This window comes from Columba livia, chromosome 9 (assembly GCF_036013475.1).
Source record: "Columba livia isolate bColLiv1 breed racing homer chromosome 9, bColLiv1.pat.W.v2, whole genome shotgun sequence".
NCBI lineage: Eukaryota > Metazoa > Chordata > Aves > Columbiformes > Columbidae > Columba > Columba livia.
Genome location: NC_088610.1, coordinates 18928896 through 19047339, shown reverse-complemented (window position 1 = coordinate 19047339; position 118444 = coordinate 18928896). Strand labels below are relative to the sequence as shown.

Here is a 118444-nt window from a genome sequence, read left to right as displayed (position 1 = left end):
TCAGCATGAGCCCACCGACCCACACAGCCGTAGCCCACAGGCAGAGCAACAAGTGGAGTAACTCAGCAGCAAGGTCACTGTTCCCACGTTAGGAGTGAAACTCTGCCCCAAAGGAAGCGGCAAAAGCTGCTGAATTTCTGCCAAGGTGACGTCCAGCCCCAGGCAAGGTCCAGGCAGAGAGAGGGAGACTGTTCCCAGTGACCCCAGGAGTGCAGGTGAAACCCCAGCGCGATCCTGCAGGTTGTTCTCGGGCACGGCATCCATGGACACCACCCAGTCTCTGAGGAAAGATCACTGACTGTTAAACAGGCCAGCCTGACCGCAGCATCCTTCCCACGTCACAAATATCCAGCACAACGCACAGCTGGGGATGATAACAAGAAAACGTAACGTGCTTTAAGGTACACATGGGTGTTGCGCAGTTTAAATGAACTTGGGGAGAGCGTTCCTGTGAAATCTATGGAGGAGAATTAATCCGTTTGGGGCAGACTATTACTCTGAGTTCTGTATTTGTATATGTTGTGGATAAACACTACATTAAAAAAAAAAAAAACACGCAATAATTAGAAATAGTCCATTTCAGGTTTGTACAGCAACTACTTTATTATTTTCAAATGCAAATGTTTGCATTGTTTGCTATTTTACAATTTTACAAACTAGGTATAAAAGACCATAAATAAATGACATAAGTTATGTGTACCTAAAATTCATGGAGGGGGGAAAAATTACAAATTAAAACAAAATAGAAAAATCTATATATCTAACCCAGAGATCGTTCAAATGCACGAACCAAGAAATGCTGTTAGATTTTATCAGTATGAACTAAATTATAATATGCCTCATACATTCTAATTTTAACCACAGTCCTTGCATATTCCAACATACTTGCAGTGATACAAAAAAATAAATGCACTCTCTTTTTATTTGTCTGATTAGTATTTCAGATTTTTTTTTTTTTCTGGCTATGAAAATGTCACATTAAAAAAAAATACTGCTTTTTAAGTCCTGTTTACCGGTTACTTACCAGCCTTTTGTATTTTATACATATATATTTTTAATACATAAGATCCATCACAAAATTAGTACAGCAAGAAACCCGGACAAACATCAACCAGTGGTGTGTGAGCAGGACAATTTCTTAACAGAGGCTTTTCGTGAGAGACAGCCCTGGTGACGGCCTCTTCTGACACGGGCGCAGCGCCGCAGCCCTCGCTTTCCTCTCGCCCCCGCCCCGTGCGGAGCAGCCCCGAGGCAGCCGGTGCCGGGGGCACAGCCGGCACCCCCACTGCCCAACGACCTGTCCCGGCAGCAGAACCGCAGGTGACAATGGGCTCAGGGGTCAGTGAGGAGGGGACAGAGGAGGAAGCAGGAGAGACTTCGAGACACCTCACTTGGCTCTGGCCAAGGCTGTGCCCTTTGAACGCGGAGCATCCAGGCTCCCCTGTGCTGGCTCCAGTGAGCCTGTCCCCTGGGCTTGCTGTGGGGCACAGGGCCCCGTGGCAGACACCAGCTCCTGCGGAGCAAGCGGGGAGCACCACCTGCCCCACTCCAAATACCCAGCAGTCGTAGCTTCCCTGGGCTCCAGCACATAGCTCAGCTCAAACCAGCTTACACGACATTTAAGAGTGTTCTCCAAACACAGAGAGCTGCTCCAGGTAGCACCACAAGTCACAGGCCTGTTCCTCAGGTTGCAGAGGACGGAGTGCCTTCTACTGCACGTCACCTGCTCCTCATCGCCCGCACCAGGAGCAGGACATGCTTCACGACTCTCTTGCTAACTACTGTAACCTTACAGGTCGTGTTGCATTTTTGTTCCGTAACTGTGCTGGGAGCAAAGTGTTTTGATTATTACGTTACAGGTTTTCACAGCTTGCACACAGAGCAAGGTGCTTCTGTGAATGGAAGAATTGCATATATTTGTTCGCATTCAACAAGTCTTTAAAATCCTATTTTCACAGATAAAAAAGGCTACTTAAGAATTCAGTTCAGGGTTACCAGTGGATGGATATGCAAGGTATTGCCGCCATCACCTTGTCATTGAGAAACTGGTCCGTCTTGATCATAAACAGGGTATTAGTACGAATAAACGACACTCAGGGAAATCTTTAGCACCCTTATGGATCCCCTAATCCACAACTCCAAATCTAACTTGAAATTGCCCCCATTTCAGGCTGCAGAACTACTCATTAAGGTTAGTGTGGCAGCTAAAAAATACATTTACAGATACAGAAATTTAAACATTTTTTTTTTTTATGTGTGTATTCTTTCTACCATTGCAGACATGAGCTGTTCGCTGCTCTCCTATGACAGGGGACTCCTGCGGTTCCAGAGATGTTTTCGGCACATTCACAGGCAGTTCTACACACGAGGTGACTCTCACGCAAACACACGCACACAAGCACACATACGCACCTTTCAGATGAGATAATAATCCATTATCCATTCAAGGAAAAAAAAATATATTTATATCACTGCAATGGCACGTTTTGTGTAAAATGTCAGTTCAGCAATGTATATAGGCAGCTCACAGGAACTGGGTTCTTTGCTGCGGCACCTGGCCCGGCGTCCATGGGAAGATGTGTAGTGCTCCGTCACCTGCATTCATCCGAGATGCAGCAGTGACAGCCAGGGGGATGAGGAGAGAAAATAACAAAATATATAAATAAAACCGAAGGTAGGAAGAGAAAGCAGGAGGCAAGGAAAACAAAAAAATCCAGAAGTCTGCTGGGCTTTGACACAGTACATTCCTCAAGTGACAACTGGGTGCTGAGTCTTATCGAGTTAGTTATCTCTCAGTGAAGGAAAAAACAGGGTGGGTGGCAAGATAAAGTAAAAGTCACACTCTCTTCAGGGCTCGATGACTGTTCAGTGTGTGTTTTCCAGAATCAGTGCTGGGGAAGATGCAGCCATGGATCCAGAAGGCTTCATGTCCAGTCTATGTTCATCCATGGTCAATATGATCAATAGGCCGGGCTACGAGGCCATGAAAGCAAAATCTAATTTCCCTGCACAAAAAAAAAGAAATACAAAACAGAAATATATTTAACGTGCAACAAGACAGCAAGCAGGCCTGCTCGAACAGCTCCGCCCAGGCTTCCCAGCAGAAGCGCTGCTGTGGGCAGCTGGCCCCTCCCTGGCCGCCCCAATGGCTGGTTCCCAGCAGAGGAGACCTGGACTCATCTCTGCCCTGGTGAAGAGGTGAGATGGCAGCAGGTCCACAGAATTAAACCTCTCCCAAGAGGGGAGAAGAATTTCCTGAAGGACAGAGGAGGAAGAGAGGCAATTCTCGTGCAAAAGGGCGGCTGAACGGCCAAGCAGGAGGCTGTGGCGCATCACCGCCCAGCGCGGCCATCTGGGCAAACACAGCCGGCCATCCCCAAAGGGAGAGAACCCGTTGCCTTCCTCATCCCTCTTCTCTTCCCTGCACTACTTCCAAGTCTCGCTTCTCTGACATATCTTACATATATATATATATAGATTACATATCTGTTTATATATGCCACCTATTTTTTTTTATTCTGCTCTCCTCTAGTTAAAATCACAATGAAGCCAATACCCCCTCACTGGACACATTTTATCACAAGGGATAAAAACACCAACGGCAGCTCTGAAAACCCAGCATCTGAGCTGCCTTCGCAGTTTTCATTCTACAGGGACAGAGTTTTTCACTTTGTGTGGAAAATACTGGACTGTTTTGAATCACTGTCACTGGACTACAAGAAAGCAATTTTATAAACTGGCCAGAAAATTTGATGCATTTTATTTTTACGTAAAAAACCAATCTCAAGAGAATGCAACAGATTTACAGCAAGAGGAAACTTAAAGTGTCTCTACACTTCAGAAGCAAAAGAATTTTGCTGCTGAAAGTACGAGTGTCAGGTGTTTAAAATGAGAAACCACTTCTTATGTTGCCTGGCAAAATGATATTAAAACATGCTGGTTTAAGTAGTTTTTTAGAAGAAATCTTAAATTTCTTGAAATGGAAAAGTCTTTACAAGTAATACTGCAGAACAGTTTTCACTAAGCCGTCATGACTTGACAGGATCCACATTTAGCATCCCATATACTGAACAAGTGGTATTCTGAGAAACTTGGGGGGGAGGGAGAGTTAGTGGTTAAAATCAGCAAGTTATTGTTAAAAGTGACAAAAAGCGATGTGAGTGATGGTACGGTAAGTGTGACTTGTTCAACTGAGTGAGCTGGTTTGGATTTAGAATAAATGCAATTATTAAATCTGACATATAAAGAACTACACAATTTCTGAATTTGCTGTCAGGTACAGAGTGGGACCAAAATACTAGTGACCAAAGAGCCAGTCCTAGAACCATCAAAATATACATCTAACCTTTCTGACGTTGTGCCTGGCACAGCTGAAATGCATTATCTATTCTAGAGGATGGGTCACGAAAATCCCCCTCCTACCAGGCGCAGCACAAATGGGCCACATCCCGTCTCTTTTCTAAGGTCATTTCATCACTTTGGTGCTCGAAAGGACTTAAAAATGAATCTAACTTACACAGTGTGTTCAAAACCAGCAATAAAAGCTTTAACATACATAAAATTCAAGCCTGACTGTTTTCAGAGCTTTATCGGATAAAGCTTTACCTGATGTGACCCAATGAGGACAACCACATTCCTATAGCAGACACCTCCACCTAGCAACCCAGGAGATGCTTTCCCTCTCTCAGCTTTCCACCTGAGGACTTGGAGGGCAGCATTTCAAGCAGGTCATGTTCCGTCTTGTTTGCCGTACTTGGAGAGGAGCGCTTTGACCTTGGCCATGCAGCCTACACCTGGCACCCACACCCACAGCTGCCTCGATAATCCAGCCCATGGGGCTGGGCTCAAAAACGAGTTTGGTTCCCACAGCTGATGAGACCGGATTGCCGCGTGTGACGTGTAACAGGCCTGCGTAACACAGAGCAATCGCCATGCCCAACACCCAAACTGCGCACAACCAGGGGAGCTGGACGCATAACCCCATTTCCTTCTGCTCCCCTTGCCATAAAACCACTGACACGGCAACTGAGACTAATCTTTCTAACACACAAATATCAGTTTTACTGTTGTTCCTGAGAGGACAGGAATATTCCTTGGTTTTTCTTAGTGCGTGTATGAGTATCGGTACTTTCCAAGGTTATTTCTTATGTTCTATGTGATCAATATGTGTGGCTTTTTCAACCCAAAAATATTAGGGCTTTCCTACTGCTCTCAGTGTGGAGTGGGGTCAAGCTTTTAGCAGTGAACTGAGCGAGCCTGAGACACACTCCTACACCTCATCCACACATCCTAACATGCAACAACTTGAGAGCAAGACCAGGTCTTGAAACAGTGTGATTGTCACTGTCATCAAATAGAACCAACAATGAGAAATACTAAGTAATTAGTCACACAAACCAGATGGGAACCCCAAATAATACATACCATAGCATCCTTTCTGCCGCCCCCCAGTGATGAAATCCTACCACAGTTTAAGAAATAAAGCACCACAAACACGTTGGACACTGTACCTCCACTGACCTTCTCTGTGTGACAAAGTGAATAACTTCTTGAAAGAGAATAGAAGTCTCAAAGCTCCATAGCCACGATTGTCACAGCTGACTACTGGCAAGGTGTTTCCAGAAGTGGTAGGCTTCAGCACGGCACAACAGCAGCCAATAATCTCCCCAGAAGTCCAGTTTTGCCCAGTAATCCACGAGGTGGGTCATTTCATGTCTCAAGCCCGTAAGTGGGTAGATCACTAATCAGCAGGCACTGATTAGCCAAACGATAATCTCACTGCGGTTTCTGCAAGGTATTGGTGATGCATCAAGTCTGCAAAAAATATCCTAGGGCAGATTCTTCATTCCAGTGAAAGATGCACAATGGTGGTTTCACCCACAAATAAACCACTATGGTTGTAATCCTATGGGTCACAAGGAGAAGGAAAGTAATTTTTTGTTTTTTTAAGCACAGTATCTGGCAGCAAACATAGCATCAAAACTTGAATGTGACTTTATATTTATATAGATACATGTATTTTACATATCGTTGATCAACAGAGGAGTATGTTCCAAGAAACAATTCGTTCCAGGTCTGTTTTAAAATGACGGCTTGTCATTTCTGGAGGCCCCCCTCCCAACATACACACTCGGTTTCCACAATCTGTACATCAAGCAATGCTGCAGATCTTTATTTCGACGGGCGAGGAGACAAGTAAAAAAAGTGCAGTTCTTCAATTAAAGTGCATGGATGAGGTAAACTAATTTCAAGAGTTTTGAGTTTATTCAGTACTGGCTCAGACGGGAACCATCCTGCCGTGCATCTGTTGCATCTGGGTGCGCATAGCTTGAACGCTGCTCAAGATCTTGTTCTGGTGGGCGATGGCAGTGATCCCAATCCTTGCCAGGTCACTGTGGAAAGCAAGAGAAGAAGCAGGGTGCTGAGAACCATGGATCAGATGCTGGTGCAGAGAGAAATATTAAGAGTTAACCACAAGCAACATAGCAAAAGTGAGGCAGATGTACAGAAATGTTTAATTAAATAAGTAAAGGCATTGTGGAGGCATTTTAAAGTTATCCTCCATCCAAATGAAAGGCATTCCATTCCTTTAATGAGTGTAATGATATGCAGCACAAAGCAAAAGAGGCCGATTAAATCCAGATTTACCAGTTTCTTTGTTATATCGCTGAGTACTTACTCCTGGTTCATATGCACCACAGCCTCTAGGGTGGTATAGCCGGCAGCTGTGAAGTTATCCTTGTATCGCTCCATTTTAATGGCTTGGAGCCAGTCACTGACAGAAACCACCGCCGAGAACTCAGGGGAACTGGGATCCAGCAGGGCTGTGCTGGGCCTGGATGCCAAACAGTGAAAGGACAGAGAAACGGTGTCAGCTGGATCATGAATCGCAAACCAGAGTTTGGTTTCTGCAGTAATTTTGCTCAGTGACCAGGGAAAGCAGGGGCAAGACGTGCCCAGCAAAACTGGTGGCGCTGCACAGCAATGTCGAGAAGTGCAAGAAACTTCACAAAATGCAAAGTAATAGGCCAATTTTTGCTAAGAATGAATTTGACCTTAGGTTTCTACTTTTGCCTTCAGATCTAATCTGAATCACAATGCCGCTTACAATTGCCACCTCAGATGCAACCACATTCACCGAAAATGCTTTTACTTCAAAAAACAAAGCGGATGGCAGTGCTGGACGGCATTCAGGCCGCCGGGGCTGCATCTCGCAGGCAGCGATGCCAGACCTTGCCAACCCCGCGTGTGTCGGGGCTCGGCTCAGCAGCTATAGAAACACCGCTCAAGTGTGCGCAAAGGAACTGGGAGCTCACAACCTGCCTGACTGGTTTGGAGGGCAAAACCCAGGGCGGGTTCAGATAAATCCAGCTTCCAGCCAGGTTCGCAGGCAAGCTCAGTGCATTCAATCAAACTCAGGACAGCAGGGAGTTAATCCTCTCTTTAATCAATCCATTCCTGACCGGCGCGTGTGCCAGGAGTGGTGGGAATCACGTGAGCTTTGATCTCTGCTCGCACTGGGGAATGTGCTTCTCATTTCCCCTTGCACAGATTTGTGAATAATTATTTTTACAAAATTTACTTCTCTTATTAATATCTCATTTATTATTTCATGTCCATTGTAAATCACAGTTTCATTAAACCATTATAAATTATTACTATCTATCTAACCAAAACAATTATAATTTAGCAATTTATTTGAAAATACACATCATCAAAGATTAGGTGTGCAATAGCATAGTTATATCTTGCCTAAGGCACCGAGTACATGCCAGTAACACTTGGTACACAACTCTTTTACTGTACAAGCTAACACAAGACCAATGATGGCAACCTAATTATATACAATTATGCTTCACATATATAGTTATATATTAATAATGTTATATACATAGTGGGAATTCATAATCCAAAGAGAATATAAATATCTATAAATAGCCATGAACAAAAATGATCTTGAATAGGCTATTAATTTTTGGTTTGTATATATAAACACACACACATATATATATATACATACACACATAAAATGACCTTGAACAGGCTATTAAATTTTGTAGAATCTATGTATTTTCAAAGAGTAACGGTAAATTGGAAAGAAAGCAAAATGGAGGAGTTCATACCACCATTCTCAAATCAAATTATCACGGTAGATCATACAGTGATTCTCACCATGTACATTATTTAAGCCTCAAGGGTGGATACATTTTTGCCAGGTTACCAATGCAAATAGGGCAATCTGAAAAATACGTGGTGACAGTAGCCTCACAGGGTTAATAATCCCTCTTCTGATAATCTAAGTTGGAGGCAAGAGTCACAAAAGGCCCTACGAGTTTAAAGATGAGAATAGTTTTTTCCAGAATGTTGTTATGTTGGAGGCTGAATCAGAATCTCTGTTACTCCTTCACTGATTTAAGAAACTTAGTTTTGTATTGTGCAATGAACATTTTTGTACCTTCCCTTCTACCAAAAAATATTTTACCATTATCTTCCTCTCGTTTCTTTTCTTTTAAGCTTTTTTCCATATTTACTGTAAGCAAATTTATCTGACAAAGCAAAGACATTTGAAAAAATTAGAACAAACCTGTTGCAAATTAGTAAAGCTCTTGTTACTTCAGCAGTGTTTCACCACCTTAAACAAACTGCTGATCTGTCCCAACAACGTTACTTTATTTTTACCCTACAACTCTGGGAGGTTCCTTCCCACTGCGCTTCTTTTGCACGTACCAGGTATACCATGCTTAGCAAACAAAACAAAACACAAATGTAATGTGGGATTGGTGGAGACATGAAACTGGCTTTCCACAAAATTAAATTCAAATTCACATAAAAATTAATCCACACCTTCCCAATGCCCGCAAGGCGTTGGCTGTAACACCGTAACGCTCATTTGCAAATCCTACACAAACCTAGGGTTTATAAAACTTGATGATGTGTAATACCTTTCCTGCAGAAAACCACATCACTCCTGTTAGCTCCACTGCATTAAGGCCACCCCTGCAAGCCCTTTCACCGGGGGCGGGGAGGGAATAGATGCTGCAAACTTCATCTTCAAACAGAGCTTGCCTGCACCCAAACTTTTTCAGGACATGTTTAGGATTGTGTTACAAAGCTGGCTGGTGCTGTGTGCACAGTAACACCTTTGCTCATTCAGTTTTCCTTCTCACAGAGGCAGGAGCTGGGGGTGCCCAGTGGGGCTCAGCAGCGTGCCTGCCCGCCCCCCGCCCTCTGGCATGCTGCAGTGTCTGCTCTGCAGTCTGGCTCTGCAGAGCTAGAGCTCGCTCTAATCCCAGCCCAGAGCTCTAAGTGACCTGCAGCTTTGCCTGTCAGACCCACTGTGCTCCCGCGTACATCATCGTTACTGAAGCACAGCTGACCTGGAGCTCTCGCTGCCTGTCCTCTTCAGGCTGTTGGGGTTGCGGATGAGTTTGTCCAGCATGTTGACGATCTGTCCAAATTTAGGCCTGTCACTGCGTTCCTTCTGCCAGCAGTCTAACATCAGCTGATGGAGAGCAATGGGGCAGTCCATCGGGGGTGGCAGCCGATACCCTTCTTCAATGGCTTTAATAACCTATAAATGGCACAATTAGGAAGACATTAGAGAACATCAGACACTACTCATGTCTACCAGCTGAGTATCATTTATCCTAGGGCGATCCAAAGTATGGAAACAAATCCACAATTAAGTGAAACAACATGGAAAATTGCACTCAGACGCAGGCAGCTGGTGGTCTCAGAACTGTCATTTCTCCTCAGCAATTCAAAACTAAAAGGGTACAGTATCCAAAGCAGACATCAGACAGACCAGGGCAAAGTAACACAAAAGAGCATATGGGATACAGGGATGACAAAATAGCCCAGGGTAGAATTAAGCAACTACCCCGGTTGGACAGAGAGCTGGAGAAGCACCAGATCTACAGCAAATCTTTAATACCCATGAATTTTGGGTGCAATATGTTGAAGATGAAATTTTCCCCATCATTTTTAGGGTAGAGCAGATCATCCTCTCTTCCTGAGGCAGCTCATCTCTGTCACTAACACCCGTTCTCTCTCCACTGTATGCTCTGAACCAAGGAAAGCAGAGATGGGAACCCTTTTGTGCAGTTTTATCAAGAAAGTTACCTAAGTCCAACACAGTAGTTTAAGTGTGCATTTCATATTTAATAGAAAACGGAAAACTCACAAGCTGAAGTAATTTCAGACCCTCTAAAAGGGGCTCTGGAGCTCTGATGGCTTCTTCACTCTCTGAGGAGAATGGAACATGACCAGGACTCATATGACAGGGACATGACCCAGAAGCCTTCAGATCTTAATTAATCAATATGACTTTGCAGGCAGGATTCACCATGAGACCAGGAGTGCACTGAGACTGAATTGCACTAAATTCTCTCATTCTGGTCTTGTCCAATTAGCAGCTAAAATCCACTGGGAGGACAGGGCAAGGGATAAGTTTGCACTAGTAGCAGCTATTCAGTGACCACAAACAAAGTGGCTCTCACTACTCCAGAAGGTACAAAAATCCTTTTCATTTCTCTTGATTAAACAGACGCTGAGAATAATTTGAAGTCCACTTCTGCTTCCTTGTGAAAAGCACTGCTCCCACCATTGCTAAGGAGAAAAAAATGGTATGTCTATGGCATGTACTAAAAAGAGGATGCAAAGACAGTAATATTGGCTTTCACCACCCTGTTCAAGCCAGCTTTTCGACCTGGTCTAGCACAGCACATTAGCAGCGTTTACCACCCAAACGTGGTAGCTCTGTGTTTGTTACATTGAGCTCCACTGTGCTGTGGAGACAAGCCTGATAAAACCGGGACACATCTGGTGTTTTATTTTCTTGCTAAGTCTTGATGACTTCCTGTTAGCAACGGAAGGCAACATTGGGTGCCAGAAGAGAAGTTTCACATCAGAAGGAAATTAAAATTATATCCCCCATTTAGATTAAATGCCATCCACATCTAGACACTCTTTGAAACTGTTCAGCTCTACATAAGAAAACAGATGACTTGTAAAACGACTTAACCATTCCCATGACCGTATATTCAGATTAGCATTTGCTTCTTCCTTTATATGTTTGTAAACCCCCTGGGAAAAGAATTATGCATAATCTATGCCTCATTTTCACTGGGATTTTATTTTTTTTTCATTTAATAAAAATTCTATTAGCAAAAGCCCTTATTAGCATTATTATTAAACACTCTTCTGGAACACCAGCCATTGTGCCTGTTCCCTCTTGGAATATACTGAAGTAGTCCAGATGGTACGGTTAAACAGGACATGCATAATTTAAGAATGGTCATTTAGGAAAGCTGCTTTTTAATGTCCTCAGGGGGCAGCCATGCAATTGTGGCAAGGATGCTCTGACTGATAATCAGAATTGGATATCATATGTGTTGGTTTAGATATCCTACAAGAAATATAATAATCTGGAAGAATTACAAGCATACTGGGGCCTGAAGAATTAACTACTAATAGGAAGCCCCATTAAATTCAATGTTTTTTCTGAAAGACTTTCAATAAAGTTGAGATTTAATATTATATCAACATTGAAATCTTCCTTCTCTTGACAGTATTACTATCTGACAGTTTAAGTATATTCATTTCCCCTTCCTCCATTCTTCTTTCCTAATTAAATCGCTTATAATAATTTCCTAAAATTAAACAAACAAAAAAAGAAGAAAAAAAAAAGGACAAAAGATACATGCAGAAGTTGTAGACTCTACCTTGGGAATCCCCTATTCCCTGACCACAGATCAGGCTTGAAGCATTCAAGGAAGTCTTAGTTCCAGAGAGGTTCCCTGAGAAACCACGAATCTACCATCCATGATATCCTTCTAAAAACGTGGAATAAATGTCTTATAACCATATAGAAATTGACACAGAAACACATCAGCAGACATCTAAGGACAAAGACGCAGGGGGAAAGGGAGAGAAAAGGAAGAGGAGGAGACTCACATCTTGGTTGGACATATCCCAGTAAGGCCTTTCTCCGTAGGACATCACTTCCCACATGACGATGCCATAGCTCCACACATCACTAGCAGATGTAAATTTACGGTAGGCAATAGCTTCCGGTGCAGTCCACCTGATGGGGATCTTGCCACCCTATCACAAATAAAAGAAACCACAGGCTAAGTCACTGACCAAGTAATGTGCGTGGCTGACACTGTCCTACGCTGCCATTAAAAACACAAAATGGTTTTCTGTATGCAATTCTAGAATCCTTCAGAAAAAGCCAGCCACTTTCTCTTTTTCTTGCCATAAAACTGTCAGATCCAACCAGGAGGCAACGCAGCCCATCTGTTTTCTTTAGTCACAAGGAGGCGAACCAGTAAATTATTAAATGTATTTTTATCAGCCCTCTAAGAGCTCTCTACTTAAAGCTATGCTGAAGCATGAGAACAAGCCAGTGGTTTTACAAAGTATATATTAGAGATTTAGTTGACAAAACAAATAAGTACATGCTGTTAATTACTATTTCCTTGCTTGCCTGTCTGACCTGTTTGGCCTGTTTCAGAAAAATGGGATTATAAATGTTTTGCTCTTCAAAAAGGTAAAATAAAGAGAGGATAAACTGGGAAGATTTATGAATACTGTGGTGTTTCCCATGGGCAATATCCCAACTTCTACCAGAGATGTGAGAAGGCAAGCAAGCCTCTGGGCTCTCCCAGTCCCTGTGGAAGAGTTCAAAGCAGACCATGGTACAAGGCTGCGTTTGATACCTGTTGGAGAGAGCTGCCTCTTGTTACAATACTTATTTTTAAACAAATAAAACCACTTGGGCCTCTGATTTGGGCCACCGAGGTCCTGCACTGTTTTATAAAGAACTCACTCCATCCTGTTTATCTGATTTTTGCCTTAGCTGAGTGATCCCAGGCCAGAGATTTCTCCTTTTGTTTATGCTAATATGCAAGGTGTTTTTAATTGAGCTTTTGGTTTCCTGCAGTTCCATCTGGGGAACGACTTAAGCTGAACAAAGGTTTTAGGGTTTTTTCATTTGCTTTTATGCTTTTTTGATTAAGTTTATTTTGGTAGGTTATTTCTCAGCACTCTTCTAGACATTTTTTATCCATAACTGAATGCAGCATGTGCATACTTAATGGTTTATTGTTCTAATATCTCTCTCAAGTGTTTAATATGGACTTGTTCCAAAGCCAAGTGAAATCAAAAGGGATGTGTCTCCTGGCTTCTTTGGCCTTTGCATCAGGCCCTTTGAGAATCAGGTTGTAGCACTGTGTGCCTTGTGTGTCTATAGGATGCTTTCACTTTAATGACTTATACTACTTATGAGGAGCAGAACACATCATTTCCTTAAAAAAAGGATGCTTTAAAAATTGCATTATATTTCATCTTGTCTGGTTATGAAAAAGCTCTGTTCCTCCTTTCAGACACAGATGCCTGGACATTGTTTACACATGGTTGTCATTCTAAAAATTGACAATAAGCTCCTCTTATTTAGCTGCTCGAATACAGTGGAATTCATCCAAATTTTCCTGATCCTTCATTACTGATAACAAATGAAGACAATGCACTCTAATGCAAATGTCAAAGATTCCCTGTAGTTTACTCTTGAAAGCCAACATAATACTATATCTTCACTCATTAAATTCAAAGGGAAGCTTTTCAATCATTTCTGTCTTGCCCTAGTGTGTTTGTCTAAACTTTGATTTCTCTGAACACAGCTTTTCAGACCTTTTGCCTCTTCCACTTGCCACCCCTATGAGTGAGAAATACCAAATCTGGCCAGCGTTTAATACTACATGTGTCTATCCTTCCCTGTAATGAACTGTGAATCCATTAAAGGATGAGTGTTGGGATTAAACTGCAAAATCTGAGTGCTGCAAACAAACTCTGCACCAGGGAGAACAGATGGAGAATGGCAGATATTTAAAAACGAAGAAAATAAGCAATTAAAAAGGAGACTTTATAAACTCTGACTTTTTTTTTCTTTGTGTGCATGTTAATTACAGAGGTATTAGTACAAAGGCCAGTAGTGGTCGGGGTGTTGTTTTGTGGCCAGACGTACTTGCCTTAGAACACTGGGATGCTGAAATACAGATAAAATGGGAAAGAAACAAAAAATGGGAATACAGGCCTCACACTTTTCTCAGTCCAAATTATTTAGGTCAAATTTATGACTAGCTTTTGGATGGGCAAAAGTGGATTTTTAGGTTTTTTTTGTGGCGTATCTACACTTGCTGAATCAAACCTCAGTGGGACTAGCCACTTGCCAACACTCATGGATGTCTGTAGATATATCAGAAGGAATAGAAGCCTAAGCTCTAATTTCTGGCATCAGATTCCTGTCACGCACTCTAAGACTCTGAAGGAACCAGAAAAATACTGATGCAATTGCTGATGTAGCAATAACATCAATTTATACCAGCTAGGGAGTCTGGGCCAACATTTATTTTTAGGTGTGATATGGGTTTTCACTTACGACTGAGATTATTTTAAAACAAATCATTGTCAACTCCCACACAGTCGGACAGAACCAGACGAACCCACTGGATGTTTTCTGTCCCTCCTTACCCGTGTGGTATAAGCAGCTTCAGGGTCGTCTTCCAGGACGCGGGACATGCCAAAGTCAGAGACTTTGCAGACCAGGTTGCTGTTGACCAGTATGTTCCGAGCAGCCAGATCCCGATGCACGTAGCTCATGTCAGACAGATACTTCATTCCTGAGCCAATGCCACGAAGCATCCCCACCAACTGGATGACTGTAAATCTGCCATCATTCTTCTGCATATGGGGAAAGGAAGAAAATCACAGAGCATTAAGCTAAAAGCTACATTATTGCCATTGCTGAAACTGGCAAGGAGTGTATCTCTGGATTCCCATCTTCTCTTAAATAAAATGCAATCTTATTTCCTCACTCTCCTGACTAGTGTCTATAATTCACCAGTAAAGTAAAAACCCAGAAGTTCTGTCACAGCTTTCAGTGATGCAGTATCCAGCTTGCAATGAATCTGGTTTTAATGACTCTATAGCATTGAGATGCTTTCAAAAACGGAGAAAATCAGAACTGTTCCCATTAAACACGTATTATTTAAGACCCCGCTATTTTAAACACTACACTTATTCTAGATTCTTCCACTTTACATTTATTCTGTTTTTCGATAAAAACAACAGAATTTCCCAAGTACAAACATAATTTCCTTAAAAATGCTGAATTTTCATTATCTTTCTGCAAAAAAAAGAACCAGAATGAAAACCAGAAGACGACTCCCAGTATAAAAATTTCCTTAGTTTATTATCAAGAAATTACCTACCCTGAGGAAGGCATCCAAGGAGCCATTCTCCATGTACTCGGTTATGATCATTACCGGTTTACCTAGAATTTGCAGAAAGAAAAATACAATTCCTTGATGAATACCAATGTTAATGGGATAAAAATGGGTTGCACATGATTTTACTGCCAAGACACCTGGCTTACACAATCTAATTTAATTTGAAAAGCACCAAGCTTATGTCTCAGCTGTGGGGAGCAAGAGAAGAAATATTATAGGACAGAAACATATAAAGGGCCCCATCTGGAAGGTTAACCCTTTTGTTGACTCATTCACAAGGTCTTTAACTAAAGTGGCTCCTGTTCTCCAAGGAATATATCAATTGATAATTGATAGCTAAGAAACAAAGATCAGTTCAAACTTGACAAAAATCTTTAGTGTAATTAAATTGCTTGCAGACTAGAAAGCCTTCCCCTTTCAAAATTGGATTTGTGAATTATTTGGTCTCTCAGCCTCTTTTGAAAGATCAACGCTTTAGGCAAGTTAGAAGCTGTCAGCAGCCACAAGGTATTCCAAGACAATTGGATCCAAGAGTGCAAAATACAAGCTGTTCCTCTCAACTTTCTCTGTCCCGAATTTGTATCCCATGTCTCTCGTTATTTATTAATGAGCCAAAGCCTTTTGCCTCGTGAAGTCAACCACAGAATAAATGATTGAATGAATTGTGTCACTTGTGGGGCACGGTGCTTCAGCAGCACTCAGCTTTCCCTGCTGCAGCACAGACAGCCAAGCTGGGCAGTCTGAAGAGAAATGTAATGTCACGTTAGTGACATAAGGATGCTTTCTAGGTGCTCTCCTGCCTAAAACAACAGCAAATACATAAGTAATGCTTGACATGGCTTTTAAGAGCTTTACAAAGTGGTGTGATGCTAAAACTGAAAACATTTAGGTATTATACATACAAGTAACTAATTATTTCACAGGGTTAAATCATGCTCGATATTCAGCACCTACATATTTACAGAAATAGGTCCAATATCATCTCCATTCTAAAAGTGAGCAATGGCAGACGTAGAGAAGTGACTTATCAAAGGTCAAAGGGCAAAAGCCCAGTCCCAAGATGAGCACTGCTAAGCCTACCTGAAGTCAAGGGAGCACCTGATGATCAGTGCCGGGCTGGCCTGGCAACCCTTCCTTCCAGCTCTGCTTTAGCTACAGGAGCTATAGTTTCTTCCTAATTAAAAGACAGTGTCCCAGAGAAAACTGCTTTTGTACCTATCAGAGCAGCTCTGAATAAGGGAACATTATGGGTAAGGACGATTTCAATGGACGTGACACCTAGCCTGTAGATAGATCAATTCTGTCTTGGCATCAGAGGTATCAGAACTACTAAACTTTTCCTTGCGTCTATCACCAGCAAGTATCTCCTCCAGAGCAACCAGCTAGGAAAATTATCCTACCATGACAGGCTGCAGCACTGGAAGTTCCCCTGACCATTTCTACCTCGGTGTGTTTTTCAGCAAGATGTGTTTAATTGGTTAGGGATTTCTGGTTTTGAAGTAACTTTTATTTTACTTTATTTGAAAACAATATGCTATAAAGACTGACTGTATTGAAAATTTTACATTATTTCACTTAGGTCAGCATATAAGTGTGACACATCACTGATTTCACTCATCATTACTTACTTCACCTTTTTAGTCCCAGTCTATCCTTTGCAGACCTTTTCCTATTCCTGCTTCTCCTTCCCTTCCCAACTGATATCAAAACTCTTCTCGTTTCAGCCCCATGCAAAATGCCATGTCCATGATATGTCAGCCTGGCAGGTGAACCCTTTCTGATTCGCATGACTGCAGCAGAGAAGCAACGGCATTGCATGAAGCAAACTGGATGAAGGGCTTAGTGACCTTGGCTGAGTACGTGCACTCTTAAGAAAAGGGAAGTGATAAAACATCATTCTCCATCTAATTCACTTTTGCAAGCTTCCTTTGGTAGAAAGAGAAAAAACTCCAACCAAATCTGCATATCTCACTGTTTCATTTATCCTTTACAACTGTGACCGGAACTCTTCCCCCGAACAAATACAGCTAAATGAGTTTTAATTAACCTTCCTCAATCAAAAGATACTATGTCAACGTAGAAAGGAAGAAAGGGAGACTCTTTCAGTGCATTAACATGTAATTTCATTACTCAGGCACTTCTTTAGCAGGGGAGGGGGATAGAGAGAGGAGAAGTTACCATCAGAGTCAATTATTAAAGTACTTGACTAGCAGCCAATAATGTATTCATGGTTTTTTGCTGCCTCTCTCAACCCCCACCTACACCACTATTTATCTCACATTTTAATTTTCAGTTTATTAAATGCATTCATTTATCATAGCATTCAGAAAACCTGTGGAGAAATTGAGATAAATGTCTTCTTAAGTAGCCCTGTTTACCAAACAGCCCAGCTCCGCGGTAACCGAGCCGGCTCGCTGCGGCGGCACCGCTTGCTGCCAGCCAGGCAATGAAACGTTCTCGGGTCAGGCGAACACCTCCTCGGTGAAAATTTCAAATCATTTTAGCTTAGTGACAACTGCATTATGCAAATGCATACAGTAATTTATAACTGCTAGAGCTGTAATAGCTCAGGGGTTTCCAGCCTCGGTGGGATTTCAACACAAAGATTCCTCTGTTGCCTTGCTTTTAGAGAGGTGCTAGAAAAATCACTGTCTGCAGCAAACACAGTGGCCTGACCACAACGCCCTTGCCTTTGGCACAACAACAAAAAAAGAAAGAGAGAATCAGACCTGCAAAATTTAAACAGAGTATTATCTTCTAATTTCAGTTTAGAGGGAAGCCCTCAGCAAATTACGAGCAACATCAGTCCAAAACCCTATTTTCCCTAGTGGAAACTGTCTTGAAAACCAAGCAGTTTGAGCCATTTTCAACAACTGTGAGAGAGGGAAGCACAAATGAGTAAGGGTAGGATTTCCAGAAATACAGGTGGTAGGGTAAGCATCCAGCTCCCACCGACATTCAAGAAGTACAGGGTTTTCAGTGGTATTTATTGATGGCTTTGACAATCCTCTATGGGAGATATTTTGTTCTTCTAGTAATATTTTATTTTTTTAACTTTTCATCCATATTTCATTTTAATTCCTTACACTATTAATATCCTGTGTTCACGTTCATCACGCACAACATCAGCTGCACAAGGTAAGCTTCACAAATTCCAGCCTTTAGTAGCAGCTCCCCAGATCCCTCTCTGCTTTCTTTGCTACCCCGAGCACGAGCCCTTACACCCAAAGGGTCTTTTGGGATCAGCACCCAGTGCCAAGCTTTGCCAACACGCTACCTAAGGCGGGCAGCACAGGGACAATAACTACACCACCACAGCGGAACCTTATCAAGTCAGACCCAAGCACGTCTGCCTCACAGGTGTATTTTGAGTTGTAGCCTATAAACAGCACCCAGCGCTCGCTGCCATTCTCTAAGGCAGGGTTCATGGCACAGTGAACGCTAACAGACTTAAAAAAAACCCAAACTAACCAAACAAAAAGATCAGCCAGGTAAATTCTGCTGAGTAAAATTATCACACCTGTGAATCAGAGAAAACAAATAAGCAAGTTTCACACTAAAATAGCCTACTTTATTTCAAAGGCATGCTCCTTACATCTGTGCTTTGTACCTTAAACATATGACTCTGTAGTTTTGTTTTGATATTTTTCCCCCAACCATTTTAAATTCTTTGCTCACCATCTGCTTTTGCCTGCCCTGTAACAATCAGCTCAGTCTAGCAAAGATGTGAAAGATGCCTGCTTGGCATAGCAGGAAGGGGGAAAAAAGCCAACCCCTGCAGTATTAATTCCCCCTACAAAATCTTGTACAAGCTGCCTACGGATAGAGTATCAGTCGAAACCATAAACCCATTTATAGCTGACAACAAGATTAATGACTTGTCTTGCACCGATTTCCTCCTATTAGCTATCAGTGGACCTGTTCCATCTGTCATTTCACAGGAAAGAGGGTAAGAAGGCAAAAAAAAACCAGCACACACCACCACAGACTTAATTTCTCAGTGATTTCCAAATTGGTCTTGTCATGAAAACGACCTACTTACATTTAGTAACAACACCTTCCAAGTGGATGATATTGGGGTGGTCAAATTGTCCCATGATGCTGGCCTCACTCAGGAAGTCTCTCCTTTGTTTATCAGTGTAACCAGCTTTTAGAGTCTTGATAGCAACACAGATTTCTCTTTTTCCTGGTACTTTGAGACGTCCACTGCATACTTCACCAAATTCCCCTTAAGGAAAAAGGCACAAGAATCCACGGTCATGAACACAAAGCACACACTTGTGTTGTCAAACTGTTAAGTCAGTTAATTTGGAGGAACTGTCACACAAAAATCATAGGATCCCATGTTCCCTAAAAGCAAATTTAGAACTGTATTTTCAGAAAAAATGCAAAAGTTCTGGCACTTACCCACACCAATAACTTTTTCAATCTTTATGCAGGAGGCATCAATTTCTTTGGCAAATTCCCTCACAGCTTGGTTTGGATCCTCATATGTAAAAGGATCCACATATGTTCTAACACCTGCAAGGCAGAAATGTTTTATTTGAAGTCACTGATCTACATGCTGCTGAACACAGAACATATGAGACTGAAGCCTTAATGATATACAACAGCAAAGAGAGTGTACAATAAAAATGTACTGTAAGCCAGGAATGACTGATGAAGGAAGGACTTAATGTATTTTTCCCCAAAATTGATTTTTTTAAATGTAAACATTTCATAATTCCCAATATTGATGTAAGGAATCAGGCTTTTGCCAACAGATGAGCTTCACAAATCACCTGTCATCACTAAAATGTCAATAGCCTGTCTAAGGACCTGTGAGACTGAAATATATCACATTTCCCTTTCGGGAGCCAAGAAATTCTGAGCTCAGGTCCTAGGTTTGTGACCTGGGTGACTGAAATGGACGTAATAGTAGGATTCAGTCCTAGAAAAAAGGCAGGACAGTTCACCTTTCCTTTCCTGCAGGATTGCCCCTGGCCCACCCAGAAACTGCCTTAGCAGAGTATTGTGGGGAAAAATCATGCCTAGATATCACTACTAAGAACAGATGTCTATCAGTGAAACAGAACAATGGAAAAAAAATGAAAAATAAATGATGAACCCTTCTCCCGTCTGTGCCCTAAGTTTTTTTACCCAGATACTTCTATTTTCCCTGTTACTGAAGTGCATGGTTTTGAAGGAGGATGTTTGCAAGAGTGGAAAACAGAAACATGCTCATCTCAGAGGAATGTCATCCCTTATTTCCCAAGCATCAGAACACAGGACATGTTTTACGAACCGAATCAAAAAATCCAAGCATCACTGCCTTTACCTTGGTTCAAATGTTTCTCCTCATCTGCCTCTTGCTTAGCCTTACTGTACTTACTGCGCCTGTCGAAACAAAATAAAAGAGCATTACAGTTCAGAATAAGTATCTTTGAGACAAGCTCAGTCTTCTTAACGTGCTGAGACTTGAGTTGTTTGCACCTGCCAGGACCTGTGCTCGGCAGCTCCCCTGCAACAGCCCTGACACAACTCACACCGGGGGTGGGAGATTCCGCTCCCCAGACTGCTCTAAGTGGTATTGGCATCAACAAAGCATCAAGGGAAACACACATCTCTGTGTTTGCATCTCGGCATTTAAAGAAAGAAAAGAAAGCTTGCGTTTAAACTACTTTTTCTTCAAACATATATTTGCAATTCTGTGCAAAAAAAGGGCCTATCGTGTGGATTTAAACGCTACAACAGCGGTGTTTTGGCAGATCGATTTTCAAACATAATTAGGCAAATGCCAATACCAACACACTTTAACTGCAAATTTAAAACTGGAAATGGTCTAGTAACATAGGAATCAGAATGGCAGCAAAAAAAAACCCAAACAACCCTGACCACCAAAAATGCAGATCCCCAAAATTTCGTTTGTTCTTTTAATCACTGTATAATTGAAGTGGGTAAAAGAACTCCTGATAGCAGAGCTCCTCTACTAACCCTCTGAGTTGGAGACTATAATGTAGAGCAGTATGTTAATTCTACAGATTACTATTTCTACACCTACACACATTATATTGTATCCAGTTATGTATTTAATTAGTTCAGCTTTAAACTTCAATGGATAAGTGGCATCAAGAATGGATAATACAAAAAGCTAGTCTGTTAGGGAAGATATCGAGGAGTCAGCTCAGCCCAATATGTACTGAGATTCCCCAGCATTTAATGGTTTGTAGATGTAGAGATTAGATTTAGACTTTTCCCCATCGTTCCCTGGAAGTTCAGACCCAGGCATTAGAACAGACATTGCCAAAGTGAAGGGCTTATTTTTGCTCACTCCTCAGTTTGTCCAGTCCTATGGAAGGCCTAGTCTCCCAGCTAACTGGCAAGAGCCTGGGCTGGTGTGAAGAGGGAAGGCAGAAAGAGAAGCCAAGGCTGCGGAACAGAGACAAGACTGGCACTGCCTGTGATGTGCAGCCTGCTGCCTGCAGTGGGACTGGAGATGGCCAGGCCTGCCAGGGGCAAACCGGGTTAGAAGTCTGAAAATGGTGAAGGTGAGAGGAGGGTGAGAGGAAGACCTGTCAGTAGATGTGAGTTAAAAGGGGTCAAAAACTCGCAGGTAAGAGGAAAAAAAGAGATGACTGAGAGCCTCACTTGCAGCAAATTTTCCTAAGTCTCACCGTTCCCCTCCTGTCAGCAAAACCTTCTGCCCATTAGCAAGAAGCATCTCACTTCCCACTCTGCAACTGGCCTGCGGGGAATGGCAGCTTCCCACCCCCAGCTGAAGGGCCATTTCCCAGCCTTTGTCTTTGCAGTCTTTTAGCGCTGTGTGTTAAACCCACTATGCTAATAATAAAAACTATATATTAACCATGAAACAGAAGGAAAAAAAATCCTGTTTGACAAGTGAAGACTACCTGATCTTTGAATCTAGCCTCACAGCTCCCAACAACATCAACAGAACTTGTGTTCAGACATTAAACGCAGGTACACATCCAACCATAAACGGTTGGGAGCTTCTTTTCTTGATGAAAGTCAATTAAACGCAGATGGCTCCAAATCAGAGAAGCAACATTATTAAAAACCACACTGGATCCAAACATCAATTTAAACCATTTATTTGCCTGAGGACTTACAGCACTGGTATAATAGAGCCGAGTTAAATAAAAGGACTACGTTCTGTTCCTAGTTACTGAACTGGTTAAGAAGGAAGAGGCTACACGAATCTCACCCAGTGCCATAGGGCACCAAGTCAGCCAAGGGGATCTCAGAGGTGGTTTCAGGTTTTACACAACTTCTCTCAGAGGAAAGAAAAAAAAAAGATTCTGCCTTTTAAGCAGGACGCCTTCAAATTAATTTTATTAACGTTCAGGCACAGATGGGACATATCAAACACAAACAGGTTTTGCATGAAAGCATTTTAAGTATGAAAAAATGCTCTTTTAATCTTATTTTTAAAAGTACAAGCACCCTAACAACCAATAAAAACATAAACTTCCCCCACTAAAATCCAAAGATATACAAAAAGCATAGGAAAACAAAGGGATTACTGTTCAAGCAATATAATTGTAGCTTATTAACTTTACATAATACCTTCCAAACTAACTACCTACTTCCACTTCTCCCTGTGTCACCCCTTGACCTCTCCTGCTTGGCTGGGGGCAGGACACTCCTGCGTGCCATTGTCCCCAGCGCAGCCGGGGAGCCCTGTGCCATGGGGCACACAGGGCTGGGGCTGCCCCTCGGGGCTGCTCACCTGAGGGGCAGAAGGCAGCCTTTGTCACAGATCCGAACCCCGTAATTACAGGGATTTGGGCGGTGGTGGTGATTAAATAGCCAGCATTCAGGAGAAGAACACAGAAGCTTTCAGAAAGCAGAGGGGTCAGAGACACAGGCAGATCTACAGGTGGGGGAAGTGATGAAGAGGAGGTGACAACAGAGGTGAAACAGGGACCTGAGGCCACAGTGCTGCACCCACCTCCTCCCCAAACCAGAGAGGGGCCAAGTGCCACAGGGCACCCAGCACCAGCAGCTAAAGGTGGGAAAACGCCTCTAGCTGCTCATGGAGCTGAAGACAAATCAGTCTATCAATCAGAAAAATTTCTGACAGAAACTTTTAGACGGCCAGAGGATTCTGCAGGGCCACCTAACCCCACACAAGCCCTTTTAGAAAGAGGGTCTTTCTGTTTCAGACTTTCCTAAATCCTTTACAACTCTATTTGCCATACTCTGCGGGCTTTAGAAACACTCACGCTACCTCCTGCGCTCTGCTCTACAGGTATGCTCATCTTAACCTCAGTAAATTTAACCTACATTTAGGCAGATTAGTTCTCATGTTAACACAAGCGCCATGGTTGCAGGACAGAACCAAACAGCTTGAGCTGCCTCAAGGCAAAGTCCTTTGGCAAATCCTGTTGTAAAGATGAATTTTGGGATCTGAGCAATGATTTGAAAAAATGTAATGCTAAATTAGTAGTAATAACCTAGAGTTCAAAAGTGGGCACCTAGAGCATATGCCCAGTTCCTACATTTGGCTCACGGATGCAGAGAGGCCATGTCTGCAGGCCAAAGTGTGTTTTTGATTGTACAAATGTGAGTTTCAGGTCATGGCTAGACTACAAAACCTCCTTGTGGGACTGTATGGACAGAAAAGCTTTTTCTTGTCTGAAGTAATTTTGGAAAAAAGTGTAATTATTTTGCTATTCTCTTCTGCTGGTGTAGAAACATCATGAAATATCCCCAAAGCCCACACCTCTAAATGACATTGGAAAAGTGGTTAAAATCATTAGAGTGATAGTGAATATTAAAGTAGATTCTGTTTACTGAGGGCTACTTCCAGCTACTGGAGAGCTGTGTATTGAGGAAGGCTATTAATTAGCAAGGCACCAGGCATTAGTATGCACAGAGGAGTTTCACTGTCCTGTTATTGCATTCATCTTGATTTGTCTTTCCCCTTCCACGGCCTCCCTGAGACCTACCAGTGCAGAGCTACGGGACATCTCTGAACCCACGGCCACCGGGATACTTTTATCTCCATTCCCACCAGTATTGGTCCAGCTTTTTGTCCCTGCTGTCCACCTGCTCTTTGTCGTGTGTTGATCCCAGTGCAATGCTTGTGGGCAGGAAGAACCCAACAGACAGGCTGAGCGGTGTGAGGACCTGCCTGAGCGCACCCACAGCAGCCAGTCTGTCAGCTACCTGGCTCCAGGCAGCCCTTCCTCTGACAGCTTTATGGCCGATACTAAAGAGAATCAATATGAGGGCAAGGGGTTGACATTTCATTTTCTAAAAAGTGATCCATTGAGGGCCAATCACCGAGCAGTGTTTATCAGCCTTGGGAAGCGACTTTTTTATAGGGGGAGGAGGGGAAGGAATCATCTCAAAGCAGCTCGACAGGCTCAATTCTCCAAGGTGGCGACTCATAATTAGAAATCCAATGTATCCTGCTATCAATCCTGCCTTAAATAATAAAGTGATCAATAAAAGCAGAGAGGAGATTAAGTCATCAAGCTCAGTGATGCTATTTGCTGTTCCAGTGGCTTTTAATAAACCTGTCTCTCTGCATTACATTTTCCTATGTTCTGCTCTTCTTTCTCCTTGCCAGCATGGAGGCTTTGAGTTGAACACCCATAGAAAACTGTAAAAATGCATGTCTGCTTTCCAGGTATTACAAACATAGTGACTTAACTGCTCTTTAAGACAACATAAATTAAGAGAGCAAATCAAGGGGAATTTATCTGCATTTATAGCTGATGCCATTAAACTGATCAACAGAGACTGACAAAATATGAATCCCTTAGATCCCAGACTTCAGATGCAAGTAGTGATACATTCAGTTTTATCTGAGAATTACACTGAAGCAAAACCATGCTGATCTTTTTAAATGAGACTGAACACAAAGATGACTACAGAAACACTCACACTGTGTTTCTGCTACACTGTCCTCCCACTCTCAGGATTGTTCTTCATGCCTGGGTTGAATTTGGGAGAATGAACTTGTTGGAAGGTTATGGTCCTGCTCTGATGAAATAACCATCAATCCAGTCTGCCTGTGATGCTGAATGACTGTGGCTTCTGTTTTACAGTCATATCCACTCACACTGGAAGGACTAACCCAAAAAACTAATGCAGACTCATATAAACACAAAAATCACAAGCATAGCAGTCTGATGGCTTAGTTCACAACAATGCAGTTGTTTATCCCCTGTCTATCAGGAGTGAGTCCAAGAAAATCTACTGTACCCATACCCATTAAACTTAACTTCAAATTACACTAACCGCAAATCTCTATCTGGCTTGCTTCTCAATGCCAGTTATTGGAATCAACTTTGCATTTGAAGGGCAAATAGAGCTGGAACTATTGCCATTACATCACATGCTGCTTGGTTCTAATGTTGAGAAGATCAAAGCTACATGGGAGAAGGCTTGTAATGCAAATGCACTGTTTATGATGCTAATCAAAGAATTTAGCTTTGTTTGGAGGAGACAAAAAGCTCCCTCATGAAAGACAGAGGGGGAGAGAGAAGCTTAAGTTCTTACCTCCTGCTGATGACAAAGGCTGCAATGAGAATGACCACAAGAACAACACTGCCAGCCACTGAAACAAGAAGCACTGTGGGATTGGTACCATCGCCAATGATGGGGGAAGGAACTGGAAGCAGAAAAGGCAGCATTAGTGTCAGATACCCTCAAAAAATCAACCTGGGTAGCACTCAATGGGGCTTTCTGGCTTGTGAAGGCAGTTTAGAGTAGCACTCAAATCTACTTTCAGGCCTTTATTATATAGTCATTTGACACAATTTTCCAACAGGGCCTTAATCAGTGGAAGACATGATGTTTGATAATGATTTGGGGAACTTCACTGGGAACATGGCTCCCTCTCCTTCTCCCCTTCAGTGTTTCTCAGATGGTAGAATGGCTAATTTTTTCCATTTCTAATTGCTTTCCACTCTCTTTCCTCCTCCTTTTTTTTTTCTCAGTGGGGCCAGATTATCACTCCCCAACTGGCACAAAGAGAAAAAGTTATTTTAAAATATGTCTTCCCTCTTCCGGATGGATTATTTTCAGCTGTTAACATCCTAAAGGATGTTTTCACTAATTGGCATGATCTTACACTGATATAAACAGACCTGTATGTCCAAAATAAAATATGCTTGGCCACATTGCCTTCCTGCCACTGAAAAGCAAATATTTTGGGGACTAAATTTGCATGTTTCCTTGAGCAAAGTGAAGAGCTCTACCGACAACATAAATTGAACATTCTGTCTTTATATGACTGTTTAAGGAAAAGTGCAAATATGTGAGCTGTTGTAGGATATCTAACTGCCCTATGTCAATAGCTAGCAAAGGAGAATAACAGGGTTCTATTCTCCTGCAAATGATATATTCCAAAAACATGTGCAAACATCTAAATTTACAATACACAGAACAGGTACATAGATCTCTCAAGCACCAACGGCTTCCAAGCGTTTATAGGGTGTGCGTCTCCTTAAGCCACACTGAAGTATTTTCATTGTTAGAATCTAGAATATATTAACAGCACATGCAATAGGTGTCTCAGGTCATATTCACAGCATCACTAACAGTCATGAAGCCACAGAAGAGCATATTCCCAGAACGGACACACCACAGTCCAAGTGACCAACAGGAACCTCCCAACGTGCAGCTCAGTTACATTTGTGCCCTTTGCTCCAGCAAAAGAAAAAGAGATCAGTGGGCATGTCATTACCTGTGTTAGTTGTGAACTCAAACGGTCCACTGAAGTCTCCATAACCTGCTGCTGTCCTGGCCCGCACGTGAAATACATACGAAGTCAGGGGGTTCAAGCCTTTGATGTCCGTGTTCCTGGAGGCTGTCTTCACAATGCGATAGCTGCGCTCGTTTTGGTCCTAACAACAAAAGAACACCGCGGTGATCAAGGGAAAATGCCTCGCTGCACCATGAACTGCTGCACCGTGAACCGTGGAACACCACTTCCCTGCCAAAACTGTCACGATGAAAGAAGGTGAGTAACAATGATGGAATTCCCAAAATACATCCCGAGGGCTCCTGCTGTCGGCCTTGCTCAATATCCCTACACTGCGTGCTGCACAGAGCAAGCCAAAAAAAGGGTGACGAGGCAGTAGGTATGATGCTCATATATCACTGATTATTTAAGAAATCACACCACTAAATCCTTTGGAAAATAGCCAAGCCTTCAAATAGGATCCTCTTGACGAACAAGCAACATTTTACTCACACATGCTGGCACTTTCTTTTTCTTCTCACCAGCCAGAAGCCATATAAATATATATAAAGATTTAAAATATTTTTTAAAATAAGATAGTTAGAAAATGTCTTCCAGAAGGTCCAATCTTAAAAACTATTCTATTTTTGCTTGAAAAATCCATCAGAAAATGTAGTAATGAGGTTCTTTGCAAATCAGATGCCTTTTACAGCACATGTTAGGGAAGCAAATATGTGATTATCTTTGTAAAAAAAATTTAGAAGTATCCATGTGTGTGCGAGAAAGAGCGCACACAAGCAAGAGCAGGTAATTGTTCATTTTTGCAGAGAACCTTGAAACAAAACAGCTCTTTTCATAGTTCCATACTTGAGGAGTTATTTGTAGGAATTACATTTCTAACTTGGAAAGTATGAAGAATGTAATTGTCTTTCCTTATTCTCTATTAAAGGCCATCCAGCCCACACTATCACGCGAAGCAGAAGCTATCGGCAAACAGATTTTCTTCTTATTATTACTGTGTTATATACTTCATTATTATGCTTCTGTCTATGAAGTAAAGCTAATGTCTCACTTCTGCCCAACATTATTGATTCGCATTATAAATATGCTTGCTACAAAAGCGAGTAGTTCCTAGGTAGGAAAAAATAACAAAATAAACTTGTACCATACAGCTGGAACAGCCTATGAGTCTCATTCTTTCAAGCAACCATTTAAGTGCATGAAATCCTTAATTGGATTTTATTAAACTGAATCTATTTTGTTTCAAATGATGGAATCCTATCTGGAAATAAACTCTAACGGAATGAAGTAAAAAGCTCTCCTCAAACCCAAACAGAATTCCTTGCTTGTCCGTTTCTGAACAGTACCTTTTCATAGTATTTGACTTCATACTCCAGGATAACTCCATTTGGCCTGTCAGGTTCCAGCCAAGCCAAGGCAACGCTGTGCCTTGTTATCTCTTTAGCCTGGATCAAAGCAATTGGGGACGGAGCTGCCAGGAAAAAAAAATACAAATATATAAGCAATAATTTAGTTTCAAAGTTTTTAATCATAGCTTTCCCAACATGAGCATTTTTAGAAACTGTGTTTTTCTTGCAGGAGGGTTGTAAGTATTTAAGTATTTCACCAGTTTTCTCTTAACAAAATTGCATTTAATTCCTCTCTAGTAAAGCTTTTAATTGGATTCTGGGCAGTACTAGATAGGTTTGAAGAAACATTACACTGAAATGTTCACAACGCATAGGCACAAATCCCCCTGACAGGTTAAGGAACTAAAAGATTCTGCTTAATTTGTCTCCTTTCTTAGGCATAGTACATAGACTTATACTATTGTTGTTGTGATTCTCTTCTTCCGTCTCCTAAAATTACCTGGTGTTACTTCATTAGCTATTTACTTTACAGAACTCTGAAATCCTGAGGAGCCAATCTGGTTTTGTGTAAAGCTGAGAAAATATTGCCACTGAATTAAGTAAGACCAGAATAAAGCTGAATACATATGCATTTGGACCCTCCCATGAAAACCAGGAAACTTGTATTTCAAGAGTCTGAGCCAATTTGTGCTTCCTAACTTGCTTTGCTAACGCCCAAGTCTGTGAGCAGTCCCTGGAGAATGAGGAAGCTCAGCGCCCAAGGGCCCGATTCTGGCTTTGATAGCTCCTTCCCAGCCACAAGATATCAGAGACTGGTCCTTTGTGTACCAACCTGGCATCATCTGACCCTGCCCCATGTGGTGCTATATTGATGCGATTAATAGAAAAAGCAGGATTACGCTGCCAAGGGTAAGGGCTGCGTGATTTTTGGAAAAACTCTCCCTAGCAACAAGCTCAACTCAAAGATCCTTTAAACTGTATCTGTGTGCAGTAATAAGGGCTGCAATGAAGAAGATAATGGAAACCATCGCATTGTGCGCCCTGCACAGAGCCCCTGCTAATGCTGAAGTTCAGGTTTTTGACTGGCTGGAGGACAATGCATTCTCCCTTTGACTGTGATAGCAGCAGATTCATGGCTGCGCTGAGGGAACCGGTTTTCTGAAGATTTATGAACCCGGCTGCCCCTTTCTTGCTGTTGTGTTGCTGTGTGGTCACATCTCGAGCCAGCTGTTATCAAGTTCTTTTGATGCTGACAATAGCTGGTATAAATGGCGAAGTCTCCAAGGATAAAAAGGGACATTCATGAAATTTTTAATCTTATCTAACAAAGCTGTCCTGTATAACCAGAGATTAGAGGTCTTCCTAAATTGAATATATTTCTTCTTTTGTCCCCTAAAGCTGCAGACACGTTGCTCTTTTTTTTCCTCTTTTCCCTTTCTTTTTGTTTCTTTTTCTACTCTTAACTTTGAGATGACGATTCATGAAAACGTTAGAGTAAAAAGTATCCTTGAAACATGCATCCTTGAAAACTACCAAGAAAGACAAATAAATAAAACAGTCACAAAAAATGAAAGGAAAATTGAATGTTGAAAGCCTCAAACCTACTTGACCGTATCGGACAGTTCTGATGGAAGTGAAAATAACCAGTAGACACCGCACAGTCACAAAAGGGTGTCTCCTCTTGATGTGAAACCATCAGGGAGCTGCTTCCCGATTTACTATTTGACAGTTTGGCATCTCTGTTAGAAATGCCTCCGGTACCTTCCTCTCTTTTTCATTGTCTGTCTCTCACAGGCAAAGGCAAATACTGGATGACAGAGGAGACTATAAACACAGCCAACAGGGAGGGTCCAGGTGTGCTCCATCAAATTATATCTATGGTATGACTGAGAACCTGCTTAATAACCTCACAGTTCCTCAACAGAGAATCTCACTTTTTTTTCCCCTTTGCAGTAAGAATACTCCTCAGTTAATAAATTAGAGAAGAGATTCGTTACCCTAAAACACACACACATGACATTACTGATAAACCAACCAGAGAGAAATCTGCTTAGTTAATCGGTGCCTCATGCAGGGCAGACAGGCAATTCTTTTTACTGAGAATCTGTCACTGATGCTGGTCTGACCTCAAGAATTGCAGAGAGAAAGTTCACTTTCTTTCTTTTATCCCTGTTTTAACCTCCTTGACTTCCCATTTCATTTCTGTGGGCATTTATATTGGAATTCAGAGCGTCCTTCAATATTAGGCTGGTAAGTGCTGTATGAAAGCGTACTTCTTCTCTGTTGTAAAATGCCTATTTGCAGCAGAAGAATATATATTAACTATCTTTTCTTGTGGAATATGCTTAGCTTTATACAGTTTGACAAGTGCTTTCTTATGTCTCTCCAAAAATGGACAGCTGATCCTTGGCACTACTGGAATACACAACCTGGTCCTCCACGACACAGACAGGGCTTGTTTGCCCATTCCTTTGTTAGTCCTTACAATTGTAAGAATGGCATTAGTTTTTCCTTCTTGTCCTTTATATGCAGCTTCATCCTGCTTAACTTTTATTCTATTCCTTTGTCCTGTGTTATGCAGATGAGCAATTTGTTCAAGTTGTTTTGTTTCGACTATACGTCTTGCCTCTGCATATGCTATACAAAAACCATGAGAGTGCTGAAGTTCATCTGCAGGATGAAGTACTAGAATTGCAAGAGGCTGTCCAGGAGCTCTTTGATACCTCTGTAGCACAAACCTGTAGTGGTCTATGCAATAGGTCTATGCAATGGGCCTTGAGGAACTGGGCTCAGTAACCACAGGGATTACAACAGTTATGCCACTGCATGGATAAAACCCTTCATTACAAATGCTCCCTTATTTCTGCAAATAGCCAAACAAATCAGGTTTGTTTGTTCCCTTGTTTCGCAGGATCCGACAGGTCTGGGTCTCCTTGGACATATGTTACCAAAAGGGCGTAAGAGTCCAGTGAGCGGAGCCCGGACAGAGCAGACCCCCAGGGCCAGCTCCTATGGCAGCCCAGGCGGCAGTCACAGCCTTCTGGGTGAGCTTGTGCAAAATATTCACTTTCTTTGTTCTTCTGCCTTTTGCCTTTAAATTAGCTCTTTGGGAAGACGTGAAGACAAACACATAACAGGTTGTAAAATGATGCTTTGATCATGAGCAGAATAAAAGATGGAATCTTCCCCTATACGTGCGTGGGCTAACTGCTCATAATATACACACATTCCTACACAAGCATAAGGAGGACAGCTTGACCAAAAATAAAAACGTACACAATTAAGATGTTTGCAATAAGGTCACATAATACTTTTGGAAGAGAGTGGGAGTTCGCCTTTTCTTTCACTTTTTGCAAATTCCTCCTCCCTGATATTTGAAAGGTACCCTAAGCAAAAATTTGTTTCTCAATTATCATTGCTTACAACAGCAAGCTTTTCTGCCACACATGCACAGATTGTACATACCGAGCACCAGTTCTACCAGAACAGCCCATTTCAGAGGGAAGAATGACGAGGTGTGTTGGTGTCTAAAAAGAGGTCCCCTTAAACAAAAGCACCAAGTGTAACTTTCCTTAGTTCAAAGCTCAGCAGTTCCTCTCCCTTAAAAACCCCACTCCCTACTGATGCGAATGTTGCAGTTTTCTTTTATCTACTTCCTCAATAACCTGCCATTAAACACCTACTAGTAGTTTTATTACTGTGGTTCTGAGCTTGTGGCCTACAGAGAGAGAAAGACACAGATGTACTACAAAAACTTCACCCAAATGCCATAAAGCCATATCCCAAGGCTAATAAGGGCTGAATTATAACAGTTTTGAGGCACTTTAAAGGATGGTAGAAGCAGAGTGTCAGTTTTTCATTACTGGTTCAAATTAGGGAAGGGGGGGAGAGGAAAAAAAAACAGGAAATAAATAGATGCAATAAAGTCTCTGGCATGTAGGCATCCATGAGTGAAAACAGCCCTTTATAAAACTACAACACATGAGTACTCAGATATCAAAGATACACAATGCCCAGTGTTTTAGTGAAGATGCCTTCTTAACCACAGCAGGGTTTACTTACCACTCCCCATGATTTGAATTTAAATGGATCATGTTTACTCAAGGGGTCTTGCACTGATTGAAAAAATATACCCACAGTTTGTACATTATCTCAGCTAAATTCAAATAACATATTTAAATTTAATTACTTGAAGCTTAGGGGTTTTCATGCTTTTCTTTTTTCCCTCAACTGCACACAACAACACTTATTTGTTCTTATCAATGGCTATGTGCTTTGTTGAGCATCAAAATTAAATGCTTGAAAGCACTAATGATGTTACTGTGATTAAGGGTTTTTACCTTCCAGGGAAGATACTAAAAGCCTGCTCCATTATTAATTACTTAAAAAAAAAAATCTGAGAATCTAATGCCAAAGAAAAGAAGAAAAGTCCTCTTAGAAATCAAAGCAAAACAATAAAATATCTTTTATTAATTTGGACAAAACACATTTAAGGGAACCTGGCACATTTTGGGATTTCTCTTTGAATATATACCTTGTAATATTGTGGGTTTTTACATGGGATTTTGGAAATTATATTATCAGATAATCTCACAGCAGGAAAAGGACATAGAACACAGAGAAACAAATATGTTCTTAATCATTTCTAAAGTCAACATTCTCCAGGCCAGATTCTAGTAGTTTTATTCATGTAAGAGAGCAATTTACTCTACTAGCTGCCACACTGACTTCAAATCAAGTGAAGGGAGAAGTACCCAGCCCTAGTTAGTTACATGCATCAGACTAAATTAAAAAGGAGTTGTGCTCTTCCCTAAGATGCTGATGCTCAGTTTGGCTTCCCGTTGGGCCTGTTACCCCCTGTCCTCTCTCTCACCCAGGTATAAATGCTGCAGGACCCGTCTTTTTGACTAACACCATCCCTGTGCTTTGAGTAGTCCCGGCAAACAGCTCCACAAACAAAGGGGAATGTATTTTAGCATGACTACATTTCCAAACATATGCATAGCATATGTATAAGCCATGTATGTACGTAAGGATAAGCACATGAAAGGGTTCTGCACATGTGAACCTCCATGCACACACGGAGACGAGATGTCTGCGCATGTTGGAAGAAGTAAGCTGGAGTTTGGAGTTCCCGTTCTGTGCGCCCAGGATGACAAGGATGCCTTCTCCTGGGGACCAGTAGGAGCCTACGGGCTGCATGTGCGCTTGAAAAACTAACCACGTGCAAATTTCATTTTTTCTCATTATTGCCTTTGTATAAGTGGAGCAGACATTTGTACTAGTGATGACTGGGCCAGGTTAAGACTTGGACAAGGATCTAGTGGCCTGATTGCTCAACTGAGCCACTGGAAGCCTCCCAAGACATTCCCAAGTCCTCTGTCTTCCCACCGTCAGCCTCGCCCTCCCCCAGGAATCACAACTGGCAGGGAACACCTCCCAGCTTGGAAACTGAGACACGCCAAGGTTCAGGCCAGAATTTTAAGGTTTAGCATTTAAAGTAAAGACTTTAAATCTACACCACTAGAGTAAAGCGCCCAAGGTTATCCGCCCACACTTGAAAATCCTGGCCGAGGTAACGTGAAGCTGTGTGACAGCTGAGCTTGGCCTCTTTCTCTCAATCCCTTCAATCAGCCGTAATACTTCTGAACTAAACTTTCCTTCCCTGTTACTAGAAATTACACTGCTGAGGAAAAGCACCAGCTCAGCCACAGGATACTCTCATTGGACACTTTCAGCCCAGAAGGTCAGGCACGAGTGATCTTCCCTCTCTTTCCAGGCTCTGCAACCCAGTCACTGCCAAAAATCTCTGAGAAAAACAAGTGACAAGCTCTCAAACCCAGGGACCAGCTCTCATCAGGTACGTTTGTAATGATGTGCTCATAAAGAAAGGGGCTAGAAAATGAGATTTTAAAGACTGTTAACACAGCATTATTATGTTTTAAACATTTCCTCTGTTTTAAAGTTTTCATTTCTTGCCTCTCCCAAAAGAACCTGAGCTACAAATCTTGCCAAACCACAAAAGCTGGCTCTGACTTGCATCAAATCAAAAGCTTGAAGGAAAACCCAGGCTGATTGCAGCAACAAATAGTAGTAGCTGAGGATTATTAGAGTGCTGTATCTGTACCACCCTACTCCCGGCTTCAGTTCTTGGAGACATCCACAAACAGCCTGTATATCTTCTGCGTTGCACGTCCAGTTCTGTGTCAGAACTGCTGACATGATCATGAGCAGAATAATAGATGGAATCTTTTAGCCCAGGCTACTTCAGTGTACCAGAACTGCTCTAATTTAGTTCAGAACAACTACAGGAGCTGAGGTCTGGCCACAGTTCCCTGGGGTTTACATCAGGAACTGCAGTGAGACAGGGGTGACAAAGACGATTTTGCACATCCAGGAGATGGCTCGTTCTGGGTATTAATTTCTGAGGACTAGCTCTTGACAGCAAAACATTATTTTCAGGTACTAGCCCTCCAATTCTGAAGGCCAAATAATGATGTCAGCTAATGCAATGCAGGTCTGGAGCAACTCCAAAGATCTGAATCTGCATCCTGCAATCCCAAAGATTGCCCTAAACCAAAAGACTATAGATTCTACATAGCATTTAGCAAGAGATCTGTATTACATCTCAAGCATGGGGTCTGTTTAGTCTGAGAATGGCTTGTTTTCCTTCTGCTAGCTTGCTAAAAAATCCTGTTGGCATGTTCTGACAAGGATAACTTAATAGCTGCCAACAGAAACACGGCAGAATACTGTGTATTTCCTGTGTGTATGAATGCCAGTTTAAAACAAACAGGAAAACAAGTCTTTCAGATGGAAGGCAATTTATAAAAATCTATCTGAATGTTACAACCACCAAAACATTTCTAAATGCTTTAACTAGAATGATTAACCCAAGAAGGGTGAATGTACCTGGCACTGTGAATCGCTCTAAGAAACTCTGGAGGTATAAGCAATTTGTTAAAACAGGGAATTAGTCAGCAGCTGTCTGACCTGAGCGGGTTTGGAGCCGCTGGTCACAAAACAGGTCATGTTGCAGTTACTCTTCCCTCTAGTTGAGGTTAGAATCTGACCCAGTATAAACAACAATAAATTCTGTAGCCTAAAGAAGCCAACACTGATGCTCCACTGCATTATTTTGAATTGAGAGAAGCAGAGAAAATGGGCCACGCATTCCAGACAAAGAGAGATTTGCTGTAACTCCCAGAGCTCTCCTTCAGGGTCCAGACCAGTCATACTCAGAGGTAGGATCCCATGACCTGAATGTGGGTTCAATGCTTTTGGGAAGCACGTGCTGTAATCATCCTCTTATTTCCCAGACTCTGGTCCAGCAAGCACAGACCGCCAGAAACCACTGATGCTGGGACACAGCATCCAGAACCGCAGGGTACAGCGGCTCTGGGGGAGCCAAAAGGAGAAACTAGAGACCATAACCTCTAGTTATTAAAACAGATAACTATGGTGGAAACAGGGCATTCCCTGACCACTCAAAATAAGTAGTCTGGAGCAATCTGACCCACTTACCACCATCCCTTCACCCACACGCCCCGCTGTTCCTCCCGGGGAGCCACCAGAGCTAATCCCCCCAGAAACAGCCTGTCCTTCACCTTTGTACTGCTGCACAGGAGGAGGATCTGCTGAGCTGCTTTTTCAAAACAAACTCTTCCGCTCCCCCTCCAGCCCCTTCCACAACAAAATCACAGCTGCCCTCAAAGACACATCAGATCCCCCAAATGAAACCCTTGTCCCATTCATTAAGCCCTTCCTCAAGCCAAGCAACCATCCAGTTACTCCTCCTCCCATTTCCATCCTCCTGTCCACAGTCAGAAGAATTAAGACATGTCTGCATAGACTACACAGGTCAACAGAGCGAGGGGCTAGAGCTGTTCTTAAATTGTACAGGACCAACAAAATAACTTACTGTATCTGTGCCCTGCAAACCACTTCTTGGGTGCAGCTTTCCAGGCACTTACAATAGCATATCAACAATCCACAAAAGAATAGCAAAAATATGAACTCTGCTGAATTAATATCCCAAAGGGGCAACCTTTTGTCTCACATTGAGAAGGACAGGTCTCAGCTGATGCCTCATGTCTGTCTCTGCTAACAGAAAGCCTTGTTTCTGCTCCTTGGTCCTGTCTTACACCTATCACAAAGCCATCCGAGCACATGGTTACCCCAACAGTTGTGGCATAAAGCTCAACCCACTATGGGGCAAATGCGTGATTTAGTACCCTGGGCAACACTACTCCTAATGCTGTTCTCCTTGGTTCTCACACAGTTTTTATTTACTTGAATCATGGACGTGTAGATGATATATATATGTGCTAAATAACTTCCTTTCTCACTTTCAGCATTAAGAATATTAGATTTTGTAAAAAAAGCTGCTTAAAAGCCTTTTTGAAATCCAGCCTGCGTCCTATATGCCATTTAGATGCTTTGGAAATACTGAAGTAGCTTCTCAACAAACAAACAAAAAATGTTATGACTCATTTTGCTAAAGCAGCATTCACTATTTTAATAAATAGATTTGGGCACATTGTCTCATCCTGACTTCTGAAGTGCTACGGTAATAGCAGAGTTAGACTTTGCCATTTGGGTTTCTCAGATCAATCACCCAAAGTCAGAAATGGCAAGAACCTGGGAGAAAGAAAAGATAATAAAATTATAAAGATTTTACTTCAACTGTGGTACAGAGCTCCAACAGCAGCTGCAGGATGGGTCTCAGTCATTCCCCTCCGAGCCTGCAGCACTCAAACAAATCAAAACCCAGGGCTCACCTGACAATAAAAATCACAATTCCCATCTTAACACTTGAAAGTAATAAACTGTTTCCAAGCCACCAAAATTAAGGAACTTCACCTTTATTTACTTTAAGCTCCATCACATGGAAGGAGGCCAGTGCAGAAGTTTTGCCTTTAAAGCTGGATGCCATTTCAGCTGGATGACCTATACATTTTAATTATAATTGATATTCAGAGTGTTCAGCTGGAACTCTGGTCGGTAAAGTACCTCCTGTACAAAGGTTAGATGTATTTGACATGACACTATCTCTGCCTCTGGGCTGTTGAGAAACTCTTGAGATTGAATCGAGGTTTAGGTTTTCTGGGCTCACTTAGTGCACATTAGTTCTGCCAGGACGCTGCAAGACACCTTGCCATGCTACCCCACCAACCGTCCTCTGCTTCAGGGGAAAAAGATACTCTGTGCTTTTGGAAAAGTACCACAGGGAATCGGCCGGCAGCGCACCAGACTCTCACACTCAGAGCTCTTCTACCAGCTCCTCTCACTGGAACTCAATTAAGCCCCTTTTCCTCCATCTGCAACAGGCAGATTTCTTCAGGAAATTAAAAATCATAAATAGACCCAATGAGAGAGAAAACTATACCCTGAACACTGTGTTGTTGCAAAAAGCAAAGCTACCTGAAGTTTGCTGTTCATTTAAAAAAGAAAAAAAAAGTGATGAGGGACAAACTGGGGAAGTCTTAAGCTTCCTGAAACACATAAACCTTAAAATTAAAATCTTAGTTCATGATGTCAGTAACTGATTACGTCATAGGTGGCACACAATTAAACTTATAAACGGGTTTCATTATTTTGGTTTTATGCCAGATACTGAAAACTAGTGCATTATTCATTTTTAAATGGTGTCAATTAGAGAACCCCCAAATGGAATAAGCAATTAAATATTAAAGGTGGCTGCCTCAGTGGAAAACAGTCAGAAAGATAATTGGTAAAGTTTCCTGTGCAATGCAAGGGCCATTACAAAGTCCAAATAATTTCAATTCTAAAACAAAAAAATAAAAACAAAAAAATAAAAACAAAAACCTCATGGGGTTATGAAGATTTGGAGTTGTACAAAGAATTCAGCCATGTTTATTTCCCAAAGGAGTATTGAGCTACAGACCGGGCAAATAGAGTCCTGTGAAAACAATAATCCCCAATCAGGTCAGCAGTTGCATAGATGGGTCTGTACTCCAAGTGTGGACCTGCATGTCCAGTCCCAGATTCGCAGCGGATAGGAGGACACTGAGATCCCACCTGATGCTTAAAACCCCGATGATGGGATCTGTGCAGCAGGTCCCTCCTCCTGCCAGGGCCCCAAAGGTACCACAGCTGGAACCCACCAGTGCACAGGATGGGGACTGCAAAGAAAAGTATAATCTTCGTTCCAAACCTGCAATTCTATAAACATTTCTTCTTCCAACATCATGCAAAGCACTTTCAAGTGTTATGTCTCTCCTCCCTGTAAGGTTCATGGTTTTGTTTTTAGTTCAGTTTTTGTCATCAGCAGGTCCAAAAATCTGATTATCTTCTCATGTGATCCAGATGAAGCTAGTAAATTCCGGTTAAGGATCAGTCAGACTGAAAATCGGCTAGGAAACTCCTGTGCTACAGAGCCCCTCCAACCTGTGATGTTTGCGCCTTGTAGATACAACAAATATAAATGAAAAAATTCTCTGGTTAAAGAAAAATGCCAGCTCTGTAAGCAGTGCCTCCCTTTGAGCCCACTCCACGCTCTTCAGATCAGTTCTCCCCAGCGCTTGCATAATTGCAGTTTTAACCTTCAGCACGGGCAGCAGCGAAGCAAAGGGCTGAAACGCTCCTGGAAAGGCACCCCTGGGTTTGCACTTTGTGTCTGGAGCACGATGGAGAGCCCACGGAGCCCTGCAGAACCCTCTCCCCTCGGCTGCCCTGTCCCAGAGCACCCAGGGAGCAAGAAAAACACGGGATTTAACACTCAGCCGCTTGCATACTGCAGTCGCTTTCTGTCTTATGTGCATGCACAATATCTTGATAAACTAGAAGGGAGGCTGCAGCCATTCCATCTACATTCCCTCTAATGCTAAGAAAGATAAATTGAGGCTGATTCACAGGACAGATTTAAAAACGCAGTATGTTATTGAGACAAGCGCAATCTTCCCGGGGAGTCGTTGTGGGTTGTCTTGAAATCATGCCTTGATTTGTTTGCTAAAATAAATGGACACCACACAAAGCTCAATTCATATATGAGACATCTGTTCCAGCCCACTATACCTTCCTATTTTGCTTAGCTCAAACTGTCTCATTCTATTATTTATTGATGGAGCCACTTAATGGCACATAGAAAATTAAAAATAATAAAAAGATAATTAAAAAATTCAGTGCTTTCCTTTTAGTCATCAGTAATCCATGGAATTGAAAGACATTTATATCCAAAGCACATTACAGTTTAAGGGTTTTTCTGTCTGTAATAATCCATGGATACCTTCAGTGGTTTTTAATACAGACAAAACCAAAGAGATTTTATGGAACAGTAAAAGTATTTAATAAAAAATCAGAATCAGTCAATTGTCTTTTTAAGACCAGGTGATAGAATTCGATAGCAGGGATAAAAATTCTAATAAATTCTGTGGGAACAATTCAGAAGGCTGAGACAAAAGTTATAATTTCCTTTCAAATGAACAGCAGGACCCTTCCATAAGGGATGTTTTGAACTACAAATGACTACAAGAGTAAAATACAAAGTGCTGGAGCTTCCTACATCTCTCCAGACCACATTTAAAAAAAAAAAAAAAAAATCCAAACCCACTCTCAACTTTTGTTATTATTAGTTTAAAAATCACAGCTTTCAGAAGCTGAGAATCTGCTCTCGGAGTGCACTACTGAGAGTTCTGGGACTCTGGCTCTTGAATTTAGTAATGAAGGCAGATTACCTTAATCTAAGGAGACGCCATGAAATCCTTCAAGTAGATGCAGATAGAGGCCACGCATTTGCCTGCTTTGTTTGGGAGGGGAAGCCCACTGGAGCCCTGCCATGATAATAAAGCGCTCCCTGCACGCCTGTTCACACGTGGGGCTAAATCTGAAGTGACATTTCTCAATGAAAGGAGCAGTATTCACTCGTGTGCTCAGCATTTTGATGTCCGCCAGAATCTGGCAAACATGATTATAGAGATCCAGCGGGCATGCCACAGCTCTATTTAGTCCTCCTGGTTCAACGCAATGCTCTGCAAAAAATAAATTAAGAATCGCAGGCTGCCTTGGGATGGCATTCTGGGGGTACGGCTTCATGCACAGAGATGGACTCGACACACGGTTTGCAACTCCTCATACAAGGATGGAATGTCTGAAGCAAAGAGGGCTGCTTCACCCACCCTTGGGGTCAGTTGAGCATCCTGCCCTCCAAACTCTGAGCCTGGGCAGAAACTTGGGGATTCAGGGACTGGCGATGTTTATTTGTGCTGCTCTCCATGGCATTTTAATTAGTAACTGTGCGGATTTAAAACCTTTGAATGGACACACAGGGGCAGTTGTGCAGCCCAGCTTTTGTGTCTCCACTCTCTCAAAAAAATCCTGTTTGAGGACATCAGCAGGAGGTTAATGGAAGCTTTGATAAAGTTCTCCAAAGCCTTTTATTGTTGCTCAACTACAGACCGGACTCTGCTGTCTCTCTGGCTGCTTTCCAATTAATTTAGTCCGCTGCAAAAACAACTAGAAAATTTAGAAGCCCATCTAAACATTTGGTAGCCACAAACATTCTTAGGCAAAGTCTCCTTCGATATGAGTGTATTTCCTTGCCAAGTGTTTAAGGGAAGTGCTCGGACTGGATGACAAGCTTTGTGAGTGTGAAATGTCAGAAAAGGAAACGCTGTTAAATAGTCCAGAGCGAAGCTGCAGGACCGTATCTTCATCTCTGTCAGTTTGGTAACTATTCATCTGTACCAACATCACTGAGACCAGAATCTGGTCAGATTTGATGCCTCCTAAAAGTAAATTTATATAATTTAAATATAGTCAATGCTACCCAGTCCTGAAAGTAAATGCTGTTTTCCCCAGGAGGATACATAACTAATGTCCATTTTCCATAGCAAACCATGAGAACTTTTTCAAAAATGTGACCAAACCTTTCTTTAAATGCTGCAATTACTCCTTGGCACTATCTGACATGCAACTTCTCTAAGCTGCCCACTGAACCTTGAAGTCAGTTATTTACCAAGAATCTTTAGAAAGCACTTGTTTTTTTCCCTTCCGACCAAGGCTTGTAACCCCCACCTTGAATACAAATTCATGGAAATGGGTGGTGCAGACAGCTTTGCCAGCAAGCAGGCAGTTGTTATTTTAATTATTATTTCTTTGTGGAAAGCTGTAGTTACATTAAAATAATAATTTAATCCCTCCCAACAATAGTTTTCCCGGTTTTGTTTTTAAGATGGGAGCACGTATGCTTATAACTACGCATTTATTACAGACCATCAGTTAAAGCCTGTGCAAGAACACAGAGCTGTTAATAAGAAACTCCCACTTGCATCTGCCAGCTTGGAGAAGCTCCTTACTCAGACACATTATCTTATACACATAATTAAATGTTCAGCAGAAGAAATCTGAAGTGGTCAACACATGACATCTCTGAGGCTCTGAGAAATCCCACGCTAAACGCTGAAATTTGCCAGTCCTGTTTGCTTCCATGCAATCCCCAAATTTCTTGTGCTGGGATCACTTATCTTCTTTGTGGATCTCCCACTGCGTTTATATTTGAAAGGTCTGTGGTTTCCCAAAATACATTATTTGGTTTGCTTCACAAGTCCTTGCGGTAACGCCCTTCAGTGTAAATCTTCAGACAGCAAAACCCAAAACACAACAGCCTGGGAGAGCGAGGGCAGAACGCTGCGGGTCCCGGTCCTGCACAGCCCCGCAGGTCACCTCGCCGGCTATGGCAGGAAAAACCTACAACAGCTGACAACTTGTCCCATCCTTCTGCTTGAAAATGTGTGTACAGGGTGTGTGGGGGGGGATTGCTGCTTACGTCTAGCAGATAAATGTGAAGCCTGAGAAACCACACTGGTTTAGATTCAAAATAAGAAAGTTGCATACAATTAGCCTGGAATTCTGCAAGATGCTGCAACAAATCACTCGGAATGTCATGCTCACGGATCACCCCTTTTTCAAGTCCCTGCTTACTAGTTTTGAATCTTTTTGCCTATTGAATTCACGCTTGAGACAGCTCCATTTGAAGAACAAGGACACTACTGATCCATCATCCTTAGAACAAACACCTTTAAAGAAAAATTTAAAAAACCCTTTTGCAACGTCCCTTTTCCATTACCCTGACATTTTGCAGAAAAAAGAATGCAGCAGCTTACAAGTATCACACACACATCCCATGCTCTGGACATCTGGCATGTATCCAGATGTTTGCCAAGAGATGATTTTAAATCAGGCTGTGGGGAACTGGGTGGCCAAGGTGCTGTGACTGTTTATACACACCCAGCTACGTGCACAAGTTTCCTCCTGGTGTGTGTGCCTGTAAATGGACTCCTGGAACAGGCTATTTGTAGCTTTTGGCTGCAGGGAACACGTAACTGGAAAGGGTGGGACCATGGCGGCAGCAAGTACTTAGGAGAAAACAAAAAGTGGCTCGACTCCTGGATGCCTAGGAAGGCCAGAGCCGGGTGCTGCGGTGCCCAGTGTGGGGAGTGCCACACGCTCCTTCGTTTGGGCAAAAACACAAACTTGCCCACATTCACAGCTTCCAGGTTAGGCTGTTGCACACTTCCCAGTTGGTCCAAAACACCCGTCTAGTAAGAGCCTGTCCCAGCGTCTTGCCTGCCCAGACCTCACCAGCACCACCTGGTGATGGCACCACCCGCGGGAGCTGGACTGGAAAACCCACCAGCCGGGAAAGGCAACCTGACCTGCACCAGCCTCTCGACATCCTCTGCAGGCACTAATGTGATGTCAGAACAGAGAATGCTATTTTAGAGGGTCTGAGAAACTCTGACACAACTGTATGATGAATCCTGGCTTCAAGTTCACAGAGCTCCCTCCCCGGCTCTTTGGAGATGAAGTCTTACTTGGGATTACACGGGCCCTCAAAATTGTGTTTCAACACAATAAACAGGTCATCACCAGGCCTGCATTAACAAAATAAAATTTTTGCAAGAACTGAGCATAAAACTATAGCAGTCTAAACAACTAGAGACCTTGCTGGCTTGTGAAAACAAAATTAACTTCTGTTACCACCTCCCTGTTGATAAGATTCTCAATATGCACATAAATATCACCACATATAAAATCAATAAATGTTATGTTCCCTCTCAGCAAATAGAATTGATTTACTGTTATTCATACTGAAACCAGGACTGTAGTCAAAGAACATCACAGAGTCTAGAAAATCAGATGGACGGATCGATCTTCAGAGTATCTATTAATTTTATTTTCCAGTACTAGTTTAAGGGGATTCATGCAGTCACCTAAAGAAAGCTCTGCGACTGAAATCTACTCAACAATGTCTTTTGATGTTTCACTGCAGAACAATTCTTTATAGATAAGTTATAAATATCCAGGAAAGTAGCACATTAAAAAGAAAATACTGAAAAGCCTTCAGTTTCCTGGGCTTGGCATGTGTTGCTTTTGATCTGCCTGAGCAGCTATTACTTTGTCGATATGAGGAGTGCACACTGACCAAGGGCAATGTATCTCCATGAATTTTTACTGACTGCAAATTTAGCTCTGCACAGGCTAAGCCACGCTGGCAGAATGTAAGACCTTCTATGCATTTTCTGTGCTGTTCTGTACAACACGTGAGGAATGCTAATCAGCATTTGAAAGGAAACGTGGGCTTTCAAAGAAGACGCACCAAAATGCACAATGGGAATATATATTCCCCTACCAAAAATCTAGTAGAACTTGTGAGTCATCTGGAATCAAATAACTGCCACTTCCTTCCCCACTCCCATTTCTAACTTAAAACAAAATCATCCTCAAAGGATCCGGATATTTCAGATTTATTTTTCTTTTTCATTTTAGTAATGGAATTAAGACCATAAACAACAAAGAAACCTAAAGGCTAAATAAACCTGAGTAAGAGCTGACATTTTCCTTCCCTGCACCAAATGTCAAATTTTGGGTTCATCACAATTTGGTCACGACAACTGCAGCCTGTCCCAGATGAACACTCGATTCCCGCGGGTCCTTTCAGCAGCGCTCAAGTCCTGGTGGCACCGTGACCCATTTAATTCCTGCCTGGAAAGGGAGCCGGAGCCTGCAGGGCTGTGAGCAGCAGGCCAGGGAGCCGGAGCAGTGGGAAGGACGCGGCACAGCAGCCCTGCCGCCCGCAACCCGTAGCCAGACAGGCAAGGTGTGCGGGATCGCGGGGACAAAGAAGCCGGGGAGAGGAGCGAGGGCAGAGAAAGGGAAAAATGGGACAGAAATCCTGAGATACAAGAAAGATCAGGTTTTATCCTCAGCACAGGCAGCTTGAAAACATCCAGTCTGATGCAATGCGAGAAAGAGTAAGTTTATTTATTCATATTGCATTTTCATCCTAATTGGCACATCTTGCCTCCCTCTAGCTGTGCTGGACCACTTAAGGAAGCACTGAGCCCAAGGTAACCTAACAAGGTAGCAAATAGCAGGCACACTGTTTATTCAGAAATACCAAGCATGTTAACTCCAACAAGCAAAGGAGCAAGAAGGACACCCATTCCTCACAACATGCGAACAAAAAGAAGGGCGGAAAGCAAGCAACAGGAAAAGTTTGGATTTTAAATCTTATTTAGAGCTTGTGCAGGCGCTCCCCCCGCACTGCTCCCCTGCCTTACGGATGCCTTCAGCATCCCTGCAAACCCGGGTCCGCGCGGTGCTGCCCCTCGGACACGCACAGACCAGCTCACCGCGAACCCGGCTGTCAGGCTGAGACCCAAACAGCTCGGCTGTAATCTTTAATAGAAATATAAACTGCACAGTGCCTCTTCAAAAAACCAAAAGCTTCCTGCTTGCTGTGAACAAGGTCTCTTTATTATGAGATTTACTTTTAATTTTGAACAGCTTCGCAGCATTATCCTTAGGGGGAAAAAAAAAGAGCACGGAGATTTTTTAGCTATTCAGTCAACTGCTTGGTAGGGTTTCTCATTGAAATTAGCTTCTCCTAGCAGCATCACATGAGAATTGTGGGTTTGTATCTCTTCCACAAGCCATTTCACGTTTTTAAAAGATGGACAAAGTGCTGATTTCATTTCATCGAAAACAGCCACAAAATTCACCACTCCTGGTGAAGTCCCTCAATACCAGCATTTCCCAGTACTCACTGTGATAAGGGCACTGGCTCCAAGTTTCAACGGCTCAGTGTTCCATCCTTTAACTTTTTTTTTTTCCTATTAAATCTTATATGGGAAGAGAGGGGCAGTTCCCACCTCAAAAAAATTAAAAAATATTATACTAAACATATAGAATAGCGAGCTGAATTCACCATTCAAAATTCTTAAAAAGCCACAACACTGAAGTATTTCACTAGGAGACAGAAATTTTTTCTTGGTTCAAAGTCTGCAATTTAGAATCTCAAAAGAAAAAAAGCCATAAAACCCCAAACCTTTTCAAAAGAAGCAGGAAAACTACTTTTTCAAATGCTTTTTGATCCTACTTTGAATGGCAAAAGCTTATTTTAATTTAAACATTTTTCTACAGTATTGGAAACTGAAAAGAGGGGAAAGTAAACTGCCTCATTTCATTATCTCCAGAAGTAAAATGGCAAAAGGAAAATAAAAAAAAACACCTGTGCCTTTCAATTTTTATGTCATTGCAACACATTTCTTCAATTTTGTGCTGAATATACCAGTAACTGATTTCTCATTGCTTTCTGTCTCCAAATGCAGATCTTCTATAGGGGCTGGCACCAATGCAAGCAAACATACAAATACACGCATTTCTGATTCTAACAGTAAAAACTGCGTTCTAACATTTCTGTATATTTTCTTCAAATTATATGGTTGCATATCTGCAAAGTCAATTTGAGACTGCTGCTAAGAGGAAGGATTTCCTGCTCCCTTGCCTATTTATCATCCCCACTGAATTTAATTTGAAGACACACCTCTTGCAAACAATTCCAGCACATTCCCCAGAATATGACCCAAAAGCACTGCTCATATCTAATGAACTAAAGAACCACATTAACAACTTTATATATCTCAAATGTTGGAAAGCACAAGCATAGACAGCAAAACCAATAAAGTTGTTTAGAGATTTTCAGTATTGGTAGTTTCATTTTTCTTAGCAGAACAGGGAAAGAGTGTGATTAAAGGAGGAGCTCGGCTCTACTCTGAATTTAGACATTTTTGCTAAGAAACCAAGGTAGCCTTACATTAGTGTAAGAAAGGTGCAAGATCAAAGCCAAGCCTGTGCCAGTGTTCTATCATGACAGACACGATTTCTTTATAATGAAATATAGTGGAAGAAAATGAGTGGCACAAGAATTTTAATGCACCCCAGACACACATTTACAATGATTAAACAGATCAGTACTTGTAATACCCAGGGGTCCAACTTCACAAACCTTTACTCAAGCAAGCAGTTTCACTGAAATCAATGAGATTATTTGCATATATAAGGACTATTTATCTCAGTTGAGATCTGTAGGGTTAGGCCACACATTTCTATTTAGATCTTCTCTGCAGCAGGATACACAAAGTTGTATGAAGAACGGGAGAACACTGGCAGCTCAGAGTTAATTTTCGTTTGTACCGGTACGGTTTTCTCCGGCCCTCTGAAGCATTTGATAGACTGGGCATGTTTCATAATTGGATACGTTGGCAAAAATACAAATTTCCTGATGTGAAGAACTGCTACTCATGGATAATAAACAAAATCAATTCTTATTTGCATATTCAATCAGATTTCGGTTTGCATAGTAAAGCATAAGATGGTAGAATTTTCACACGGTAGATGGATCCCACTCACTTATTCATGCATATATGCATCCACTAATCCTTGCACATGCCAAAATCAGTCAGAAATACTCTCTTTGCTAGGCATTCATAGCACAAAAACACTGTCCCTGCTGCTGTTCTCAACCTTCTCTTTTCGTATAGCCTATGACAGCACTTTCCCGCAGCTTTCTCCCAAGACTCGGTAATAGCCCTGGCTCTCTATTAGTCTTCTTTTCACTAGGCAAAGCGATAGTTTGAATTTTTGAATCATAATTTAAAAGGGATGCTGTCAACTGTATGTGTAAAGAACAAAAAACACTGGACCAGATTTTCAAAGGAGCTTCAGCGTAGACTTGACAATTTTGCTTGTAACTGTCACTGCAAAACTGACTGTATCTCTCACTGTTAATATTGAAGTGTTCCAGACTACCATTAAAATTTGTAGATTTAGATGATGCATACCAATTTTTCATGCACATCTACTAAGAAACAGAATTCAAAATATTGATATAGTCCAGTGCTATCAAAATATACAATATTAACATTGTCTTACACACCCCAAGTCTAACAATAAACGATAACCCGGTAAGCTACGCTCTAAGGTGCTGAAAGGCTGCAATATCTGTGGGACTTGAAGGCAATCAGCACTGTGAGCAATTAGATAACAGGTTTGACGGTCTCGTAGCCAGTCTGACAGTCTGGATATCTAATTTGCATGTAGAAGAGTGTCATATTCAAATGTATATAATTTTGCGCATTAAATTAAAAATTGAGCTGAAACCCTGGGCTTGAAACCCTAACTAGCTGTAAACAAGAAATGTTTTTGCGTAATTAAAGAAAAAAAATCATACGAATGATCATCAAAACTAAACTGCAATCTGCTGCAGCAGCCTTTACTAGGTCAAGCACAGGGGACTGGAAAAAGTAGAATGCCTAGGGTATCTGAAATAATCAGGTATATGCAGAAATGGTATTCGCTCTCCCAGATGAGTGAAATGCAAAACTCAGCCAGCATGAAGATGAAAGCTCATATAGGATTTCTAAAGTAATGCCAACTCTGATCAATTGCAATGTTGTTAGCAGCAGGTTAAGGAGGTATTTATTTAACAATGGGATGGAATCTAATTGACTTTGCAGGGAGAGGAGAGAGAGCAGGCAGGCAAGGAACAGCAACTCATTCCTCTCTGAATCTTACGCAGCCCTTTTCCGAAGGAGACAGAAGCACAACCCTGTGCTCTCCATGAGCTCACCTGCCCTCTGCAAAACACCAAGGGCATATTTGTGTCCATGTGCAGGGCCTCCCCTACAAAGGGCCGAGCTGCTGGCGGCCCTGGCTCTGTCCCCTGGTGTGGCCCAGAGCTGCGGGGCTGCTCTGCTTCTGCAGAATGAATGGATGCCTCCCCGCGTCCTCGCAGCGTGCTGCAGCGGAGCTCTGCTCCCAGCCACGGGAGTCAAACCCTCCTCTGTTATTCTAGCTGTAAAGAATTTAAACTATCCATCTAAATAACCAGAAAATAAGGGTTTGACCCAGTTACGCGTTTTAGGCCTCCTTGCATTCATTTGCTAATGCTAAAAGTAACGGAAATCACAGCTTTCCTGAAAAATACTGGCAGAAGAGAGAGGAAGAGAATTTGTGTTTAGGTTCTTACCCGCTTGGTTAGTTGTCACAGTGACTGACACCGCTTGGTCCTGGCTAGGATTTTGTTTGGACACTCCATTCACCGCCCAGACTTCAAAGGTGTAGTTCGTGTGTGCCAGGAGGTCGGTAATGGAGACTTTGGTGGTTTTCAAGCCGTTCTGCTGGGGGCTGAAGTGCACACCACTGCCACAGGACCGGCAGCGGCCCAGGTCGCCAGCACCGCACCTCTTGCACACCACGTTGTACGAGATGTCTTCACGACCACCTTTGTTCTGGGGGGGGCTCCACTCCAAGTTCACCGACGTCTCATTGACATTGGAAATCAGGTTCTGGGGAGCAGACGGAGGGCCTAGAAAGAAAAGTCAATGTGTTATTAGTAACTGGAAAAACCTCACATAGTGTCTTCAGACTCAGGGTCCTGGGTGATACCGGGCGCCTGCACCTCCCAGTTACGTCAAGGACAGCAGAGACCACAGAGAATTTTACTTCTCTTTCTCTATGTTTTTAATGAATATGAAAAATTAACTCCTAAGTCAATCTCTGATCTTTTCATCCGATAAATTAACAGTATTTTCCAGCTCCAAATGAGGCTGAAAACCCTGTATTGCAATTAAACAAGAATGGGGATTTTTTTCACTTTCACTGTTTACACTTTTTTTGAAAAACTTAATATTTATGTATTTTACAATCATTTTTCCATTATCTCCCAAGCAAAGCATCATATGCACAATTCTTGCTTCTCCTGGGATTCACAAGGTCCACCATTACCTACAGGCAGACTCTCACTGAAATTGTTGATCTCGTGATATTTTTTTCTTAAGAATAGGAGTGCAATATTTTCCAGACAAGTTGATGTCAGATCACATTCAGTGAATGCTGAAGCCCATCAAGCAGGGAGCTGGACATGACACTCTGGGATTCAGGAAATAGATGTGAGTAGAAAACTAAGGCTTCGAAGGGGGAAGAATAAAGGTTACAACAGGGGAATGTTGGAGAGTGTGGAAGAATTGGGGAGGAAAATACAGTGAGCAGCTGAAAGAAGAGCTGATCCCACCTATTCTGGGATAGAGAATGAGGGTGCTCTGACTACCCACACAATACTTTGGGACAGGACATCAGGTAACTACTATACTGATTAGAAATGAAACAGAACCAACCTTGCAAAATGTAATGATCCAAACCAGAATACAGTAAAAATAGCAGTCCTTACTAATGACTCAGACCTTTGAATGCAAATATTATTACCAGAAAAATACTGGAAATAATGCCATAGAAAGTCAAAAATTCAATTTTTATTCAAGACACAGGAGAGCTTGTGAAAGTTTCTTAAATTTTATCAAAATACATTTGATGGTTGCAACTCAAAAAATATTCAACCAGATCTCCTGGCAGAAAAGGAAAGTGAAAGCTCTGGCAAATTTCATTCCAGGTTTTCCATTTCTGTTATTTGTCAAAAACTGGAAAAAAATAATGAGCCAGCACCAACAGTTTCATTAAGTGTATAAATAAATCAATCATAATCTCTCATACATCAAAGGCACAAAAGCAGCCATCAGGGTCAGATGGGAACTATGCACATTATGGTGAAATTCTGCTGAAATTACAAAGTGACTCCAGCATAGCAGTGAAGAGGTTAAGCCATTAAGAGGTGACTCTGATGAAGATCAATTCTGGCTGCCTCTATTCATCAGGTGCATCTAAAACGCAGCCTGAGACCTGAGCTCACTGTGGAGGACAAGGGTTTGAGGGCTGCACCACGTCCTTGGGTCTGTGCTTGAAGCTGCCAGGCTGTAACACATGTGCAACAGGTAGGTTAAGAAAAGAGTCTTAAATTACATTGAGGTCAAATGTATCTACTTATCTTCAATACCTAAATGAAAGGCCTCTGCTGCAAGAGTAGCTGAGCAAGGATTGCCTCTCTGTGCTCACTTCAGAAATACAAAACTAATATGTTCATTTTGAAAAGAGGGAAATCCTCTCTTCCTGCCAAACCTCTGAAACAGTCTCTGAGTTAATGGGGGCTGACAGGTAGAATTACTGCAAGGAGAGTGAGCCAGGGCCAGCCCCTGTGACGGGGAGTCCTCCTGCACCACTGGCTGCCATTCATGGCTTTTATTTATACGCTGGCAGCATTCAGGACTCCTAAGGACAAAACCCTTTTACTCAAAGATCAGTTATCAAACACAGTAAGAGATGTTTCCTGCTCCAAAAATGCTTAGAAACTAGCAGAGAAAGAAGGGAAAGAAACTGTTTTTAATCTCTGTTCATCATGTGGAAAAATGAAGTAGAGAGAGATATGGTGAGACAGCAACGGCACACCAGACATGCCCTCCACATGTGGGCATGGGTCGCAACTCCCCGCCCAGTGCAGGTGCCCTGCGCCCAGCTCTCCTCCCCCCAGACGCTGGGCTTGCCAGCCCCCCTGGGCAGGAGAAAGCAGTCTGTCCTTGGTCTGCAAATACATGAGCCTCTTCCTCAAAAATACACTCTCAGTGCGATGAGGTGGAAGACACTCCTGAAATCATGAACTCGAGCAGCAGTGCAGAAACTGATCTAAATCACATCTACCCCAAAACTCCCCAAACTGCCTCACACCAGGGCTCTCTCTTCAGGCAAGCAGGTGCACAAGCTGACAACATTTGTCCCTCTGCTCTGTCAAGGAGGCAGGAGAACAAACAAAAGCCTCTGGAGGAAAGCACAGCCTCAGTGGACTGCAAACCTAAGCCCACACTGTGCGGTGAAGGTCTGACCTAGGCGGTGGGAGCTGAGGACATCGGTCCTCCCAGAGGCCCTTCAGCACTTCATAGCAGCGAGCCCTGAACAGAAACTGCTCCTGTGAGAAACGGCAAGAGCTTCACAGCGAGAAAAAGCAAGAGGCGTTTTCTTACAGAGGATTCTCCCGCTGCAGTCACACCAGTGAGAGCATCGACTCGGAGCGCAGCCAGGTTAGCTGAGATAAGGTGGTGCCAGCGCGAACACCTCCCCAAGCAACGCCCGGCTCTGCCAGGGCTGCCCTCATCCCAGGGGGATGCTCGGCAAGCAAAGTGCTCCACGAGGAAGGGTCATACTGCCACAACTATGGTCTGAAAAAGGTGCCTTTTAGCTCAGATATAGCAGCCAGTTTGGGGTTAAACTCAGACTTACTCTGATGTCCATTAAGATATTTTCCAAGGCTCTAGGTCCAGTTTCACGTGGGAAAATGTGCCAGAATAAATCAAGCTCTTCAGAAGCAAAAAGTCAGTAATTAGTATGTGGGACAGGGCACTGCAGCGTCTAAACAGAGACGCAATGAAGCAGAAAACCAGGGAAGCAGATGCTTGCAGGTCACAGAGATGTGTGTACTACCTCCAGCGTGAAAAGGAAGATGTGGGGGAGTCTCCAAATGGTGGGCTGACATTACAATGAAGAGAAAAGCAATTTCTTTTCTTTCTGGAGTATAGTTATCAATGGAGCTGCTGGCACTGGGAGTGGGGAATCATTTCAGATGGATGGGCCCGGTTTCAGATGTTGAAACACAGGGCATATCTGCTCTTTCAATGCTGATCAGGATTTGCTCTGTTTCTGAAACAGAGGCACTGCCACTAGATGAGAAGAAAACCTTTCCAGGGCTGTGGCAGCTGGAGGTACCAGTCAGTTCCCAGATGAAACCAGCGAGCAGGATCTGCAGGAACAGCGTCCTGCCAGCCAGACAACCCCCAGCACACAAACCCTCCATCCTCAAGCAGAAAACTCTAGCTATGGGGCAGATGAGAGGGGAGACAAGGAGCTGTGCCTCTGAAACACTGGGGCCAACTTCTGTGATTTTTTTCTCAAGTGATTTACAGCATTTTTATTAAAATTCCTGCTGATGGAAGCATGCTCTTGCATGAGCCATTCGGCACACATGGAGCTAGCACTGCCATACTGCCCAGAAGAGCTTAAAAATGTGACAGTTCCTACAGAAATAATAATAATAATATATATATAAAGAAATCTAGACATTATTTTGAAAACAACTAATTTTAAAGCTCATTTTATAATGTTAGGAAGCCAGGTGCTCTTGCTTTCCCTGCCCAAGACAACAGAACCCAAGGAATGGATCTGCAGGGCTGCTCACAGTTCTCCTGTTGGGGACTGCAAAGAGGACACGGTTTGACCATGGGGCCTGAACACAGGATCCTCACCCAGCGCATTTACCAGCATCGTGAGAGGACATAGGGGACTCCTCTGTGGGAACACAGGGAACGGAAGTTTTTAATTTTATTCCTTCCTGGGGTCCATAAATCTCGCTTCACAATAAACCCATCAAAATCAACTGAGCCATGAAGCGAATGGAAAGGCCCTGGGTGGAGCAGTTCATTGTGTGTGTCAGGGCTGAGGGAAACACTGAAGAGTCTGTTTAGCAACAAACAATCTTTGTCAAACTAATCTTGCTATCTTCCCCAACCCTCCTATTAGATTTACTTAAATGTATTGGGCAATGCAGATTGTTTGGTTTTCTCTTGCTGCAATAAGCTATAGCCATTACATCTCTCTCTTTCACCCACAGACAGACAAATCTGTCTGTCTTGAGGACAATGTTGTATCCTATGTCAAATGAATATTCAGGAAGACTAGAGCTTTTAAGGGGTTAATAGCATAAGCATGACTTGTACTAAAAGGATTGATGTATTTTAGCACTCACCACAATCTCAGGCTGCACTTTAACTTTTCATCCATCAATATTTCTCTCCCTCCCTTCTTACAAAATACTTGTCCCTCTCCAGTCAGAAGCCTCCCACACATCACTGCAAGAGTGACAAGAGTACTGATGAAAACCATGACAAGGGCACATATCAACACCTGATGGGCTCCCTCCCACTTCCACCCCACAGGAAATCTCCATGTGCTACGTTAACCTGTGTGCCAGCTCTCTGTGGTCATAGTAAAGGATCTCTGTGATTCACACCAGGGATCAAGTCCGATCTGAGCACCAAAGTGACTCACGTACACCTTCCTTGGTGAAGAGCCAGTAATGAACTTGCTGTCCAGACTGAGGTACACCGGTGGGCTGCAGGTGGTAGGGGGACCATGGCTGTGAAGCAAAGCAGGCTGCAGACTGACACTGGGCATAACAACGTTTCAGTAAACTGCTTATTTGCAAGGAAAATAATATTTTGTGTTTGAATCAGCTGCCCTACACACTGAGGGACCATCAGAGGTTGTCGGCTCAAAGTGTGTCTGTTGTTCAGACACCATCCTGCTGAGGAGGTTATCCCACAGCCCCTCTCCTGCCTCCACAAGATAACAGTGCAAGTGGAGGAGGTTTGACCTAGTGGAACTGGCGAAATTGTTCAGCCAGGGAAGTCTATCCTGAATGCAATGAACAATTTCAAAGGCAAATAGCATGAAGACGATTAGCTGCAACCGAGTGAACATTCCTGCTGCCCTCAGGGATGGGTCGCACCCAGCCCTTTGTGCCTGCCGAAGGGCAGCACAGGCAGCAGGACCCTCAGCATGCCCAGGGACTGGGTCTAACCAGGCTGCACCAGCTGCAAGCTCAGCACCACCGCTGAGCCATCAGCCCAAAGGCAAGTGCCTGCCCCCTGACAAACTCTTTACCACAAACCCACGTCAAAGGCTGTGCTGTAGCTGGGCTCCCGGAGCTGGAGGGACTCCAACGAGACAGACAGACAGGCACGACTTGTCGGCTGTGCAGACAGACTCCAAACCAAGCCAGCCCACCCTTTCTCCCTACAGCTGGAAACCCGACCGATCTGTGCAACAGAAAAATACCTCTGGAAACTAACCCTGGGATCTGAGGTTAGAACTCTAAGTGCACTGTGCTGGGGAACTGTATTTAAATGGTTATGACAAAGGTTTTAATATCCCTGATTTTACATCTTCCTTTTTTATTACTGATCTGCCCAGCAAGGTGCTTCTCTAAAAGTCTCTGTGGGTGTATGCAGTAAATTCAATTACAGTTTTCTACAACTGAACCAGACAGACTTGTTTGACATACAGAATATTGTCTTCACTAAACCAGTTAATTGAGTTCAGCAACAGTGTATGGTTAGGAGGTGTGGATTAAAGCATGGTGAAAAGAGAAGACAAAACTGATTCCCAGCAAAACAGCTCCTGAGTGACTTTGTTGTCCCACAAAATGACGAGAAATAAGGAGGACCTTGCAGCTTGGTTGTCTGCTGTCCCAGGCTGACAGGATGCCAGAATCCCACTGTCAGACAAATAGCAGGTCCAAATTTGGGGCAAACAGCTTTTGTTCATCTAAGTTATAGGTCAGTAAAAAATGTCTTTTTCCTATTCTCAGAGGTCCAGTGGACAAAGCACTGACGATAATGTGGTGGGCTTTGGTTCGGCCAATTTTATCTGACCTGAGTAGCCATTTTATACTATTTTCTTAATTTGAAAAAAAAAAAACAACTTATCACAAAACAAGCCAAAAAACATCTCAGCGCAGGGTTCTGACACTTAATGCCTTTAAACTGAATTTAGCACTTCTGAGAAACCCACTCTGATGGCACCCAAAATAAAGCTCTCTCCAGCCACAACAACTGCCTGCCCACACTCCTCCGTCTTGGCATGTCCCTGGCAGAGGGCTCCTTACCAGGAGCTCCTTTTTTATGCCAGCTTAGTCCTCAGCCATTAACAGTGGTCGTGGATTATTTTGGCAGCAACATTACTCATTAAGGACAAAACAGATATTATCAGTATTTGGACTCTAACCCCATCTCTTTACTACTAACCTATGGTATGGTTAATATTTATTACCTTGAAAGATGTATCTGTGGGAGGAGATCTATTAAAAACACAAACCGAAACCCACACTCTCCATGGAAGTGCTAATGGAGATATTTCAAATACACATCCTCAAGAAGGCAGGCCTTTGCTATAAGCATCCTGTCAGTCACTAGACCAGTGCATTTAAAATGCACCCTTCCTTTAAAATAAAGATCCTTTCAAAAGATATGTATGTGGCTAAATAACAAGCAGGATGAGGCTTTTGAGCCCTGGAAGGAGAAAATTATTAAAAATATAATTCACTCAGTCTGTGTGTGCACATGTGTAAAAGCACATTTCTCTATCAGGTAACGGATGTCCCTGTAGCCAGGGCAATGGATAATTATTTTCAAGTGGGTTGTCACCCTGCATTCAGTCTGCGTTTGCCTGACAGTGTGAAATCGGAAGGAAGCTTCATTGGCAATTCCCACCAGACATCAGAAAGCCTCAAGCATGTAGAAAAGACTTTAATCTTCTTTAACCATTCCCACACTCTCCTTGAGGAAAATATCACCTCTCTTTTTTGAGGCGGAAAAAGTAGACCTTAGCTTGATAAGGATTAAAAACTATTCTAAAAAACAGTAAAAAAATACAATAACATGCAGCAGTTCGAAGCTTTTTAACTTCACCCTGAAACTGAGAATACCCTATAAACATACTGTTAAGTGCAGCAGAATGCCAGCTACGGGTGTTTGTCAACCAAAGTGAATGAAGCAGACCAGCAGGCTGCAGTGGGCTTTGGAGCGGGACTGACAAACGGATCCCCTTTTATGAGCCTGCTCCAGAGACACTGACCCTCTTCATCTCTGGTGATTTCAAAGGGAAGCCAGGGTATTCAGGAATCTTGAGCTAATTTGCTACATAATAAGTTTAAAAGGAGCCTAGTACAAACCAGCCAGTTTTGAAGCAGCGACTTGGCCTTGAATGTACTACAGAGGTGCAGTAAAGTCTTTGATAAGTTACACGAGCAGCCAGCACCTGGGAGTAAGCATCCAACTGTCTAATAGCAAGAAAACCTAACTAGAAGTAGTGAAAAGTTTAGCACATCTTCTGCTATACAAGACCTGAAAGCCAGCTTTTGTGTACAACACAGCAAGAATAAAGAGAACAAGTAAAGAGTTGTAAAAAAGAAAAGATCCATACAATGAACAATTCCAAAGATCTTTGGAGCATATCTAGCAAGAGCACTGAAATGTCACTGGCAGTACCTGAACTGCCTTTGAAGGAGCTGGCTGGAGCACCGAGAGGCAGCGCAGCCCTGCTCAGGCTTTTGGTCGTGCTGCCGCCTCGCCAATGGGACCAGACCGCTGCTCTGTCAACGAGGCCGTACAACACCATTATTGGACAGCCTTTAACAATCCTAATCAATACTCTTGAACTCAATCATGATCCTAAAACTCATCTTCCTGGAGGCAGGGCTGTGTGTGAAATAGAGTTTACTATTTTCAGAGTGGATGCAAAAAAAAAAAGTAATTAAATAATCGATGTCTTTAAACTCTTTTAAGTTCCCTCACTGAAATGCCTGGCAAAAGCGATGCCAGGCACAGCCTTCAAGAAAAAGCACCTTGGCCTCCTCTTTCCATCTTTTAAAGCTTCATTAAACATGTATAATTGTGGAATTGTCAATAATGTTTCAGCATGTGAGCTGCAAAGCCCTTCAGATAAGCCTTTGTTGTTGATCTTTAACCATCTGAAAGACAGGTTATAACGCAGAGTAAACACCTGGGCTCTGTAAGTCTAGGCTCAGAAATAAAGCCCACGCTTTCCTGTGACAGTTGTATATGTTGCTGCCACTAATTGCTTCTTTCAGCAGTTGTGGACAGGTCTCCTGTTGCTGTGGGCTAATTTACACAAGCACTGACAGTTTGGACAACCTTTGCTTCTTGTCTGCCTGGCTAGTCCTGACCATTTATCATTATGGATTACGTGTTTTTACAAATGGTGAGGCCAAAGTCAACAGTCCGCAAGATGCAGCAGCCACTTGAAATATCAGTCATCTGCTCTATTTCCACCCCCCTTCCCCTTTCTGTGCACAGTTAGCATTACAACTGGGTTTTAATATGGCAAATGATTTGGAAAACAATTCTTAATTTATTTACTCAGGCAAGACTCCTTTGACTTCAGTGGGAGTTCTGCCAAGCTAGGGATCTTGGACCAGTGCCAGTGATAAAATGCCCATTTTACTGGCACGTACGATTTCCTATTGGCTTGCCAAAAGAACCCTGGTTACCAGCTTCACAATAGGCTTTGCTCCTTTCACCTAGAGATCAATCCAACCGATATTTCATCTTCTGTCCAGGCTAAGAGCATTAAGCGAAGAGGTCCAGTTACCACTGGCAGAGGTGTGGGAAAACTGGTGATTACAGGGACCACCCCTGTGGGCTCTGGGTTTCTCTTCCAAAAACTGCCATAGAAGAACATCTTGCGTTGCCACGTATGCTAAGACATGTTATCTCATCTACTGTAATATGCTGTGCTGCAGACAATACCACCTCTACTCACTCGCTATTTTGAGACAAAAAGAATTCCGCTGTGGATACCAGAAAGTTATTTGACAGTCTGACAGGGAAAAATCCAACCAGAAAAATAAGTTATTCTGTCATTGGCTCAGCTGCTGAATTTCTTATTCTGTTAGCCCTCTAATTTACTTCAACGACTCTACAGAACTGGGTCCTGACTAACCAAATCAAAGCCCCCACTTAATTGAGTAAATGTCTCTGTTAATTTAAGGCTCTAGCCAGAAAATCAGAAGACAGCTAATAAACAGTTGCTGTACTTAAAAGAGTGATGATTTTAAGTCTACTGATTATAAACACACATTGTCAAATTACTCCCTTCTCTTCTGTTCAAACCATAACCACTCCCCTTCTTATTCAACATTTTCTCAATTCCTTCAGCCTGTCACCACAGACAAGGGCAGACAGCCTTCTCCTTTGAGATTCCCATCACTCACAATTCCCTTCTCTCAGTCTGGCAGCGATGGATGGTCTATTTTCCCAGCCTATATGAAGAAGAAAAATCATGTTTTTCATACTGCCTACTTACTATTCCCTCTTCTCTTGTAACTGCCATACTGCACCTTAAAAGGCATTTTGACCTACTGTTTACAACCTTATATGATTTTTTAAGAGCAAAATAATTTACTTAAGGTATAGACATATATAAAGATGTGGAAGAATTATTATGTCGTAAATTTAACTTCTGAACATCAGAGGCTGTATTGGCATATACTTCATACAACAGAGAACGGCAGCAGAGGTTGGACTGAGGTGGTGCCAGATCTAGTGCGCAAACCCTGGGAAGGAAGCGTGGCAAAGCTGGCACAAAGCTACCTACAGCCTACTAGGCATTGTGACCGTGTGTTGCACCCTACTTTCTTATTCTTCTAAAAGCCAGAACAGTGATAATCGGCATCTGTCTGGAAATTCAGTAGAGGCACAAGTCAAGTGGAAGGAAAAAGAGCACATTTGTTTATTTAGAAGTCTAAGCAATCATAATAAACATATGCTCGAATAATCAGCTCCTGTGCAATTACTCATCTGCAAGCACAGTTATTAGGTAGGTAAATTCACTCTTTTTTGAAAATACAGGTCAAATATTTATCTCTGAGATACATTAAATGCAACAGAAGATTGCGCTAGAGATGTATATTAGACTGTAACATTGACAAAATTGAAGTGTTTAGACCTTTCAGACCTTTTTTAAAGCCTTGACCTTGGAAACAAATAAGGACAGTGTTATTTTAATGTGCATTCAAATTTTAACAACACAGTCACACAGCTCTAGTGGAATCCACATTGAGTTTCCACTGTAGATTGCTCATCATTTCATTATGGTTCATTATGCTGATAACTGTCATAAAGCATTAGAAGCAGAAGCCTTGAGTAATAGCACTGAAATGGTAATTTAAAAACAATATACTTTCTGAAGGAAATACAGCAGTGCACTAAATTCAATTAGAAGAGGCGAATGTTAAGACAAGTAAGTAATGTTTGCTGTTCGAAATCAGGGTCTTCGATTTCTTGATAAGCTAAGCTGTAGAAAACCCTTTTAAAGCAGGCACTTTTCTCTTGCATCTCACTAAATTTGCTCTCATTATCTCTAAGCTTCTCTGGTATAAACTGTCTTAAATGCAACCATTTTAGAAATACTTCAGGCCATGCCAAAATATCAATCAATCAGTCACTGTTTGGGTGGCTCAACAGACTGAATTATTCAGGGTCATTTACAGAGACAGTTTTCAAGCTGGACAGTCTATGCTGGTAATCTCTCTTTTGTAAAGGGCTCCCAATTAAAAATCATTAATAATCTGAACTGAACAGACAATAAAAACAATACAATACCATCCCGTACTCACTCTTAATGTGAGCATTGTTTGTTAAGAACAGTTACAGGACCCAACTCATTAATGGGACGCAGGAGCAACGCCGTAACTTGGATGGGAACTGACCTGCCTGCGCCAGGCTGCAATTCACAGAATATCTCCTTCCAGAAAAGGAGATTCAGGGACGAGGACCACGATTGAGACTGGTTGTTTTCCAGCCTCATAGATTTGCGTGTTGGTAAGGCATTTCATTCTGCATTAGATTGTTAGCCTTATGATACACCTGTCCTCTCAGCAAATGCTGAAATACAATGAAGGTCTGAATAGTCGTTTTAATATAACTTTTGGTATGCTTCCGAAAAAGAAAGGTGTCCACGTTTTTCACAGTTTGTGCTCAAGTGTATTACGGGTCAATCAGACCATCTTCATGCCCAAGCACACAGCTGACAAGCCCACTGTGCTTCAGACTTGAAAGTCTAAATTCCTGAGTTAGGTCAAAGCGGCAGATCCAGGGCAACTCTGCTCCTTGGTGATGACAGACACGTTGATGATTATCCCCATGAGGGAAACTTGGGGAAAAGATGCATCAATAAACATGTGTATGTCAGGGTATCTACACCTGGCCTTCCAACACAGTGTGCTCCAGAGTCTCCTATGCTCACGTCCCATCACATTCTGCCCTTCCTTGTACAGGCTTTAAGCCAGACATAACTACCTACTCTAGCAGAGCTAAAATAGAGCAGAATACTAAAACAAGAGTTTGAGTTATCTGTTGAGATTGGATGCCTGGCTTACCTGAAGGTTAGGCACAGTTTTTACAACTCAACAATGGATGGAGATGTCAGGGATGGTGTTAAGGAATGAGAAAGCTCTGGAGCACCTCTGCTGACCAGAGCACCAGGAAGTAGGTGTTGCTTTTATTACTTACCATGGGAATTGCGAGAAAGGGAAAGGAAAAGTAAGGGGAATTCTCCAATTCCCTTTCATCCACTAGCACAATCAGGCTAATGGAAAGTCATAACCGTCTTCCTCCCCCAACCTAGAAGGCAAGATAAGTGATGAGGCCAGACAGTTTATTACTAAAGGAAATCAATAGTCAAGGGTCAAAGCTTTACAAAAACACATCCTAAGAAGGCTGAAGTTCTTAATCTTAAAAAGTGTTTAGAAATAATAAAGAAAGGATCAATCCACAGTCCATTCCAGGTGTTCTGTCCAGATTACCCAATGTTACTTTTATTCACCTGGTCTAATAGTTCTCCAAGTGAACAGAAACCTGATTTTACAAGCCAGTGGAGCAGAGTCTATCTTTTTGCTAGAAGAATGGATCTCAGATACTGTGTTTTATTTCTTCATTAGTGTGCCGTCACACTGAGCGATTACTAAGTGCAGGGCTGAATGAGAATACCAGGGTAAAGAGAGCATAATGAACAAAGAAGATGCCTGATTATTATGGCTGTCATCACAAGGGAATTGGGTTTGTCACCTGGTTTAACCAACTGGTAAGAACTGATTAGAGCCTGAAACCGTCTGAAAGAACCTTTGATGTTTATGCTCCCTTCTGTCTCCACATCTTGTCAGGAAAGGCAGACAAACGAGGAGCTTCTTCCGGAGGGGCTTCTTTCAGCAGAGGCCCTCTGAACACTTGCCTCAAGTACAACCACCGTAGCAACATTCAAACACAGCTAAGGCAGACCTCAAAGAGGGGATATTAGTGAGCACAGCGGTCGGAGACAAAGCAAAGCTGACCCACAAGCCAGCTCAGAAATAACTTCTGTGTCATCCTTCACCTTGGATCACAGAAAAAGAAGCCCTGAAGCTACAGGAAAATTCAAAGTTATGAATGAGACCTCCAGAGTGTCTGTGGGATTGTGGTGTTGGCTTGTCTCTGTGCACTGAGTCCTCCTAGGCTGCTGCAGAGATGAAGACTGAGGCCAGCACCATGGCCTTTGCCTTCTCTTCTTCCCTCTTCATGTTTTCAGGGTAAAAGACCAAGATCAGTGACTTCAACTCTGACTGACCTCTGAAGACAAGAATGGGGAAGGGTGCCAGAAGCAGGCACAAGACTTGGCAAAAAAGGGCTAAGCTTGCAGGGGTACATTTTGCAATACAAGCAAACAGATTTATCATTTGCTCACAATTCCCGCATCTGGAAGTGTTTTGCTCTTTCCTCATATTTCACTCACTGCACAAGCCTACTTAAATTCAACCAGTTGATTCCTAATTTGATTTCAATTTGGTCAGGATATCACCCACTTGGACCAGGGCTTTGAGAAACTTTTGCTGGTATAATGTTATTTAGGGCGTACTTTCTGAGCAACAGTTTTATTGTTGCAAAAAGACATTTTTTCCTATCAATGTAGTGAAGATTTATATCTCCTAGTGTAAATTGTATTATAAAAAGCATGTTCCTACCCACTTCAGCAGGGTTTCACAATACAGTTAGACCTCCATCCCCAGTCAACATTTGGCAAGAGATATACAGACCTCTTTGCTTTCCTACTGAGCAAAAGCAGCTGCTCCTGGCTATGCCCAGACCTGCTTAACCAGCACCCAGCCAAACTGACAGCTGAAAAGGAGATCACTGAAGAAGAGCTGGAATCAAGGGGGTGTGGGGAAGGGATGAGTGCTGGCTTTGTTATGGACATACTTGGTTTCTGCCTTGTAAGGGAGAAATTCAGATTTAAATAAATGTGAGTCATCTCTCCAAAATGAATTTGGAATATATTAAAATGTTACAAAAGAAATCTCTCAGTGTTCCCTGACTCACAGACACACACACACTCTCTACATAAATATACAGTTGAACTCCAAAAATCTGGAAGCATTTCCAATAGCTTTCAGGGAAAGCCACACATGGATATCCCCTGGTGAAATACAGCCCTTTCACTTATTGTTTCAAACTGCTCTGCTCCTATAGACATGAAAACCAAAGAACTAGATCATCAGGATTTAACACCGGGGCATGGCTGGAATCCCAGGTCTTTGGCTGCGTGAGCCCTTAACCACCACATAGAACAAGGAGTTGTTCCAGCAACCCCGTGGGTGTGCTCAGTGCACGGCACCTCTTGTTCTCCCTGCTGAAGGCATTTTGGTGAAACTAAAAAGAGCTCCTTTTGCTTTACATGATGCATTTATCTACAAAGGATAAAATAAAGAATACTTTGGGTATTTGTTTCATTAAAGTTTAAGACTTATTATTAACACCCCTTCAATACTTTTATGTTCCTATGGGTCACCAGCTTTATTTTGAGCAAATGAGATATATAATGAGATTATAAATATTACCTATTTACTCTAGGTCATACAATTATGAGAAAAGCTTTCAGAGTTTCTACAAATATCAATATTGAAAGAGATGAAAGGTGAAGTGATCTACTGGACAGGTCCTCAAACTGGAACTTAAACCCATATTTTATTCCAAACTCTGTTACTGAGGTGTGGGAGTCACTCCTCTTTCTGCAGCTTTGTCTCCTTACAGTCTCCTGATTTATTTAGACTGTAGGGCTCTCAAGGGTCAGTGCAACCATGTCACTGTTAGAGATTCGGGGCTGAGAACTTTCTCTCCAAGAAGTGTAAACCAAAATGTAAACTGCATCTGTAAAGAGCTGTAAGAGCTACTAAATGCTGCTCTAAGAAGTAAGACGCTTCTTAGAGACACATCTGCAGGCGATATTTCCGACATACATAGCAAAAGAAAGATGGGAGAAGAAATGGATGATAAAAGGGGAAGAGACTGTTCAAAGATCAACTTACGAGTGCAGGGCATGGAGGCAGCATCATTTTCGGCTCGGAAAAAGCCCCGATCACAGGTGCAGGAGGTAGAGCCTTCCCAGATGGAGTAGCTGTGAGGCGGGCATTTGGCACAAGCAACATCTGTTGAGAGAGCCTTGTAGTATCCAATTTTGCAAGCTAGATGGAGGAACAGGAAGGGAGAGTGTTACTTGCCCAGGCTGTGATCATGAATTGCTGGCTTACTTATTCAAAATCAAGGCAGGAGACATTTCAAAGAGATCTAATGATGTCCTCTTAGCCCCAGGTGAAGAATTAACAATCATCACAGTCTTAATGAGTAATCCTATGTCAGGGGATACTGATTTCTAATTCCAACAAGAGCCATTTTAAAACCTGGGGGAGGGAGGGGGAAGAAAAAAAAAATCTACTCTTCTATTGACACTGCCAGAAAATCAGCTGCCTTTTTGTGCTGACTGTGGAGCTGCATGATGCTTAACCCATGTCCACCTGCATTCACACACACACAGAGCGCATGACAAAAAGGGTGCAATTGGTTTATTCTATGACCACTTAAGGAATGGCAGCTGACAGCCAGACACTGCCAATTTTTAAGAGGGAGCGGGACAGGAACCCACTGGGATTGGCAGCGAGGCCCTCACCCTCCCCTGTGCGGAAATGGCACCTCTCCCTCCTGGCAAGGCAGAACTCATTTGGTTCTTACTCCCCCCGGGAGGAATCAGCAGAGCCCTCCCCGCCTGGGAGCCAGGGCACAGCAGTATCTGCACCACTGCCACCAGGTCCCACGGGCAGCTGGCAAGCTTTCGGTGACATCGTCTTCAGAAATGCAATGCTTACACGGATGGCTACGTTTACATCACTTGGAAAAAACTCATTAGCATCATTAATAACACATTTCAATAGTGGCTAACAGGTATGTCATCCTAGAAATTTCTCCCTTGGCTACAGATAAAAGCCCACCATCACCATTGGCTTTCAGTGCTGCAGAGAACGGGAAAGATACCCAGGCATGCAAACATGTAAAAAGGAACAGTTGTTCCCAGTATTTACTGCGTGACTTACTCTCACATCTCATCGTTTAACACCAACGCTACCTTTGGGGTTCCCCTGCTATGCACAGGCTCCAGTAGACGGGGCACAGCCCTCTGCACAGCCGGGGCTCGCTCTCTCTGTTCTACCCTTCCCTTGGTCCCCCTCATTCTGTCCTTCTTTCTCTTATGAAGCCCCCCCAGTGGAAAACAGAGAGGGATTTTAGTAACACATTTATAAAACAGCAAGGTACTTCATTCTTATTAACCAAAGCCATCTTTGGAATTTCCTTAACGAGTCCTGACTTTACGACGTGCCGTGCGCCATCTGTAAGAGCACTGGGAGCTCAGTCCGCTTTCCCTCGCTGTGCCTGTCACTGGACCGGGGGATCTTATAAAAACACATCGCTCATACAAGATTTATGCTTCCAGAGTTTACATGCATCACATTGTTAGATAAGGTGCTTTTTGGCAATGCTTCAAACAGCCCTGGGGTTTCGACTAACATCAGAAACCACAGCTTTGGCAGGAAGAATCACGGGGGTCAAACCCAGCCTCCCCACATCGGAGACCATTAGTCCCTGAACACAAATACAGACCCACTGGGTACAGCCGATCAGCCAGGCTGCCACAGTATACAAAGACAACTTGTATGAAATAGCTTATTCTGCTTGTGACGTGAATTATCCAGGAAAAAATAAAAAGGCATGGAAAACTACCTTTCACTTTTCATGTGATTTGCGATACCTGGTGAATAAGTTCTACTATCACTACATGTCCTCTTGTACCTGGTTTAACAACAGCAGCAGTCAAGCGGCAGATTCTGATCTGAGATATTATTCCTGGTTTCCAGTGTCACAGCTCGGATCAGAAATACCCCTAAGTCTGTATATGACCAGGACAGACACTGACAGGAGGAGTCTTGCTGGCATATACAAAGATGAGGCACAGAAAAACAGAATACAAGAGGAGACCAGGCTGACTGCTCTTATCCACAAAATTCTTGCTGTTATTCAAATACAGCGTGTAAACACTAACATTACTGTTAATACAAAAATCATAGTTCACAGAAATTATTAAACAAAGAGCTGTCTCTTGCGTCTTCCTAATATTAAACTACTTATATCATAAACAACCTAGTACAAAGGTGAAGATCCTGTTCAGGCTATAACATGTTGTAAAGGTAGGAAAAACGTCACAGGTAAAGATTTTTGCAACCATTCGTCCTCCTCAGTCTTTTCAGACTCACTGGTTTAAAAGGGAGTAGATGCATACAGTGGGTACTGCACAGTCAACAGTCTGTAATTGAAGGATTTTTTCCCCTGTTTCATGCACTGTATTTTGTTTTCTACTATATTAAGCCAAGATCATTAATATTTCAAGACCTGAAGAAAGCTTTCCAAACACAGTGGCTGCTCCTAAAGCACACACAGCCATTTTGCTGCAAAAATCCCCTACTCTGGAACAGTTAGTTTTCTTCATTTTAGCACGCTCAGAGATTCACCACATTTCAGCACGTGGCATAAAAAGACATTAGGGAATGTGTTGCATTAAACTAGTAGTTCTTTGCTTCTAGAAGCTCCATGGTACTGTCACTTAAAAATTTGCATCTAGTCATGTAAGCGCTGCTCTTAGCATGAAGTACAGCTGACACACCTATTGCAACCAGCGCCTGGACATGCTATGGATGGGCTTTTTCTGAAGGTCAATGATTTAGAAGGCAAACAAGAAGTCTGGACAGAGCCTGCTCCCTGAAAATCTTGCTTGCTTGCTCATGACAAATCTCCATGCGGCTGCTTTTCTGGGAAGGATTTGCTGGGTGAGACCTGCCATGAATGGTGTTCTTGCACAGCTTTCAAAAGATACCATTGTAAAAAGAGTCGTTCACATGTGCAATGCAAACTTGGAATTCAGCTCCTTAGCTTTGCCTTAATTAGTTCTTTCTGTTAGGTTTTTTTGTTTGGTGTTTTTTGTGTGTGTTTTTTGGATTTTGTTTCGTTTTTGTTTTTTAAGAGAAAAATCTTTTCTTGCATCCAGATCACCCACTAGCATAAGGTTACAATCATCTGCACTAGATCCAAGCTAAAGTCTCAAATACAAATATTTTCAGCATGAAAAAGCTCACAGTTTTTCCTCAGAACAAATCATATCGATCTTAAATAGGCATCAGCTTGAAATAATTATGCTGATATGTTTGAGTTCTAATGTGAACATCTCTTTGACTTCTGTTTCTCTCGGAGTGAGACAGGATTTGTCAAACACTGCCTTTTTCAATACATGTTAAAACTGCAAAAACTGCTCTGAAGAATTATGGGACTTAGTCAAAAGTGGATGCAAATTTTCACAAGCTGTTTTTCAAACTCCATTTTCTCATTAAAATCTGATTTTCAGACTCATGGCTTTCTCAAAAAAAAAAAAAAAAGAAAGAAAAAGAAAGAAAAGCAAATAGAATGCATGTGTGGGCTGGAAAGTCTGCTTGCTTGGTCGCTCCAAATGCTGAATTTTCTACTAGAAAATTTCAGCCAGCGATTTCAGAATTTAACAACTCATCTCACAGTGGATGGGGTTCTAGTTACATTCTTTTTAGGCACAGCTACAACAAAACATATGTATTAAATTGTTTTTAACCATTTTTAAATAAGCTATGTTGTGTCTTTTTTTTTTTCTGATAGGGGAGGAGAATATTGAAAAAAAAAAATCCCATAGTGCTTGTTCTTAAATTGTTGCTTTGTCCTTGTTGAAATGGCAATGAATCTTTCCACCATAGTTTGGAAAAGGCTTGACATGCTTAATAGTTCTTTAAAAAAAAAGAAAAGAGTGTAATGTCTTGCAAAGGCTTGGATAAAGAAACCATTCCAATCTCTTTGTGGACAAGTTCCTAAATCATTTCAAATGCAATGCACATCTTTACAGAAGTCCCAGCGAGCTCCAAGCAGCCGCTCTGGTGGTGCCACGGCAGCGCAGGAACGCCGGCTGCAGAGATCCCGCTGCTGCAGCTGCGGTGCCCGCGAGTCCTGCAAGGAAAGGGCCCTCAGCCAGGGCGGGACCAGCAACCCAGCGCCAGCGGCACTCCTCAGCCGCCCTCCTTCCCAAGCGCACCAGCGCACCGCTAAGAACGTTTATTGTCACACATAGATAAAAACCCGTAGAGCTAGCTGAAATTTCAGCAACTATTAATGTAATAGTTTCCATTTTTTGAAGCAGAAAGATTTATCAGCTACATCGTCATGAAAATTTCAAAATTCCTTAAGATGCAATTTTGAACCAAATCTCCCTCCACACACAACAGAAGAGGGGAATCTTTTGTTAAGCCAATGATTGTAGCCAGCTTTAATGAAAAAGCCTTCATGCTTCAGAATAGCATTCTTGGTGAAATGAAGGACAAAGCAAATAATTTAAGAAAAGATATTTCAGTATCAGTCTTAGAAATTCCAGTGAGGAAATAAATTTGTGTTTGAAGACTTAAAAAAATACTTTGACAGTGAATTTCATGTCTTTCATCACTGATTACTTTTTCTATAGCTCTTCCCTGTCTGGAAATATTTTAAGATCATGTTTTAACTGCACCATTAGGAACAAAAAGTTATTTTTATTTTCCCCCTCTAATGTTGTTCTTAAAAATTCTTTAAGAGGATGGATTTTCTCTCTTGAATTGTAACAAAACCGCATCTGCCACATAAGTAGGCAGCATCTTCTCAGCTCTCTTTTACTGTTATTACCATTTCTGAACAGATTTTTGTGTGTTAATTATAGAACTCAATTGTTTGGATAGTCTCTTTTGATGAGCTTTCTGCCCCGCACCATGAACCTCTCTGTTATTGTACAGCTGTTTTACTTCCAAATGCTCATCCAGGTTTTCTAATTGTCAAGCTGTCCCAGCGACTAGTTCTTTTGACCTAAAAGTCAAAGAAAGGGAGTCACCCTTGTCTCCCCAACATGAATACCACAGGAGCCCCAGTGGCCCCCTAATACCCACAAGACAATGCCTTTCCAGATCATTGCCACTACAAGCATAATTGGGTTTTGGATGAAATGAGAAGATTTTAAATAGGATGAATTAATGAGTTTCTTGTAAAATTAAGTCGTTCTCCTGGTCCAATCTAATTACTCACTGTAATGCCCCTGAGGGTGATAAATAAAGATCCTTAAAAGCCAGGGGGAAAAACAAAAAAAAGCCTTTCTTAAAAGTCATTGTAGAATTTGACGCGATGTACCAAATGCTGTTTCCAAATAATGTCAGATTCCTTTGATGTTCACATCGTAAGATCTTTGCGTCCTGTTAATAACAACTGTATGTTGCTACAAATTAGAATGAGTTCCCCATCTTTAACTCATATCTCTGATAAGAAATCCAGCATTTCTACACACTGGGTATTTGTGTTGCATGAATGGCAAGAGGAAACACAAACACAATCCCACTAGGGAAAGCCTCGACTGTTGGACTTCAGAGCACTTTTTCTCCGTGATTGCGTACAAACCTGGGAAGTTCAAAATAGAAATAAAGCAACCTTAGAGCACAAAGGTACTATGACATGAAATCCAGACTCTGTTTAAGCCACTGAAACTGCACACAGGTACAACCCCAGCCACACACACACAGACCTCTTGTGCAAAGTCAGAGCACAAACTGAGTGGAGGAGCTTTTCACACAGCCAATCTGAACAGCTGTTGAAAAAAAAAAAAAAAAAAAAAGAAGGAAAAACCATCTTTGGTTATTTTTTTTCCCCAGTGTAGCAACCCTGGCTGCATCTTGTGCTGAGGGCCCAGGTTTTTTGTCTGTTTTTTTGGTTTTTTGTTTTGTTTTTCACTCTGGGGAGTGACGCTGTGCTGACAGAAGAGCAGCAGCAGGGAGGGAAGCAGAGCTGCCCTGCAGAGCCCACATGCACATTGTGCCCCTCCGCCGGGTGCCCACACACAAGGCCCCCCAGGCTGGGCTGGCAGTGCTGGAGCTGGTAATGCTGGAGCTGCTAGTGCTGGAGCTGGTAGCACAGGGCTGTTCCCTTCCAACCTGCCCTGAGCATGACTCCCGCAAGGTCAAAGCCCACATCCTCCAAGGGAGACTTTATCTGGCTGGATTTTTCCCAATGCCCTAATTCTAAATGTTAGAAGACTGGCAGACGCCAGGCAGGTGGTTGTCCAGCTGCAGGGCACCACAGAGGTGACTCGCCATCAGCCACCTGCATGCGCCCCAGCACCTACAGCAGCTGCTGTGGGAGGACTCGGCCACGGTGGCTCGGCTGTGGATGACGGCTGCAGCCCTTTTGGCTACCAGGACGCACTCATTCGCAGACAGCAGGATGAGGAAGAGGAGGGCAGTATATCAAGTCAGTAGCTGCAGGTAGTCACAGCAGTACTCAGAAATCTCCAGCAATCCAACAACAGTGCCTGGTGTGCATCCACTTCAGAGTCCACCCCCAGCTGGTTTTGGGGTGCAGCCCTGCACTTGCAGCTGTGCACCCGGCACGGACCCACGGCACCGCTGGCAGCCTTGCACCTCCAAATCTGCTCTGTGGGACAGATGGTGGTTTTGGAGCGCCACTCCTAAGCAGTATCAGTTCTATGGGTTTTACACAGAGAAATGCTATGCTCGTCTTTCTAAAGAAACATCTCAAACTAACTTGTATCTCATACAAAAGAAACATGATGATGCTGATAACCCAATCACTGTAAAAAACCTACTTTATCAGTCACCCTTTCCTAAGGAAACCAGACAGTCAAAAGCATAAAAGAAAAAATTAAATATATATACAATTCATGCGTTAAATAAGTTCAATAGGCACATACATGGAAAAGCCCAAAAATGAAAAATTATATTTTATTCTTAAAAACTATTAATAATTATTCTGAACTTTGCTACACAGCTGATAGATTGCGATTGCTAAACAAACAAACAAAAAACCAACTCATAAAAGATATAGACTTGAAAATCTTGTATTTCTATTAATTAATAATACTAGCTTACATATGCAATACCAGCATGTGCTATAGCTGTGATAGTGAGGGAGCAATAGTTGGGGGTAAGTTTGACATTTTCCACATCATGACTGCTCCTGATCTTTTACAGTGCCCTAATCTTGCATTAGCACTGTCAACACGGCTGCTTCCAGCCCTGTGCTAGGAGGGGCAGCTGAAAAGTGACATCCAGACATTGTAAAAACAGCCCCCGGACAGAATATTCACTGCACCAGGGTTTTGTCTGAAATTAAAACAAAAATTAGAAAACTAGAAATTCAGGGTCTGGGTGAAACAATTCCTGACCGAAACAAACAAACAAACGCTGTTCTCAGTGAGAAGTCAGCACTTTCCTCAAGGAATGAAAATCCCAACCTGCTCTGCTCTCTACAGGAAGATCTCTGCTAGGACCGGGATGGCAGCGGAGCGGCCGCGCTCCAGAGCGGGAAGCGGAAAGGACTGTTTGTCCTTGCGGTGTCTCCAGATGTCCCTTCCTTCCCAGGCAGCTGTGGGACCCAATTCAGCAGTGTTAATGCATAACTTCACATTTAAGTGCTTTAATGAATGGAGATGTACTGCTGAACTGGAGGACTTGGCACTCCAACGGTTTGCATTTTTATTGTTTAAATATTTTTAAAAATAAAAACAAACAGATGCTCTGGTATAATAAAGACCCCTCTTCTTAGAAACATCAACTGAGCGTCTGTGTCCTTTTTCAGTGGGGGGAGTACTACCATTGCTAGCACTCTTGTGCAAGTGCTGAGAGGATCTTTAAAACATTACTGAGTCAAGTGTTGAGCTGTTCTCCATTTCAGAGTGTTCAAACTGCCACTGTGCTCTATCACAGACTTCATCTAACTCTGAAAGTTTAATCACCTTTATACAAGCTGTGAGATTTAAGAGATGAGTCAACTAATCAGTTTCAAATAATTACTCAATTAGAAAAATAAGTTTATGGTTTCCCTTGAACAGAAGCAGCATGAGGAGAATCAAGAAACTATCAGATTTTTAAGTAAACCTAAGCAGTTAAGGGGGTTTTAAAAACTAATAATTTTTAAAAAGAGTAATTTGTGATTCTTTTGTTCTTCAAGCAAATGAATTTTACAGGGGAAAAAAAAAAATCACTACTAAAGTTACTCCAGTGAAAGCTGATTAATTGGCCTGAATCTCCACATTAACAAGCCTTAATCCTCTTGTCAGGAGACCTGCTTACAAGCTGCTCTCCCCAGTGTGTAGCAGCACTGATGGGAACAGAGATCGGTATCTCAAAGCACTGTCCAGCCAGCCTAGGATTATCTACCATCTCCTAAATCTTAACAGCTCTGTAGAAAGGTAATTAAACTTCCAGAGTTCAATGAAGTCAGCGACAAAGCACAGTAGCAGCTTGAGCAGTTTGACATGGAAAGGCCTAAGGCAAAGCCCTGACATGAGCATCAGGTGAGGGCCCTGGACTTCGAAAAAGAGCATGCTCATAAGGTATTAAAGAGCATTTAATGTGTTCCTTACAGTTATTTTAAAAGTGCTTGTATTTCATACATGCTAAGGAGACATTGCAAGTTGGCTGAAATAATTATTATATTAATACCCATTGAAGAATTCTGTTGTCAAGAATTTGTGGATTGATCCTCCGCATAAATCCTTTAATGCTGTCTCCTTTGTGCAAGTGGAATTTCACTCCGCAGCATATCTTGGCATAGCTGTAATGTTTTCTGCTACTGTTTGAACTTGCATCATGACTGAGGGAGCCACCTCATGCCAGCAAGCTAAAAAATACGTTTTTAGTTTTTATTTCTGGGCTTTTCATACTTGGGTTAACTGTGAACAGGCCAGAACAGAGTGCAAGCTCATATCTCTGAAGCTATAGCAAGATGCCTTAATATGGCTTAATCATCACATTCTCTCTAAATGGCTGTATGACACTATTTAAGAGGAAAAAAAAAAAAAGGCGCTATTTTGGTCTCTCTGCTTGACACAAAGGTTTTGGAAGATGCCTAAATATAGACAGTTCTGGTGAGATCCGGGTCTATGCAAGATAAAAACTCTGCTCTATTTTTGACCATTTAACAAGGATACAGGGAACACAATGGCTTCAAACAAACACTGCTTGGGCTCTGCCTAGCACCACAGGAAACAAACGGAGGTGCTTCTGAGAGCCTCCCATCAACGTCACTGTAAAAAACTATCAATCCTCTACTAAGTAGTACATCAATCAAAATGGTGGCATGCAAATCATGATCCATTAAGTACTTTACACTTGATTACCCAGGACATTTTAGAGAGGGTCATACATTGATGAGTTGCTTCTCTCTTCTTTGCCCTTTGCTATTTGGAGTGCATGACCACTTTTAGTTCATTACCAATGCAAAGTTTAGCACAAAGCACAATTTCAACACGAGGAAAACAGCAGCTCAGTTGTTTATTCTTTCCTCCTTAAATCTGCTCAGGCTGTATGTTTCTTTATTCTACACAGATCACACCTTTCCAGAAAAAGTGTCAGATGTAGGGCACATGCAGGTGCATCTTTGTTTAAACACAGCATTTGCTAGCAAAGATGTTCTGAAAGTGGAAGATTCAAACCACTCCAGATTTCTCCGGATACCTTTTTTCCTTTTTTTCCTTGATTCTGTCCTAGATGTGAAAATCAGTCTGAAGATTTGCTTCTCCTTGGGCTAATTTACAGAACCCCAACCATGTAGGGAGGCATCTGGAAGCCATCCTTCTATATTTGTTCTCACTTACAGCCTGATGCCTCACAACAAGGTGTGATCTCATGGCTACAGGGTGACTGGGACAGTCACCCAGGACTAATTCCTGGCTTTGTCATGGAGGCTGAGGACTTGCCTGACCTCCTTCTGGCATTCATGGACATGGGCGTATCATAGTATTAAGAGGAAAAATCATCCATTTCCTTCCCAGTTGGTCTGGCCACACCTTTTTGCTCAGTGAGTTCCAGGTCATCTCCCTGCAGATCACAGGAGGTTCCCAGGCATGGATAACCCTTTCTCGCAGGAGTTAATGGCAAGAAAGAAGCTGGGGGCAGTGGGACAGAAAGCAGGGCTGCTCCTTTGGGCCCCCTAGTTTGAAGGGTGTAACTATACAGACACCTAGAGCGTCAACTTCAATATCCCTGCCTCAGTTTATCCACTTACAAAGTGGCAATAAAATTCACAATAGATACATCTAAAAGCTGTTGTCAGGTTTAATTAAGCAATAAACGCATATAGAGCACTTGGAGATCTCCAGATAAAAAGGCGCCCATGCAAGAGAGGAGGTGATTACTTCAGATGAAACAAAATCTCATGGCAACAACCTGGTGTGCTCAGCAGGGAATATCCAGGGCTGTCTCAACTCTCCTTTGACAGTTTCAGCAGAGGAAGCTTGTGGAGATTGTTTACCTGCTTTGCATCACAGACATTGGCAGGGGATGTTTGAGAGGATGGAGAGAAAATACCTGCATGGGCTGAGCACCCAGAGCTGTGAAATACAGTCCCTACTTAAAAATCAAAGACCTGAGAATCTGCTCCTGTCAACAAGCCTTTCAATAGAGATGAATAATTTAGCAAGAATAGATGAAATCTCCCACCTTAGGGTGATCTGGGTGGCTGTGAGGAGAAACGCGTTTTGGCAGTTCCCACATTCTTTTGTCAAACTTGTGTTGTCTGGGAATGAGTGGGGTGCCAGAAGCCCTTGCAGGTGAATACCTTGGCTCTTTCAAGCTCACTTGATTCAGAGGAACAGCATGTTTATCTAGATGTTTGGAAAGTTATTAATGAGATCAGCAAATCCTTTCCATGTATAAATTATAAATCACCTTCAGCAATACCATGTAAATTATCAAGTCAAGTGAGAACATGCTTATTTATCTGTGACAGTCTTTTATCACCAATAAATAAAAGCGAGAGAAGGAATTATCTGGGGAGAAGCGTATCACTCATAGCACTGAAGCACAATCTGTCAGGTCATGAATGGAAACACCGGTGCAGCAGAACCCCCCAATTAAGCTGCATTTCACGACATCCTGAAAGAGCTGCCGGCGGTGGCACCGTGCCAGCCGAGGAGTACGAGAGGAGGACTCTTGCTGTCCAGGCTGCACTGCTGATCCCACTCAGGTGCACTCAGAGTGGTTTCCAGCAGGCTGGTGAATCAGCACGTGCTCTGCAGAGAGCAGATGTCTCTCCCAAGCCTGCACCCAGAGCCTCTTCTCACCATCACACCTCCCTGCAGTGTGGTGAAAGGCGCTGGACGTACAGAGGCGCTGGGCTGGGCGACTTGTTTTAGCGGCCCCAACCAGCAAGAGGTTCAGAAATTGAGCAGCCAGAGAGATACCCATTTCATGACTGGCTGCTGAAAGTTCTGGATAAGAATTACAAGTTGAGTCGGACTTAGCTTTTAAAGCCTCTTCTATCCTGAACTGACAAGACACATCATGCACTAATTCCTTTTAGCTGATGTATGGTATCTTTATATCACAGCTCTGCTCATCCATCTTCAAGGTCCAGATAACCCACAGATTTACAACACAGCTGCTGCTCTGAGAGTACAGGATCTGGCCCAGTTGTGCAATGTGCATATCACCTGGTAAAATTTGAAAGTAGATTTGTTTATGAAGGTAACCATTTCAGGAATGCTTTAAGCCAAACTTTTCAAGACTTCTGCAGAAAGTCTCCCTTTCTATGTAAAGGTACATAAAATACATTAAATTAAATAAAATATTGGGGAAAATAATGACAGAAACTGATGGTAGGCATGAACAAAAATAATTATGATAGGTCTATCCTCTCTCAGCTTAGCCTTTGCCAGGCAGCTCCAGGGAGGCTCTCAGCAGATGCACCAGTGAGCTGGCAGAAACGAGGATTTGGGAGAGGGGTGGCAGGGGCTCTCTGATTTGCTCCAGGTGAAGCATCCAGAGTACGAATCCATCCCCACTGGAACGAATCCGCACTGCTCAAAAGCTTACACGGTGGGGGTGCCTGTTGCTCCAGTGGGAGAGCTCACATTCTGGGCACTGCAGGACACATACAAACCAAGGCACGATAACACAGTTTCAAGACAAAACCAGCTCCAGCACGAGGAACAAGCCCACAGCTGACCCCAGGCAAATTAACACTTCTCTGGTGGCTGGGCTACTGCCAGCCAGCACTGACAAACAAGTGACCAGGTCATCCCCTTTCTCCATGCAGATCACTGGGAGCCGCTCCTGTCCCCAGCAGGGGCAGCTGACGAGCTGTCCCCAGTGCAACTCTGCCCCCTCGCCCTGCGCCTCCTGCACCCCTGGGCACCAGAGGGCACAGCCACAGGCTGGGACAGGGGTCAAATCACAGCCCAGCCTGCAGAGCCTTTGCCCTGGCAATGGTGACGTACAAGAAGAAAAGTTTCCTTTCCAATTCTTGCTGGATGTCGCACAGCTGCTAATTAGGAGAAAGTGACAAAACAAACATAATTTTGCTTCTAATCTGGAAAAGCAACCATCTCCAACAAAACTATTAGCAAATAAACCTAACAATAACATCCCGTTTTGGCTCAGAGGTCCTCATGGCTGACATGATAGAGTTATTTATTCAAATATCTACATGATACATAAATTAGTGCAAGATAATAAAGAAATTAATTGTGGTAACTATGGAACTATTTAGAAATGGCCAAAAGCACCACTGACTTCAGTCCAGGCCACAAAAATTTCATCTGGCAAAGAAATCTGGCAGTAATCTCACCAAGGCTCCCCGTGCTCTAGAGCTGGCGTGTGACTCACGTCCGCCCCAACCACCCTGCACTCTTCCCGATACGATAAGTTATCAGTTCATAGTTCCTATGAGCGCTACTTTTATCTACTCCCACTAAACCATATCAAGACTTAATTTTGCCTCAACAATTAACAGAATGCTATCAGTAGCATCTAAATTGCATCTAAGATAACTTAGGAGAGTCAGGTTTTAAAATATTGTCAATAAGGTGATCTTACATCAGTAAAAGAAATATACTTGGTTATACAAGACCACCAGTTTTCAGCACGTATCTTTCACTTTTCTAGAGATCCCAGGTTCACATGGAGTAACCCCTGATTCCAAACTTCAGCCAAACAAACTTGAGGCAGAAATGCTTCTCTTTTTCTTTCTTTGTCAACTACCAGTGGACTTGTCCCAAATTAGAGAAAGCCACCTTGCAAAACTTCAGTGCCTTCCTGGTGTTCCTGTCACTGTCATGTTTCATGCAGTAAGGCACCATCCAGATACAGATGGATGATCCTCAAGAGCAGCCCCAGCAGCCATCTACTGCCACCAGAGACTTCTGCCCCATGCCCATCCCACAGAAGGGCTACTTGCCCTCTGCCTCTGGCCACCAAAACCCAGCTCAGAATGAATTTGTTCGGTTGCCCCAGACAGAAGTCCTTCAAGGACCACCATTCGCTGGAATTTTCAAACGCCTCATGACTTGATTACCTAAATCTTTATTAGCCCATCAGAAAAACATAGGAGAACCTGTTCTTTCAAAAACTAACGCTCAGATCAGCATAATAGTTTCCTATGTTCCTTATTGGCAATTACTTAACACTCTTTCTTGCCTGCATTCATTCATTCATTAAGAGGTATACACTCAAATAAACAAAATCAGGATTTTCTAAAGGAACCAAAAAATGAAATTTGTACATAATCAAAACCTGAAGGAGTTAAGTGGGACAGGAGGAAAACTGCTGGCTGCAATGAATTAGTTATGGCATGTCTGATGTGTCAAGTTTATTTTCTAGATGTATTTTTCCTTTGTGAAGGTGCAGCCAAACAGCAGCCACTAATGGGTCAGTAAATTTGCACTGTGTCAGACAGAGCCCTGAGTACATGATCAGCAACCAAGTGGGGGAAGTGGGAAGATGGATATTTCGCTGTATTTTATTCTTATGCACTTGCTTACATTTTGTGAATGTACCACTTAACAGAGCTATTTTTTTAGGTTGCGCCCAACTCATCATGAGACACAAGCAATCTTTTCAAAGAACCAAATGAATCAACTTTGTCAACATGCAGGGGCTTTTAACACTGCAAATGCTTAGTGACTCTATTCTGAAATACACAAACAAAACTGTTAATCTGCACAGTAATTTTAGGATTTCAGAGGAATACAGGGCTTGAATATTTAACTAAAGAGCAGCAAATTCTAGGCCTAAATTAGATGTCCCCTAGCCAGATTGCCCTAAAGCAATAAGGAAAGAAGCCAAGTTGTTCCCACGTGGGAACAGTTACACTGGACTCAGCCATGGGCTTGAAAACCAGCTCACCAAGTCCCCTGGCTGAAGGCTCCTGGGTCCATGAAGGTGACAGGAGCATCCCCACCACGGGCAGGGGTCCTGGCAGGGCTCCTTCCCCAACAGGGACCCTTGGACAAGGACCGAAGAAGCCAAGTCCAGAAGACAGTGCAGCTGCCCTGGTGTATTAAGAAGTTTCCCAGAACTGCTGTTAAGGAGCAGCCTTGGCGTCCAAATACTTTACTAGTTACCTGAACACTTGCTGACTCATAAACCAACTGCACTCGAAATTCTGCAACTGGGGATTAAACGCACTGCCTCAGAGCTCGTCTGCCTTGTTCCACACACAGAGCCCATGACAAGAAGCATTTGCAAGTTAAAGCACTCACGTATTCAAGGTCAGAGTCCTCCAGTCTCAAGAATTCTTCATATATGCAAAGTCTAAAAGCACTGATACGAACGGATTGATTTTTAAGCATCTACCTCAAGAAATCAAAGATTAAAACAATCATTATTTCAGTTTCTTGAGGGGGACTTCCCTGTCAGTGTGTGTTAGTGACTTGTTAAACAAAATGTTTTGCAGTAAATCACACAGAAATGCAAACTCAGCAAATGCCAGAGGCAGTGACAGGCGGATATAAATGACAATTAGAGAGGTGTGTCCGGATGCTTGAGGTATGAGCCATGATAAAGCGCTTGTGAAATTTCACCTGCCCGGATTGGGACAGAGGTTGTGGCCTTCAGGAAAAAAAAATAAATCAGTTGTGCTAATTAAAAAGAAAACTACTATATGTCTGAACAGACATCCAAATATTCCAGCCTCAGCAGGTAGTAAAGGTAGTAAAACCTACAGATTGTGGGAATTAGTCTGAATCAGGTCTCATTAAATGGTCACAGCAAGGTTGGAGCCAATGGTTACTGCAAACACCTCTTTAGCTGCTGAGAAGACTGAACTTTTCTCACGTAATCATTCATTTGCACTCACTGGCTTCTAAAATGGATTTTGTAGATTGCTGTTCACCCTCTCTGAGCTGCTTTTGACTTTTTGGAAAATATACAGAACTGATAACAATCCTCACTAATTTTGAGAGCAAAAAGCAGACGTATATTTTAGCTGATTAAATGTTTAACATTAACAACTTACATTACCATCACCAGCAGCTAGAGATAACTTACAAAGAAGAACATGAAATCGCATTACTGCATTCAGCAAACCTTCAGAAAATGCTGCTTTTCACAGTCAAAAATAGCAAACCTTACCAGCGTGGATTTCATCAGCCCATTCTGTCAGCAGTAAAAGCTGTTTTCTAGGCCATGGCGCTTTCCATTAATGCAATCTGATTTGCCACTGCATTTTCAGAAAGCTAAGGTGAATGTGTGATACTGAGAGAGGGCAGCTGGTAATCCAGAAATGAAAGTCTAAAACTCCTCATGTAGGGCAAGGTCAAAGAACAGCTGCCTGTGGAAAACCCCACGCAGAGGGACTTGCATATCATGTTCCAGCAGAGTATTCCCAGGAGCTCTATACTAAGGATATTTTAAATAAACAGTAATGTACTTCTCAACAAATGATTTAAAAATGCGGAGATAATGACTTCTCATATGGCTTTATTACTGCTTGCACTTACAAATACGTCACCTGGGTAGTTTTATCTCCCTCATCAGTTGATCTTTAAGAAGTTCTGATTATTAGTCACACTGTTCTGAGTGTTATATCTGTTCCTAGTAACAGAGAGAAAAAAAACAAGCCAAAACAAAACATAATGGTATTTTTGAAGCTACAATGTAATGGTTACCTAGGACAAAATCCTGCGTGCGTGTTTCTAAGAACAGTGGCACTATACAGAAGTAGTGATGAAAGAGCTGGTGGCAGTTTTTGATAGAGACGCCTATCATTCATAAGCTACCAGCAAACTAAACAAAAATTAACAAGCTCCATAAAGCAATTAAAATCTGAAGTGTAAAGTGGATGTAATGACTCAACAGCCTGATCACTACTCTCATAAAACCAGCCTAATAACGCACAGCCTGAGTCTCCTCACATTGACATCAACATAAATTTAAGTACCAAATTTAAATTCTCATCATTAGTGGAGTTTCACTGTTATAAAAGTTGTAAGGCAGAGAAGCACACACAAGGGCTGCGCACTGAGAAGGCTCACAAGGAGATTTGTGCACTGCACTAAATCAGAGAGTGGTTACATTAGGTGTTACTGTATGGGCCAGACGCCAGCTATCAGCAGGCTGCTGCACAATCTGCACAATACGCATTGTTTCTTCAAAATCTAACTATCCAAAGACAATTAAGTGGGCACTGTCACTCTCTTTAAAGAGTCAGAGCACATCCTTTCTGGCAGTGCAAAAAGCCTGGAATTAAGGCCTAAATATTCTCCAGTAGGTTTAGAAAATAACTTAAAAACAAACAAACAAACAAGAAATAATCAACCAACCTCCCCAAACCACAGAAGGGAAGGAACAGCAAGTAAACTCCCAATGTCTGCATTTTAAACCTGTCTTACTACCGGAAGGCCAGCCCTCCCCCTACAAATTGTCATATGTGATTCAGACTCAGAAAATCATTGTCATTCTAGACTTGTACCCAGCTGAAAAGTTTCAAAGATGTTGTAAGACTCAATACAATAAAACAACTGTCCTTGGTCTCCCAGATAACAAGCAAGGCTTTTTTCGTGTTTAAAATAATCAATATGCATTCCATGCATATTTAAAGACATCTTTGTATCCTTTCTTTGTAAAGACGACTTTGGCCCTCACAAAAGCGGCTGTTCATGGTCTTAGGTAATGCAGAGTATATTAATTGGGCAATACCTCACACTTGTTTTGGAATGCTAATTCGGACAGACCCTGGCTGTCACTGCACTGACTGGTCACTTGCTGCCTCTCCAGAGGGGTGGCTGTGAACTGGGAACACAACAGCAGGTTTACGAGATGAATTTCAAACACACTCGGGTGTCACAGCATGGCTTGGGCAGGGTCCCTGAACCACAAAATCTGATGGGTTGAGATTTAACAACCTAGTTTATCTGCCATGTGTCATTGATAGTTTGGGATCAGTTTTAACTTTGAATGGAGGAAAAGAGTTCAAAAATTAACTAGATACTCCCTGCCAATATCTGTCACCAAGCCTCTGCTAGGGATGAAGCTGCATTGATTATGCAGCTCATATCAAAGTTAGTCCTCAAACTCATGACATTAAAGAGTCCATGATACATGGTAATATGGGACACCACCTGCCTTCAGAAAATGCAAGCAGGATGTTTAAGCAAATGGAACAGCCCGTGAATCAGAAACCTCCCCAGCTTGGGTTTGAAGAGAGGAGCTCAAAGCAGCCAAGGATTTGCATGAATGCCACTGCACCCTTTCCTCCGCTCCCCTGAGGCTGTGCCCTGTGCTAGGCCCGGAGGAGGGCTGGGGGGAAAGCCCAGCCTGGCTCTGGCACCACCCTGCAGTGCAAGCATCTGGAGGAAGCAGAATGTTGCTCAAGGAGCCTGTGGCTCCAGAATTAAATGAGGCATCCTCAAACTTCTTCTGATGTGTTCTCATTGGCACCGGCTTCTCAGGACTATAAAACCTACAGAGGCCACCTGCCTCCCTCCTTCCTCTGGGGGCTGCAGGTGCTGACTCAGCGAGGCTGGGGATGCTGCAGGCAAAGCACGGCCTCGTGGGAAGAGGAAGGTTTTTTACAGCACTTCCAAATTCACTTTTTAGCAAAGCCTGGTCCATAGAGCCCTGCTCTTTCCCTTCTACATTTTCCAGACCAGGACCAGCATTAGTCAAACACCTTTGTTATCCTTAACAGTTCAAGTACCTCAACTTGCCCAGCTTATTTTGTCCCAGTATAGCAAGCAGCTACATAATATGGCTTGGAACATCACTTCCCCTCATATATTCACCTTTACCTTGTCTTTCTTCTTTCTCAAAATTAAACTTTGTTAAATCACCACAAAACAAATGCAAAAAACCAGAAAGACACCTCTTCCTTCCCTCTAAACAGTTTCCTTTGCCAACAATCAAATATTTTTGGTGACATGTTTCTAGGAGCTGAGCAATCACATCAGTCTATAAAAGAACACTTCTAGTTTGTGATTATTTACATGCTCCTTTCTTAACATACACAAACAGCTGCACAGGAATTCAGACAGCAGCTCCCACCCAGTGAAGGCTGCTGGGCCATGGGGTCCCTGTGGCCTGGTGCTCGCCCAGCAGCTCAGTGACACCACCACCGTGTGGGCGAGGGGCCCGGCACCCACCACCATGGCACAGGCCCCGGCACTGCCGCTCCCCTGCCACAGCCCTCGTCACCACTCCGTGCTGTTACGGTTGACCCCAGCCCTTATTTCCTGCTACTCCCGCCCTGTTGCAATGACATTCCCAGCAAGAGCTTTAAATAACAGCCTGGGGTATGAAGAGTGACTAATTCTTTACATTTCCAGTCATATGCGGTGATCTCCTCACAGGCAACAGCACTGACAAGCCCTTCCTGCAATATTCCATTTAGCAGACCTTTTTTCTGTGGGAAGGTGTTCCTAATCATCTCTCAGGGCAATTAGAAACCCAAATTATTTTTCCCTTTCTCCTCCCAGTCACACCTGAAGTAAATCCAAGCCAGCTGTGCAGCAGAACATGTGCCCCAGCTGCCCCCAGGAAGGACTAAAGAACCTGGACACATGTCTCCAGGGGATGCAAATTCAACTGAACCTACTGGGATTTGGCTTGATTGCCCTGAAAATGAAAGCTCGGGCAGAAGTGGCTGGAAGAAACTACACAGATAAGCAAGAAAAACTGACCATCCCAGTGGACAGGGCAGGTGAAGAGATGTCAACATCCTGCCCCTATCAGCATTCAGTGCTTTTCAACCGGATTAACTGGACAGGGACCCGGGGAAAAGCCCCTTCACCCCCCTCACATGATAGAGCAGGTCTTAATACCGGGCAAAGCAGCACACTGTAAACTTGCTGTATTTTATTGCGCTAGTATTGCAGAATAACACCTTCAAAATCTGTGAGAGCATTACAATAGTCTTTATGAGTAAAGGAACTTTAAAATGTTAATACTAAAATCAGTAGGATCTCTCAGGTAAAAAGTACACCTTCAGTTTATTAAAAACTAAACCCCTGTGATTTGCTAGCACTCCCATAATTCAAAGGAATAATCCTTTTCTGCCACTTCACTAAGCTCACGAGTTTACACTAGCAAACAAAATGAGTGTTGTAGGTTGAAGTTACTCTTTGATCTGGTAAATAAATCCATAGCGAATTCAGGTTCAATTACAGTATTGAAATTTATGACATCTACGGTGCTATAACAAGTTAGTGACAAATGCCAGTTTCATACAGAAAACATGCATTAACATGCACAAGCTACAGAAAAGAAAAATCAACTGGCTCTATACAGATTTATCAAAACATACTTTGACAGTTTTGTACAGTCCTTTACATGTACTTGCCAACAGATTTGATTGCAGTTCTGGTTACTATGAACAACCCACTACTACAAAGAAATTCTTAGTTTGGTATACTGAAAAGTAAGATTTGCTTTACTGATACTGGTGTGCGCACTTACGTGCATATTCACAAATGCAGCCGTCGTTACTGCCGAAATTTCATTTGCATGCAAAATACCTCTGGTGCAAATTACCAATAACATAAGGGAGCCCATGAAATGTTAAAGACTTCAAAGGATGAGAGAAAAAAAAATATTTGCATTTTGGGCCTAATCCAAAGCACATTAAAGTCAAGGGGAGTCTTTCCATTGGCCGCAACAGATGTTCTGGCTCAAGGAACTTTTGATGCAAGTTATTGACACAACAGTAGACCAGCAAGACTACAAAATCCACTTTCTGAAGAAACCGAAAGTTAACTTTGCTAAATACTGATTTACTGCTTTCAGCCATGGCAGCTGTGTCTCAGCTTCTCCTGGGACAGTCCTTGCTGCTTCTCCTGCTGTCTGCAGCACATCTTTCTGTTCCAATATCCCACATTCATTCCAGTTTTCACATGTACACAATCTTCTCTCTTGTTGATGGCTTTTAAATTCTCACTCTGCAGATACTTAACTTTGTAATAGTGTTATTTAATTCCACAAAAGAGATTTATGGCATAATTACCTACAAAGGACAATACAAAAACTGCCAAAATATGTTTTGATAGATCACTACCTATAGAGCACACAGACAGCAACTGCTTTCAGTCCTTTGAAAAACTGCCAGTGGTTCTCCTAACAGAAGTATACTGCTAGCTGCTCTCATCTATTTAAGAATAATCAGCTTAAGCAATATTGCTTCGGCAATCTTGGTTCTATTCCATCAGTGTTTTAGTGCAACTTTTCATTTGGCCTAAACATAATGCTGCCTTCTACACCAGGGCAGAAAAAAAACTGTTCACGTAAAGGATGGGAAGCACAATGTAGTAAAAGAAAACAAGTGACAGGACTTGCAACAATGCAGGTATCAGGTAGAGAAATAATAGTAAGATTATTTAAATAAGCTTGAATAATTTATTCCTTTTAGAAAGGAACATTTTTCCTGGCATAACCCAAAAAGAAATGAACTAGTGAAAGGAACATTACTCTAGCACAAACATTATTAACAAATGCCATATCTATTCTATATGTGTCACCAGTAAGCAAAAATCAAAGCTACTGTAATAGAACAAAAAATATGTACTGGGACGTAGTGTAGATTTTTCTTCGTCTCTATACCTCAAAGTCATAAGGACTCCTCATACTTCATGGTAAAAGGTTTTATTTCTTGGTTCCCACAGCTCAGGTAATGATATCGTAACTCAAAGGCGGTGCAAGGCTCGCTATAGTTGTGACCTCATAAACAATTTTAATATCCCTTCTCTGCATCCCAACAGATATAGGACCCCACCTGAGCAGCCGATATCTCCTCAGTAGGTACTTGTTAATTCAGCTTGTAGGTGAGCACATGTGCTGCACATTAAAAGCAACCTGGATGCAAAGAGGTTTCTGTATGCGTGAGGAGGCCATCTTTCAACAAGCTGAGGTAAATTTGCCAAATATCTCAGGTTTGTGGGAGGGAATTTGAAATTAAGCCAAAACACAGCACAGACTCACAAAGCAAGGCACACAGCACTGCATCTGCTACAACGATCTACTCTGGGCTTCCTGAAGTGTTAGAGACAGCGTGTTGCTTCAGAGCAATGGAAGCGGTACTGCTGCGGAGGGGCACAGGAGGGACCCAGGCAGAAGCAGCATTTTTGCCCATCTTTCCAGGAACAGGCAGAGGTCCCCATGGCTGCCCCACAGCACCTCCACTGTACTGTGTCCTTACTGGGGCTCAGATAAGGTGGGGACACTAAGGCCAGTAAAACAAAGCTAGGAACCTTGTGTAGAGCCACAATCCTTTGGAAAAGCCAGGGCCTGTTCAGTGCCACTCTGGCTCTGTGGGGCACCGAAACAAACTGATAGAGGCATCCGAGATGCCTAAAGAGGGTTCTGGTCAGCTGAAATAGCTGGTTAGTTAACTGGAGAACTGAAATGCAAGGAGAGAGCTCTAGCAGCCAAGAAACCTCTTGGGGAGAAAATGGTCAGGAGAACGTGTGCTAAGTGTTTATTTCTAGGTCAGACATCAAGCGCTGCTTTTCAGCTGTAAAATGATGGTGACCCCATAGCAACTGTGCAAGAACATTTACCACAAGAGATGAGGCTGGAGACAAGCCCAGTCAGTCTGCTCCCCTGCCCCACAGGAGAATCACCTGTACTTGAACCATACTACTAGATGTCTAACTAACTTATTCTGAAAATCCTCCAACACGGAGATTTCCCCACATCCCCAGGCGATCTGCCCTGGCACTGCAGATCTCTGTGATTATGATTTTTTTTTTCTTCTCCTCAGGTCTAGCCTAACCTTCTCTTTTTGCAATTTAAACCCATTATTTCCTGCCCTGCTACCAGCTCCATCTTTACAGCCAACTTCTACACATCTCTAGTTAAAGAAGAAAGGTGATAGACATTTCAAGATAACTTAAACTCTAAGCAAGTCCAAACTTTGAATTCCTGAAAGTGAGCTGGACAGTAATGCTAACGTCTGCAGAATGGATGCCCTAGTCTCTTACGCCTGCACAAGGGCAACAAATCCATCGGTCAAGGTTTGGACTAGCTAAAAAAGACACTGCCCAGTATTTCAATTATTTTCTTCTGGAATAAGGCCAAAATACTCTAGTTGATGTGAATAGGTAAAACAGGATCCACTATTTTCTGAAAAACCCCTGTGAGGAACAAATTGAAAAGTACTCTCTTAAAGAAAATTTATTTCCCCTTATCACGTGTACTACTTATTTGTTATCAAAGGTCTGCTTGCAAAATTCATTATGTTGAGCTCAAGGCAATACATTTATTTTGAGAAAACACATACAGACTGAATGAAGATATAGGAATTACATGCTAATATAGAAAGAAGAGGCAGGTCAAATCAGCACTGGGCTATCTTTGTAGTATCTGTATAAAGCATCAGTAATGCTTACTAAAATTCATTTTATACCTGGCCTCTGGTTCTTCAGAAGATTTTTGCTAACAACAACAACAACAACAAAGTATCTGGAAGAGTACATGTTCTCCAGGAACAGCTGTGAGGTCTAATTTTCTATTTCTTTGGCATGACTTGCCCATAGCCTCATCACTGTGGCTGGCAATTTCCCTGTACAGAATCAGTCAGGGCAGTGGCACCAGCAAGCTCAAAGTCTCCAGACTGGAATAACTCCTGGGAAACATTGAAGAGCCTTTTTCTGATACCTGCCCACACTATGGCAAGGGAGCGGGAGAAGCTTTCATCTTTTTCATCATAAGAATCTCTAGGTAAGTTGCCAGAGTATCACATTTCCATATTCATTTCAAATTGTTTTATAATGGGCAAACTCTGCCCTCTGCTAGACTTTGACAACCCCTACTAACTGTGTCTGAGTGACATAGTTATAATATCTGACCTAATTGCATTTTAAAGCCCAAATAAGGTTCTTGCACTCTAAGCTGAGCCAGACAACTTTTTTCTTTGTCCTACCCACCATTCCCTGTGACACAATAATTCTGACATATTGCAAATTTCTGAAGAGTTATTCCTTCCAACAAGTATCTTCCTTGTTATTTAGCTGGGCTGACAGGCAGTTCACCGTCACTTATGACGGAGTTGCAGAGACAAGTGAACAGCAATTACTCAGCATTTGCTAAAACGAAGGCCTCGCCTTTAATAATTGCACAGTCACATTTCTTTGCACAGGGTCAACCAGAGCTCCGGAAGGCAGACTTGCTGATTGACACAAATATGTTTGTATTTCAAAGGGCAAACTACAAAGTCAAATAAAAGGCAGTGTTTGCACAAGAGTTAACTTAGCCATTTGGCATTCTCAAAGAGCTCAACAATCCCACGGAAAAATGTCTCTCCTTTGCTCTGCTGCAGTGCATTTTTAATTCAAACTTTAATACAGGTGTACGGAGAGGTCAAATTACCATGATCCTCACAGAAGACTAAATGCACAACCACAAGAAAGAGGAGTTAATAGTGACCTTTAAAGAAGCCGAGCAATGTGGTGGGCAGAGCTCTTTCTCCCCAGCATCCCCCCACAGCAAGCTGGCCGCTGCTAAAAACTTGGTACAAGGCAGAACTACAGGGCTCCTTGGATTGCATGGAGGGACAAACCGATGTCCAACTGAACAGGAAAGACAGAGAAGAGAAGGCCTCTTTTCTCACAGCTTCATACCTTGATTACAGTTCATCTTTACCCAAAAGGACCAGCTCAGTGCAGTCACTGTCGCAGGTCACACAGGGCTCTCTGGCCTGCACCGCTCTGTGCGGGTGAGGGCAGCTCCTCGCAGTGCTGATCAGACGCACCACGGCACATCTCCAGGCTCCATCAGAGCCAGTGCTGCTCCCTCGCACTGCAGACAGGGTCTCCTCCCCTGTCCCAGAGCCGGCCAGCCGCCCCCCAGCAATGCCACAGCTCCTCTCCCTCTGCGGCCGCCCCACACTCTGCTGCAAGTGACAGTGGGTGGCACACAAGATTTTGTTCTCCTTTCTCTCACAAATTAAAGTGCTCTATCTCTCCTAAAGCTACAAATGGGTGTTTTCACAGTGCCCACAACCCTTTGAGCTCACTTTCCCAAGCTATTGGGTGTGTGCAGTTCAAGGTTACAGAGTATATTAATTCTGGGTACATTAAAATCAGGTACTGAGCGCTTGTCTTCAAAGAGTCACAGAGAACTCTAAGGTGAATCAACTAAATGGATAAAGGATCTGCACATGAGTAGGTTCAGCCAAAAAGGATGGAAATAGTCTCACAGGTGATTAGCAATGCACCTTAAGTCATACACATTGACTTCACCTCTTTAGATCATTCCTTTCAACTTTCCTCCCTGCACAGACAGGCCTTTGAACCTCAAACAACGTACGCTATCAGCCATGCCTATACATATGCATGTGTACCCAGCACTCACTAAATTGACATGTCCAGCTTCAAGTATTTTAGTCTTGTATAGATTTTTCAGAAGTCATCCAAATTTCGGTCAGCAGGACAGAACTGTATCTGGGATTAGCACAGGAGGAGAGTTTCTCATCTGCCATGGGAATGACTTCAGCAACAAATTGCAAAAAAGTTATTTTGTATTAAGTGTAACTATTGCTATTCTGAGATTAAACATTACTGGAAAGTACTCTCATTAATTGCAGAGTCCTTGATTAATGAGCAGGTGGAGTGCATATAGGGACCTGATCCTGATTTCAGCTGTCTTATTAGCTTTACCCTGGACATTTCTGATCACCACCAAAATAAATTAGGAAATCCAAGAACTAATTATGAGTGGGCAAAAATGTGTCAACCTAATAACTGTGTTGCAGTACTTCAGAGATTAAGGGGAGGTTGGCAGGTGTGCCAAATGCAAACAACAAAGCCACTGAAAGGAAACAGCAGAGTTCATCTGTCTTCCAGCATCTCCAGGGCACAAGACCACAGGAAGCCTCCCAAGAAAGTCTCTATTTCAGAATGGCTCCAGTGCAATTTTGACTACTGTAATCACTTAACATTATTGGACAGAAGAGGAGCCTTCAAGGCTCACCCCACTCACAGGAAGAGGCAGAGGGGCACGGACACAGAGCACTGCCCAAAGCCTTGGTCGGAACACTGGAGTCTGGCAACCAGAAAGCCAAGGCCAGCATCAGAGCGTCCCACCCAGAGCTCTGGGAGGGTGCTGCTGTAGGCTTGAAGGCACAGAGGCTGGAGCTGCAGACCATGCACTGGGGAAACCATAACCATCTTCTTCAGTTTGTTGGCAAACAGTTGTATCTAAGCATCTGCTGCTATAGTTATCCAGCAGCCACTGCCCCCAAGCAATTCTGCGAAACAGCAGGGACTACCCACACACCCTCTTTTTAATTTGTGTTTACTTGTCTCTTGAAAAAACCCAGAGAAATCATCTACACACACCAGCAAAGTACAAAACTGAATACTCCAGCATCTGAAGATGAGTTCAAGCAACTTATGCCCTAGGACTGATCTCCTGTTTCTCCCTACACTTTCCTTTTAATCCTCTCCATAATTACATGAGCTGCCTGATCTTCCTGAAGCTGTCAATTCCCCCAAAATCATTTTCAAATGGCCATCCTTGAAAGACTCTGGGCACTGGATCAAGCTGTCTCAGCTTGATAACACCCACACTGCTATTGATGGCTTCCCTGGAACACGGGGTGCAGCTGGTGGGACCCCGAGCGAGGGCTGCCCCGACCCAGCCCCAGAGGAGGGCAGGGAGGGGAAGGTATTGATCCGGTCCTTTTAACATGTTAATTTGCCCAGTGGCTGCTTCAGTCATTCCCAGGCTGGACACTTCAAAAGGAAACTGCTTTCAAAGCAGCGATGTCTTTTTCAACTGCAGAGAACACTCAAAATTGGGAAAAAAAAAAAAAAAAAAAAAAAAAAGAAAGAAAAAAAATCAAGCACCAAGTTCACAGAAGCACTGGTCGGTATTCTTCAGCTCCCCAGACAGAAATGTTTGATGTATAGAAAGACAGACTTGTTAATTAATGCTATTAAAATGTGGCCTGGCAAGAATCCTCCAGGATTTAAAATAAGAAAATCCACACCCTTTAAGCAAACACTTCAATGTAAAGATAGCCTGCATAGTATCAAAAAAAAAAAAAAAAAAATCAGCCATAAACTCTTCAAGTGTTCCACTGATTTCCCCAACCATCACTCCTCAGAAGAAAGGTAAAATGTAGTTAAATTTCTGCACCTCAGTTTCTGTAATTCGGCACCAACACTTGAGAACATTTTAGCCTTTCTTAGCATTGATAATAGGGAAAATAAAGCCAGTTGTTCAATCCCTTCAGACCACTGATAATGCACAGTGAAGGCCAGAAAAAAATCCTCAGTGTGACAGAGGCCCTATTAAAATATTTCAGAAAGCAGCAGTGTTATTGACCAACGCCTTTGCTACCAACATACGGTCTTCGATCACTTGCTAAGTACAATGTTAGGAATGGATACAATGACAGGACTTAATTAACAGTCTGTGGAAGTACTGAAATATGTTATATACACAAGATTTGCAGACAGAACAGAAATCAATTGAGTGTTTTGCATCTGTTTGTGGCTCACATCATGTTTCCAGTAAAACCGGAGACGAGCTGTGAAAACCAGGAGTGCTCTCCACGCTAAGGGAGATAATGAGTTGTAGCTCTGACCCACTGCGTTACCCTACTTTCAAAGATTATAGAGCTGAAAACTTGAACTTCCCTTCAAGTACATCTCTGTTTCCAAGGCTGAATCCAGTCGAGGTGAGCAAGCGAGAGCTGAACGCAGCTGAAGGACAAGCCTCGGCCACCGAGCTCAGCCTGCAGCTCCAGACCCAGCGAGTCCAGCCCCAGCTGCCCCTGCAGCACCAGCCACCCCTATGCCAGGAGGGAATTTGGGATGCTGCTGACCCCTAACCCCTGTGCACAGGGGACAAAAACCCCATCGGAAGCCATGGGAGAGCAGGGGGAGCCGACTGTCAGCCTGGCATTGGCTCTGGAGTAGGCAGCATCAAATTCATTCACAGAAGCAAGGCATGAAAAGATAACACCAGAAAATATGAACAAAATGGAACTTGTTTCCTTGCCACTAAATTGTTAGCTTTATGGGACTTCATGCTGAACAGTATGAAAAAAATCCAATCTGCATTGAAGCACATTAGTCTAACATCCTAATTATTGTTTACATTGCCATTTGCCTTCTATTAAGAATTGAATAATTACCCAGCAATCCATAGTTTAAAAATACAAGCAAACAGGATTATCTGGGTAATTAAGACACCGTACTGCAGCTTTGTACTGTGGCTGTACAAAGTATTCAGAAACAAGCAGAAGCAATAGTTACCGATTGCCTTCATTCAAACAATGTTTCGAGGAGTTCCAGTGCAGAGGGTGGGAAACTCCTTAGAGAAAGGTGACCGATGCCTTCTGACCAGTGTAAGTGGGGAGCAGCTGCCTTGCAGCTAGGACACCAGACCAAGTCTTCACTCTGGTCTCATCTCAATGGCAGACATGCTGTGCGCTTCTGGGAAAGTCACCTGGTCTTCCTCCCTCCATCCTCAGCTGCTGCAGCACCAGGGCATCCTTCCTCCTCTTCCTCCCCCTGCCCAAACCACAGCCTCTGCAGTCTGTGCTGTGCTGCACCGGGGCCCCAGGAAACATAAGGCCTGCTTCTGAGTACATGTCTTTCAGTGGGCTTGTATAGATGAATAAAAACACACCACAAAACAACCCCTAAAAAAGTAGACCAGCAAACTGAGTTCTCTCTAGACATGACTAAATGAGCCAGAAAATACCAACTTTACAGTATAGATTTTTTTTTTTTAAAAAAAAAAAAACCCTTAATAGCCCATCCATATTGTACTTTAAACAGCATGACCTCCCCTTCTGGGTGGCTATTAGGACAAATGCAAAGTTTTTGCACGTTCCTTTGTTGTTTTAAAGAGCCTTTCCTCCATTTAATTATGCCACCAGGTTTCACACTGCGCAGTTTACTACCCCTGTGAAATTACCTTCAAGTTAAACACTAATTGGACATCCAACAAAAACGAAAACCCCCCACAACCTTGTTTTTCCTTCTGGTTTCTTATAGGATGTAGCCCCAACACAATCAAGGTCCTAATTTCATACCACTGACTTATAAAGACACAAAATGAAAAGCAGTACTTTAAAGAAAGACAGTACATTCATGCAGCATGTGTTCTAACTTATATCAATAAACCTTTCAACAAATCCATTCTGAACAAGCCTGTGTTTTGGGAGCATTTAATGAGCCTCAGCTTTACTTCAAGCTAAAGGCAGTTTTAAGTAAAGAAAAATTAAAAAGAAAGCCATTAAAACCCAAAATAAAATATGGGTTCTTGTGCAATCACAAGGCTTGAGAAAGCAGCACTTTTCTCACAGATTATTTTATTTCAATAAATAATGACAGCAGCTCATTTGTGCGTGTTTACTCAAGTGCTACCAGCCCCTTTTTCCCTTTGCACCAAGCTACAACCCCTTGGCCAAGCCCATTTCTGCAGCCGGGCCGGCCAAGCGCCTGGCACTGCACCGGGGCTGAGCAGGTCCTTGACTCAACACATAGAAGTGTCATAAAATAGAGCACTTCTTCATGCACACGTGTGCACACTCTCCGAGCATGGGGGGATCCTACCGCCTGAACATGGTATTCCCCTGGGTGAGGTTGTAGCTATAGAAGGGCTTTGTGGTCACCGGTGAACATCTAGAGGTGACACCCAAGAGCCTGCAGCCCCAGCAGACATGAGAAGCAGCACTGCCCACACCACCAGGCCTGATCCACAACCAGGGCCAGGGTTTGGAGCACAGCGCTTTCCCACACACCCCCTTGAATCAAGCAAGTGGGCTGAGGAGATTGGGGAAAGAGTGACAATCAGTCATAGTCAGGAGGAGACCTTGAGACACAAGGAGCACACTGTGCAAATATTACACTATCTCTTAAACAAAGAGATCAAAAAAAATCAAAACAGAATCCATTTGCATAAAATCCAAATCTTTGAGTTCTGCATAAGCAGAAGGAGATTTTGGCTGGCGTTTCCAAAGGAAGCTCTTATCTTCTTTGTGAAATGGGGAAATGGGTGTGCTACTTTGCATGAGGGTGTATACAAAAAATGTAAATGAGGAATTTGCTGCATGCAAAAGGCAAAGCGGCCGACAGCTGCCAATCCTCATTCACAGGGAGAGCTTCCTTAGTCTCCAGCAGGAGGAAAGAGAAGGGAACCAACATGTTGCTTCCCAGGGAGGAGAAGCAGGCTCTGAATATTCATAAAATGGCCATTTAGTCATGGGAGTGTTAATTGTATCAGATTCACAAAACTGTGTGACCTCACCTGCTCCCCACAACATATCAAAAGGATGTGGCATAAAGAATGAGACCAGATAAGATATTTATCTCACAAGTTTGGGGGGGCTTTTTGACGCAGTCTAAAAAGCCTGAAGTGTACTGCTGAGCATTTCTTTAATCACTTCTCACAAGCACAATAAGGACCAAGCTCAGTGGAGCATATTATTAGACAGATAATAACCTTTACCCAGCCAAGATGTAAATACTGAAGTCATCTCACACAAGATCACTTGTCTGGAGAGTTTTGGTTTGTAATTAAAAAAAAAAAGACACCACACAACACAGAGGATGGTCTATATGCCCAAAAAAAGACTACCCAGACCTGCCATGAAATCCATACCACCAAAACAGATCATCTGGCTTTGATTCTGAGGACTGTGCTTTTTACTAGTAACAGGCAGAATAAGGACCAGATATTGCTCCCCCGTGTACCAGCATGAGTTTTGTCAGGAATTCAGAAGGAAGCAATCCCAGTTTTTCTCCAAGGGATACATGAAAGGACAATTGCTTGACAACTGTAGCTTGAATTCCAAGGGGGACAGGGAGGAAGAAAGCAATACAAAGCCTGCAATGACATTTAAACGGAGATTTTGAAATGCACCATGTGGTACAAAAATCACAGAAGGAACCACCCTTGGAAGATCTATTGAGCTACATGAGAAGGTAACATAACAAAGTCACTCCTTCAGCAGAGAACCAACTAAATTCCGTTCAGACAGACTGTGTTACGGTATCTCTCCCGTGCTCCTCCTGGTAGCTTCCATCTTCTCAGCTCCTTTTGAACATAACATGTTGAGTCTGTGCATTTTTTTCCCCCTGCCAAAAATAATCAACCCGAAAAAAAACCTTCTGAAGTTTCAAGTCTGTGCAGCCTTAGTCACTCTTTTGATTACCCTTTTCTGCAGCCAGACTGTTCACCAGTGTTATTCTGACAAAAAAAAGTTGTCTGTGACTAAAATGGGAAAGTACACACAAATTACTTCACTTCCCCACCCTTATAAAACCCACCATCCAAAAAATCTTATCACAGAAAAAAATATATAATTAGACTGTACTCTTCTGATATAAACTGAACTGCTGCTCTCAGTGATCACAGCCACTCTTCAAAGCCTCCAAGATAAAAAGAATCTTATCATTCAAATTATTACTTCTTAGGGATGCTCTTATCAAAGTTCGAAGGAAAATGCTAAAAACAGCCCTGATACAAAACCAGGACTGAGCTATATTTTAAATGACACTGGATTTTCTGCCAATTGGCCAATTCACAACTCAAAAATGCAAGTGTAGATGAAGACAAAGCTGTTGGCTCTCATAACCTTTACAGTATCACAGTAAAAATCTCAACTGTCTCACATATTTATACTAAATGGCAGGTCTAAAATTGAGATTTGTAATTTCACAGCATCAAAATCATCACAGATGGCTACAGTCTACTGCTTCTTTAATCTGTCTTTTCTCCCTTCCTTCTTGTTCCCCCCCCCTCCTGCTTTGAGTTAAAAAGATATGCATTTTATCATAAGGAAGTCTAACTATATCCAAACCACATTTTAGTAATGTGTAACAAAACAATTTACATAACAATGATGCATACAAGTGAAGTTTAAAATTACTTTCTGTCTCAACTTTGCCCTAAAGCACTAATTACCTTAGCCTTAAGATGTGCCACTAGTTGGGATAGTCATGTTCCATCAACAATATTCCACATTTATGCTTTCATAAACAGATACCCATTAACACAGGAACTTGAGATGCATAAACAGTAATAAGGAAAAAAAAAAACACAACACAAACATCAAACACACAGCAAATTGGGGTTTTTTAGCATCATGTTCGCAGCTACAAATTCAGCTGTAAGAAAAGAATCAGTGCTCATATAATATTTCTACTGATCAGGACCGATTTTGCAGAACCACTTCTGTGACACACCTGAGAAGCTTCCCAAATAAATGTGGATTAAATACTTTACTCTTTTCCCTTCCTGCCCTGTGTATATACACACACACAGATATTCAGCAAGACAATTACTCTCAATAAAGTCAGCTGGGAAAAAAAATAGCAGTCAGAGGAAGGAAAGTTTTTTTTGTCACCCATTCAAACCTCTCCATACCACTGACACAACTTTTTAGCAATCCTGTTCAAGGTCAGAGAGTCATTAACTTCCACTACAGGAACCACTTTCAATGTGAAGTGGCTTCCCATTACGCTTCCCACACACAAACCAGAAATAAGGCAAAGGCAGTTCAAGGAAAATGTATTCTTTAAAAATCAGAAGGTTGAGTGAACTTGAAGCAGCCAAGCGCCAGTTGGTCCATCCCAGCACTGACAGCAGAGGACATGTCCCAGGACAGGGAGCTCCAATGTTTCCCGTGGATCTCCCAACAAGTGCAAAGCCCCAACCCACCGGCCTAAGCTATTTCTGCCCACTGAGCTTTTGTCAAACATTTAAGATCTTAATCAATCCTAACTCTGACCCCAGGATCACAGGGGAAGATGGATGAGGAAACAGACAACCTCTGACCTTTACTTGTATTTGTCCTGCCACAGCCAACCTATTGAAAATCAATTGAGGTGGAACCTGCTGACCAGCTCCAGTCCCAGCCTGGTACCCTTTTATAGCCTTTCCCAAACTCAAAGTTTCTCCCTCTGCCCCCAATCCTCTGTACCAAAACTGCAGGAATCCTCCTCCCCTCCAAAAACCTGTCAGAGCAGAACATTTGCTGAACTATGAAGTTAAGTGGGGTATGAAAAGGGGAAGCCTCATTCAGTGGTGCTAAAGGCCAAACTGCTTTAATGGCCTCGCTGGAAACCAGAGAGCATGCTGCATAGTTCTGGTAAACTTCATGAATTCATGAAGAGGAGCTTCCCAGTAAACTGTTCTGGCTGGAGAATGGCAAATGCGAGAAAAGGAAACCACAAATAACCTCTGATGAAATGGGTTTAGCGCTTTCAAATTATGTGCTGGCTCGAATCCTCTCAAAATGATTAGTACAGGCCAACTTCACTGTTGAGAGCCCAAGAGACAGAACATTTCTATCTCCTTTGTCAATATGGCATTGCCTGATCTTCCTTTACTTGGGAAACAGAGAATTGGGTTTCCCAAGCCCAATCTTCCCCAGCTGCAGCTGAGAGATGGCAGATAAGCTGAAATCCAGCCCCAAGGTCTAGTCCAACACCACAAAAAAATTAAAAGCAGCAGCATCCCACTATCACCACTGCCCGCCAGTAAAACCTCAAGAGATTTCCCTTGAACAACACAGGATTTGTCAGGCAATGAGCTCATCACGTCTGGGCCACTGACACTGAAAAACGGTCAACTGGAGTGACCCAGTACTGACCTAATAGCCCTTTAGGAGAAGGCCAAATAATCTCCATGCAACAAACCCCAATGCTTTTTCCCCTCATTTACTTCCTCCTGTCACAAACCAAGCTCTAAAGGCGTCAAGAAGCTTTGCCTAGACATTAACCACCTATTTGAAAGTAGCAGCACCCAGTCAGTGCCACAGCCAGATTCACATGTTTAACAACACACAGGTTTTCAAGTTTCCATCACACAAGATTAAAAAAAAAAAAGTAGTTTACCCCAGACAGGATGCCCTGTCATCATGTTGCTCTCCTTTCAGTTCTCTCTAAAGCCCATGTTAATTTTGTTGCTGATATGGCACACTCAGGCTTTTTCCATATAGCAAAAACCACTAAAAATGAAGACTGAAGTTTATATTCAGTGCTTACCCTCACCAAAGCTTAATTTCAAAGCATAATAATGAACTCCATATTAACTGTAAATTATCATTTTAAAGAAACCAAGTAGGGCATTCAAAAGACGCTGTTCTCTTAGGAGTCTACCACAAAAGCAGCTACTTGCTCTGCTATCTTAGTCTCAATATGAAAAAAATGACCTAGTGAAAAAAACAACAAGAAGATGTAAAGCAAAGTCATCTGGCTCCAAAGAACCTTTTCCAAAAACAGAGTCCAAATCCACTAAGGAATTGAGCACCTTCAGTTGAGCACCCAGCAAAATCAAGCCCACTGACCTGTGCAAGAAGCCATTCAAGTTTGATCTTAATTTATGCTTACATGAGCAAGAGTTTAAAAGCTAAGGCTAAAGATATTTTATTTATAAACTCCGTTCCCTCCTTCCCTAATCTTTTACTACTTCTTTTTCCAGAAATGGGAGGTGAAAAGAACATAGGTTTTGAAGGTTTTTCTCTTTTTAGGATAATCTGTCTTTTATATAAAACTTTAATCCCCAATTCCACAGCACACAGGATGGTGTGTGTGTGTGTGTGTGTGGGAGGGTGGGTGGAGACTTTTAGCATTTCTAAGAGTATCCTAGCACCTCTATTATTAAGCTGACAATAGAGACCCTCTGAGAAATTAAAATATTTAACAAAGGCAGCAGTGTCAAATATCAAAGGGTTATTTAGTGGTAAAAATTTGCAACAAGTAAAACACCAAAGACTTCCCCTTTCCAAAGAGTGAAAGTAACCCAGCTAAAAATCCTGTTCCCTCCCCCCCAAGTGGTTCTTACCCCACTGCATTATCCAAAGCAGAGTTTGCCAGAATTTCCTGTGCTTGACAAATTTCACTTCCGATAAAACTTCATAAAGATTTGTCTCTTTAAACAATGGTAGCTCGACTGCACCGTTTTGCAGTCATTCACATTTTGGTGACAATCATGAGCCAATTCAAATCTAGGCATCTGCTAGAAAAATGCATTTCACCTTCTGCCTGTTACAGCAGCATCATTTGTTTTGCATTATATAATTCTTAGCCTTGCCACCTGGAGCTATTGGACTTCTTCATTAAACCCCTCTGTCCCACCACATCCCACAGGGGCTGCTAATTACTGGCTTTACTCCATTCACTCTCATCTCCAATTCAATTATGCATTCAACTAAGCCCTAATGAAGAGGACAATATGGCTCATCCTACCTTGGCATTCACCATTACGTTCTTCATAGCCAGCATTGCACAGACAGTTGCCAATGGGCACCAGCCATTCGCCATCTGCCCCACAGTACATTTTTGGCACATCCTTCTCTTCCGAGTTGTTGACACAGGAGCCACGAACCTCCACCAGAGAGGATGTATCAGCCCCGGTAATGGTGTCTGGAAACTGTGCCAGGTTTCGGACTGTCAAGGGGCACTTCTTATAGAAGACCCGAACAGACACCAAAGCAATGCAGGCACCGACGTCCTGAAATGCCAAGTAAAACCCTTTCTTGCTGAGTGGTCCCACATCCCGTATCTCTGTATTCAGCTTCATGATCCTGTCACCAATGTCCACCTGGGTGAAGCTCTCATCAGCAGCAATGGTGTCAATCTTGGCAAACTGGCTCTCTCGTATAAAACGCTCCTTATCATTGTTTGATTCATAGTAATAAAGGTTGAAAGTCTCTTTGCAAGTTCCCATGACACCTGGCAGGCTGTTGCAGTCTCTTAGTGTGAACTTGATTTCAATATATACCCTCTGAGCCCCCTCACGGGGAATCCAATCAGTTCGTAACCAATTATTCTGACTGGGCTCCATCACATTGCAGACTTGATAGGTGCGGATCGGAGTGTTCTTCTCATCCATAATGCTTACTTCCTCCCACTGTGAAGAGGGGAAGGGGAAGAAAAACACATCAGTCTTAAAAGGAACAACAAAGCTTGCCAGCAAACATAATCTGAACTTCCACTACTAACATGGAGACTGTATTTTTTCCATGGAAATTATAGGTAAGAAAACATCATCAGTTCACCAGCAACACAGCCATAATTTTGCTATCCAAACAAAACTTCTCATTAGTGGGAAGGTGGGAAAAGGAATATTACACATCTTGTCCCAGAGGAAATGTCAGGAAATAGCTAAATTCATATTCTCAGAAACCCCAAAAGGTTGGCAGAGAGGGTAAGTGCTGAAAGATCAGGGTAGCGGCATGCTTCAAAACTCTTACACTCTTCATATGAGGTTCAAGCAACTTCAGAAGTGCCAAACTAACAGGCAACATAATTATGAAATAGCAACAATACCTGCAATCCAAGGAAAGTGTGGAAAGAAGAGATTTGGCCCTAATTCAGTAGTTCAGCATGATGAATTTATAAAAGAAAAGCAATCATAACCAAGAGTTTAAAAAAAAAAAATGTTTTAAAGATTATCCTATCCTACCCTCCTGGTAGGGAGAGAGGGAGATGTAGGGGTGTTAGGGTAAGACATCTTTCCAGCAAAAACCTCATAGCACTTCAGCGCCAGAAAAATCCTTCTTAAAAAAAAAAAATATAATAGATTAGATAATTATATACTATCTGGGTTTGCAGGCGATACAATGAAGCATATAAAGTTACCCTTGGAAAACAGCAGTAACTTTAAAGAAACTTCCCAGAAGTGCTTTTCAGAACTACTGAAGCTGAGGCTTTGATAAACAGAAGCCTTCTTAACATTAAGGGGCTTCTTGCATAATATCCAGCATTCTTCTCAAGGATTGCTCTTATGCAAGTGATTTTCTTAAGATTCCAGCTTAGCTGAATCCGTTTATAGAATGACAGTAGTTAGTGCCATGAGTCAGTAGGAGCAGAAAGAATAATATTTTATTTGCTGCCTAGAGATAACTGCAAATTAAAATGAAGAAGGGAGAATCAATAGTCAGCACGTCACTCCTTTTCACAGAAAAGGAAAAAATACATCTTAAAAAGTCACCTATCAATGTAAAGTGTAACGCAGTGTTATTAAGAGGACAGAGTTGTTTTAATTTACAGCTGCTACAGAGCTAGTTTACTGTTACAATACTGCCTTTATGATCCATCACTTTCCATTCTGCTTATCTTCAGACTGTCTACGCTACCTATATTGTGTGTGGTACAAGAGAAAGGAAGAAGCAGAGGGAAATAATACTTGTTGATGGGATTTCCTTTAGTACATTTATACAATGGAAGATGCTGCTAGAGGATTCAATAACGAGACGGCTGAGGTCAACGGACAGACTGCAGCTGAATTCAGCAAGTTTCGGATCAAGTTCTCAACATGTCCCTGTCTCCTGACAAACAGGCAAATAAATAAAGCTGGGTTTCTTGTTTTATAAACACACATACACAAACTTCAGTGCATGGTACTGCCAGAGCTGAAATTAACTACAGCCCCAAGTTTCCAGCCACTGTAAACTATTTGTAACGCTAAGTACGTGGTCAAAGCTGCAACTTTTTGCTTTCAACCTTAAAGTAACTTTTAGAATTCAACTCTTCCCACAGTTTAATGATGCAGAGTAAAATATTCTGAACACAAAACTTGCTTTTCAACTGTGAAATGTAAGAGTAAATCATTAATTACGTTTATAATGCAATTCATTAATTCTGCCAGGGCTACCATATATTTGATTACTGCTAGTCACTGCTAAATGCCTATGTTTATCTCCAGCTCTCCTTGCCCACACAACTCTCCCACCTCAGGAACTGCATAACATAGCTCTAGAAAAATACTTTTTGTAATAGACTGTAAGGTGTTCACAGTTAAAGAAAAACTAGCACTGAAGGACAGAATCTCCCCAGGAAGATGAAGAAGGAGTTCATTTCTGCTGCTTCAAATAAAACTGCAGCATATGAAGTTAAAATAAATGCTTTCCAAGCACTGTATCTCAGAGATAGACCATGTACTCTTAAATTTTTCACTACTGGCTTAAAAATAGAACATACATACGTAGGTTTAGTGAATTAAGTCACGTCCACAATAAGAGCACACATTTCCTTCTCAAGCTTGCATAGTGCTTTCAGAGAAAACATGGGGGAAAAGAGGGAATCCAACAGCCATTAATAATATACAGCTGTCCTCTAAGCGTCAGTTCTACTACTGACTTATTAGAACTTGTATTTTAGATGCTATTTAAATATACAGCATAGGTACCCCTTGGAGAGGCATATGAAAGACCCTGTCTCATTAACTGACCTTTCCAGAGTATAGGATTAACAAGGAAGCTTGACTCTCACCAAGATAGAGCTGTACCTTTCCACACTGTCAACGGCTGAGGGCAATTGCCTGTGATCAGCAGGGAATGTGCATGTCTGCACTGCCACAGGCCTGCCAATCAGTTCCCCACTCTTTGAAAAACCCGAGTTTCGGGGGAGAGCAGGACTGTAGTCAAGTTCACCCAGAACAACAATGGGGGAGCAAAACAATCCCCCATTCTCCTATGATATGGTTATTCAGAGCTTATGCATAATGCATTACCAGCCAATGCAACCTCAGATTCTTTCCACCCACTGCTGTTTCCTTAGCTCTGCTTCTTCTAATTACTGCTGGGAACGCACACAAAAAAAAGTAAATTTGTAGTTTTCCTGAAGAATCCAGTGCTTTGCTGTGCACAGGTCTTGATCTTCCAGCACTTTTATTTTCCAATCAGTTTGGCTTAGTTACTACTGCTTAAGCATATTAAGCTGCTTTACTCATTTAATATTAAAAGGATTTGAGGGTGAGTTTTCTATATATATAGTCATGTTTAGTGTGCATTGTTGGCATTTTTCTTTAATTGTTCACTTTGAGAAACAAAAAGCCTTTGTAACCCCTTATTAAAAAAAATGCCAAGAGATCCCAGCAGCTCTGAAGTCCACCATTCTCAGGAGTTTCCCACAGAGGCCCTGGACACCCTGCAGGATGGGGCACAGGTGAGGAAGCAGCAAGGTGCCCATTCACTAACATAAAGCTAAACTAGTAGCAATATCTTGCCAGCAGCTCACTTAGTAAAGGGGTTCTAAGCCCCAGCGATGGATGTGTGAATTTCTTGATGTCGTTACATCACCATCGGGCAGTGAATTCAAGCAATCTTCTCTTACAATTGTCTCTTTGAAAAGTACATAAAAAGAAACTCCAAGGAATTACCACCAAGCACGGGGTGCTTCAGTTTATCTGTTCAGAGACCAAAACAAATGATGTTTACACTCTGAAATAGGACAACTGGCCCGTCACACCAAAAGGTCTGTCTTGTATATTGATCCATATTCCTTCATCCAGAAGGAGAACAGCAATTGCCCTGAACACCTCCCAGCTGAAACAGCTCATAGATACAATAATTACAGTCAAGAATGCCAGTTCAGTTGCCAGATCACATTTCTTGCTGGTATTTCAGTTTTAAATAGGCATCTAAGCCCATGCCTCAACCAATCTCCTAATTCTGAAACCTCTTTTCTGCCCTTTTGGTTTCTACTTCTTCCATGACAGAACTATCCAAAGGGAGTATAGAGTTTCTCTAACAAAGAGTAATTCACTTGGTAAGCCAGGGAAGAAATCTGACCTCCTCACCACAATCAACAATAATCGAGCCATTAGGACTCTCTGAAAGTTACTAATCATCCCCTTTACCCTTTTGATCAGATAGCGGTTTAAAACTTACCCCTCCTTCCAGGGGACTTGCTATCCACCCCAGCTCTCCCTGAACTGATCTGGAATCCAGCAAGGTAACTGCAGAAAGGTACAAATAAAATAGATTAAATTCCAGCTGCCAAAAGGCAATATGAAAATAAATCGTTTACCTGAGCGTTTCCATATGTGTGGAGTACGATCGCATCCACCTTCAACTTGAAATGAGATGTTATTTCCGACTGCGCCAATACCTTACATAATTCCAAACTCAGTTTTAGATCTAAGGAATCGCACGTTCATTCCTCCGCGCGTTAAAGCCGCACAGAGGGCGCGGAGGTAACAGCGAACCCGCCGGCGTATCTGGCAGGCGGCACCGCAGGGCGCTCCCGCTTCACCGGCTGCCCGGCCAGGCAGCGCTCCGCAGCGCTGGCTACGCGGCGTGTCCCGCCGGCTGCTGCCGCCGCAGCCGCACGTTAGCGATGAGTGGGAAACTGCTACTTATCAGGAGTCGCCCGGTCCCGGCCGGGAGCGGGGCCGGGCACCGAGACACCTCGCGGGGGACTCCCCGACGGGACCGGCGCTTCCCGCCCGCCCGGCTGCACCGCGGGACGGCCGCGGGCTTTCTCCGCCGAACCGTCCCACGGGACGGGCTTCAGCACGGCCCCGGGGAACGGCGCGGAGCCGCCGAGAGCTCCCGGGAGAACCGGTTTAATGAGCCACCCTCCCGGCCCAGGGACGCCCCGGTGCTGCTGGCGGGAGCGCTGCAGCCCCGCGGGCCGACCCGAGCGAGGGGACCGGCGGCGGCGCGGGGGGACGCGCGGGGAAGGCGGGGGCCGCTCCGCCCCGCGACACCTGTGCTGCCGCTGCGGGCGGCCCCCCAGAGCGCCACTCGGGCCGGGCAGCGGCTGCCGGACGCCCAGGAAACGGCCGGGGCAGCGCGGTCCCGGCGCCGAGAGGAGAAGCGGCTGCCGAGGGGAGCAGCGATGAAGCACCGCCGCGCGCCCGCGGACACCGAACTTTTCCCCCGGCGCCCCGTCAAGGGAGCGCGGAGCCCGACCGCGGGACGAGCGCGGCGCCTCACCTTCGTTGGCGGGATAGACCCGGGAGCCGGTGACGGCCCCGCAGACACCGACGAGGAGCGGGAGGAGGGCGCAGAACGGGACCCCGGCCATGCCGCCGCCGCTCCGGCCGCTCTATCCCAGTGGAATAACTGCCTACATGGGGCGCGCGGCGGGCGATAGACATTGCCAAGGGGGCGGGGCGCCGCCTGCCCGTCATACACCTCCGCCAATCCCCGCTCGCCCCGCGCCGTGCGCCCCGCCCCTGCCGCCCGGCGGCGCGGAGCTGGGAGCGGGGCGGGCGCGGCGGGGGGCTGGAGGGGCCGCGGGGCCCCGGGCTAGCACACCATAGCGGGCGGCCGCGGTCCCGCCGGGAGGAGGACGCTCCTTGGGGGTCTTCAACATCAACAGCGTCCGAACACACAAAAAATAACAGAAAAGGAAAAAGAGAAAAAGTTAAAAAAAAAAAAAGCGGCTTAGGAGCAGCCCTCCCGCTCTCCCCCGGTGCCGCGGAGCGGCAGGAGAAGCCGCAGGCTCGCCCGCAGACGGACCTTCCCCGCACCGAGCCCGGGCGGCCCCAGACCCCGGGAGCCTCCCGCCGCCCCGGCGCGCGCCACCGTTGAGCAACAGCGCCACCTGGCGGGGGACACGCGCCCCTCGGTGCCCGGGTGTGGGAGGTTCTGCGCCGCGCGGCCGCGGGCACCGCCGGGCAGTGACTTTGCCACCAGCGCTGCGGGAGAAGCGGCCGCTCAGCCCGACCCGCAGCAGCTCCCGGCGAAGCTTCCTCGGCCACAGCGGCAGAGGACGAGCCCCCAGTTTACTACCAAGGTGCAGATCGTTAATGCTTATATGCACAAGGGCAGCGGCCGGGGGGTGGTTTAGAAAAAAGCCCCGGTGAGTGACTCCCTCCGAACTCTGAGACCCATAAGAAGGCTCATACACACAGCCCTATTCCACACCTATAAACGGAACATATACACAGGAACATCCCCACGATTCAAAGCAGCTGTGCCCCGAATAGCACCATCGTTGGCTGATGTCTTTAAAGCAGCGCAAAGGACGTTAATTTTGACAAGAAGCATGAGGTTGCATCCTTGCTTTGCTTTGAACACTTTCACTATAAGACTTAACAGAACAAACAAACGAAACACCCTACATGCATATTTACAATAACTCCATATTTTTCTAAAAGTCCGCTAAGCCTTCGATGCGTCAGGCAGCGTCAGCGTGGCAAATACTGTTCTTAAACAGCCCGTATTAACAAAGCTACCCCCAGGCCTGCCTGTCAGCGGCCGCCTCCCAAAGCAGCCCAGAGGGAGCCGGGGGGTGACCGAGCTCCGGCGAGACACTTGCCGCCGTCCCCCAAACGCTGCCGGGCCATTCGGCAACGATGCGGGAAACACCCTGCGTTGCTTTGGCTTCGAAAAGCTTCACAAACGCCAGTTCGTGAGGCACCTCCTGCTCCCGGGCACTGAAACCTCCCGTGATTTTCACTGGAGACACTTGGTGGTGGCGCTGCCTCAGTTTCCCCCACCTGAGCAGGGCGGTAATAAACTCATTCACCTGTGGCTGCAGCTCCTTCTGTTCCTGCACCTGGGCACGCTGTCCCCTCGGCTGGGGACAAAAGCCTGCGGCAGCAAACCCGGCAGCGGTGCGTGTGCCCGGGCAGTCGCAGCATCACTCCCCGTGCAGGACACAAATCCTGCCCGGCCGCTGCACCCCAACAACAGCCCAGCTGCAGGGAATCGCGCCCAAACTCTCTCTAGAGTTTTCTTCTGCCTGGGGTAAAACGAATTTTTGCCACGTTAACTTCAGTCTAAACGCAGAACCCCTGTAGAAGCCCGATTTTAAAAAGTGTATTTTGAATATATTTTAAAGTTTGACTATCAGTTTCATGTAACAGGAAACTGCTTCTCGTGAATCAGTTGTTTTCTCTTTAAATCACTCTACTTTTTCCAAAATTCAACTATCTGTAAAACATCTTACTGACAAACGCAGTTTTACTAGTACTTCTTTGCTTCAAAATATAGAGTATCTTTCACCTGTTTTAATTTTAGGTCAAGATCTAGATAGGATACCTTTTGTTTGTTTGTTTGTAAAATAGCTTTAAAAGGTTTATTAACACAATATTTACAATGAGGTTTCTGTAGTCTGAGGCTCAGATTGTTTTCCTTTGCCTTGAACGTATATTTTGGAGCACCCACTGGCAGAACCTTGGAGATTACTCTACAAAGATAGCCGGTGTATTTGTCTCTTTCTGTTGAAAATAAATCTTCTAAGCGGCTGCTTGGATAATGGGAGTTAGAAAACAGTGTAGCACAGTCAATGCAACTGTTAAAACTTGTACTTCCTGACTTTAACTATCTACAAGAATCCTTGGCCTAATGAGGAGGAAGAAAAGGATTAGTTCCTTTTTTATTATTTACACAAAAATACAGGTAGACCTCAATTAAAGAAATCTGAGTGTTCTTGTTTTCACATCTTTGATGTATCTGACAGATATACTGTAATTCAGGACAAACTTTATGGGAAAAGTGGAGCATCAAAATATCTTGTTTTTTTAACTGAAGTTATTTTTGTCTCAATGCCAGAAAAGTCACTTATTAAAAAAAATAAATACTTTGAAACCTTCAAAATATTTTATTATATTAATGCAATTTTAATTTGTTAAAAAAAAATCACATAAAATAAACACACACTGTCAAAAGGGCCTGCAAATGTCATAAACTAAAATGTTCACAATTCTACCAAATCCACTACATTTTTGCTTCAATAAAACATTTTTTTAAGAAGTCTTGCCAAAATAATCACAATTTCCTTACTTTGTGTCATTTCAACGGGTCATAAAAGCCCAGCTTGGTTTTAACAGATGTCATCGATACTTGGACTAAATTCTTTTCTCAGCTTCAGCAAGGGATTCCACGTTACAACAAAGTACCTGACATCAAAAATTATTCCTTGAAATTTTGTTACAGCTGTTGGATTTGTTACATTTTTCTTAACTGCCTATTAACTGAGCAGCCTGCGCTGCTGCCAACCTGCTGGCTTATATTATTGTAACTCACTATCAGGAGTGATTCAGCTTTGATGGAAAATAATCATGTTTGCAGCATAATCAAGTTTACACCATTTAAATGGTCAATTTAATACAACTCAAAAAAACACTGGCAGTGTCTCTTATATTTGTCTCAGAGCTTGTATTTGTCTCAGCTCCTTAGTGAAACTATATTCACTTGCAGCACACACTGCAATAATTATGACAATGTGTTAAACGTTTGATCCTGTCTGTTTCATAGAGGTCAACCCCAGATGAATTATTTAGGGAGCTGTTTATAGGACTCGAATGGTATAGACAAACAGGTACATGGACATACAAACACAGAATTTTTGAGAAACTGTAAATCATCTTGAAATGTTACAACCGAAAGACTGTTGTATTTTCCACTAACTTACAGTTTGGTTTCCTCTTATTTTAAAACTCCAAGGAAATACATCAATATCCAAATAGTTGAGCATTGGTACACATGATTTGTCTTGGATGCATTTCTGGTAGTAATATAATTTCTAATGGAGCACTCTGAACAGATATTAAGTGTCTCTTACAGAAACAAACACTTATATACATATATATGCGTATGCTTTACATTTTCTACAATCATAAACACAACATTCATAAGCTAAGTATATTATAGCCCCCAAAAGGGCTGTGATTTTGGATGAACATTCTGTTCTATTTTTACTTTATCTTTTCATTCTCCATTTTTCTGTGTCCACCTACTCGTGCTCGTCCATCTCCCCAGAAGCTTTTTGCTGTCAGTCAAGTGACAACATCAGTAAGAAGCTCTGTGTGCTCATGGGCCTCCTGAGGCCCAGCACTACATTTAGATGGAAGAAGGAAAAAAAAAAGGCAAGCAGGGGGGAGGATGCACAAGCTCTTCCTTTAGTATGTAATTCCACAGCCTGCAGGAAAAAATTCACCCGGCTCCTCTGAAAAGCCTTTTCACACAAAAATGTAATCCTGCTTACTCCACTCCCACACAACTTCCACACTACTCAGCTATTTGCAAATGAGTGTAAAATAACCCCAGGAAGTTTAACACACACACACACACACACACACACACACACACAGACCCTCATTGTCCAAGGGAATAATGCCCCAAAGGTTCACCTTATCAGGCCTGGCACCAGAGACTGACTGCTGCTCCCTCCCAGTGCAAGTGCTCAGATGTGCCTGGCCTTTCCCTCCCTGGATTCACTGATTCTTGATGGACCTGTGAGTATTAAACATTTACCAATAAATTACTTGACAAAATTCATTGTTAGCTGTTTGAGAGTAACAGATTTTTATTTGATATGAGTAAGATTTCATTCCTTAGCTCACATTTACGTTAGCTGAAGTTGCGGTCTGCACTACAAATACCTAGAGTGGGCAAACATCTACGTGAAGGTAATATGCATTTCTATAAACGTCATCCTGGCAGAATGATTCTGTTTCAGCTGGGATTAGCAGGAGTTTTGCTGCTGACCTCAATAAGAAAAGGATCAAGTTTATAGCTCATTTTCAAATCCACTCCGCAAAAAAATGAGCTTCAGGTACTGCAGGTTATTTACACTTTGTTTTCTCCATCATGATCATCATCACAGCAGTCTCCGATTTATTACCACCTTGATGCTGATTACAGGACCTATGACTGTGTCTTTATTCAGACCAGGCACATGTGGTGGCTTGACAACACACAGACAGGCAGATGCATAGATTTTTTGCCTTTTCTAACCAACAGTGCTAAGGAAACTAGATAATCGTAAGTGAAATGTAACAGGATTTTAATGACAACTAAATGACAAGTAGTACCTTTTATTACATTGCTCCTGACAACATAGCTCAAATCTCATAGTTAGTCTAAAATTTATAAAATGCTATTATCAAGTCCCAGAAAGGAAATCCTATCACCAAAACTATTTACAAAGCTAGGAGTGTTTACAATGCAGTTTCTGCTTCCTCAAATAAACAAACATTGAAAGGCACTAGCAAAAGGTAAAATCTGAAAAGCTGTACAGACAGAGCAAAAAAGGAGAAATAAATGCACCAGGATTTCAAACCAGGTGTTACCGCTTTTCACCCAACAAGCAGATCCAATGTAATAAATACCAGTGCCCACCTCTGCAACATAGGTGTGAGCTGAGCTCATCGCAGCTCTCCGCTGCCTCCAGAGCAGGAGCAAGCAGCAACCTGCACGGTTTTTCATGTAAAAGTGTGACCAATAAACCAGTGCAAATAACTGTATAGTGCTGCAGGTTGTTTGCAGTGCTAGCACTGATGCTTGGCAACCCAGGGAGGAATGTGCCAGCCTATGCTTCACTGAAAGGTTATTTAAAGCTGTGGAGGTTAACAGACACCTTAATTATTACAAACTGCTTTCGAATATCATTGGCTTTGTACTGCCGTTCCTCAGCAGCTGTGCATCTTACTCATCCACTGTAATTCGGGAGTAGCATCAGCTCCCAGAAAGCAGTGGTTTGTGGGATGAAGATGTAGGACCGGCCCACGGGAGGGTGGCTGTGGGCAGCAGGGTGGCTGCGGCTGAGCGGGGCACCCGGTCCCCTCGGAGCGGCTGCCAGAGCCGACCCGGGACTCGCGGAACGGGCGGCAGTGAGTGGCCCGCTGCCAGCAGCCACGGGAAACCCGGCTGCAGCCATTCAGAGCAACCTCCGTACAACTGGAAGGGTGTAAGCACAGAGAATTGCAAACCGCATCCAGATTTCTTTAAAAACACACACCCATTTTTCAGCAGTGGGGAAGAGCAAAATATTTAGACAGACAGACTTGTCTTTCTGCTTTTAAGAATACGGTCACAGTTTAAAATTTCTGAATTAAATTCTGGTCTATACTAAGGTAAAGTTGAATTTTAGTACCAGCTGAGCTACTGAGCTTTAATAGGTAGGCAAAATTTGGCCCTTCATGTGAAACAGAATGAATCTAAAATTAATATAAGTGGAAAAAATATTTCCCAGGTTTGTTTTCACACTGAAATTTTAGGTTTTGTGCCATAATTTACTGCAGGTTGTTTTGTTGTTGTTGTTGGTTTTGTTTGTTTGTTTAGTTTTTAGGTTTTGTTGTTGTTGTTGTTTAAGATACAGCATTACTTTTATTACACCATTAAATGCTCAGTATAAATAAAGATAACTTTTGTGAAAAGTCTCTGAATTGTCTTCTTGGTAAAATAGTCACAAGAACAGTGTCAGAGCTCTAATTCGTTTTTATTCTGTGTGTTCAGAGATAGCGATCTTTTCAGAGGTTATTTATGCAACGATGGTACCAATCAAACTGCACCAGAGACAGGTTCCCTACAGAGCACTGAAGATTTCTGGCACTTCTAATAGAGTGTAAATCCTAATTAACTCAGATTAAACCATCCTGTCTTAGATAGTCCACCCATTATTATGAACAAAATGTTTGCAGCCATATAGAAGAAAACTATTTGTGTTTAAAGTAAGAAACAAAACCAGCCTCTCATTTTTTAGCAGTAGGGCAGAGGAAGCCTGTTTGTCTTGAACATTAAATTAAAAATCCTTGCTTTTCGTTCTAAAAAAGTAGAAAGCTTTTGTGCATTTTTCCTGTGCACGCAGACATGACTGATACATTCACAGGACAGGAGAAATATTAAAACTGGTAATTTAAATATGGGAGAAGGGCTCTGCTCCAGGTTCTGCACAGCCTTGCTTAGGGACTTTAAGCAGCCACTGCAGCAAAACTTTTGAAGTTGGGTGTAGATGATTACCTTAAATGCCCACCTTCAAACAGCAATGTTAAATAAATATCAAATTGGAGAGATCTGTAGGCATCCCACGCCTATTGTTCCATTTTTGCAAAGAATATGGAGATGTACAGTTTCATTTGGTAACATCTATAAGGCACTGTGGGACTTGATGTCTATAGACTGGCCAGCTTTAAAGTAATAACGATGAGGTCACCTCAGAATCTGAAGCATTGCCTGTGTTTCTCTGTCCTGATTTCAGAGAAGCTATAGATACCAAGAACAGCTGTTTATTATCTAAGAAATTATTTGTACTACTTCAGGGGAACAACTAGCTGGGGAAAGTGAACATATGCATACCTGTGTTTTCTAGCTCAGTATTTGCACTGATTTTATATCAGAATATTGCAAATTCTGGATTAGCTTCATCTAAGCAAAACAGTAGGCACAGAAATGAAAACCTGTAAGAAGGACAATGGAAAAAGAGCCACCACTTTTATGTCACAAAAATGGCAGCTATTGCTTTCCTCAGGACTGTCGCTGGCCATGGAAGTGTTCAGAGAATAGGTATAAGGGTTCATTGTGCCAGGCAACACTGCCACTGTATTTCCTTGTTCTCTTCTTATTTATACCCATCTGCTGGGTCTTTTCATGTACTGAGAGATTCTTGTATCCCTTCTAGCAGAACCAGATCTCAAATCCACTCCCAGGGATCAGAGCATCACTGTAGCACTAGAACAAAAGATGTGGGCAGGTCTGTACCTGCATCCTGTGTTATACAGGCATGAACCTCATATTAAGATTTTTTTTTAAACTAGTGACATATAAATTACCTCTTTTATTTCATACAGTGATGGCAGCAACAAAAAATTTTTCTTTGGTTGCATCCACTCTTTGTCAAATCCCATTCTCCTTTAAGTTTTCCTTTAGCAATAACCATCTCATTCCTTTAACGGAAGTCAGCCTCGTACCTTGATATATTTTCTTGTACACAGGTCCATAACAGCAGTAAAGATCAGGAACACATCTCTCTGAATTCTACCTTAAGGCAAGGTTTCCATTAGAAATGACTCATTGGTATTGCTTTACTGAGACAGTCAATTGTAAGACTTTCCTAACACGTATGCAGCTGATATTTCCAACAGCATTTATTTCCCAAACATTTCTTCTTGCAGTATCCTGAGGTAAACAGCAAAAATATTACATTCGGGGAGAATCGTGCAACCACTACAGCTTTTATGGGCACAAAAATGCCACCTTACCCTGCCCATCACCGTTACTAATCTTTATTAGTAATTACCGCACTGGCCACAGTTTCTAATGCAGACTAGAATTAGTAATGTAATACTTGCTTACCCTACTCAAACAATGGGTTCAGTTCTAGAGAAGAGTGTGACTATTTACCTTGACCCATTGCAATCCCTTGGCCCCCATTTTAAGGGCTTGCGCAGTACCAGGAAAACAGAAAAGAGCCATTTGTAGTGTGCTGGAAACAAAAGAAAAGGATTACTGGTCATTTTTTTGTCCACTCCCTTCTGCACAAAGGGAGCATGCATAGTAAAATTTATGGTTTTTCTTCCCTTGATTACTATCTGAAACGTTCATCAAAATATATCTTTGGGAGAGATGAAAGTAAAAGACAATGTAGATTTGTTTGAATTTTCCCCACCATTCCAAAACATCCAAAAATGCCAGCAAGACACTCAAATAAAGAGCTGTAAAAGTAAAACAGATTTCCAGTGGTGACATCTGTTAGTATAAGGGTTGTTCAAACATCTCTGGAGTTTTCCAAAGAAATGCCAGGATGGCTTCCTACCAAAAGTCAGCTCAGTCTAATATCCTCCTTGGCTAAATCTACATACAAACTCTATTTCTATATTTTGTTGGCACTAAGAAACCCACATACTTGTCTTGACATGGAAATAAAAAGAGATTCACAGGGAATTTAAAAACGTGTATACTGGAGAACCAGTTTAAACTGACCTTGGGATTAGAGAAATACATTTTTATGAAGGTTAACACAATTGTCAGTGCACAGTAGAGTAAAAAATACATTTCTGCTGAAAGCAACTTTATCATGTAGCAGAAGACAGTTTCAATTTAAGAGGCTACCAGTGTCTATAAAGGAACAATTTCTGTCTGTTTTGGATGAAATTATTTGTTTTACCTATGAACTCAAACACACATGCAAGCATGTACAAAACCTGAATAAACGTGCTGTCAGGCACATAGATGAAAGAAAACCCCAGAAGGACTCACCAGAAACTGTGCTGTAAACAGAAACAGAGGCCATAAAGCTACTCCAAAGTTGTTCCCAGCCACATCATTCTCCATTTTGCTCATACCTCTCAGGTGGCCTTTGCAGACCACCAACAAATTCAGCCTCGTAGAGAGTGTTATATACAAGTCATGGGTATTATTCCATTTGTATTAGTTTAAGAAGCCACCTCACACCAGTGGAATTGCACCAGTAATGACGCGAGATTTAACACCAGCAGCCCCACGCCCCACATGGAAATACTGTGATGGTTTCATTAGGCTGGGAATTTCCTAGACCCCATAAACCAATGAATAAAGTTCAACTGAGGATTGCAGCAATATTTCTAGCATTGAGAATGAGTCTATTAGAACCTGACATTTCCAAAGCTTAAGCACAGTTACCAAGAAACCTAGTTAGTTAGAGATTTACCAATACATCAATGAAATTAAATAAAAGAAGATAGCATTTACCCTGATTCCAACACGTGATGTTTGTGAATTATAATGATTTTTTCCCCTTTAATGAAAATTCACTTTAAAGTGTCCTGTAAATAAAACATTGCTTAAAATCCAGCATCTCCTTAAGAGTCTATCACTCACATGAAGGTTTCAGAAACAATCATTGCAACTTAAAAGGCACTACAGGATATTTAGACTAGAGTTATCTCACAACATGTTAGCTGGCTGCTTTGTTATTTGAGCTCTAAATGTTAAACACGTGGAAGCAACATAAAAGGATCTTCCCTGTAAAACACATTTTCCAAATTCTCTCTATCTGTTATTTAGAACCCCATAAAGATCTGTGTGTGTCTACCCATCTGCAGCCACATTTATTTTTACATGTTTTTGAGTGTGTATCTCTCAGTGTCATAAGGTCTTCATAAATAAATCAACCTACTTAGATCTGCATGCTTTGAATAACAAGTCAGCCACCAAACCAGCAGATGGATACATTTTTAATTAGGTAAGCAGTCAATGCCTTTTGGTTTGAAAACTCTCTTGTTTCTCTTAAAAAGACTGAGAGTAACCAAATTAAATCCAAAATTGCAGTGGGACAACGTAGCGGTTTTAATCTGCATGTAGCTGCAAATCAGCTTAGAGGCCAGCCTGTGTGACAACTTGAACGAACACAATATTTTATATCAAGCAAACCTCAAAGTGAAATATTTAAGGATCTTGTAAGAATACGTTGTAAACAATATGTATTTTTCAATAACACATGTGGTTACTTATGCAGTCTTCTCACTTGAGCAAGACTCTCTGATCTTAATTCATTTACTGTGTTGCCTTTGCAATCTCTCAAGCAAAATATTTTTAAGCAGCAACTTTTAATTTACATAATCAGACATACTTTCCTGTATAACGTGGAAGAAACTCAGAATTAACAACATCTTGTACTGCTTAAATAATCCATGAAAAGAAACTTTAGCAGTTCCAATTAACTTCTTCCCACAAAAAGGTTTACAGCTTTGGACTTAGAACAAAGTTTAGCCTGACAGATACGTGTCTTATCCGTACCAAGGTTTCCACTCTTCTCTGAACTTCCCCAGCTCCAGAAAGTCCAGGTAAGTACTTCAGATCACCCCAGCCCTGGGAGGAAGGCTGGTCCGTGCCAGGGAGCCCCAGAGGAGACCTCCATCTGCCCAGGACTTCCAGGGCACCTTGCTGCCCACAGGGGATGGGTGACCCTGGAGCCAGCTCTGCCGTGGTCCCTGCCTCACCTCTCCTTGATGCGTTTTCCCTGCTGGCACCAAAACAAGACCTTAAATGATTCTTCTTCCTGTAGGAGTCTGAACGTTTTCCTGTGGTTTCCAAAGGGGTGTCCTCTCACTCTTCTGAACTAATGAAACAATTCAGATGGCTGCAGCAGCCGGTGCTGCCCATCACATCTCTTCCCCAGCTGGTGCAATGGGCTGTGGCTTCGTGAGGTAAGGGGACACATGGCGGCAGCTCCGACTGCCCAAGAATGCTGACACTCCCGCTCCAAGACAGAGGAATGCCCACAAGGTAGTATTATCTAACAGAAAATTAAGATTATCCCAGTGTGACCAAGTAGTCCAGAAGTCCTTTGAATAAAAAGGCTTCTCTGGCATTCGGTGAGCCATGGCTTCTCTAGGGGCAATTGCTTGCCTTCTGTTCAGCTGAAGCTACCAGTGCACTACACCTGGTGTGCATGTTGTCCCCAGTTTGCAGCTTTTCCACACACAATGCCCCAAAATTGTCAAAAGAATTTGAATGCCCAATATGAGGGTCTTTTGTCGCTACTGAGGTGACAAAATAACTTTTTTTTGTAACCTTATTCAGTTTTATGGTCACAAAAAAAAATTCACAGAGTAGAGAAAAACTCCAGACATAAAATCTGATACTTAAACAAAATAACTTTAAAATAAATGGACCAGGTTTAATCCTCGATGTCACTTCCTTGGATTTCATGATACAACACCTGAGGTGAATTTTTTCCATTTTACTTCAGCAGGCTCTTTTTCCTACATATGTTTATGGTAAAATAATAACCAAGTTTTCCACATGTTAAATAATAAAATTTAGTTCTATCATTTCTTGCTATTCCTTTATAGTTGTTTTTAGTTGACTAAACGGAAAATACTATATCTCTAGAGCTGACTGGAAAAGAAATAAAGGTCTAACTCTCATCTCTCTTTTATGGGGTTTGTGCTGATGTAATTGTATGGATTTCAAGGAAATTGCTTCAGATTTGTGCCATTAGTTAGATCAGAATGTAGATGTCAGTGCACCCTGAAAATACCCAGCTCTGCTAAAAGGTTCAGGACTACTCTCAGAGTTTTACATCCTGAAGTCTAATTGCACTGTGTAAAATAACATTTATTAAAGATCAGATATGAAGCATAAAGATGGCAATTATTTGAAACTTTAGGATATAATATTTGCCCACTGGTCTACATGGGCCATTATGCTTAAAAATGTAGTAGTACAGGAAATAAAATTTCTCTTACATGTAGTAAGACTTTATATCCTTATTTGAAATGAAAATACTGTAACATGGATAATATTAGTAGGGCATGCTAAATCCAACTTGTATTGTTTAGAAATTCTTTCTAGCTGATAGTTACTGTCCTGTGCTACAATTTTCCTCGTGCCTGGTTTGAGATATGTGCTGTAGCTTGCAGTCGAGAGGGAAGGAAAATGCTGTAATTTTGCAGTTGCCGCTGATGAGAATTCACCCACTCATTTAAAAAAAAACCAGAAAATTACAGTGCGCTGTATGCAATACCCTAGTGCACCCCAAGACTGCCCATATGTACACCAGCAGTGCTGAAGAGCTGGAGCGCAGGTCTCAGAGCTCTGCAGACTGGAAGGCAGGGGGAGGGGACAGGGATACTGTGCCCATTGGCAGTTCAGGGTGTGTGAGGGCTGAAAACATCCTCGTTTTATTTCGGCTCTAGGTTGGCAGACTACAGCTCAGTTTGACAAGATGAAAGATAACGTAGCTTGAGTCATTTGCATTCAGGCATTTCTATACCGGGGTTTGGAGCCTTGTGCTTAGACTGCCCTGCAGACCATTGATACAGCACCACTCCAACTTGGAGGATCAGACCCCATCAGACAACCATCACAGTCAAAGCTTAACTACTTGGGACACTTTCATGGTAGGAGCTGTGCAGCCAGTAGCTCGTGTTTCACTTCATAGGCAACAGCAGAAAGACAGAGCCTTTCTATTGAAACAAATGGATTTGTGATTTATATTGATCTGATGATCAGTATTGGAGTAAGTTAAAGAATTATGCTTGCTCCATTTAACAGGACTTTCAGACCTGCATTTTGATCCATGATAAGAACTGAAGTAAATTTCAAAACAAAGGTTTTTTGCTTATCCTCCAACCCTGGTCTGACCTTCCCTATTAGATCCTCTTTTAAGTAAAAGTGTGTAAGAGGAACACAATACTATTGCTAAATTTTGTCTGCCTTTCATTATCATTTGCATGAGTTTATGCCATGCCTTTTACTGTTTTCCAGCTGATAAATGTTTTTTTAATATTGTGCACAGATCATTTTGCTTATAATCAAGGAAGGGAAATTAAGTTTAACATTTGAGAGCTTTAGGCAAAAATGTCAGGCGTGGACCAGATGACCACATGAGAGCCACAGACTCTCTTTGTGCCCCAGATTGGCTGGTATTGTTTTGATGCTGTTGCGCTGGAGCAATAGCACTAACGTAATTATGAGATCAAGCAACATCTGGTGGATTTGGCACCCAGTTCACAATCGATTGTTAGCTCGGGTCAAAGGATGAATGCGCCCTAAGTGCACGTTAGGGTGCGCAATCATAAAGCTTGCATTAGCGAGGAAGAAGGAATAGCGGCATTCTTGAGTTTCATCACCCAACAAAATTGATGGCCCACAAAAGAGCAGTGGCACAATACACAAAAGTGATGATGCCAGAGAGACTGATGCACTGCGGGTGGTATTTGACATCTTCTGGCTGTGGGCTGTGGTGTGTTGTGATTTATGTCACCGTAATGATTGATTGCTTTCAGATCACTCCTATTCTACCATATCTCTGAGAATTTCCTTCTTCTTCAAACATCTTTTTGTTCCACAAGCCCTAGGCTGCAGATGGCATCAACCCACGCATCTCCATTGTTTGAAGCCTACTAGAACTCCACCATTCTTTGGGGTAATGCTCATAGTTGACTAGCTAGTGTCCAATCAAGTCCTGAAACTGTGGCTGCAGGCACTTTAACCTTTTTATCCTCTTGCTCTTTCAGGCATTTCATCGCGTGCAAAACTTGCGACTCAACAATGCCTAAAAAAGTCATCAAGAAAGAAAATCAGGAGATACGTTTTTCAGGTTGTGGGAAAGTGCTTCAAGTGATGGTTACAGCTGCATTTGTTGTGCCCCATAAAGGTTCTTCTGATCATGTTTCACAAAATGAATTATCATGTCTGGCATGCAGCCTTACAACAGACTCCATGTAAAGGCAACAGGCTAAAGCTTCTGCATGCTGGCAAGCCAAAAATGCCTCTGGGAGGCTTATGCAAATCGTCAGTTTTCTCTGATATCTCAACTATTCTGTGTGACACATAAAACATAAATGACTCAATATTCATGTGATGAAAACAAAATTCAGGGCTCATATCGAGAAAACACTGTTTTTTTATTTTTTTTTAATATCTTTTTATTTTGGCAGATCTAACGTGGCATGGTACCAGAAGAATTAGTGCAGTGGATAGTGAATATCTTCTTAAAATCACAACAAGCAACTATAACAGACTTTATTAGTTTCTATTTTCTTCTTTGTTAGGGAGCAACAATACCAAGAAGAACACATTTGCCACTACTATAGTCACTGACAACAAGGTACCAAAGAGGACCCCAAATGCACTTGTTTTGCTACACCTAGCATTTGACTGCCTCTGTTTCCACAAAAGGCTGTTTCTGTCACTGTGCACCTGCAGTTCTGCTGCCCAGTGCTTTCTGGAGCTCTCTGCACTCTCTCTTCCCTTCTGGAAGCCCTGGGAGGTGCAAAGGGATAGACCACAAGCCCTGAGAAATCCTTCCAGTTGCACATTCTTCAAATAGCATCAAACATCATTACTCAGATTCAATATTAAGAGGTATCGGAAAAAGCTTTGTTTCTCTTCCCTCAAAGCACATACTGATTTGGCTTTTACGAAGGATGTAACAAAATCTAAACCAAGTTTGACTTATCAACAATATCTATTCTGATTCAAATAGGTAGAAGGATTAGCTCCCATGTAAATCTAGTCAGGATTCAAGATGCAGGGAAGGCTGCGGTTGTCAAGAATGACTGGAATGTACCTCACTCAAAAGAGGGGAGCAGCAATATGTTTTATTGAGGTAAAATAATAATTTGTCAGAGTTCAATAAATTTGATGGAATTTCGCAAAGTTTAACAGTGGTTTACCAAGGTTCAGTAAGTT

General features: G+C 42.6%; 1 protein-coding gene across 2 annotated transcripts; it reads right to left on the bottom strand.

Moving 5' to 3' along the window:
- Positions 1–904: 904 nt before the first annotated feature.
- On the bottom strand, positions 905–103681 carry EPHA4 (EPH receptor A4). 2 transcript variants are annotated; one of them, XM_065074123.1, is made up of 18 exons: positions 103529–103681; positions 102479–102546; positions 98052–98715; positions 63514–63669; positions 48691–49029; positions 28356–28480; positions 26992–27151; positions 25803–25914; positions 20608–20666; positions 19698–19811; positions 19333–19518; positions 15273–15334; positions 14533–14742; positions 11956–12105; positions 9378–9571; positions 6680–6835; positions 5521–6392; positions 905–3005 (listed from the first exon to the last, which is right to left on the bottom strand). In XM_065074123.1, the coding sequence occupies exons 1-17, from the start codon at positions 103617–103619 to the stop codon at positions 6278–6280; spliced, it is 2961 nt and encodes a 986-aa protein (XP_064930195.1). In that variant the 5' UTR covers positions 103620–103681; the 3' UTR covers positions 905–3005; positions 5521–6277. The 2 variants fall into 2 exon arrangements, with proteins under 2 accessions (XP_064930195.1, XP_064930196.1); XM_065074124.1 differs by lacking the exon at positions 63514–63669.
- Positions 103682–118444: the final 14763 nt, after the last annotated feature.

Excerpts from the sequence above, each read along its gene's own strand:
- EPHA4 (XM_065074123.1), bottom strand. The coding sequence starts at position 103,619 with ATGGCCGGGGTCCCGTTCTGCGCCCTCCTCCCGCTCCTCGTCGGTGTC. Across the intron at positions 98,716-102,478 it reads CAAGTCCCCTGGAAGGAGGG|TGGGAGGAAGTAAGCATTAT; the intron begins GTAAGTTTTAAA and ends CCCTCTTCACAG. Across the intron at positions 6,393-6,679 it reads GTGGTGCATATGAACCAGGA|TGACCTGGCAAGGATTGGGA; the intron begins GTAAGTACTCAG and ends TGCTTTCCACAG.